Source organism: Zosterops lateralis (genome assembly GCF_965231275.1).
Source record: "Zosterops lateralis genome assembly, chromosome: W".
In the NCBI taxonomy this organism is placed as follows: Eukaryota; Metazoa; Chordata; class Aves; order Passeriformes; family Zosteropidae; genus Zosterops; species Zosterops lateralis.
This window is the reverse complement of record NC_139801.1, coordinates 20,955,255-21,077,150: the sequence shown is the minus strand read 5'-3', so window position 1 is coordinate 21,077,150 and position 121,896 is coordinate 20,955,255. Positions and strand designations below refer to the sequence as shown.

Genomic DNA, 121,896 nt, shown 5'->3' with positions numbered 1-121,896 from the left:
TTGAAACAGACCCGTGTCCTTAAAAAGAAAGCTAAGTCTATATATTTTTCTTGTGCATTATACAAACACTGCTAGTTGTGCTTCAGCACTTTCCTTGTGTTGTTGGAATTTCATCAATGCAAATATTGGGCCTGAATCTCACCAGCACCAGGCACTTTGCAAACCTCACTGGTGTACTTCGAGGCTTTGAATTAAAAAATACTTCTTTATTACAGGCAGCCACGACACAGAACCAAGAACCAAAACAGAGCAGTAAGGAAAACACTTTGTGAATGGAAATCAAGCACATGGACCTACATTTTTCTCAGCCAGTTCCTAAATGTCAGCTGAAGCCCTGGGTTCACCTATTCTAGAAAGTTAAATCAATTTGTTCACTTAATTCACAGGATTCACTTTCTTAATTAAACATTCATTTTGAGGGAAATGAGATGAGAGCACACAGGTCAGCTACGTGCAGCAGTTGATACCAGCAATTGCTAATACACTGCTGGAAAATAAAAATGTATGAGAAGCAAGCAGTGTTTCCTTAGGCAAATGCTGCTCCACATCAGAAAACCAAGCATGGCTTTGCTGGCACCTACCCCCCAGTGAAAATGCTGATTGTCCCCCTAGTACTGCCCTGGAAAAGCTCACACAATCAACTACCCCCTAGGAGTATCCAAGGAGATGAGACAGACAACAAATATATATTAATCAGAACAACATACCAAAGTTTATTGATTACTTCAAACAAAAGTTTCTGTAATGAAAAAAGAGCAAGTTGCATTCATAAAAGGTAACATTCACATTCAATTTCCTTGATATAAAGCAACATAAATGTATAAAATTGCATTTAAGTGAAAAAAATGTAAGGTTGCAGTCCTTTTTCTTTGCAAGAAGCTGAAAATGTATCTGCTCATTACCTGTATATAATTTACATTTTCTATACACTACATGGTTTTAAAAAAAAATTCATAGCTGGGAAATTGGATAAATGGTGCAGTATTAGGAAAGTTTTTCAACTGTGTATAAACAAATTCAATTTGAAGCTTTTATGCAATTCCAAGTAATTTATAATATTCTCGTAACCATTAGGATTATTTTTGAAAAGTTGCTATGACTACACCAAGCTCCACTGTTATCACACAAGAGTTTTAGAGGGAATCAATTACTTTCCTTATCTTAGAGTGTCACTAGTCAGTGATAAAACTTCAACAAATGATGAGAAAATCCCAGCCTTTTTCCTTCAAGTTTCTCCACCGAAAAGCCTGTACTGACCTTTTACTGTACCTGATAATCATCGTGAGCGTGGGGGCATCAGGGAACACAAGCACCCACCACAGCATTGCTGTCCCACTACTGCCTCTCCAATCCTGCCACCTTACACCTTACAGCCCCTACCACTTCTTCCCCTCTCTAACCTCAAAAGGGGTCTCCTGTTTCCCCCGATTTCACAAGTCACCCACAGCAATAGGAATATTGTTTCTGCCATTGCTGAGTGATGAGGATCAGCTCTTCTGCAGAACCAGAGCAGTCTGGCTGTCCTGGCACCCAGCACTACACCAGAGCACTATCTGAAGATCCAAGGCCAAGAAAAATTGCATTTTCCCAAAAGAGCTGCTATTCAAGACATTCCACGTGAATTCCACCTCACCTGTCAGCATGCACACCTTGGATTTGAACATACAGCTATTGCAATGGCTTGTTCCAACTGAAGTCAGGACACTTGGAAACACCAAGAGAAAGATTTGGTTCTCAGAAGGCTCTGTCTTGAGACAGGCAGCAGAAATTATCCTGTTTACGTGACTATTTGAACAGTTCACACACACTTCAAGTGTCACTGTTCCCACTGATATCATTAATGGAATTCCAGGGAAACAGACTTTGACCCTTGGAGTAGAGCATGACACAAAACAGAGAAGCAAGGTGTCAGGCTTGGGACCATTCGGGCTTGGAATGGTTTTGAGTCACAGGAATTAGGCATTTTAGCGCCCATTTTTTTAAGGTTATGTAAACACAAGTCAGCAACCGTATATTTAAGGAGAATGGTTAGATTTGGCATATAGAGCATATCTTCATTGTATTCATTGTATACTTGATCTGTAGGCACCATATTTCAGTAAGAAAAGTTGAGAATGGGACAAGGTCTGCAAGTAGAATTTTAGATCTGTGAAATGAGCTAGGAAAACAGGAAAAAAAAAAAAAAAGAAAATGAAAGCTTTGCCCATGGGACACATGCTGCCAGTGCAGCTCCTGACTTGCATGCAGCAAGGAGCTGAGCTGCACTCGCTGACATGGTGCAGACACTTGTGTTGAGGCCAGTGCAGAGGGTATAATACAGTGGTCCTGTCCATCCATCCCCTCCTGTGCTGGATGATGGCAGAGCAGCCACAGGGACTGTGCAGTCCCCTCTCCCACTCGGGTAAGGCCCATCCAAAGTCCTCATGATGCACAAGAGAATTTGCCAGCAGCTGATCCGCACCAGTTGAAGACAAACCACAGGGATGGCAGCCAGAGAGCAAGACTTGATTCTTCCAAAAATTAATAGTCTGCAGTTCAACAAAATTTGGTGAGAGGAATGTTTTGTTTAGTCCCAAATTGTTTTGTTATATGTACATGACACAAAGCCTGAGCGAGCGAGAGCCAAACCCAGTGGCAGCGAAGAGCTTGCTGCTTCTGAAATGAGCCTCAAAGCTTTTCACAGTAGTTCTGCTGGGGGACATCAGCATGAAGGAGGGACTGTCACACCAACCGGTGGCACACAGGCTGCTCTGTCACTGCTTATGACTTCACACAACAAAAAAAGCTGCTCTTTCCACATATGAAGTATCAGAGAGAAAACAAAAAAAAAAAAAGAGTCAGGCATCTCATCTTTGCTGTGCAGAACCTAAAGAGGAAAGTTCCTATGACCATGGTACAGGTATATTTAAAAAGAACATGCAAATTAAAAAAAAAAAAAAAAAAAAGGTAAAATGAAATCAGGTTCATGTATTCAATTTTAAAATGTCTTTTTTTTTTTTTTCTTAGTGCAAATAACTCAATATGCAGTTTTATACACCTGCAGGTTCACAAGCACAGCCCATGTCCCTGGGATCAGTCAAGGACTACACTGTCCCTCAGGCCTTTAAAGTGTTGGAGCAACTGCACAGTGCAGTAATGTAAGCACAGCCACAGGATCCTGGGCACTGGGGCTCAGAGTCTGCCACAGCCCAACTTTTGGGATTCCTTTCTCCCCCATGAAAGCTTCCTTCCATCATAAACAGCCACCAAATAACCTTTTCTTCACCCTCCAGCAGGAATAAACCCATCAGCAAAGGGGTTGTGGCAGGATGCTCTGGCACTTCCCAGCACTGCAGGTCTTCACATGGACACCACTTCTGTGGACAGACTACAGACTGTTTCCAGCTACACCTGGAAGAGGGAGCAGCAAAGATTTCTCCTGAATTTTCAGCTGATCCTGCTGTGTGCATCTGGGAACCCATGTCTGGGAGGGGGCAGCTGCCAGCCAAGAGGGGCTCCAGGGCTGCATCCACCTTCTGTGTGAAGGGAGCAGCCTCTTCGCAGTGCCTTCAGGGGGCTGGAGGGGAATGTTACTGGGTTAAAGTCTGTGCTACTTCTTCAGTCAGGCAGAGCACAAGCTTTGAGCAGCTCTGCTGCTCTCGGACAGATCTGCAGCGGGCAGAGGAAGCCCCCGTGTGAAATGGAGCTGGCACTTCACTCTTGCACTTTGATCCATGCTGTTTTGGGTGAATTCCTAAAGATGCTTTCTCAGCCTCCAATGATGTAGGATTTGGCAGAATTGGTTTTTCTGGGAGGGCAGGGAAGCCACAAGACCAAAAACTAATGGGTACCATGGGGCCAGTGCCCTGGCTGCTCTATCAGCATGGCTGCTTACAGTCCTTGGTACTATCAAAGGTCACTGTCAGGTTAAAACCATGGGTTTCCTACAGCATGACAATCAATATGCAGTGTTTGTGTGGAGCACTTTAAGGTATCCTGAGAGGATATCTTTCTGCCAAATTAGTAACAGCATCTTCAGCCTTCACATAACCATTCTCTATACGTTTGTACGACACTAACACAGGCAGATCAAAGGGGCCAGCCTGCAAAAATCAGAAGGAAAACAAACATGTATTGCAACTGTTACATTCCCAAACTCATAAACCTTTTCCTGGGTTATTTAAAAAAAATATTATATAGGAGAAGAAGAATGATTAGCTCATGATAAAAGTGCCAAATATTCACAACCAAGTAATCAGATGATAAATCCATTTTCACAATTTGCAAAATGCTGCATGAAGTCTAAAAGTGGCATCTGCCCCAACTGTCCCCTGTGGATCCTGTTCTGTGCTGGTCCAGCCACCTCCCACACCAGTCTGCACCAGTATGTGGTGGTGGAGAGCACCACCTAATGTCAGTGGGGAAGGACTGGCTGCACAGGCCAGGTGCCAGCTGCACTGGAGGCCTGGCAACCTAGCTGCTGGCCCTGCCATGCCCATAAACCTGATTTCTTTAGCAGCAGGTGTGGGCACAAAGCTGCAAGAGGTTTGTAGATAATCTGCAGGTTTATGCTTGCAGCAGACACGACACATAACATCTCCCCTAAAAACAGAATTGTGAATTCAATTAGGCACTTTTACTTTTTCTACTCTGCTATTGGCTTACAACAAAGTTTAAAATCAAGTCAACGCGTACGAGGATGCTCCGGGTGCGTGTACAGACACACAGATACCAAGACATGCCTCTGTCCCATGTGCTGACACACAGAGATAAGTACATGTGTTTAGTTTCCATCTATGCAGATGAATTAAACATACTTATTTCTATCTGACAGAACAGCATGCACCCTAGAGAAAGGGATTTTGGTACAATTCAGATGCAATACTGGAATCATTTTAACAACTGAGATTTCCATCCTTCACTGTAAATGTATCAGCATTAACTTTTATAACCGGTGTTAGCACAATTCAGACTGCACTCTCAATTTAATTTTTCTGCTAATATTAGATTGAAATAACTGCTAGATTGAACGATTTGTTTACATATTGATGAATATTTGGAAGGATCTGTACAGATGTGGGATTCTGAAGAAGTTGGATAGTACAACATCCCTAAATTAAAATGTATCCCAAGCATTGCATCTCCATTCCACAAGGACAGGTGCCCCACACCGATAGTCAAGAGGATTACAAGAACCATGTTTTAATTGATTTGGAGGGGGTTACATTTGGTTAATCAATGCCTTTAAAACCAGCCCAACTCCTCCGGACAGGGTACCTGTTACAACACATTAGACTCATCTGACAATGTTCTTAAAAGAAGAGGTCTGACAGAAGGTCTGGCTGACAATGAATCAGGTGCCTTCCTGCTGCTCTGCAACAGCGAGGCAAAGAGACTTATAGCACATGTGACCCTCAGCCTGCCTGGGTCAAACAACTCAAGACACAGAACCCCTTTTACAGCTAAGTCATTTCATAAAGGATGGAGCAACACACGGTGACTAACACTGGCTGGGTTTTGCAGTGCAAGGGGCATGGGAGGTATTCAGAAACTGACCCTGCTTCTCAAAATGTTTGGAGATTTATGCTGCAGGTGCTTTTGAGGGAAGAGGAAGACATTCCTGCTCTCCACACAACTGGAATTTTTAGAAGAGCAAGTAATCGTGGAGATCTGCAGTGAATCCAAACACTAGGGACATGTAATCGAGGTGCTTTGCTGTGGGTGACCCCACCAGTCGCATAGTCAGCAAGTCCAAGACTATCCCTTGATGTGAGGGTTGTGGGCTGTGGCTTAATCGCTCACACAAAGAACAATGGCAGCATTGACAAGTGGGATGGACTGGGCAAGGTGGGCACTGGGAAAGCTCCTCCTAGGTCAGACAAGCCTGAGTCATTTGACAAGTCATCCAGAGGACAACCAACATTAATTCCACCTTGTCCCACTCCTATCTGGTCCACTAACACAAAACTACAGCAAGGAAGGAGAGTGTAACCAGCTTTGTCTGTGTCCACCTCACTTGGACATCCTGAGCACGATCAGCTCATCCACCTGAGGTGCAGCAAGAGACCCAAGGGGAAGAGACAAACAAAATACTTCAGTGAAAGATTTAAATTAAGGCAAAAGGTGGGGAAAAGCAAGGTTCTGCTGTGTGAGCAAATCTAAATGTGGGTTTTCAGGAGTTAGGCATTAGAAGGAAGAAAAAAGCAGTTGAGCAAGCAACACATTGTGACTCAGAAAGGAAATCACCTTATTCACTCCAAGAAAAGCTGTGATTACTGGAAGTTTGAGAAAGCATGAAGATAGTAGATGTTCCTGAGGAAGGAAGGCGCTTCGTTACCTAGTTCACAACAGCACAAAAGACAGAAAATTGCAGTACAAGAAAGAGAAAGGCAGAAACCAAGGAAAACACAAATGCTTCTTGCAGTTAAAAAACCAAACAGAACCAAAACAAAATAAAAACAGCCACCACATTTCCACACAGAAAATTTAATAAAGGCTGAGCAGAGCTGATGTGCAGTGTTATAGGAAACTGGGGGTGAAACCCTGTCCCATTGGGATCAAGGGCAAATGCCCAACAACCTGGCCTCAAGTCCATCCTCCCCTTCCAGAAGGGACCCTTGGCCACCAAGCTGTGGTGCAGGCCCTCATACAATGTCCCTAATTTTGTTTTTCACTTAATGCTTCCCTTGGGACACTGATCTTTATATTTTAATATTAAGGTCAGGATTCTCAATAAGGGTTTTGATTTGAAATCATCTACCTGGTCTTAGATGCCTTTACAAATCAGGCAGCTGACTTTAGTGTCTGATGGCTGACAGATATCCAGAGCTGGTATCTCCTTCAGGCACTTACAATAAAACTCTTACTCAAAATGTACATTTAAATATGGCTCAGCCTGTGTTTTGTTTGGGATGCACATCTGAAGAGACTTTTCTAGTTGACACTCACTTTGCTTTGCTAAGTGATTTCACAAGAGCCTTTGTTAAATGAATATAAAGCACTCTTGAAAGTAAGTATTGCAAGAGGGGATGGACCTTTGGTCAGCAGCTGAAGGCAAAAATGGGTCACCTCCCAGGTGAGTTGAGCTGGGCTTCAGAAATCCCCAGGTCACCCTTCTAGGGCACGGTCCCCAAACTGTCATATGTCTGGAGCTGAGAGCAACTCACTCCCAGCCTATTCAACAGGGGTGTCCAGCTAGAAGCTATTAAATCATACTCAAGTGGAAGAAGTTACATGGATCCTCACAAAATACAACCACAGCTCTTTTACCATCTCTATGGTTTTCAACTTTAATGATGCCCCATCCCTGGAAGGGTTCAAGGCCAGGTAGGATGGGGCCCTGAGCAACCTGATCTAGTGAATGGCATCCCTGCCCATGGCAGGGGGCTGGAACTGGATGATCTTTAAGGAGCCTTCCAACCCAAACCATTCTGTGATTCTATCAATGACCAGGGGGTGGGGGTTATCTTATCCCACTCCATGTCCCTTCAGCTGTGCCCTACTGCAGCCCCAGGGACATGCAAACCCCAGGGCAAGAGACCAGGGCTGGCTGGCAATTCCCACATGCTGGCCCAGGGCAGGACTTGCTGATGCTGTGGGGGAAGAGAGCGGCTGCAGGAGGGGGAGCATGACTGGGGGGAGCAGGGGCTGCCCCTCTGGGATGTTCAGCCCCTCTGGGCAAGCAGAGACAAGGGGCAGGGGGCTCAGCACAGCGAGCTGTGAGCCTGGCAGTGCTGGCCTTCACCACTTGCAGGAGCAATGGAGAAAACTTTTAAGAGGTTTCCACCTCTAAAGGGAGCCCTCCTCCCCAGCAGTGAAGGAAAGCTGTTAAGAAACCAGACAACTTCCAGGGAGAGTGAAGATCCATGGTCTGAGCCTTTGGTTATTTATGGAGGATGGGCAAATGTGATCTGACCCTGTTCCTACTGCACCAGCACCTGAGGATGTACCCAAGGGGAACATCCTGCTTGTGTTTTTTGACATAAAAACAAGCAGGTTTTTTTCAGGACAGGATAAGGTGTGTCTGGTGATCAGTTCAGGCTGGACAAGGCTGATGCACTTCTCTACGAGACACCACATTCCCATCCAGGGAAAGCAACTAAGGAAAGGCACAGGTTGACTCGTTCCCTGCTACAGATCTAGGCAGTATTTTTAGAACAACTTCTTGACATTTTTGGCATGTGAAAGAGTGAGACAGGACTCTAGAAAGCCTTCCTTGAGATGTGAGTGGTATGTGGTATTGTTAGAGATTCATCTGGTACCTAAGGGTAAGAAAGGTCTTCCTAAAAATAGTGTGACACAATATCTTGTTCCTTACCTGATGATTTTTCTCTTTTATATTTTTTAAAACTATTAGAAGAATTTCTGGAAAAAGGCTGATGAAGATCAGGAGAACTATTGCCAGCCATGTGGAAACAGAAGCCAGCATATGAGCAAATACAAAATACATTCTTTGCTGTTTCAAGAAAGGCCTGAAAAAGAAAGGATACAAATAAATTCTAGTTAGCATGGGTTTTCCAAGATGATCAGAATCAAAGGAGATTTCAGGTAAAGCTATTAGCAGTTATGCCTCTCTTTCAGACAGAGATGGATACAGCAGAGAAACACACTGTCCATCCTTCTCCCAATCCATCTACTGCCTCCAGCTGCACTATTTCTGGAAGATTGTCATGATCCATTTTGCATCTTCCACATCTGTTTCTTTTCAGGGTGGGAAAGAGTTTGAATTTAGCCACCATCACTGAAAGATAAATTATTCACCTCATCAAAAACCAGGTCATTTTATTTCAACTTCAGGCTTTTCTATAGCTTCTGGTTTGGTTTTGATAGTGGAAATCCAGTCTCTCAATCACAACAGGTTATTTGCCCCTTCCTTTCCTTGATGAGGGAGAACAACCATCAGCTGCTCATGAAAAACACCTCATCAATAACTGATGACAAGGATCCCAAAGCAGTTTTTGCTTACTGTTAGATCAAAAATATTGAGCTATGCAAGTTAAACAGTAGAAAGAGTTTCCAGTAGAAAACTCACACATTTAGCATAGAGATGTGGCTAGACTGCAGATCGGGATCTGTTGGTCAGCAAAAATTAACTGAAGAGCTAAAGCTTGTGACCCCCATAGAAGATATTCAATTCTGTTCCACATTCTTATTAGCAGATTGCTGGATCAGGGATCCAGCCAATAGCCCATGGCACCAGCCCATAGAAAAGCAAAGGTGTAAAACAGAAATGCTGTCTACTCTGAATGTCAACTGAACATTTACTGCAGCACAGGAAATACAAAAGTGGTAACGTTTGCAATGTACTAATGCTCCCCTGCTTTGGTGACACATTAAACCTAAAATCCTGGGTGCACTCAAATCAATGAGAATTTCTTCTACTCAGATCCATGGTTTCAACACCAGGACCTGGCTTTCTCCTGTTTATTTTTCCCTCTGTCCCAGAGGGCCAGGTTCTCTTGCTCTGCATCTGCCTCATCTCTTCCTTCCTTCTGTTTCATTGGGGTTCTTTCCACCACAAATTCTTTCTGTCTCTCTCATCCACATGCACAAACAGATCCTAAGAGGTTTACTCTAGAACCTCCCAATAAAGACAAGAGCCTCAGCATCAGAAATGATCCCGTGGGCAGAAAAGCAAATACCCCCTGCCAAAGCTGAGCACCTGGATGATGCCCAGGGTGTTCTCTCTTTCAGGCTCTTCCCTCTGGTGGGCTGAGACTTCCTCGAACACATCTCATCACGCACCAGCCCTCTTCCAGCACTGGCTTTTGGTGGGTGTTGGATGGAGGCATCCCTTCCTCACTCAGCAGAGAAAGGAGCAGGGTTGCACACACCCTGCCACCTGGAAATCCCAGGACACCCCGCATGAGGGGATGCTACATTGCCAAAGCCAGCACTGGGCATTTCCCTAAGAAAGCACAGTGGGAAGAAGAAAAGATACTTGCCAAATGACTCCTCCCCAAAAGAATGAGAAAAACACATAGAAAGCAAGGGAGCCCCAAATCACAAAGTGGTTCATCCACGTCCAGAATCGGGTATCTAACGCTAGCTGTGGGAATAAAAAGAGAGACAAAACAGGCTTTAGATGCAGAAAGTATTGGATTGTATTTATATGAAATTTCAGACTGGTTTCACATTAAGATTGAAGGTTCTCCAAACAGCTACCTCTGTGCATACGGGCACCAGGAAAAACATTTTCGATGTCCACAGTCAGGCACAATGTTAGCAGGGAAACAGTGACATTCTAATTGTAACTGACACTTCTAAATTGAATAAATTTGATGCAACCCCTGATGCTACAGAAAAGAAACATCTAAAGGTTACAGGGACTGTAATTGCCTCTTGTCACCACCACCTGCTGTCCTGAACCAAACACAAAAGACCTTTTGTAAGATCTTATACAAACAGCTTGTTCTTGAAAGCTCCATGAATCAAAATAGATTTGCTATTGTTACTTGACACGCCCTTTTGCGATCACTGGCACTCAGCCTTGTCTGAAACAAGGTGGACAAACCCAAATTCTCTATTGCTCCCTCTCCTCTTGCTGGAACTGAACATCAAGAGGTGAAAGTGTGGGGAAAAGTCAACCATAACTAACTGGTGTCCTCAAAAGAGGGAAAAAAATAGAAAAATAATTAAAACAAACATGTAAAGACCACAGACTACACAAAGTAAAGTAAGCAGGTTCTGCCTCTATGGAAGAAGAGAAGATTTAAGTGTGGTGGAAAATACTCAGACACTTAATCTTCAGCACATTCACTAGAGGATTTTACAGTGCATACACAAACCTTGGAAAAGGCCTGCAATGAGAGACTGAAAAAGGCAGGGAGATGCTAACCTTGAGAGTGACGGTGAACACCAGCACGGTGAAAACAATTGTCCCAAAGGTCCAGTTCCCAAACACCTGCAAAACACATGGCACTGCCACAGGCGTCCCAAACCTTCTCCCAGGGAGGCACAGAAATGCCAATGTGGATGGGGTGCAAGCAGGGAGCAGAGGGAGAGTGGGAGGGAGCCACTGCTACGGGACATGGACACTCGGACAGGCTCCAGGTGCACACAGATGACTCACTGCCTGCTACACCACCCTGTGCCATGCAGTGCCACACAGACAGGTGACCAGAGCTGGGATGGTGACAGGGACAACCTCCTACTAACAGCAATGTCGATCGAGGACAAGTCATTGCACCACCTGCATTTCAGGATTTCTTGGCAATTTACTCAGTTTCTGCTTTCTCGCCACACTCATCATCATAATCTCTTTGCAGTCCCCTCTTCAGAGTGCACCAGTGGGTACTGTTCCATCTGGTTTGGTTTGTGGGTACTAGTGACTATGCACACAAAGAAAAGCAGATATTGTATATAAATCAAAATGATGGCAATGAATGGGAGAGATGCTTACCAAAGGCTGTCAAGATCTGAATGCAAACATTAAAACAGAAAGTGAAATGTAAAAGTTTTCAAAAAATGCAAAAAAATTAGCCAGTAGGAGTGAAAAACAAGTCAATCAAACATACATGGATATTATGAACAATTGCTGGTAGCAGTTCTTATGGGCATAAGTGTTTACAGAACAGGACATAACCACAGATCTTATTGTAGTGTCACATAGACTTAACCTCTGAAGGCATTCACAAAACATCAGTGCTTCATGTTTCATTCAAATACAACCAGAATGGCTATAGATACAGAAGGGCACTGATTTGACAATACAGGGGCTTGACTACATCTAGCTGGGGCCATAAATGCTGGCATTGATACAATGTATGGTTATACATACATAAATTTCATCAGCTTTTCTCCAAGTGTTAGCTGCTAAAAAAAGTTTAGGTATTTTCAAGGGTCAAAAATGATGGTGTAAAGAAGTTTCCCATTAGCCAGGATCTAATAACAGGCTGCACATTCCCTTGGGGAAAGGGTCCTGAAACAGCTTGGGCCACCACGCGTGGCAGCCGCCCTGCACTAACGTTTTGCTCTGTACTCAGTTAACCAGCAAAATAAGAAAAAAGGAAAAATAAAATAAACCTCCATCTTTTTTGCTCCTCTTTCTGTGCAAGTTAACCCCAGCAGCTCCCACACTTTGCTCATGCGGTGATGCAAGTGGTCATCCCCACAGCAGAGGCACAAACAAGCAGGCAGCAGGGACAACATCCTGCTGCCTCCAGCAGCTGGAGACTTCTGCTGGCTCCAAAACAGGAGCAAAAGGCCAGCACCAGCCTTCAAAGAGAGAGTGAAAGCTGAAATCACACCCCCAAGCAGGCACAGCACACAAGCAGCCCTGCACCATGTCTGCACTAATGAGCACCATCTCATCAAGGTGGACTAATTCAGCTGCTCACAACCAGCCAAGCACATGCCGGATTTCAGGCTGTCACTGGTGGGAAGGACAAACACTGCTCCTGCCCTGGGCCAATGCCTGGGATCACACAGAAGAAGGGATGAGCACTGTGCAAAGCTCACTGGGTAGGAACAGAGCTGTGTGTAAGACTAGTCATTTTACCTAGTGAGTGTAACCAGCTCTGCCCTGTTTCCATGGCAATCTGGAAAATGTTTTATTTCAAGCATTTGCTGCAGAATCACACCATAAGCAAGGCTACACTGTTGGACAAGACTCAAGACACACTGCACAGATTAAGCATGCAGATATTCCCTGCCAGGCATATCAGAGGCAGCGCACAAAACAAACACTCATCCTCCTTTCTTTTGGTGCTGTTACCTTTCCATTATCTTCCAACGATGAACTTTGAAAAAGAAAATAAACCCCAAAGAAAAACACAAGTCCTTCAAAGGCACCCAGAAAGGTCCAGTACAGGAACGGCCTCCACTGCAGCATTGCATTATCTGACACCTTCCTGCCAAGAGATGGAGTAACAAGACCATCACCACCACGTTTAGGATTCATTGCAAAGCTCCTCGTAGCCAGGCGACTGGGGGGTTTTGGAGCAAGCCCTTGCAGTAGGAGGCAAGGGGGGAAACCACAAAAATACCTGCCAGGACATAAAGAACACTTTTCATATGCAGCTGCTGATCATGAGAAATCACAAGAAGTTCAGCATATGAGTTGTTTTGTCCTTCTCCTCTAGGTAACTTGGATGAAAAAAGCACAAAGTGAACAGAGACAACGCTGTCCTGAACCTCTCCTGCAGCCCCTGCACTGCCCATGGTATCTGATATTATCTGCTAAATTTTAAAAGCAGGGTAAGGCTAAAGAGCAGCTGTATGGGATGCATGAAATCCATGGTGTGCTTCCCTCTTTTTGTTGAATGCACAAAGTACTTTTTTGAGAAAAGCTCTGCAAGTCCTGTTCCCTGAAGTGGTGTTTTTCTGCACAGGTTGAAAATAACCTCCTGAATTGTATGGTGGGTGTGTTTATCACAGGGGTTGTATCAGGAGGCTCTTGGCTGAATACAGGATGAGATCTGGCATGGATGCAGCAGCAGCAACAAATGGATGAGCTATGAGCAAAGCTCTGCAGGGATCACACACAGGGTGTGGGGAGTGGAGGGTGGCTATCAGGGCAAGAGGGAGTTAAAAACAGTTCCCTGCATCATTATCTTTTCAGATTACTTTCTTTGAAGTCTCCACCTTTTTTGCATTATTCTCCTTAATTCCTAAAGCAACAATACATCCATTTTCAGCAAGCTGCACTTTGCAAACCTGTGTGGTGCTGGGCTCCTATAACTGCAGTTTCTGAAACAAGATCCTATTGAAACCTACACACAACAATGCCATGGCCATGTTATAACATATCACAAATTGGGTCTGAGAAAAGAGCAAGGATAAACCAGATTGGAAGTGTGGAGTATTGCAAGGAGAGAAAATACAAGCAGCTTCCTCCCTGTGAGCTCTGTTTTGCATTCCCATTTCTGTCCTGCAGCACTCGTAATAAACAGACTTTTTCCAGACTCAGGATCTGTACTGCAGCAGCTCAACACTTCCTCCAGCAGCAGTGCAGCAGGTGCTCTGCATCCAGCAGCACATGCGGTCATGAATATTCAGACTAAGGCTGTTTCCCCTCAACAGACAGACCCCAGAGATCAGAGAGCCCACCAGGGGAAGGCACAGGGGCCTGCTGTTATTGCTCTCTGTCGCACAATATTCAATTACCAAGCTATTTAAAAATACAGACAGTGGCATTTTGTCCTAGAGTGAAGGGATATAGAGCTCTAATCAATCATGGCTCTGAGTGTTTACTTCAAAATCACCCAAGCCCCTTCCCAGCCTTACAACTCTTGTTGCATTTGCTGCTTTTTTCTATACCTAAGACAACTTTCACACGGTATTTTAGGCACCTGATAATTCCTTTTGCTGTCTCTGCACAGAGACTGCTCTTGGCTCGAGCACAGCTGTGCCACACGCAGCTCCTCCACTGCTGAGGAGCATCACACCACAGCAACAGGGCTGGCACAGGCCACTGACCACAGCAGCCCTGACCTGGCTTTTTCCACAGGCTGAGCTGACTGCCAGGCTGGGGAATTAGCAACAGGCATGCATGGAGAGGGGTTTCCTCCAAAAAACATCTTCCTTAGCCTTGCTGAAGGGCTGCTCCAAGCACGTGTATGGGCAGGGCTGGGAGGAAGATGGAAAGCATCTGTTTCTGTGCAAGATTGGAGCCTCTCCCTGCTGCAACCAAGGAGAGAAAATGACAAGCAAAGCAGAAAGAGAGTCTCAGCTGTCCTTTCCCTGGGCAACGTGGCAGAAAATAGTGTGTGGATAGATGAGTAGAGCTCCCTGGGTTCTGATAAGGGGACCTGGTCTGTGGAGGGGAAGCCTGGGGGACCATATCCATTCAGACAAGCTGAGAAATCACCTGCCTGAGCTGGGCTTCAAAAACATTCATCTTTCTGAAAATGAATGGATCTTTTTTCCTCCTGAAAGCTGCATCTCCCCTCCCTGCATTACATGCTCCATCATGTGCTTGGCTCCCACTGCCTGGCTCAAAGGTAATGTGAATGAATGGTCTGGCCACACTCACAGCTTGATTTTTCTTATGGATGAATTCCACCTACAATTTTCTCTTTCATAGAGATACAGAGTGCCATTTGCTAGACCAGATACTGTCAGAGAGCATAAACAAGTAGCAATAGGCAGTAAACACAAGGCTGCTCAGCTTGAATGCAGGAACAGCTGAGCCAGGAGGGACAAAAGTGGCTTTTTCTGCACTTCATGGTGATCCCATCCCTGACACAGGAGAGGGACACCTGCTTACACTCTTGCACCAAGAAAACTCAAACCATGGCTAACAGAGTTGTGCAGAGGTTTACCCGGCCCAGGACTACTCACATGTAGAGCTGAGGATCTGAGGTCAGCGTGTCGATGCTGATGTGCTGCTCCAGGAGGCTGTAAGCCAGGATAGGCAGCGATGTGAAGCAGATGTTGTACATGGTCAGATAAGCAGCATCATACAGTGGCTTAGAAGAGGAACAAAGGGTTAAATGAGACAGATAGAAAAAGGTCTCTCCAGGAAGAAATTAATCCATAAATTTCCAGCCCCTGTCTGCTACATACCCTAGAGATCCATCCCTTTGTCACATAGCACAGCTTCATTGGATGGGAGCTGTGCTGCATGCAATGCAAGGGGGAAAAAGACACCCATGGGCTGCATGCCCAAGAACCTGCTCCCACTGACAGAAGTTTTGTAACTGGCTGGTCTCATCTCCAGCTTATCCTCCAGAAAAACATGACTGAACAGCCCTTATCACAGCTTTCCTCTTGCTGCTCTTGTGCTGCCGTTTCTATTAATACATTTGATGCCTCCTGTACCTCTCTAGACTAGACTGTTTTAGAAGAACTATAGCTTCTTTTTTTACAAAAAGAGAAAGGCAAGTGTTTCTGCCAAAACAAGCAGAGAATTATCTCTCACCACTTACTCTTCCTGTTACTTTTGAGCCCAAATAGACACAAAAGCCCCTTAAGTTGACACAAAAGCCAAAGCTTGTCTCCAATCACATGAACCCACTCACCACATAGATCTGCCTCCCTGATGCTTACTTGGACTAAGCAAAGCTCTGATAACACTCATTGTGTGTCTTTTTTTAAAGAAGTCATAAAAGAATGAACCTTTCTTTCTTCTGAGTGACATTTTTAATGCAGCAAAATGCAGCAGAGCAGACAAGATCAGGAAACCTTTCAAAACTTGTTCTTGTAAGAGAAGCAGAAGTAGCAAAATCAGGTGCTGACAAACCAGCTAAACCCTTCTCTCATTACTTCAGGAAGGTGTCCACCTGTGTTTATGGCTGGTGGATGGGAAAGGAAAGAAAGCAGATTGCTTTCTTTTCAGTTATGGTCTCAAAATATGTTCCAGATATAGTGTTGAGCAACAAGGTCAGCTCCTACTGTCCTCTAGAGCAAGGTGGTGAAGGGACAGGATGCCAAAAGCCAAGTCTCTGCTAGGAAGCCTCATTATGCCACTTGCTTTTTATCTTGCCTTTATAGACAAATTACTGGAAGTTACCTGCTGAGAGAATCCACAAAAGAACTGGTATAAAAACTGTGGTAAAATGAAGCAAAGGTTCTAGAAAAACAAAAGACAAATGGTCAGCAGGGAAGCACTTGACTTCTCAAGTCTAAATCCAAGTAGTTTTTCCTGTTATCAGACATTAGTGTCTGACATTACAATATCAGACAAGGTAGGGCACTTTTTCAATCAAGCACGAAACCAATCCAGTGAGCAGTTAGTATCTGCAGGAGACACTAGAAGAATGCTCACATTCCCCTGGAAGCAGTTTTCAATGGACAGGCACATGGCAGACACAGCCTGTCCCAGGGAAGGAAAACAGAACTACAGAATATCCTACACATTTTTTTCCTGTTTATTATTTTATTCTATTGCCAAAGAAATGCATAGGATAAACAAACAAATCAGCTGCACAGTGCCCCTTACCTTATAGAAGAAATACTGTACAAGGTGTGCTATTCTCACATAATATAAATGCCCATGTGCTAGTAGCAGTTTTCTTAAATGTTTAAACTTTGGCACAGCATAGTCACTGTTTCTGGAGGCCTGGCGTCCTTCTTTGCCTTTTATCCCTGGAGACAGAAGCATGGCAAGGGGTTAATCCCAAAGGGGCTGGAATCTGGATTCTGCCCACTGGGTTTGCTCACATCACTCAGTGTCTTGAGGTATGACAAAAGCTGAGATTCCCTCCTGAGTGCCCCAGAAGACCAAACATGAATACCTTCTGTGTGGTTTTGGCTCCACAACACTCAGACCTGCCTCTGGAGTTTTTAAGCTATATTTAGGCTTCTCTGTGATTTCCTGTGTAAGTGTGTGGTGAAGGGTATCTAGGCAAACCTGATGAAAGATAAGGAATTGGTTCCCTGTGGACTGGTCTGCATCTCACGCAGCTCACTTACTCCCCTGCAGCTGCTCAGCCTCCTGAGACATCCCCACAGAGCTGTTTTGTTCACAAAAGCCACATCCAAATGAACTGCACTGGATCCCCTTCATTAGAGGGCACCACAGCGTTTCCAACAGCCCCAAATGAAGAACATGTCCTTTCTCTTTCACTGACCCTTCTTCAGCAGTATTACAGGAGTCTCTCATATTTCAGACACCAATCGACAGGCAGGAGGAGTTTCCAACCTGCTGTCAGTCATATGGACAGTGCAGACACAACACACCTGGGCTCAGCCCCAGCAAACACATGTGGGTCCCTGTGCTGAGCTGCTGCCACCAGTTAGCACTGAAGGCTGACACTTTCAGTGCACTGCCATTGCAGCAACTGCCATTAATCACCCATCTCTTTGCTGCTTGTGTCCCTTTTTTTCTTGAGCCCCAAGCAATCCTTACCACCACTACTTTGGTCACAGAGTTTTTGAACATGATCTGCAGTATATCAGACAGAGAGACTGGTACTAGCACAGGTGAGCAGTATATGATGATCTCATCTCTCTCTCTTTTACAGTGGGGATGGTAAAACATTGGCACAGGTTGCCCAGAGAGGCTGTGGATGCTCCATTCCTGGGAACATTCAAGGTCAGGTTGTACAGGGCTCTGAGGAGCTTGATGGAGCTGAAGATCTCCCTGCTCATTACAGGGGTTAGACCCTTTAAAGGCCCCTTCCAACCCAAACTATTTTATGATATCAAGCATTAATCTGGAGTTAAACTCTGCCTCCAAAGAAAGCAAGAGCAGACTTCCCACATTTTCCAGTGGGATTGGTTTAGCCATGTGCAATCAGAAACACCAACTGCACCTCAGTAGTGAACCCCAGCCAGAGCAGACAGGTCTGGGCTGTGAGATGGGTGTTTCAGGGACTTACCTATTCCAACATGTGCTTCCAAAATCATACTGACATCATTTGCACCATCCCCTATGGAGAGGGTTATTGGGCTTCCTTTTGTGTTCTTCACCATTCGCACAATCTAGAAGATTTAAAAAAAGGACAGCAGCAGAACCCAAAATTCAGTTTAAAAGCCTCCAGAGACCTTCCCACTGCTCCCCCCAGGACAAGCAATCAGGCTTTTACAGCAGCAATATAACACCTGGAGAGTTCAGGTTAATAAAAGCCCTTGTTACTTGCTTTGCAGTCACAACCAGAGCAAAAGCCCAATCCAGTTGTGCACAAAACAAACCCCAGCAGCAACATCCTGCTCTTCCCTTCTGCCAGACCCTGTTTTCCCAAAGGTGAGTTCTCTCACGCATCTCAGGGTGCAGAAACACATCACTTATCAGGCTGGAACATCATCTGCTGGAGTGAGGAAGTCACAGACTCCACTTGACAAATTTGGAAAGGAAAAAAGAAAGGAAACTGGCAGGTTTTGTTTATTTCTAATTGGCCTGGGTTTACAGGTTCCTGTCAGCATATTAAACAAAGGGTTTTCATTCAGATTTGAAAGAATGATGTGCTTTCATTGTGCTCTGAAGCTCAGACGAGGCTTACACATAGCCTGGAGAAGTCCTGCTTGATTAGGATGATCAGGTCAAGTCCCAGCTGATGAATTCAGTGTGCGTCACATCAGCCAGTGATGTGCTTCAGGCAGTGAGAGGTAAATACCTGTGCTTTCTGCAGCGGAGCCATCCGGCAGCAGAGGACTGCAGTACACTTCAGGCAGATCTGTAGGAATATGCTTTTGTAATTGCTAGAGCCAGAGTCCTGAGAAGGGTTGAGTATCAGCGACAGCGTTGAGCCATCGATGATCAGTCCATATTCTTGACTCAACGTCCAGCTTCTGGGGCACAACAAGGAACACATTTGAAACTTAATCAGACTAAGAAGTCAACCTAGCTGCTTGTATCATCTTAGTGAAAAAAAATGGTTTTGGGTTAATCTTCTTCCTGTCCATTTTTTGGGGCTTAGCAATTTTAAAAAGCTTAGGCTTAACACGTGCTCTTCACTAAAGGAACAGTGCAATTAAGTTCAAAGCAAACTAATACCGGAGATGATGAGCAAAGCAAAGGAACCAGTCGCAGTGTCTGCAAGTAACCGGTCCCCAGGGCCACAGCATGGTCCTACTTCAATACCAAATTTGCATCTGAAATGCACACAGCTGGGTCCTCTGGCTCACTTACCTCTTCAGGCCTCCTCGGTTTATGGGAACATCCTGAATCAGCTTTTTGTGGTACTCCAGCAGCAGCTCATGGAGCCGATCCTCCTTCCTTTCGCCCACCGTTCTCGCCGTCAGCTCCAGCAGCTCGGTGCTGGTCTGGAAGAGCCTGCAAGCGTAGCAGGTGGATTTGGCAGTTTCCATCTTGTCTCCTGTCAGCACCCAAACCTTCATGCCAGCTGCGTGCAGGGCCTCGATGGTCTCTGCCAGCTGCTCCTGCAGCCTGCAAGCAGAAGTAAAGCATCACTTTGCAGGTTGGCCCACACCTCATCCACTTAACCCTGATTCTGATTCTGCAGGTAGAAAACACCAGCTCAAGAGAAGTTAATTGACTTTTCCCATGCTGGAGAGACCACTGCCACAGGAATAAGGATTACAAGTCAGCAATACCAAATTTTTATTTGCAGGTAAAAAGAGAAATCACTGCTTTATACTCTTGATTCTTAGGCCTCAGTAAGAGTTTAATTTATGCTTGCAGTTACTATAACTGAATGTGGAATTGAATTTGTTTTGATGTGCAAATTAATGCTGCATGCTTAATTCACTCTCTAGAAGTGCAAATATTTCTGTAGTTTCATTAATAAATCCCAATTCCTGCTACACCAGCAAATTTAAGCAATGAGAGCACTGTGAAATGGGTTGTGCCATGGTGTAATTAATTGCCCTGGACACTGCCAGCATCTGCCTGGCTGTTCAGTTCCACCACAGCAAGTCCAGGCCACAAGGCCACATCAGAGGAACCACAGGCACCACAGGGCTGGTGGTAGTCACCTCTTTACCTGTCCTCTACAGCAGTAGCCCCAATCAGGTGCATGTCTGCTTCTGTGTCGTCAAAAACCTTGGCCATCTTCTCCTCCCTGTCCTGCAGAGCCATCTTGGCTTCATTGAGCTGTCTGTCAATTTTGTCATACTCCTTTTCAGTTAGTTCTTTGAAGGCCACACACAGTGTTCGGTAGCCATCCTGGCAGCAGGAGGGAAAGAAAATAAAGTGGACAAATGCCCTAAATCCAGATTTTTTACAGCTCCTCACTTTAGGGTTGGTGCTTTTGTCTACCATCAATGCTTCTGGCAGTACTGACCCTGAGGGCAGGGATAATTTGTTAGCTTGTGTCAAAAGAGCAATTTTCTGTGTTTATACAGTAACTTCTTCCCACCAGAGTAATCATGGCTCTGCTTATTATGTGCAGAAACTAAGAGAAGGACCAGGGCTGAGAGCATGCAGCCAGCAGGGAGAGCAGGGACTGGGTGCCACCATGACTGGGACCAGGCTGCTGATGTTACTTCTATTTTTAACTTGCCTGGGAGATGCTTGGACACAACAGTGATGGAGACCATATAAGTATATCAAATAAAGGTGGAAGCCAACCAAACAGAGAAAGAAACAAGCCTGACATCAAACAATGTGAAGCAACACTCACATTTTCAACACTTCCCTCCAAAGCAAGGTCATATCCCTATTTTTGGAATAAGGCTTTCCTGACCCCAGCAGCCAGCCAAATTCCATCCGTGTGCTCACCATAGCATTGCGGTCCACATGGACTTTTGTTTGTTGGATTTCTTCTTGCTGCACCCTTGGAAAAATAGAGGAGTCTGCTCCTTTACAGAAGAGAAGCAACTTTCCTAAAAGCAAATTATAAATAGTTTATAGCACTCACAAGCTGAAGAAAGACTTAACAACATCAATAGCAAGCAAGTGATGCAGAGGGAGGAAATCTGGGAGGACTGAAGAGGGAACTGCTAGAAACCCGACTGCCTACAAAAAATGGCCTTTGACCAGCCTGGGAAAAACCTTTGGCTGACCTGGCTGAGACTTTGGGTGTCCCTACCTGCCTCTGAGCAAGTTTTCTGCAAAAGGCTGGACATTCTACCTATAAGCCTTGGCAACCTTTCCAGGGAGGGCAAAACCAGCATCCCAAACCTTACAGGACTGACACTTGAGAAGGATGGTGACTTCTGGATTTTTGTCTGCTATTCCCATGAAACCCCATCCCACCCAACATTCTCACATCTTCCCTGTACTTGTTCCAGCCTGGAACAAGGCAGGCAGGGAGCTCTCCATGGGTCACTGTTCTCATCCCCTGATTTGCTGTTGCTCCCAAATAGATGCTATGAAGGAAAATTAACTCTATGACAACCAGACTCAGTACAGAATTTAGTTAGACCAGCCTAGAAAACCTAACAGCTCAGCTTCTCTGGGTGACAGGAATAAGGAGGATGTGTTTTATAGCTGTGCACATAGGTATGAGAGGCCACAAAAGCACTTTGCTGTACCTGTGGTGGTTCTCACAATGACACTCATACGGCGCCGGACAGGGTCAAAGTTCAACACGTGGAGAAGTTGGTACCTTTAGAAAAAGAGAAAAAAGCTTTGACTCAGTAAAGGAAAAATAGAAAAATAACTATTTGAAACAGAAAAACACTAACAATGAGCTGCAGAAATCAATACACCCTACAAGTGGCATCAGCCACCTAGGAATGAATTTTACAGCTACTGCACAAGAAAATGGAGGAAAAAACCCAAATTCTAGTAGTCCTGTGGTGCTCTGAGCATGGGACTAAGGGGATGGGTACCCAGCAGTGCACCAATCCCCCAGGCTGGGCAGGGGCTCAGCAGGGAATGGGGCACCACACACCATAAGCAGTAACACTGAGTCTCCCATTTAAATAAGGAGTTTCTTCATGAGGGAAGTAAGAAGTAAAACTTGCTTGTGAAGGCAAGTTTTCGGGGAGTGCTGGGAAGGTCAGTGACTCACAGATGTCTACCAAGCTGTGAGCACAGGGTAAAATCTAACTATTTTCAGCTTGGGAGGGGAAAAAAGGTTACAGGGAATGGAGCTGTATCACAAGTTTAGGCTCAGTGTCCTGCTGTGAGCCCCAGCCACGGCCCATAAGGTCAGCAGTCATCTTATGAATCCCAGGAGCCACCTGCACAACCCTGTACAGATGAAGGATACACACAAAGGACTGCAGGCTCTTGAGGGACCTGAATTTAGACATCAGTAAACCACCCGTGGATTTTTGCAAGTGAGCCTTTTCGCTTACACCTTGATGTGCTGTGATTTGTATATGGGACAGGAGTTTTGGGGCAGGTCAGCATGGCTTGACAGCCCTCAAGGAACAGCTTTGACCTTGCCAGGTTGACCAAACTCAATTAAGCTGGGTAGGAGTGGTGCAGAAGAGCAGCCCTGTTCCTCAGCAGCCCCAGCAGCACTTACATCTCAGTTTCATTCTTTTGGTTTCGAATTTTCATGAATTCGTTTTCAAGTCCTAGAAAAGTGAAACCATACCTGTCAATAAACAAAAGGACAGAACAACATTGAAAACACCCATTGGCACATATTATACATAACAATGTTCTCATTTCACCTTCTACACTGCAGAACAGAGCTCAGTGAGTCCAAGCTAAAGAGCACGGCTGAATGTTTGTTTGCTCCATGCAAAGCCTGCTATGATGTCCTGGCACTGCTCCCATCCCCTGGAGAGCCTGAGCACTGGAGCACACAGACACAGAGCCTCTGGACATGGTCCACTGGGTCTCTGGCAGCTTTACAAGCCATGTATACACAGCTGCAACAGCCTCCATCTAAAACCTAGGGGCTGGCAAGAGCATAGAATCACTGAATAGTTTGGGCTGGAAAGATCACCGGGTCCCAAACCCCTGCCATGGGCAGGGACACCTTTCACTAGACCAGGTTGCTCAAGGCCCCATCCAGCCTGCCCTCGAGCATCTCTGGCAGGATTCAAATGTGGGGTTGACAAAAGTAACCATCTTATTATTTTGCCTCTGCATGACAAGGAAAAAAATTCATTGCAATATGCACATGGTAACTGGTTTCTGTTTCTAGGGGATTAAAACACAAGGCCATGTGGCCTCCAGCAAAGCAGCCTCTGCCACACCTGGGCACGGCAGCACCTTGGGGCTGCTCTCAGTGAATGCAAACCATGGCCTCCCAGGGAGCTGCTCATGGAAGATCCTTTACAGAGCATCCCTTTAACAGAGAGCTCATTTAAACCCACAGGCTCACAGGACTGCAGGTCAGGTTCAGCAATTGTTATATGTAATATCTGTATAAAGTAATTTGTGCTTGGAAATTAAAGAATCTAAAATTGGGAATTCACAAGGGGCTACCAGGGAAGGCTAATTTGCAACTGTAAAGCACGGGCAGCTCTGGCTCCGAGGAGGAACCACAAATTTACAACAAAAAAAGAGCAGCTGCCGATGGGCCATTACCAGGGTTGAGCCAGGCTGCCTAGGTGATTGATACCAGATATGCATCTGGACACAACGCCCAGAGTCATCAGGAGTGTGCATCCCAATGCCGACTTCTGGAAATATAATCAATCTCTTGCCCCTGCCAGAAAAGCAGTTTCAGAGCACAGAAGTCCCAAAAGAAGACACATGAATATGCGAACTGAGCAAAAGCAGACAAAGAACCCTGCCTTAGGGGAAATAAACTGTATATAAACCGGTCCTTCAGGGGCTGGATTTGTGAACAGGGAAGGTTTGGTGCGATAGAGGCCAACCGCAGGTTCACTCAATATCAATCCCGGGGTCGGTGTTGTACTTTTATTGTGGCTTTCCGCGATCTCTGTTTGTAGCGAAATAAAATTTATTTTTGATTATTAATCTGGGTATTTCGTTTATAACAGCAATGGTATCACAACATGCTTCACAGAGAGACTGGAAAGGGATCCATCACCTTCAGGTCACTCTCACCTCCCTCCTTCCCACCAGAGAGAGGGAATTAAAAAGCCAACATCTTCACATTCTTACTTTTCTGCACCTTTCACCAAAGCGATTTCATCTGGGGAAGAAGAGATGTAGGTATATTTGCATTCTGGGTGTGCCATCAGCCCATCCACTTGGTCTGCTTCCTTGATCTGAACCGTGTGGCACAGGCAGAGGGCTCTCAGGAACAGCTCCTCGCGGCTCTGGGCAGGAGGGAGGGAGGATGTTACTAGCTGAATGCCACACCCAGCCAGGAGCTGGCCACAAAACCCTTACAGCCATCAGCATGCACATTTCTTACCTTTTCAGCTTTGCCATAGTACTTGAGGGGTCCATCAGTCTGGGAGAAGCCATCCACCTCTGAAATGCAGTCTTTGTACTTGTGCCCATCTATGCAGCACTCGATGAACTCCATGCTGTTCTCCGTCAGCGTCCCGGTTTTGTCTGTGAACACGTACTCCACCTGCAAGCACCAGGCAGCTGCCACAAGGGCTGGGGAAGGAGCCTCCAAAAACAGAGACTAGGGCATTTTAGTGCATCTGTGGCAGTGCTAGAGAGTACTTGGCTATCCTAACCTGACTCTGCAAAACAGACACAGGTGCCCCATCACATCACTGTAGTTCTGCTACTTTGCTCCTTTGTTTTTCAGCCTGTTGCAAAGGTGGCAGAAGGCAGCTTCTGAAGACTTAAAATCTGTCTCCAGGCTCTTTACTTTCCCCTCATTCACTTTCTTGGGTCCTTTGCTACAGCCCTTGTGGTTACGGAACTGTTGCTGCAGGTCTGCTGCCTCCTTTGGGGGATTTTCATCTTGGAGCTATATTTTGATTAGCTAATTGCTATATTTTTATTATTGTTTTTAAAGCAAAATCAAAAGCAGGAGGCACTACACATGCCCTGCACTCATCTCTCAAGGTGCAGATCAGAAAGGAAAGCCTGAGTTGTCTAAGTGCCCCAGCAAGGCAGCAGCAGCACAGCTGCACATGTTCTGCACACCCATGGAGATGACTGGGCAGACATTTCCATTAATCCTCAAAGAGACAGAGGATTCTTAATTTTTAATTGAAGCAGTGAAAGCAAAGCACCCTGACACGCAGAGCACTGTGCCTGATATTCCCCAATATGGAAACAATTGGCGTGACCCAATTCCTGCTCTTTCATGCACTATTTATAACCTTATCTGCTTCCCAGAGCAAGTGGAATCACATTCAATGGAAAGTGCCACCAAAGCGGGTGAAGCCTGGCCCGAGGGGACCACGAGGGATTGCCACAACAAGGGCTCCTTGCAGAGAGGGCACTTTCATCCACACTTTTATCCAAACAGATGCAAACACAGCACGTTCTGACCTGCCCGAGCTCTTCGTTCAGGTCCGAGGTGTTCACCAATGCCCCCTCTTGTATTTCTTCATCATACATCTCCTTGTCCCAGGAGATGAAGAAGGAGCCCAAGAACTTTTGCATCTCTACTGTAACGTACATGGAGACAGGGATAATAAAATTGAAGAGGACCATAAATGACAGGAAGTCCGTGAACATCTGCAAGACCTGCAAAGGAAAGAGGAGAAGATGCAGCCTGTGGCTGTCAGGACACAGAGGCAGTTTACAACACCTCAGGGATTCCAGACAGCTTCTCAAAAAAGGTTAAATAGGAAAAAACGACATGATAATGAATACAGCTGAGATACAGGGCAAAATCCCATTTTCCTCTGGCACAGAAAATCCCACTGTCTTCTGCAGATCTACCGGGTACACCTCACTGCTTCATAGTGATCAAAACAATGTTTCATAAGCATATTCCTCTTAAGAATATACTGCTACAGGCTCATCCTGACCCCAAGAAACCAGAAAAAAGGAGCAGGTGTCTTGAGACCAGTCAAGCTGTGGCAAGGGTACAAGTGGTGCAGTGACATCCCTGTACATCCTCCTCAATAACTCATCAAATGAAGATCTCTACACACTCACACTCAACTCTCTCAGGCTTGACTGCCTATGTCTTGGCAAGTTTAACAAACTGGTTGACATGGCCTCAATTTAAGTTTACCTATTCAAAGCTGAAAGACAGCTCGAGTTCAGATAAGGACCAAGGTTAAATCAGCTGCATTTCTATATTATATAGTATTTACTTATGCTTTTCCCTGCTCCACACAAATATCACTGTGCACAAGCATGAGAGCACAAAATAAACACAAACAGCAGGAGAGACCGAAGGAAACAACAGCACTTTCTGTGAGCAAACATGACTCCCAGGGCTGGCAGCAGGCACTATCAGATTAAACAAAACAGCCAGAATAAGTAAAGCTGGAGGAGGTGCTGAAATACAAATCCACTTACCTTGAATGTCTCTCTCTCTTTTTTAGTCTTTTCATTGTACCAAGGCTCATCATTAAATGGATTACTCTGCCAGACGTATTTCAGAGTTGTGCATACAGTGGCCTTGCCCAATAAGATGCACAAATACACTATCAAGAAAGCGTTGATAGATCTGAAAAACAGGTTTCTCTTCTAAATTCTTGCAGCTATTTTTATAGAGAAAAACATGTAAATAGGCAGGAACAAGACTTCCTTACTTTTAAGAAGGGAAATACAGAACAAGTGCTTTTGACACTGCTGATATTCAGGGTCAGGTTAATATATTTTAACGTTTCTTAATTTCATTTTTAAATTTAAAAAAAGCTACTAAATGATGCTGCTTATTGCAAGATAAGCTTTATCAAATACCCAGATTTTTCTATGCACTCAGAGAGCATCTGAAACAAAAGGCAGTGGATTAGGGGATTATTTCTGCACAAGTAATCCATTAAAAACAAGCCCAAACCCAACAGGTTTTACTGATTTTTTTTTTCCTGAACAGAAATACTCACTTTTCTACTGCAGACCGTTTCTGAGATTTCCCTTGGTAGTTCAGAGCCATTTTTGTTTCCATTCCAGTATAGACTGCAACTCCTGCAGGGTATTAAAGCAGGGCTCATAAGGGACTGGCAGCCCCAGAGGGACCCAGCTGGCACTTGGCCATCAGGGGCATCGGTGTTTACATCAAACTCCAATCCCAGCTGAAGGAAGAGGCATTACCCAAGGACTGTTCGCCTACAGAAACCTCTAAGGCTGCTAAGTAATGTCACTGCTGTATCCCAGAGCATAAGCGGGAGCCCATGGATCACATACAGTCAGGAAAAGCATCAGTCTCCCATCACAGTTGTCACCCTCCATCACCAGGGTCTGAAACTGTGCTCGCAGCAAAGGCTCTGGAGACAATTCCTTGCTCATTGTGTCTCAGGCAAAAAGAAAAGCTTGCTCTGGTGTATTAACACAACTGGGCAGTCCTGCAGATAGAACCAGTGTCTCCTAATTTCACCCTGGCCACTTTGCAACCAGCTTTGCATGAAAACTGCAGCTGTACAGCCCAGGTAGACAGGCTGTAGAGAAGTATGTTCCCTCTCCAGATTTAGCAGTGAACATCTACATTAGTCATTACTTATCAAAACTATTTAAATAAACAAACAAAAATAACCTCACCATAAATCTTCTTGGTATTTTTGAGGGTAGCACCTTTCAACAACAGGTTTTCAGGACCCAAAGACCTAAACATAAAAGAAATTATAACATTACATCACTCAAAGAACATTCAAACTACTTTATAAATTAGAATCAGAAATAGGATATAAAGATAAACAAAGATTCCTTACGTCTGATTACATGATTTGTATGTTAAATTGGGGCCTTGTTTGAGTTTGTTTTTCTCTTTTATATAATTACATTTCCATTTCATCTTACAAATACTATCCCCAATGCACAAAGTTCCACTCTTATTGGGGAATTTTCAGTAAGGCTTTTGAGGAATAACTGCAAAATGTTCAGATCCAGTATGTTCCAGTACTTAAATAAAAATGCAGTGTTAAAATCATCAGAAGCCTGTCCATTCCAGCCCAGTCAATCAATGGCACCATCAAAGCTGACAGCCTCATTTCTGTTTTTATTTATCTTTGAAACCCCCCAGTGACTCTTTGTTGCTTCCAGGGTATGAATAGACCCACCAGAGCAAAAAACCCATCCAACACGCTCTGGTGAGAGCCAACTGTTTTGGATGGCTTATGAACATTATTTGCTCATTTTTTTCCATTAAACACTCAGGTTGATGTTTGAGTTTTTGCTTACTTTCAAATGACAATATTACATTATGAGGTGGTCTTGCACTGCTTCCCCAAAAGGGGCTCAAACAAATCACAGGATGGCAGAAGGGAGGCCTCCTTTTAGAGTGAAATCTTTGGAATGGTTAAAGAAAAAAATAATATTCCCAAATGATAGCAGGACAAGCTCAGATCCTTGAAATTCTGTAGATGCCCAACCCCTCTGAAGAGGGCCAACAGACAGCTGCAAGACCAACCTGGCTACAGGCTCTTGGTTATTTCTGTAGATGATAATTCTTCCAACAAATCTGTGATAAAAATATGAGAAACTTGTATTACAAACACATTATAGATACCACAAACACATCAAAGAAAAGTCACTGACAGGAAATGGAAGCAAATACAGAAACAAGTGAATTAGAGAGTTTAATGTTTCAGAGGGGTGGCTGTGCTCAGGACAGGGAGAAGCCACACACTCCCCACGCTCAGGGGTGCCCGTGTGCTTATACACCCCAGCACATCCCCATTACAGACTGCAACACACCCCAGAAAATTTCCCTCAAAGGATTTAACCACACAGACCACTTACTCCTAGAAGTCATTCAGCCCAATGCATTTTATTGGGAAGGTAAGAGTGGCCTAAAAATAGGTACATGGACCATTACTACTGCTGAGCTGACAGAAACCAGCTCATTATACCACAAAATGTGTTGCACAAGGAAGGCTTTTCTGCAAAGCCACTGAGCTTTGAAGACTTTGCCATCCTCATACAGAGGAGGCTCAGTAGCTTATCATTGCCTTGAGATATCTTTTGGTTTCTGATGGCCTTTTGGAAAGATGACCTTTGCTTTACTGAACTACAGATCCCCCAAATGATGGTGCTGGGGTGTCTGCAGGGGAATGACACCAGGCAGCTGTGGGGCAGAACAGGCAGGGGAGGATGCAAGAGAGACAGACTCACTTGTAGAGGTCAGGCTGTGGCTGTTCACACTCGATTGTGGCCGTGAGGGTGTCGATGGCTTCATCAGTGCAGAGCACGGTGGTGTCCCACACCGCGTACTGAGTCTGGGCACGGGAGCACAGGCAGTGTCACCACAAGCCCCAGGAATAATCCCATCCCTGAGTTTTATACCCCATCACTTAAAATTCCACTGTCCACAAGCCTGTCAGCACCAGCAGCTCTCCCAAGCCCTTGCCACACTCCCACAAAGCAGCTGAAGCATCTCTCAGTGAAAGAATGAAGTCACTAATGCTTAAGAGAAACCACAGTAGCAAGCAGCTGCTGGGTGTCTCTCTAAGACATCCACCAAAAGCACAGCATCCTTGGTTTTTCCTTGGGGACTTGCCCTAGTTGGGGTGGAGGGGAGGCTGCAGGTGGCCCTGTGAAGAAGGGGCTCTTGGGGACCACCTGCCTTGGCTCCTTGTGGGGATTCACGAGAGTGAGACAGACTTAATTAGCATATCTAGTCTGGTGACTAGGATGCCCTGGGGAGGACAAACAGAACTTTGAGCTTATAAGAAGATGGGATTAGAAACCTGCTTAAGGAAGAAGATTCAATCAACTCCCTACAATGAAGATGTTGAAAAATGTATGAGTTGTTTGTATGATCTTTTAACCTAATTATCGTAGTAGAAATGATTAACCTTACTGAAATGGTATATAAGTTCTTGGAAAATATGAGTAAAATTGGATTCTGATCATGGTCAGTCTCCCTGTCTCTCCATCAATCGCCGATAGCTCCTGAGGGTAACTAGACACCAGCTCCAGCACCAGGGATCAGGTGGAGCACTGGCAGACTCCGAGCTATTTTTAGCAGCTGCTGCTGCAAAGGTTCATCTCTCATAATTAACTGAAAAGCCCACAAGGGATCTGATTGCTGCCTTTCAGGCTCTATTTATAGGAGTTACTCAGAGCTCCAAGTCATGGCAGGCTGCACGGCAGGCTGCCTCAATCCATCTTCATAAACAAATTCATTAAAACGCTTCCTCTGCTCCTGACGTGTGCGTCGTCCCCTTCCCTGCACATCCCAGGAGGCACTGCCACGTTACACACCCTGTCATCATAGCATTAGAAATCCCCACCTTCCTGCTGCTTTGCTAACCTACCTGGCTTCTCCAATTGAAAATGCTCAAGCACACGTGGATTTCCAGTCTAGATCACAGCTTTTGTAAAGCACAAGTCAAAACTGTTCCTGCAGTGCTAAGTACCAAACCCAGCCCTTGCATGGGGTTTTGCAATGCTCTCATCAGCAGACACCGTGCAATTACTGAGTGATACTTCAAAGCCACCTCCTAATCAATTCCATGATCTTTACATCCTTCAGTGCATTTATAAAACACATGTTCTTTTAGCTAACGTATGGCCAAAGATTTGTGCTTCAAAGACAGCCCTGACAAAATCTTTTACAGTTCTATTCCAGTTTCACTTAATCAGGCACCTCTCCCATACCTCAACCTGACATGCTCCAATTACCAGAAAAAGCCCCACCAGGAAGGCAGCAGATACCCCTGGAGATGAGGTTTGATGATTACCCAAGCATGCTTTCCCTCACCCCCCTTTTGCAGCAAACCCTGGTTCCTAATGTTAGATCTATTTCTCCAAACAGAGGTGGCTTTTCTATTCCCTCTTTCCCCTCAAACTCATCTTCACCTCATCATGAAACAGGAGACAGCTCCCAGTTACCTACAGGAATCCACAAACCAAGAAAAAAACACCACAGTGCTTGATATAGAAACTCAGCATTGCATCTCCAGACTCACAAGTTAATAAGAGCCAAGACTCTGCAAAAGTAATGTGAGCTGATGCATATAATACACCTGACACAAATAAGCAATAGCCTTTTAACATGGTTAGCTATTTTTAGCCTCAAGCCACTTCAAGGCTCCAACTCCACCACACTAGTGGAACCAACACTGTGCCACCAGCTCCCACACAGGTTATCCAGCACCAATTAACAGCCACCCATAGAGAAGAACCAAAAATCCCAGATAAACATATCAGATCCATAGTGGTATTACCACTGACTTCAGAGTATGCTGGAATGAATCATGTCATTTTAAAGTATCTTCCAGTCCTACTACTGCAGCTGCTAGTATCTGTATAAATATTTATCAAACTCAAGTGCAACCAAATGTTCATGTCTTCTGACAAATAAGTTCTTTGTTGTTGCTTCTTTCCCTAGTTTAGAGAAGGGGAGATAGAGAAAGAAAGAAAATAAACTGAATATATTCATCCTGAGCAAGACTAGCATTAAGTTTCACTGCTTGCTTTAGGGAAAGGGAGAGAAAATATCAGAAGCAATGCTTTTCTCACACTGGTGAAAAACTCCCCAAATGATTCTAGACATGCTGCCTCAAAGAAGTCACTCATCTCACTGGAAATGCTTGGTTAAGTAAGTGTTGGCAGTTCTGGAAAGGAGCTGGAGAGCTGCAGGCACTGCTCCCCTGAGGCACCAGAGCTCACAGTGTGGCTGGAGCAGGGAAGCACTAACAGGCTGCCTGTGATGGGCAGTGAAGCTGTATCGATAAATGGCAATCCAATTTGGGGCAATGCCAGCAGATATGGCCCTTGGAGACAAAACAGAGCACAAACAATCCCCCAGGGCTTCACTGCTGACACACTGGAAGCAGACAAGAGGCAGGAGCTGTTAAAGAGCCATGCAGCTACAGGGGTGGGTTCCATGGCGGCATCCTCCAGTTGAGCACAGCCCCCACCCTGCAACAGTGCCACCTCCAGGTACCCAAGCACCAGCTCCCACACAATGCCCCACCCAGCCCCCTCACCTTGAAATTGGACTCGCCATCAAGGCTTGCTGTAGTGACATAACACGTCCCATCAGTGCTGCTGGAGGCCAAAAATATCAAGTCACAGGGGAAGGTCTCATCTGCTTTCACTTCTACTATGTCTCCAACCTAGGAGAAAAGAAACATTTGCATGAAAAGTCCTCTCAGTTGTTATTAGATGATTATGATTTAGCTTCTCTCAAAGCCTAAAAGAAATCACCTTGGCTAAAAGGTAAACTGGGGTCCAAGAGGTGCACAGATCCCTGAACATCACTCCACAGCCTGATGGGGCGATCCAGCCCCGCACTGACTCAGAGCACCCACGTGGCACTGTTAGTATTCATTTCTCTGCTAAATCTTGATGGAGCAAGAGACTGTACTTGCCTGAAGTGCGGTGCAATAAATTAACACCAAAGCTAAGTGTACTTTCCTGGTGTCCTTGGGAGAGTTGGAAATAGAAGAGGACTGCCTGTCCTGAAGAAGTGCAAAATGCTGACAGATCTGTCACTTGTCAGCCCCAGTACAGCTTTTGTGAGACAGCTTTTCAAAAGCAAACAAAGGCAGCTTCACTCCTTAACTGGGAACAGCTCTGAGAGCATTTCATCTGAAAGTGAGCATGCTGGGGCAGTTCTAACCGAGTACACCCCTCCTCCCCTGCCCTTGTCCCCTCAGCACACAGCTCTGTGTTCCCATCAGCCTCAGCGAGAGCCACATGCAAGTTCTCAGTTAACAGTTACCTTGATTTTTTCACTCTCTTTCTGCACTTGCTTTGCATTTTCGACAACAAAGACATTGCTTTTGTTCACTTCGTTGTCAGCTCTGTGCCTCAACCAGTCCTCATATCCCTAAGGCACAGACACAGGCAACACAAACTTGTAACAAAGTGAGTAAACCAATGAAAAAGGAGGAGTGAGGATGAAAGGGACACATTAAAACAATGAATAAGGAAACTGTCCTCAGACCTCCTTCATGCCTGATAAAACATCAACCAGTGGCTCAGACTGAATCATTTTATTTTAAAAACTTCGTATGCATATTTGACAGATTCAGAACAGATTAAAATAACACAAAAATAATCTATATGTGGAGCATGCAATGAGCAGCTAAATTACTGTAACACATTTCTATTATTCTCAGCTTTGGTAAAAACAGACTGATAATATGAATAATACACTCAGCAGCCTGCAACTCTTTCCTATGGTAATACAGGATGAGACTCTTCCTCTTCAGTCTTTACTGGAAGAATAAAACTGAGATTTGAAGCAGATAGATTTTATACTAGCTCTCCCTTTCCAGCCCCCATAGAAGAAACATCTTTTTTTATTATTCAATCAGGAAATTTTGAATGGCATGTGTGCCTATGATGGGAGGCAAAAGGTCTTTTAACACTGCAATATGAAGACTGCATGTTTTCAGGACTAGCTGAGTGGCTGAACAGAACCTGTCCTTTCCACCTTCCAACATGGGAGCAGAGCGTGGGCTGTATTTGGAGCATGTCTCTGCAAGGACTCAGAGAGTGTTTCTAAGAGGAAAAACATTCGAGTAACACCAGACCTACAGCAGAAAGCTTTACTGACCCTCATGGCCTGCTTTTAACAGCACAGGGATGCTTTACATTGCCAGAACAGGAGACAGCAACATCCACACTCAAAATGCAGCCTCTTGAAAAGCACCAATGCCCACCTCACCCTCTAAGAAGGGTGCACCAAACCAACCAGCACACGTTGGTAGCTTCTGAGTACATTTAAATACATGTTTCTCTACCTGTCTCAAAGAGCATCTTCTCCTCCCCACACTGACACCTGTACCTGTTTGATAGCTGTGACAATGATGACAAAGAAGAGCGGGAGGCCACTGGTCACCGGGCTGGTTGGGGTGTCCACTATTACCTGCAGAGAGAAAAATGTATTGCTGAGCCCTGGGTTTTAGGCAGCAGAAGAACCAAAAACTTTGGTTAATGGGGGGGAAAAGGGTGCTTATCCCACTGAGGGCAGGCCAGAGCCTAGCAGAGAACAAAGAGAAGGAAGGGCTGGTTATGAAAGGGAGGGCAGTACCAGTCATCTTGAACCACTGACATTGGGAGGCTAAAAATAACACCCATCTGTCGTCCCTGAATTTCTTGCCTTCAAGTGTTTGAGTCTTTGCAGCAGCTTCTCACGCTGCTTCATGTAAACAATATTGTATTCTTAGAATTTATCAGTATGTTTTGCATTCTTGTTCTCTGAGAGAGAACTTGACTGATGGTCATATTGACCAATGGAGTCAGGAGGTTGTAACCTCCTTGGGCCAATCTTGGCCCTCTGTACAAAATGTATATAAGCTAATTGGAGTCAGATAATAAAGAGCTTTCCATGTTTCACCAAGCTGCTGCCTGCTGTCCTCTGTGAAGGTCCGCTCCCACGTCCCAACGTGTTGCCCCTCTAAAGGCATGGGGTAACACCCATCAGCCCAAATTACCTATGAAATATACTGCAAAACAGAATATGAATATTTAAGTAAAAGAGAAATTCAAGCTTTGTCTTTAAGGTCTCAGATTTGGAGCTTAGAGCATGATGTAGGTATCATGGCTGCACAGGGGCCCTAGGGCAGAGAGCTGGATCCTTCCTGAGTTCACTCCAGTGCTTGAGCCAGCACCAGAGTAAAGACCAAGCCCCTGGAACACTAATTAAACCTTCAGGCTATGGGAAACCACTGTTCCTTCTGACTGTACCAAGACTTGTCCCAAAGGGTAAGAATGGCAGGACAGGTTCATAAGTGGGAGGGAGCACTTTCCATCTTCCAAACCAATACACCACAAACTGGTCATTTTTCCTGCTGTTCCTGGAGAGAATGGGAGCATGAGAGGCAGATGATGAGGACTGATGAAAGGGATGGGGAAACTCAGCAGAAAGGCTTTGTGTCTCCACAAAGGGACTTTGTCTCTTGTTTGTGCTTCCCCAGCACACTCACAAACAGCAGCATTTGGATATTTATTGTTTCGGGCTGCCTGTAAAAAGCAGTGTTAAGGACAGGACTCCTCTTATCAGCTACATGGACATTTTTGACTAAGAAATGCTGTACACTGCAATATTACCCTGCACTACTGAACCCAGAGAGAAAAGCCAGAAGATTCTGAAGTGGAAGAGATACACCACAAGAAGCAGCCAGACAAATGGCAGATGAGTTAAGTAGCAGGAAGGTAAGCCAAGATAAACGCCAAAAATATTTCCAGGTACACGAAGCCCTGGCTCACTCAAATGGGTGTAAAATGTTTCCAAGCAAAAAGTCTGGTAGAAACCACACTTAGAAAGAATAGCCTCGAGTGAGGATAGTGCCAAGTGTCACAGACATGGCACACAGCACACGTGATGGCCACTCACCGAGGCAGTATCATGAAGCTTAGGCCAGTAAGCCAAAAGTTATCTTGCAAAAATTGGACAGCAATGTAGAAGCATCCGTGACTTACAGGGACAAGGGACTCTGCAAACCTGAGATATTCTAGAATACGTGGTTTTATTGCAAGGGTCATGGGTAGAAAGGGCCTTCCCTTCAGCCACCAGCCTCGGCTGAAGGGAAGTCCCAGAGAGAGAGGGAGAGAGAGAGCAAGAGGGTAAGCTGGCAAGAAGAGAGGAGAGAGCTAGAGAAACGTGGCAGGGGTCTATTTCAATTATAGGTTTCATATTTGCAGAATCTTTTGCTAAGCAATCATATTTATAAGGTTTCCCTGATTCATCTTCCCCAACAGTGGTCCTTAGTGTCCTAAGGAATCTCATAAGAAGAAACTATTAAGTAACAGAAGGACGTTGTCACTTTTAAGTGGCTTCAAATTAAGCTGTTGGAGTCTTAAACCAGTCCAAAAATAGTTTCAGAGGAGTCTGCCTTTGTCCTGGCTTGTTGCTTGTGTGTCCCTCAGCTTTTCACCAGCTACAAAGGGGAAGAGTAGTGTCCAGCCAGGGAGTTTTTGCAGGGAGTCCAAACTCCAAATACATATATGAATTATTCCAGGCACTTCATCTAATATTGTGCTCCTATATCTGTAATCCTGTATCTGTGTGGACAGAAGTTGTATTGTTTTTTACATAAATGCATACAACTACATCTCGTCCAGTGCAGGAAACTCTCCTGCTGCGTAGGAGGAGGTCCTCTACTTTGCCCTTCTCAGCAGAAAGCCAAAGTTCTTCTTGAATTCCCTAGAATTGCTGTGTTGGGAAAGATGAATCAGGGAAACCTTATAAATATGATTGCTTAGCAAAAGATTCTGAAAATATGAAACCTATAATTGAAATAGACGCTTACTTTGAGTTGTAGGATACCGAGTCTTAGTTACTATATAACCTGAAAACAATAGTCTAATCAGCTGAAGGAGAATCCCTTTTGATTGAACAATACCTTTCTGCTGGCTGAGGGATCCAAAGGTCAATGTAGCAAAACAGAAAAGTCTAAAGAGTAGTTTTTAGAGTTTAAAATATAACATAGTATGGTAATGTAGTAGTTCTTATAGGCTGTATGTAGATTCTATAGGATTTTGTGTCTTGTATTGGTTGGTCACTGTAAATTAGAATATTCATCACAAAAGGAGATATAATGTATTCTAACCAGGACCTCGCTCTCTTACCCCTGCTCTCTTCTCCCAGCACTCTGACCCCTGCCACCTCTCTCTTGAGGCATTGAAGACTGTAGTCAAAATAGATAGTGCTGAGATAATGTAGCTAGGACTTCCCTTTTGCTAACAGAAGCCAGACTGAAGGAACTGATAAGGAACTGATAAATCATGAGAACTGTCAAACTAGGGCTTCTGCATCCTGAATAATCAATAGGCCCTATGAACACAATACAATCATAAATCAAACAGTCCTGGGAAAAACAGGATTTAGCTCTCACGAACACTAAAGGTTAAAAAGTCAGAGCTGAGGAAGACAATCTTACTTCATCATTTTGGGACCCCACCCCATTAAAAAGACCACCGACCCATTTCAAAGAACAAACTACGCATGCTTGATGGCTTTTTGGGCTAATTACCATACGAAGCGGGGAATGGGAGGTATCAGAGCTATGAATATGCATTTGTAGTTTGTGTATTCAATACTCCTGTAGATAAAAGACCCTGTGATCATCTGTAAATTGCGCGTGTGTTTCTGGGAGCGATCCCGCACGCTGCCCAGCGTCGTAATAAACATACACTTTCTAACTTTAAACTGTTAGAGAGTCTTTGTCCGTCATAGTTGGATATTGGTATTAGATCAATGTCCATAGTTTTTTAATAAATCACTCTGGCTCTCTTGCTCCCACCTCTCTTAGCTCTTATCCTCTTGTTCTTTCTCCCTCTCTCTTTGGGACTTCCCTTCAGCCGAGGCTGGTGGCTGAAGGCAAAGCCCTTTTACCCACGACCCTTGCAATAAAACCACATATTCTAGAATATCTCAGGTCAGCAGAGTTCCTTGTCCCTGCCGTCCTCGGATGCTCCTACAGACCACACTCCAAAAGTTATCTCCATTTTCCTCCTCAAAGAGGTCTTTTCATTCCTGCTACCTCCTGAAATAGCTTATTGCCACCAGCTTGGTCTGTCTACAAACACACTTGGACTGTGCTCACTCCAGGCCAGCGCCTTCCACCAGGAGATTCCCCGCAGATTCCTGTGAGAGCTGCAACAGATGAGCCAAAGGAACAGCCATATATATATATATATTTATTAATATATATCTTTGCATCCCTGTTTGTGTGCGTATTTTATGTTTAATGCATGTACTGTGTCTTACAAAGAGCTGGATCTGGAGTCACAGAGAAATAGATGTTTTGATAAAGCGTTTGACAACAGGTAGGGCAGGTGCACCAGGCAATTCCTCAAGCACTGTGGCACTTCACTCCTCATGCAGTAATCAAGTGGGACAACCCCATTAATTTACAGAAATTTAAATATAAACATGAACATTTAGGCTATAGGTGGCATTTTTCAAGGTATAACCCTTGGTACTTAAAATGAATGGAGTAGCCCTGAGTGCCTTTTTAAGGCAAGTGACATCTCCAGAATGACAAGCACCTGGGGGCAGGGGGCTGTTCTATACAGCAGCCAGTGGATCAGTGCTTTCAGGCTGGGTTTTGCTCAGTTAGGTTTGTTTGTTCTCTAAATTGACCATGAGGGCTGCTTCCCGATTTTAGAGGTGCTCACAAAATAAAGACAAGGAGGAACAGCCAGGCTCTTCTCTCACCTGCATAGACCTGTGTCTAAAATGGGCAAGCAGCTAGGCTGAAACTCAGTTTGTAACTACAATCAGGAATATTCCATGTTCTCCACGGCCAGAGAGTCAATAGATAAAATGTAATAGTATGTCACTAAGTGGCCAGCTACACAAAAAGGACATCCTGAGTTCAGGGTATCGCTTCAGTTCAAGGCAAATTACAAAATGGGTCTAACAAAATGGAGTAACGCCAGCAAAATGAAGAGATGGAGGCAAGCCAGCTGACAGCGGAGTAAATTGGCCTTTCATGTCACACTGCCAGGAGGAGCCACACATAGCCGTGCCTCAGGATCCCCACTCCTGCAGCAACCAGAGTGACTGGAAACCAGAACCCTTTACTGCATGGACAAAACATTTCAAGCACTCAATTTAAACAGCAGCCTAGGAGGGAGTGATATCCCAGTCCTGAACCACCCAAACCCTGCAGCAGCCACACAATGCCTTTTCATTTGCTGGGGTAGAGCTCTGGTGCCTATTTCCAGCCCTAGAGCTGCTTGTGTGCTGAGCCCCAGGCCTGAGGATTCAAAAGGTGAGCAAAGGCACTGCAGTGATTCTCCCAAACTCCCTTTGCCCCAGTGCATTTTGACATCTTGCTTTTCTTGGATGACAGAACAGGAAATGAGTATTCCTCAGGATTTGCCCCTACACTCAAGCCACAAAGCAGAGCAGGAAAAGTTTGTGCCTGTAATAAATTTGCTATTTTGCCCATGCAGAGCAACTTCCTGAAGCTTCAGGTTACCCAAATTCATCCTATGCATTTTCTGAATTTTACTGAGTACATCCTATCTCTCCTGCTTGCCTTGAAACTCATGATATCTGAGACATAAAAATATCATATTACTTGGGGAAATATAGTTACGAAACAGAAGTAGTAAAGGTGACAAAAAAAATCTTAATTGTGTAGCATCAAATGTGTTTTCAGTGGCTGAGTGATCTTAACAGTTAGAATTAAGATGGTTTTTCAGTGTTTCAGCAGTCATTCAAACCCCATCTCAGACAGGCCCAGATATATTAATTATTTTTATGCCTTGGAGGGTGTGGCAGAATTATAACACAGCTTCCAACTCAAAAATTTCCAAAATTCTTATTAAGCACAAACAGTTTTAAAGCTCAGTTCTTGTTCGAGCTGTGTCTAACATCAGTGTCTAAATAAAACTCACTCTTAGCATCAAAGCTCTTACCTGCACGAGGAAGATGATGAGGAAGTAGAAGTTGGCAATTCTTCTAAACTGCTCAAAAAGGTTCTTCGGGAGGAAATTCCAGAGGGTGTACTGTGGGGAGAGAGGGGGACTCACAAACAGACCAAGACACATGGCTGACAGGGACTATAGCTACAGAATGGGAATGATCGACACCCAAGAGGGAAGGAGCTCTCCTCCAATGCGGCAAGGGAAGCACAGCAAGGTGGCTGAGCAGCCTGGAGGGCTCCAGGCAGAGATCCAGGTCCCAGAGCTAAGCCCAGGAGCACAATGCAGCTGGATGCTGAGATGCCACCAAATCCCTGCTTCAGCTTCCAGCTCCAGCTCTCTCTGCTGGAGCACTGAAGAGTCGGAAGTGTCCCACAGTGAGACAACTTTAAAAAGGCATTTGTAGACACATGATTTCATTACAACATAACCCACAGTGGATATATTTTTTTTCCAAATTGCTAAAACCATCTTAGAGCTGCTTTTGTTAAAAAAAAAAAAAAAAAAAAAAGAAGCCATGCTGCCCATACAAATTCAGTATTAGGTTGTGCTTCGTTATAATTTTAAGAAGGCTGCTAAATCAATTACTCTGGAAAGCATGTGGAATTTAAGAACAACATGGAAAATAATGGGTCTAATATCTATCTTTCAGTCTGGCTGGAATAAAAAAAAAAAAAAAAAAAAAAAAAAAACCAAAAAAACCCCAGTCTAGTCTCAAGACCAATGTCCATTTAATTATAAAAGAGACTGGTCAGGTCCTAGATCTAGCAAATATAAAAGGAAAAAAGAGCAAGGACATAACATTCAAAAATAAATCAAGGAAAAACTAAAATTAGTGCTAAAGCAAACCATTTGTCAGGGAGGGAACTGAGACAGGGGAAGGTGTCCTCACTGAAGGCTCCTCCTGCAAGCCAGGGAAATGTCAATGGGAATGCTATACAAGTTAAACATGGACAGACTGAAAACTTTTCCCAAAACTAAACTCAGACATACAAAAACAGATAAGATCCAAGATGTATAAAGAAAGAAAGGAGAGGGGAAAAAACCCCTTGCAGCTCAAGTACGGCAAAACTGAAGCCTAAGTATATGCTGAGTATCACGAATCCTAAGCACTGGGATACATATCCAGCTGTGTTGACAATATGGAATGCCACTTGTTTGATATTTTACTCAAATTGGCTTCAAATCTTTTGAAATAGCTTCATGAATGTCATGGAAAAAAGCTAAGCAGAAGGCAGATGGGTGTCATCATCGTTTTCTACCATAAACAAAAGCTGCATTAATACCATATGAATGTTTCCTCCCTTTCATCCAAAGGGATAAACAGAGCATGGTTATTTTTGTCCTATCTCAAGAAAGAAAAATCCCACAGAACAAAAAAAAAGAGGGAATAATATTTTTATGTCACTTTATAAAATAATGCCACTCCCTTTTGCAAATTTGAGTTGCTGTTATCTCATGCTGTATTATACGCCTAATCTGTCTTTTCTTCCCAAAGGGGATTCCAGAAGACTTTATGAAACACACCAAAAAAACCCCGCAACCCCACAAAATCAATGTGGCCATGTGCTTTGCTCTCATCCAGCCTACAAGAAAGGAACTTGCTTACACCCCCACTGGCATTGATAGGATGACAAAAACCCACTAAGAGAGAGACTGGAGCTGTGTGTAAGGGCTGTACCAGCCTGCTCCACTTGTAGAGGCACCTTTGCATTCATCCTTGAGGAATTCTGATTCTCTAAGTTTCCAAATCCACCAAACAAAAGCAGGGTGAGTACATGAGCAGAAATCATGCAGACAATGCTCCTGGATAGGCAGGGGGAGCTCACCTTGGAGGACACGATCCTGTTGTCGCAGAACTTCTGTGCCACATACGCCTCAGTGTCCGAAACGGGGCGGTGCCCGACCACCACGGTGCGTGTCCCCACCCGCTTCTCCTCCCCAGCACACTGTCGGGGCAGCCAGGAAAAGGAAAAAAACAGCTTTTAGCTCAAAATAATTCAAATATTTGCATTAACAGCTCCCAGCTCCTCAGTGCACCGTGCTGTTCATTGGAAATAAGGCAGATGGAACTCAAAATTTCACCTCTCTGCCTCAGCCAAAGCACAGAGAATGAAGAACACATAAGGTGATTTAGCAAAACCAAGGACATGCTGAGCCTGAAACACACCTTTGCTCAGCCATCAGCTCCCAGGACCACAGCCTGCCCTACACCCCACCAGGACAGGTCATTGCACTCCTGCCCTGTGTAGGACAGCTGCTGCCTGTGTCTGCAGCCCATGTCAGGTTATTTTTCCTTCTTGAAGGAGCATATGTCTTTATCAAGCACTTCAAGTCATTAGGAATATAATTTAGCACCTATACATCTCTTCTTAGTCCTGACCTGGAGAATCCTTCAGCTCTGGGTTTATTCATTGCATGGAGGACGATGGCAACTGCACCCTCCCTTACACTCACTCTTTTGTCCAACCTTCAAGCCCATGCAAAATGTGTCATCACCACTGGTACATACACATAGATTTAGTATTCAGCTCAAAAAACCAAAAAGGTCTGCTTCTGCTATTTAAAAATCTCAGTGAAAATCACAAATGATGAAGCAGATAGTTTCACATCACAAACTCCTCAAGATGACACACAGGGTGCTGGGAAGCCAGCTGGGCTTGCTGGGGATTTAATTTAAAGCAGAGATGTCACAAGTGAATGTCAGCCTCATGTCATGGGGGCTTGATGACAGCCCAGCTGCTCCACAGCAGGATGAGGGGAATTGCAGCGGAATAACCTCAGCAGAGAAGCAGGGTTGCTCTGCAGGATGACAGCAGCCCTTGCACAAAGCTCCGAGACACCTGTGATCAGCAACATGGGGCTCTAGCAGAGACCCAGCCACCTCACAACCCTTCCAGGCTACCCACGGGAGGTGGCAGCACCCTGCAAACCACAGACAGATCCTCCCAATCCAAAGGAGAGGATGTTAACACAGGAAACAAAGTATCTGAATGCACCAAAAGTAGCAGAACTCGTCTATTTCAATGTAACTCTTCAACATTGAATTTCCAACTTCTTGTAACTTCTTTTAAAAACTTTCCCAACTTGTGACAAAGCCGAGGCCAGGCAGGTCCATGCAGCACGCTAGAAGCCCTCAGTGGTTGAGGCAACACTGTGAGTTCCATCTCCATCAGCCTCCAGCTCTGGCCAGCTCAGCACACTCAAGTTTCTCAGTGGACCAGAAAACTTTATTTTTAAAAACAACAGAACTGTGCAATAGTTTAAAAATCAGCTTTGCATTCTGTCCAGGTTCCCCCTTTCATATAACAAAGTGTCTTTGCCACAGATGCTCACAGCCAAGGGAGAAGACCTGGCTGGCACCAGGAAGCATTTTGTGATGCTGAACTTAAAATTACCCAGTGAATTTAAAATGCCCACTAAGAGCAAATGGGGGAAGAGGGGTGAGGAGAAAAGAGTGGTGTTAGACCAGGGTAAGATTTCCTTAGAGTTCAGGCTTTGAATTTCAAAACATGAATAGGGAAGACATTTGTCACAGTCTATGATTCGAGGGCATTAGCAGGCAGCAGGGCTGCTAAAACACCAGCAGATACTCTTCATACTCCACTTAGTCATGTTAATCCTCAACCCTACAGCTTGCTTGCTTTGAAACCCCACCAGAGCAGGCATCAAAAAGGCCAAATCCCTGTCCCATGTCAGCTGCCCAGCACAGACTCAGCCTGCTGCAGATGGATGCTCCTGGAGAGCCCTGGATCTGGCTCAGCATCCCCTTGTAAAAAGAGCTCATCACAGGCAGCTTGTCAAGGTGCAAACTAAACCCAGCTAGAGAAAAGGTGCTCTGAAGAAAAACATGCTAAGACAGAAGGCCTGGGACTAACTGAGGCTTGGGGAAAAGTGTCAAAACCAAAAAATTAAGCAGTTAAAATTGGTGGACCTGGAGCAGCAACAACTGAATCGATCCTGTTACACCAGGAGCAGGATCTGCCCAAAGGAAGCGGCAGCTCTTCCCTTCCTGTTTCTTTTTAATTAAAGAAATGTTTTTACACCATGCCTATACCTGGGGAGGTATGCTGACTGCTCTCGCTACAGCCATCCTCACACCTCCAGTGGCTGATGCTCAGAGCAGGAGGATTCTCACGCCCTACACGATATCTCTGCACCTCCCGACAGAGCCAGCAGCAGCCACCAGTGAAAAAAATGAAATTTGGAGAACTGAAACCCTTGATTGTTATGTAATAAGTGTATTAATATCTTGAATGTCTATTTTGTAATGTAACAACGAGAAGCCACCTTGGCAAGCAAAAAGGAGAGAGCTCTTTAAAAACCGCAGTCCCCCCGATGCCGAAGTGAATGCCGAGGACCGAGAGAGAGGGCTTCGAAGTGAGGCGAGGCGCGGGCCTCGCCCCCGGTTCTCCCCCGTGCGGGCGGCTGTCTGCGCGATCAATCGCCGTCCGGGGGGATCACCCCGGCAGCGCGGCTGGGGTCACCTCGCAGGCCCGTCGCGGTCGCCGTCGGCACCGCGCAAGGGCCTTCGTCCCCCTAAGTGCAGACTCGGGGAGCGCTCCGTAGCTCCCCGCTCCCGCCGCCCGCCGCCAGAGCCGGAGAAGAGGAAGCTTGCCCGCCCGCCACCGAAGCCACAAGAGAGCCCCCGTGGCTGATAAGCGTGCCACACAGCTCCCACTTGGCTCCGCGACGCGGCCACTCCTCCGTGCCCACCGCGGGGACCCCAGTCGCCGAAAATAAAAGAGAAGTGAGCGGGGCCGCCCGGCCCCGACCTCCGCTCCCGCCACGGCGGGGTCTGGCTCCTGGCGTCCCCGCGGTCCCCGCCCACAGCCGCCGCCATCGGGAGTCTGCCTCGGGCTTCCCAGCCCAAACCGCGCCAGCGCGGCACAGCCGATAAGAGCGGCCCGCCGCGCTTTGTTCCCACCACAGCCTCGGCCCGCAGCTGCGCCAATAAAACAGCGCGTCCCCTGGCAGCCGCAGGGCCGGGCGCCCCCGCCACTGGGCGGCCAGCCGCTGCTGCTAGACGGCGCGTCCCCGGGCTCCCGTGCCGCATCCCCGGGCTGCCAAACCGCCGCCGCGGCAGCCGGCCCCGGCCCGAGCCCGGCGCGGAAAACCCCAAAGCCCGCAAAACCACCACGTGGCGCACCCAGCCGGGCAGCCGCCAGACTGCCGCCCCGCTCCAAAAAAGAACCCGCGCCCGCCACACTCCGTCCCCACCTCACAGCCCCGGCGCTGCCCACCATCGAGACCTCCAAAACACCATAACTGATTGCGAAACTGCCATGAGGTCGTTAGAGCCTGCAGCCCCTGCTTCCCGGAGCGACCCCGTACATGTAAATTAAAAATCCCAGGTGCATCTCGGGACCCTTTTAACACCAAAAACCCCTTATAAAAATAAACCTAAGTAAAATTTAAACCCACAAGAACCAATACTAAGCCGTATGTACCCTAGAGCATCAGTGGAACTGATTTTTCCTGTTTTTGTGACTCACTGTGACTTAAAAGTACCAAACCAGGAGTGAGACCCCGAGGCAAACAAAGGGAATTCAGAACTCTGGGAACACTCCCAGCGAGGGAAGAGTTCTCCAGCCCTGCTGTACTTCCTGCTGCAGAGCTGACCAGGACCCTCCTCCTCCAGGGCGCACCGGGCTGCCAAAATCCCTCGAGCAACCATTGTAAGAGCTGATTAATAAAGGCATTTTAAGGAGAAAAATATTATCTCCGCCCATTTATAACAACCAGCACCCCCAGCAGTGACCATCTCCATGAGCTCACAATCATGGGCAGGGCTGGCACACACTCCCAGATAGGGAATGCCACCATCCTCCCAGTCACACCACCATGGCAGCAGCAAACAGCACCTCCTCCAAACTACAAACTAGACCCAAAAAAGATTCCCTGATGTATCTGCTGCATTACGGAGGTGCCAGCCACGGTCTCACCAACCTGTGCCCCAGGAGCAAGAGGCAGAGCCATGCACCCATGCCACAGCAGTACCAGGCAGCTGAGACAGATGTCCCCACATCTGGTCCCCATTGTGCCCCTGTCCAGGCTCTGGAGCCAGACATGTCTGGTGAGCATTCCTCCAGCACAGGGAGGAAGTGACAGCTTTGCCTGCCTGTGCTGATGTAAGAAGCAGGGTGAGGGTTTGCCACTCACAGACATTAGCACAGAAACCACAAAGTTCTGCTTAAAGCACTCCTGGAAAAGTATACACAAGGATTTCCTGACTATCCACAGAAAGCATGGTGTATGTGAAGCCCCAAAGCAGAGGAGAACCCAAACCCAGGTGTGGTGTGTTGGCTGACCAAGCCACACTGACTTATCAGCACCAGCCCTCCTAGGAAGGCTTTCATCCTCCAATCCCTTCAGTTATTTATCTGCAGCATCACCTACACAGATGAGTACAATGCCAAGGTAACAGTGACACTAACTCCACGGTGCATCCCAGCCCTCCCTCCATGGTCTAACCAGGCTCTCACCACTCACGGCATTTCATTTCCCATTCCCTCAACCACCCCACAGTGTCACACCTTCCCACAGCCACACCAGAAGCTGGAAGGCTTCACACCACATCTCTCTCTCCTGCATCCCCCAGAAAGCAAGTGCACACCAGACACCTGCAGCAGGAGGTGTAGGCTGAGCTCAGCAATTAAGAGCTCTTACTTTGACGAGCCCAGCCCGGGGCCTTCGCCGGGTCGTTAATAGATTGCTACATCTTAATAACGGCTCTCAACGGAGACTTAAGAGGCAGATTTAGGGAACAATTGCCAGGCTTTTGTGAAAATTATAAAATATGCAGATTAGCAGGGAGAGGATTTAGATGACGTTTTCTGACTGCCTTTCATGAAAAATTTTAATTCTGATGGCAAAAAAAAAAATAAAAAAATCCTTGGATGCAATTCCAGCAGCTGCCTCGTTGCCTGGTGGGGTTCTACACAGTCCACAGTGCTGAAGTGAGCTGGTGCAGGCAAAAGCCAGAGTTTCTCCTGCTGTTTAGAGCCAAGCCTGCCAAAAGGATTATTCAAGATAAACAACTGCATTCCCCTCATAGGCACTTTCTTACCTCCCTGGGGCAGAGGCATGGTATTTGTGTGAGCACTGGGAGAAGCAGAGCTGTCTGCAGGAATTAGCAGTGTCAGACTGAGCAGGGTGTAGGGACAGTGCCAGGGAAGCCACACTGCATTCTCCCATCAAGCCTGGAGGATCTGGGGATGCCAGTAGGTGACCACAGACCCATCTGCTGTACCCTGTCCCTGCAACCCAGAAGAGCTCCCAGCAGCTGGCAGACATATACTAGCAGCACCAGGGGGACACTGCAGACACCAGGAACTGAGAAGAAGGAGGGAAGGAGGCATTTTTGAGCAGAGCCACTATCCTGTCTGCATCACCTGAGGACCGGCCCCAAAGATGTAGGTCTCTCCTGCAATGTTTCAAGCTTGTCTTGGGTTATGTAAACAAAAAAAAATAATTATTCTATTCCATCGTTTGAAAACAGTTGGAAAGGTGTTTTCCTTATCTCTTGTAACTCCAGGGGGGAGGGGGCAGCTGCCTTCTGATAATGGGCCAGCTGTTAAAACTGGGTGGGGCATTGTTCCTTATTTCTTTCCACCCTCCGGGGAATATCTTCAGGTAATGGGCCATTTAGGCTCACCAATGACATGACACATTACATCATCCCATTGTGAGATGCTCCACCCAGTGAGGGGAGCCAAACCGTTCCTACCCAGATAAAAACTGAGACATAGGAACACCAGGTACTCTGGTTTTCCACTGGATTCCTGAAGGAAGACTGGACCCATCTCACCATTACTGGACCCTTTTCTAGAGGACCATCTCTACTCCAACAGAACCACATCTGCCACTCCAGGAGGGCTTACTTTGGACTGCTTCCAACACTCTGACCAACAGGGTGTCAGGTTGTATTTCTGACTTTGTCAGGGTTTCTAGGATTTTCTGTTTGTTTTGTTTACTCAGTTTTGGTTGTTTTTTGTTGGTTTTTTTGTACTACTATGTTTATATTCTTAATATTTCTAGTAAAGAAACTGTTATTCCTATTCCCAAATCTTTACCTAAAAAGCATTTAATTGCAAAATTATAATAATTTAGAAAGAAGGAAGATTATATTCTCTATTCCAAGGGAAACTCCAGCTTTCCCTGGCAGATACCTGTCTTGCCAAACCAAGACAAAGCTTCAGTTCAGAGCTCCTGTTCCACTCCCCCAGTGCCTAACCAAGCCCATCAGCAAGTCAATCTTTCAGCAGGGCATCCAAACCAGATTTCTCCTGAAGGAATTCAGCTGGAAGAAAACAGCCAGAGAGTCAGACACAAATCATAAGAGATAAAGATGAGGCAAGTGAGGCTCTTCTGCCAGGAGCATCCCTCAAGCTGGCAGCTGGCTGCCTGTCCTGGCTTTGCCCATGCTTGGCAGGGAAAAGGGCTACTGCTGCAGCACCACCCTTCTCGTGCCAGGGAGAAACTCACATGTGAATGTGTTCTGTCAAATGCTTTGATGTAACCCAACCTTCCCATACTTGCGCCTTTTATAAAGCCCACGTACTGCCAGAAGCAGTTCTAAAATCATGGCATTAGGGGGGATAATGGCTATTTTCTTACATTGCTCAAACTTAAAAAGCCCAACTACGTGCCCATGGAAGGTCACCTGAGGCTTGGCATTTCACTATAATTTTTTCTTTGAGGAGATAAGAACAGGTATGATTTGTAGGCATCAGGCCAGGAGTAAAAATGCCCAGGGATGCAATTAATAACCCAACATATTGATGACTTGAAGCTGTTGGAGCATTACATAGATGGCAGAATAACATTTGCAGCCCACAACAGTCCCCAAATTCTTTGCTTGAGTTTGGGCAACTGTCCCTTTGTGCCTCTTTCCCCTTCTCCACATAGATAAAACTGGATAAAAGTTGCAAACCTGGGTAAAAATTAGCAAGCCTAGGTAAAAATTAATGGAGTTTGAGTTCAACAGGAGAGGTGAACCTGTGCTCTGCAGTCACCACTGACAAGGAGCCACTTCAAGAGGACTATTTCTATGGCAGCTGCAAACAGAGTGTTTAATTATATCCCTCATATGGAAAGCAAGTGTCTGTGCTACCTTCTGGCCTTGTTTCCAGAAAAAAAACAGTGGCAGAAGAAAAACTAAAAAACCACCACCATTTGATTTACTACAGTTCCAGAAAGCACCAAAACCAGAACTAACTAGTAAAAAAACCCTCTCCTTTCATGTTTGCTGAAGATAACTTTAAGCCACAAAGTAAACACAAATAACTCATAGAAAACAGATCTAATAAAAACCACAGGCATCAAAAAAAAATCATCTACTAAACCCAGAGATTATACAGCACAAGTACAAAGCTCAAACATTTGAATGAAATCACAGCTTATATTAAATATATGTGAAAGATTAAATCACATTACTTGGCTTCGATCTCATAAATAGTTTAAAGTCTAATTGCTCCTGTATTGTTCCATTTATCATAAAAGTAGTAGAGAAGGCAACCTGATTTACAAAAAAAACTTGCAAAAATAACAGCACCTCCCAAAACAGCCTGTTCTAGCTCCTGTTTCATTTAGCCTCAGAAGAGCAAAGGAAAACACATCCATAATTTTAAAAAGCCTCCATAAATTTACCGTAACCTCCCCAAAACATCCATCAGCCTCGGGAAGTTGCTCAGCACATCAAGATCATTGCCCAACCGATATTCTTTTAATTGAGATTTCCTCTTGCCAATTTTCCTATGACTCTTTGTCCTCAATCATTTCTATGAGGGTACAAGCAATGCTTTAAGAATACCCTTAATTCAGCAGCTCAGACTGTGCTTATCCACAACGGCCACATATTTAGTCAGATCTCCTGATTTAGAGAGAGAACTCCATCAATCAGGATCAACCCCACCACTCTCCCTGTGCCTGCAGGAAAGGGTCAATAACATGCACAAACCTTGGAAAAAACAACCAACACTGAATCTGAAATACTAAGAGCTCATAAGTCCAAGAAGAAGGGCTGAAGGCACACATTGCCCGATCTCATTTCCCACTGGATGGGACTTTGCTGCTCATTCCTAAGCAGGATGGGAAGGCTGGCACCTTGGGAAAACATAAGGTTGAAATTTAAACCAGTATCCCTTCTGTGCTGAGGCTGAAGCTCTCACTGGTATTTCAGCCAGGGACAAAACATGACCACCAAGGAGTGACTGCTGGGTTAAGCCAGCTCCAGCCAAGGTGGGGGGCAGCAGAGGCAACCATGAGAGCTCCCAGACCTAAAGAAAGGGCAAGAGCAAAAGAGGAGTCATAGGGAAAAGGCCAGTAACTGGGGGATTTTACACCACAGCCAGCACATGATGGGGCTCAACATCCAGACCTCATCCCTGGGGATGATAAAGCAGCATATGATGAGCTCTAGCACAGCATTACTGAACCAGATCACACCATCCTTAATGCAAGTGGAAGCGCAGTAAGCAAGGGGCACCAGCCAGAGCCCACCCCCACATCCCCTCTGTCCCCAAGACATGCTGCCTCACCATATGGTCTTATAGGGAGCTCACCTTCACCAAAGACAGCAGGCTGGGGAACAGCAGAGCCCAACCAGACTGCATTTCCTGGAAAAGCTGACTTAGCCAACAAAGCCACTGATAAAAACAGACATGGCTAGGTGGAGAGAACAGGGGAAAAAGCTACTTGAAAGATTTCATAAGGGTGGAGAGAGGAAATACAAGAGTTTTTTTCCCTAGGTAATAAATTTAAAGGATGGCCCAGCCCTATTCTGGACTTGAGGAGCACCGTGGACAGGGGTGACAGCTGAAAAGACCTTTTTTGGCAAGGATTTTCTTTTTCCTTTTGGAGGCAGTCGACCCTCAAACCAGGCAGTAGTGCATCTTCCCAGCAAACATGCCACAATGGCTGCAATCATAGCTTCTGTTAAGCAGCGCTTTGTACAAAGTCAGGTTCACAAGTGATGCAGAAAGCCAAACCCAGATGGGATCAATTGGGGCAGCATTACTTCAGTGCTGCTGTTTTGTGCAAAATCTGTTGCTCCTGCTCAAACACAACCACCGACCTTTGGAAGTTTTCATCATCTCAATTCTTTTTTTCCCTGTCCTGTTGGCAGCCAGGGCTATGAAACCATTGCTCATCTTGAAATACAGGCAGCAGATCTTTTTTGGCAGTCCAAAAGAAAAGTTCGACCAGCATGCTGCTAGCATATAAAATTCAGGCTCATAGGAACACTTCAGGCTTGAAAACAGAAAAAGGACTTTGAATAAGAGCCAAATGTTTTGCAGAGGTCACAAAGCAAATACAACAAAGTCTTCCTGTCTTCAAAACTCTTCCTCCCTCCTCTCCCCGGCTCAAGCTGTGCACATCTGTTCATCGGCAGCTATTTTAGCAAGGCAGCAAGCTCTCTAGAGCAGTGATTTGGCTTGGCAAAATTTAAAATAAGAGCAAAATGGAAAAAACTCCCAGTTTGCAATTGTCAGTGCTTGCATCACCCAGCAGAGCTAACGTTTTCCCATTGTTTTCTGGTCCTCTGAAACCCTGAGTTCTTCAGTTATGGAAACAAAAAACCCTAAATGCTATGTTATGCATCCCAGCTCAGCCAGATGTTATTCTAACCTCTCCCACCTACAAACATTTTGCCCCTTTTTAAGTTTTCCCAGCATTTCAGAGCTAGGCTGCCAGCTGACTGGCGAGAAGCCGATTTCCCAGAGCAGTTTTTCCTTTTCGCTGGGAAGCAAGCCCTCCTGGCTGTCCACATTCCAGGGGCAGAGGCTGCAGACTGCCCTGCCAGGGTGTACCTCACCACAGCACCCCAAAAGCCAGGGCTGGCAGCCCTGGGGGCTGCCCAGACCCATCCCTCAAAGCTTGCCCCCAGGGAAGCTGTCCTATCTCCCAAACAACAAACAGCCACCAGGAGGGAGGGGAGGGCAGGTCCAGCCTGCAGGGGCTCCCCGAGTCCTGCACCAGCATCCTGGGGTGCCCTCAATGGGTAGCCGAGGTCCTAGCACCTCCCATGCTCCTCACTCACATGGGTTCAGATCAAGTTTTTCAACTCCAAAACCATAAAAGCTGTGGTTTTCTAACTCTGCCCCTTGCTGTACTACAGACATGTTTCCACAGAAGCAGCTGGAGATAAAAGGGAAAAGAGGTAGAAATCACCTACTTCACCCCTTGCTCCACAGCCAAAATCAGCTCCCCATGACCCAGACTGCACTGGAAATATTTTCATCTCTGGATACTACAATGACCAACAGATTCATCCTTGGGGCTTGCAGGCACAGTCATACCAGGATACTGGATCATTGAAATCCACCCAGTCAGGAGAGAAATCCTCACCATGTGGCCTAGAACTATTTATCTTCAGAAAATCCTTTGGCTCCTGTTCCGGCCAGGCTGGGGAAGACAGCAGAGCAGAGCCTGAGAGAGCCCCACACCGAACCCTGCCCAGCACAGCAGCCAGGAAAGCTGCAAAGACATAGGGACAGGAAGCTGAGGTTTCACTGGCCCTGGGACCTCAGGCTTGAAGCTTGGGGGTTTCACCGTGGTGTACCCCAGCACCATCAGCTGCAGAGCGAGCCCATCCTGTGCTGGAGAGTGGGGATCCCATGCTGGAGAGTGGGCCAGCATCCCTGGAGATGACTCAGCCATCTCCATCCTATCAGTCTCTTTCCCTAGCCTGGCAGCAAGACACGGGCATTCCTGCTCTCACAGTTACCAACACAAACTTTCATCCAAGGTTTCCTCTCTCTGCCTGATTGCTTCCCACCCTGCACTTACTGCAATGGTACTTGTCAAGTGGGAAATCCCACTTACATCCATTCAACTGCCCTGGGAGAAACCACCCCATGGAAATTATGTGCTCCACAATATTAATTTGGCTGGCATGAGGACAACAGCCCTCTGGGCATTGCAGCTATTTTTACTGCACTCCCTCCCTGAGCAAACAATACAAGAAAAGGTGAGCTGTAAGGAAGGAGGAAAAAACAAAAAGAATAAAAACCCTCCACAACTCAGACTGAACAAAAGTGGCATGCAAAACACCACCCAAAGCAAACAGAAGAAAAAAAAAAAAAGTATTAATACTGCATTTCAAGGCTGGCTTTGCAGCCTTCCTGAGTGCAGTCTGAGTCCCTACAGATAGCAGCTGCTTGGCTTTGTATGAATGCTGGGGAGGAATTACACAGAAATCATGATAAAAGATAGAAGGGCTGCTCACGAAAGTGGATTTTTTCCCCCTTTGCATTTAATTTCCCAGCAGTGAGATTTTTTTTTTCTCCTCTTAAGCAAATTGAGACTCCAGCAACAGAGCACAGCATTGCTGCAGTCAAGCAGTATTTAATTTGTATTACTGCTGAAGAGATCTTGGATGGCAGTACCAAAGAAACGCTTCAAATTGTCTGGTCTTGCCTGCTGCACATCTTACTCAGCTTTTCTAGGTCCTTTACAGCACAAGAAACAGAGGATCCCTCTGGTTTGTAAATCAGTGCATTTGCCACAATACTGCAAACAAATTACATCGACCAAGTGAGCAATGTCTCTGTTTCCCACTTCAATCATCTCATGGAATCTTGTTAAGGTGTACAGCACACTTTAAGACATGCCAGATGAAAAGATTCTTTGAAAACACACAGCAAGAAGTTACCAAGCCTACCATAAGCAAGGCTGGAGTCCTTTCACCTATAGATCCTGAAAATTCAGCTGAAAACAGGAGCAAAAAGCCTGCAGCAAAGCATTACTCAGCAAAGGTCACAATGGCGTTTAACAGGAATCTTGTTCAAGATGAGGGGGAAAAAAGAGAGAAAAGCCTGATCTGAGAGCCAAAGCCTCGAAGGGGCTTACCCCTCCTTCTGCTACAGGAGGAAAACAAAAAGCTCTTTACAAACAACTGGATCATGCACTAAGCTTTCATTAAGAAGGGCAAGACAAATGTCTCTGAATCGCTATTAATTAGCCTGGATGGCCAGAGGAGATATGCTTTTAGACTAAATGGGCTTCAGCTGGAATTCCATCCAGAACAACACAACTGAGGTTTGGGGAAAAAAAACCACTGGAATCAGCAGGATGCAACAGGTGCCAACAGGAGTGGACAAACTGCAAATCACATGCAGAAGGAGTTGCATAAGGAGCTAAACATTTTAGAGAGTATTGGTTCTGGTCAGCATCTGTGGCAGTGAGTATCCCTATGAGAGCATGAAAAATGATGGATGGGAGGAGCAGCAAAACCTAGGACAGCTTCCCTCTCACCAGGGAGCCTCAGCTCCTCTCCCCACCCCACTGTCCCACGTGCAGCTCAGTATCCAAATGCACTTTGCAACCATCAGAGCCCTGTGCCAATCACTGCCCAGCAGCTCCCTGGGTTTTGGCCAAGCCTGAGAAAGACCCCATAAGCAAAAATAAATATATATATTTAATGTATCTCTATATATTGTTTATATGCATATTTAATGTGCATATATTGCATGCATGTACATTTAATGCACATATATATATATATATAATTCACTGCAGCCTCTGGGCAAAACAGGCTTTTCCTGACCCAGCAGCCATGCTGCTGCCAAGCAGGAGCCAGGCGAGGACAGGAGGCAGAGGAGACCTTTTAAACCAGGGAAGTTTCATTGTTTCCCCAGGCTACAAGTTAGTAAATCAAGCTTTAAACCACTTTGCCACTCACTGCCATCCCCTGCAGTGCACAGGCAGCAGCAGCATTGCCCTCCTCCCACAGGAGCGTTAAAGCACTCCATGGAACAGCTCCATGCTCAAGTCTTGGAGTCAAGTTTATTGCAAAAAAGCAAAATACTGACTGCCCAAATCAAATGTTAGCCAGTTCAGGCAAATCTAGTGAACAAGTCACTGGTGGCATGTTAGATAATTGAAGGCAGTGCAGCAAACAGCAGTGTGATGGTTTGTTGTGGTTTGAAAGCAAAATGAATGAGAGGCTCCAAGTCAGAGATATAATTTAATAAGAAGAAAGGTAAAAAGGTAAAAGTAAAATAAAATAAATACAATAACACAAAGGATCACTGACAGAGTCAGAATACAACCTGAGCAGGATGGTGGAAGCAGTCCAGGTGAGGTGCTCTTCCTGAAGCAGTGATCCTGTAGAAAGGTCTGGTAACTCTGCTCCTCTGGGAATCCAGTGGATAAGTGCCCCTGCACTGTCCCACATACCAGCTTATATCCAGGTGAGAATGCTTGGCTCCTCCCCCTGGGCAGAGCATCTCACAATAGCATGAGAAGTGTGAAATGGGTCCTTGATGGCCCATTAACAGAGATAACCCCTGGAGGGAGTTACCTGTGACTCATGGGCCATTAGCAGGAGACACCCCAAAAGTCATTAGCAGAAGAGGCAGGGGCTTGGGAAAACACTAGCCCACCTGGTTTCAACAGTTCATGAAGATGGTGATAGAATAAATACTTTGTGTACATCCTACACTGCAACCCAGGACATGATTACACCCAGAGCAGCGGGGACTGCGGGCTGGTCGTGGAGCCAGCCTATGGAAAGGGTGCAGGGAGCCTCAGGAGAGCAAAACTACACAAGATTACTATACAATTATTTCAATAATAATAACAGAAATGGCTTACGATCATCAGCAACGTGAGCAGCAGTGTCCTTGTTACCTATCTGCAATGGCAGAACACCTCTCTGACTGGCACAGTGTCCCTAAGGGCACAACAGGCTCTGGGCAGAGCCCGTTTCACTGTCCTTCATGCTGTGCCTACTGCTAACAGCATCCCAGCAGTGTGAGGCTCCTGAATGACAGCAGGTGATCACCAAACACCCACAGTCCAGCACCCCCAGCTGCTGGGGACCAGCCCTGCCTGCAGCCTGTCTGCATGCTCCCCACAAGTTAGAGAAAGCTGCAAATCCCCAGGCAAACAAGGGAAAATACTAAAAAACCCCCACCACTGAACCTCAATATTGCTTGGTAATTGAAGTAGGAAAAAAAAAAATCTTGTCTACTTGCAAGAGGAAGCTGGCAGGGCAGAGCTGCAGATGTGTGCCAGGCTCTCCTGGCTGCCACATCACCTGTGGGGCCCCAAGACAGGCCTGGACACAGGTGTTCTGGCAGGGGAGAGCACAGGCAGGTGAAGTGCACAACACCCTGTGTATAGCACTGGCAAAACCTGCTTGGGAAAAACCAGCCCATCCTTCCCAGACCTCAGAAAGCACAGAAATATTTCCAATATGAGCAGCAAGAAGCAGATTCCAGTCTAGATGCAGAGGTAAGGTGTAGCAATGTATCTGTATAACAGGCCATTCTGATGCACCAGCCAAACTGGTTGTTGTGGAGTCCCTTGTGCCCTTAAAGGAATTTCCAAGTGCCTTGCCTTGGAAAGATGATTAAAGATACCCCTCCCAGGTGTAACAAAAGGCTTCTCCCCCATGGATCCTTGCAGACATTGTGCAATCTTCTCTCTGGGTTTCTCAAGTCCACCACCCCTCCCATGGTATCCCCTTTCCCTGTTTCCCCATTGGCTATGGGGCCTGGTGTCCAGTTTACTGTCTTTCCTATGGTTACTTGCCTCCTGCCCTGCCCCCTGTACCACCCATGAACCTGAGACACTATATAACTGAAAAAACCACATGATCCCTCTCTTTGGCCTCCGGAAATCACCTTCGGCACATGGAATAAATGCCTGCTGGAAATTGATCTGGGGCTGGGAGCCTTCTGCCTTTCTTGCTGAGCTAGCTGGTAACATGTGTGGATGTGTGAGCTTAATTGCTGCCTGAATTCTTCTCAAGCAGTTTCTCCACTGGAGAGGCTGACTGGGATCTAGAAAGGCCGTGGCTGCACTCCGAAAAAGACACACTGTTACAGGTTTTGAGTAATATTATCAAACCACCTGCAGTTTTGTTAGAGCTCTCAGGAAATTCATCAAGGTTACTGAGAAAACAACAGGGTCAAAAATAAGAAGAGAGCCTGAGAAACTGTCTGCAAAAAATGTAAACCCTAGATAGGGGAAGCACAATGTGAGGATGGACACTTGACCAATATGATGTCCTGAAGAATGTGTGCCTGCCTCATGAAGAAGCAGCTTAGCCAACCCAGAGATGTGTGCCCACGTGGACAGTAGACCTAGAATCTATATCTGGCATGTAATGTAAACAATAAACAGCTTCTGTTGGAATCATATTGATTTGGTTATTCAGTGGCCCATTTCTCCCCTGCAGTAAGGCATTTTCCAAGATAACCTTGGGATAGCCTGTCCTGGCACAGGGCATGAGCTGCTGCCCTCTCCCCTCAGCAGGGGACACATTTGGGCAGAAAGCCACCAGAGTGACTGTCCGAGCCATGAAGGAAAACCTCTCTGCTGCCCTCCGGCCTCAGCATCCCTCTCCCACACACAATAAATACAGGAAACTCCCCTGAAAAATCCCCCAAGCAAACATTTTCAGGGAAAGGCAAATGGGTTAACAGCACACTCGCTCACCCCGTGTCCAAGTTGCTTGGAAAATTCCCAGTTCCCAGGCACCCTGCTCAGTGACTCCCTTATCCCTGCAATGCCAGCTCCTCTGGCAGGCACATCTTGGCCATAGAGTTGTTCCTTCACTTGGCCAGTCCAGTATTTTCTCAGCAGAATGGGTTTAAATCTCCCAAGGGAACACAGTTCTACAATGCAAGGAATTACACATCTGGGGTAAGAGATGCAAGCATAGTGCCATGGGAGGAAGATCCTTATAGGGACCAAATCTGCATTGCTAAAAACATGATCACTGGCAGACAACAACTAATTTGGGTGTGAATGTTTTGTCAGACTCACAGACACCATGAATGCTCTCCAATCAGCTTTGCTTTTAACTTAGACTTAAAAAGATAAATCTCTCCACTAGAGACAGCTACAGCCAGAAAACAGCAGTTTAAATCAGAAAGGAAACACATAAACCAAAGGCAAGAGGATGAAATTAAAAGCCCAGACAATCATCATTACTCTTAGCAAAATACCAACTGGGGACAAAAGCGGTATGGAGAGAAGAAGAAATTACAGCCAAGACTCGTTATTCTCCACAGAAAAGTTTCAGCATGCCAGAGATTTAATTAGAAACATCACTTATCATTAATGTTTGACCAGTGCTTTCCAGCCTTCCTGTCTTCGGTTGCAATATGTAACCAAAAATGTGTATCCTATTTGCCATCTGTAGAAACCTGTTGGGGAGGTGTTTATCTTTTTTTATAACTCATCCTCCCTCCAGGGGATATCTGCTGTTAATGGGCCATTAAGGCTCACCACATGACTGATAAAATTACATCATCCCACTGTGAGATGCTCCACCCAGTGGGAGGAGCCAAGCATTTCTACCTGGATAAAAACTGAGTCAGAACACCAAGGGTGCCTGTTTTCCACTGGATTCCCAGAGGAGTATTAGACCTATCTCACCACCACTGGACCCTTCTACAGGATCATCTCTACTCCAACAGAACCACATCTGTCACTCCAGGACATATTTGGACTGTTCCCAACACCCTGACTGTAAGAAATAAAATACAAAGTTCCTGAGTGCTGTTACTGTAAAATGCCTTTTTAGTTAGATACTGTTTACCTTGCCTGTTGTAAGGCTTTCTCTGTTAGATACTGTTATCTATGCAAATACTTTCCCCTAAATGTTTTCTTTGTTAACTGATACTTATCTCGGAGCCCTTTGAAATTGTATCTCTCCCATCCCCGTCCCCTCCCCCGCCGCTCCCCCGCACAGCAACCGCATGGCAACCGATGACACCACCCGACATGCAAACGAAGAAGTCTCAAGTGCTTATGGGACACTATTCGGACATAAAACCCCTAAAAACAATGAGCCAACCCAAAATCAAGGACTAAGAATAACCACCCTGAGTCAGCAGAACCACAGAGAACCTCAAACCAACCAAAGCTGAGTTCCACCTCGTCACCATAACTTAAACAGCACTCGACCAGACAGACACCCCTAAAGAATGAGCCCAATAATCGGCCTTCCAGGGGCTCCCATGAGGAGCCTCCCCTGTGTCATCCATCGGGAGCAGTGAGTGTGACCCCTCGAGCCCCCACTTAGAGCTGATCTTAATAAAGGCATTACAAAGGAGCTGGTCTCCTTGCCCTATTTCACTGACCAACAGGGTGTCAGGTTGTATTCAGACTCTGTCAGTGTTTCTAGGATATTTTTTTGTTTGTTTGTTTGCTTGTGTTTTCTTGGTACTACTACATTAGTATTTTTAATATTCCTAGTAAATAACTGTTATTCCTATTCCCATATCTTTGCCTGAAAGCCCCTAATTGCAAAATTATAATAATTTGGAGGGAGGGGGTTTCTATTCTCCATTCCAAGGGAAGCTCCAGTTTTCCCTGGCAGACACCTGTCTTTCCAAACCAAGACACCTCCCTACGGTGATTTCCAACTTCCCCAAACTTTAATTGCACACAAATGCTTCCATGCAGCTGTTTATCCCAGGCCAAGTTTTTTGTTTGATTTTTATTTATTTTTAGCCAAATGGCTGAGCTATTTTGGGGAATAAAGCTACAGTTAGGAGACATTAAAGAGGAAACGGTTACAGGAATCTGAGAAACCCTTAGGTCTCCCAGAACTTGAGAAACTCCTGTGTCTCCATTTTCCAGGGAAGGAGCACCAATAAGGGATTGCAACCTTAAGCTTTTTGCAGTTCCCTATTTAAGCCTCCCTTGACTTCTGTGTGGTCAAGCATGGGCTACCCTGTGGCTGCTACAGGGGAACTGGCCTGAGCACATGGAATGCTGCTATCATGCTAAACACATCTTACAAAATAAAATTCCAGCAACTTTTATGAAAAATTCAAGTGGCTTCATTAAATCCATACCCTTTGGAAGTGTGGGATTTCTCCAAGCAGAACTGCTACCTGGTGTCACAGAGACATCCCAGCCCCAACCTTTGCTGCTTGCAGGTTTTTGTCACATTAATGAAAGCAAAACACTTCCTGCAGAAGCTGGCAGTCAGGTACAAGGTATCTGATATACAGCCTCACTCTCCAGGTGTTAACATGGCTGGACTGGGGGGGAAGACAATTCTTACAGCTTCCAACTCCTACCTGTAATCATCTTTATTATTAGAATAGGAACTGCAATCACACACTGTTTGGTTCACACTCTATGGGAAAAAACCACAAGTGTGAAAAAAAAAAAATCACAGATGTGCTGTGTCCAAAAACAGATTTTATTACACACTTGCTGCACATCCTAAAGATGGGAGTGTAAATCAACATCCTCCACTGCAGCCTTGGACACCTTCCACAAGCATCCCCTCAGAGCTGGGCAAGGAGCAGCCCCACACTGCCCACTGCACCCCAGGGGCCCTTCCCATCCGCCCCTGCCCCTTCTCCTATTCCCCAGTGCCAGTGGGGAATTTACTTCTCACCTGAAAAGTGACTTTGAGCCATTTTCTATTTTCAGCCATCTGAATAGCCTCAGTGGGGTACCTTCCTGCAGAGCTCCAGGCAGGACCTGCCCCACAGGGCCCCATAACCAAGTTGGGGGGTACCCCCACTGCTGGCAGCTGCACAGGAGAGAGGGATGCAGAGAGGAGCAGCAAGAGAACATCACTGCAGCCTAGGACAAGGCAGAGTCACACAGGTCCAGCCCAGGGACAACCACTGCACACCCATCTAAGAGGCACCTTCTTCCCTCAACACCAAGCAGTGTTGAGAACCAGCAGCTCACAACAAGCCCAGCACTTGCCAAACACCAGGGATTTACCACGGAACAGGCTGCAAAGAGGATCAGGACCCAAGGTATTTAATTAAATTGGAATAACACAACTAAGGTCCTATTGTTACACACTGCACAAACACTCAAACAGAAGAATTTTGCTCCCAATTAGAGAATATTTGTTGTTTTCTTACTTATCCTAGGTTTTGAACACAAACAGGAGAGTACCAGAGCAAGAAACTGCACTGACTGCAGAGGCAGGAGACCCAGAACAGAGCACCACAACAAGCCAGCACCAGCCCAGGGGCTCAGCCAAGAGGAGGGAGATCACCCTGGGCTGGTGCTGACCATCCCAGGCTTCCTGCACCGTGAGCAGGGCCACACCTCCCAGGATCCACTTCCAGATCGTCCTTAAATAAAAGCCATTTGGGAGAAAAACTGAAAATGAGGGCATCAGTAACTTCTCTTTCTGCATTTCTCACTTATTTCTTACACCAGCCCAAGTGGGCACTGGCAGAGCTGTGGCCCTGGGGTACAGCTGTCTGCATGCACCCAAAGAATATGGGGAGAGTAATACATGAGAAAAAGCATGTTGTCTTTGATGCATAACACAGGGACCAGCACTTCCCAGCGAGTCAGGAACTGGACAGTGCTCACCCCAGCCCTGTGAGGAGCTCAGCACAGCAGAGTGACCCCAACCCTCTCCTGGACACCCACCCACTTCCCCACTCCACTCCCACATCCTCCCCACAATAGCTGTACAAGCAGCAGGAGACTAAAAATAAGACTCCAGTGCTAGAATCTGTTTCCAAAAAAGAATTAAAGTTATATTTCAAGTTGACAGTATCTCCTAAAAGTGGATTAACCATGGCAATTCAATCCCACCTCCCCGCAGTGATCCCAGCCCCATTCTTCCTTTGACAGGGATTATTTCAGTGGTGCAAATCAAAGTTCAGAGTCCAATTTGCTTCTGCAGAGCATCAGTCTGTACCCCCAGGTAGCTAAGCAGATCCACATGCACCACTCTAACCTTCTTGCTCTTTTTACCATCCCATTTCATACCCTATCTAGGATAAGAGTTTATAAGAGGGAAAAACAGAGCCACAAACAGTCATGTTGATAGGGCAAGTCACGTCCATTGTGCCTAAGCTGTGAGTTACAATTGAAAACAGGATTTTTAATATCTGTTGGTATTTATGAGCCTCAGGCAGAGACCACACAGTAGAGAGGTTACAATGTTTGTCTGAGTAGTCCTATGGGACCTTAAGTGTCAGAAAATCTGCAGCCTTTAATAACTGCAGTGAATTTCTGCAATGCCACTGCCACAAGATGAGCATCCCTTGAAGCCCAGCACTACCCATCCAGGACTGAAGGCAAGACAGCACCTCGGGGATAGTTCCACAGGGATTGCCATAGGTTACCCTCTCCTCCCTCGGAGCAGGAGGGAGAGGACTGACCCAAACCTATTATGGCACCCTGTAGGGCTGGGGACAGGGCAGAGCTGCAGCAGCATGGCAGGAGCTGCTCTATCAGCCAAAGGCTGATATGGGGGGACCGGTGCCACTTGCACCAGCTTGATAACAAACAGCTCGTTGCTGCTGAAATGCTGCTTGCAAAGCCAGGAGGTGGAAACAACGTGTAAACCCCCACACCAACACTGAAGATAACCTGGCACTCTGTCCTGGTCCCTGAACAGAGCTGTTCCTCCAGCCAGAAAACTACTTCTACCCTTCCAAATACGTGCTGCAACAGCTCAGCCCTGCACAAAGCGTTTAGAAATACCCGGGTTGTACTCGGGGTGTTTTTTCTCCACCTCAAAGGACATCACACGCCAGCAGCACTGAACGTCCCCTCCCCATGCCGAGGGACTGAGAGGTGACACAGAGACTGTGTGAGACTCCCGGGCAGGGCAGAGACTGCTCCTCACGAGTGAGGAGGGTGCTGAACCCAGAACTCAGCCAGGCAGCTCCAGTTACCCGCTTACAGGAAGCAGCCACCTAAAGAAGCTTTTAACTGAACTCAGTGGAGATGCCTCAAACCACAAACGCATCTCGACATGACTGGGACAAAAACTCCTGCGAGGGTGGGTGGGGTAGGAAGCACTTAGGGCAGAGCTAAACTCAAAAGGCATCAAAGTCAGCAATTCAGGGCACTGAGTTTGCATCTAATCTATCTGTCCCCGAGGCTGCAAAACAATGGTTGTTGCGGTAGGTGTGTTCTCCCCAGGGCTAACCCAGAGCCTGCAACAGAAACACAGCCTACAAACGGGAAAATCAACCCAAAATCAAACCGTTCCCCCCAAGCTCCGCAGAGCTACCTCCAGACAAAAAGAAGATTTAGAGTCCCTTGTGCTACATACCAGCCTGCAAAATCTGGCAGAAATATCTCGCTCCAAACCAAAAGTGAATATGAGAGCGCGTCTCCCGGCGGCCCCGGCCTTGCGGGCAGAGCCCATTATCCCGGCAGGTAACCGAGTGGTGCCTCGGGATGCGGCTCCGGAGCCTCCCAGGGTGTTTGGGCTGTGCTAACACCACACACCATCGCTTGAACTCCAGGAACTTTGCTAACTACGCACTGCGCAATCAATGACACTGCTGAATAAACAGCAGCGCCCGAAATGATGTTAAAACACCAATTTTCTCACATTTGCTGTAGAAAAGGAAAAAACGAGTAACTAAAGAGTCCAGGCTAAGCAATGAGGTCACGGTGAAATCTGCAAGCAGCTTATGTGGCAGCGGGAAGGGATCAGGATGGGTTTGGCGGCGCGGAGCGGCGGCGGGGGCAGCAGCCTGCATCCCGCCCAGGGCAGGAAGAGCCACGCGGTTTGTGGAGCGCGCTGCCGGGCCGGGGAAGTCCCCTCCGACAGGTTTGGGGAGGAAAAAAAATCAAGGTTTGGGCTCTAGCAGCAAAGGCAAGTTCTGGAGGGCTCGCAGGGTCGGACAGAGCCGCCGCTGCAGGGCCAGGGCCGCGGGCGGACCCCGCGGGGCGGGGGATGCGCCCCGCGCCGAGCCCCCGCGGGAAAACAACCCCAACACAAGGCAAAGACATAATAACAGCGAACTTTTCCCCGCCCGCCGCCCCGGCCCCGCACTCACCAGGCGGCTGAGGCTGCGGCGGAGCATCGCGGCGGCGCCCGGCTCCGCCCCGCTCACCGCCACATCGCCTGGCCCAGCTCGGCTCCTACTCGGGCTGCGGGCCGCGCTGCCGACTCCGCTCCGTTCCGCGCTCCATGCCGCCGGCGCTGCCCGGCCCAACCCCGCTTTGTCCCGCCGCGCTGGGGGCGGCGCCGCGCCCGGAGCAGCCTGGGAGCGCAGGGCCCCGCGCTACCGCCAGGGGGAGCCACTGCGCCCGGGCGGGGACAGGGGACAGCCTTAGCCCGAGCTGTCAGACCCACGGGCGAGGACACACGGTGACAAGGGACCAGGACAGCCTAACCACCCTGCGCTTCGAGCCCTGCCAGACCCACAGGCGGGGACAGGCGGGGACAGGGACAGGGGTCGGGGACAGCCACGCCCCGAGCCGTCAGATCCAGGGGCGAGGACACACGGTGACAGGGGACCAGGACAGCCTAACCACCCTGCACTTCGAGCCCTGACAGACCCACTGCCACGCCCTCCCCACTGCCATCCCCTCCCCACGCCTCCACATGCGCGGTTTGTCCTTGCTGCAGGGTCCCTTCTGCTGTGCCACTAGCATAGGACGGTTTGCGGCGTAACGGACCCTAAAGACCATCGCGTTCCAACCGCTGTCCTGGCAGGGACACTGCCCACTAGCCCCGTCCAACCTGGCCCCGGGCACCCACACCTTTTCTGGGCAACCTGTGCCAAAACACTCTCAGGGAGAAGAATTTCTTCTTAATACTGAATCCAAACCTGCCCTCTTTCAGCTTAAAGAGGGCTACCCCTTCTGTGACCTGCCCAAAGCGTCATTCCCCCTTGTCCTATAGCTGCATGCCCCATTAAAAGTCCCTGTCCAGCAATCCTGCATCCACCTTAGGCACTGGAAGGGATTCTAAAGTCTCCTCAGAGCCTTCTCTTCCACAATCTGAACATCCCCAGCTCTCTCAGCCTGTTGCCACAGCAGAGATGCTCCAGCCCTTAGAGCATCTTCATGGCCTGCACTGAACTTGCTCCAACAGTACCACATGGCACTGCAGGTGGGGATCTCAAGAGTGGAACAAGGGGCAGAACCCCTCCCTCACCTGTTGGGGATGCAGCCCAGGGCAGGGTTGGCTTTCTGGACTGCAAGCACACGGTCCTGCTCCCTCTAGTGCAGAACCCAGTCACGGTCACTATGCTCAAGCAGCCAACATAAACACACCTTGGAGCATTTTTCCCGAGTCATGACTGACCACAGAAGCTGTTTAGAATCTCTGGGTACTTTTCCCCACTAGAAATTCTTCCTGCCATGTGTGGCTCAGCCAGCTGCCTGCCAGGCCAGCCTATTCCCAGGGCAGCTTTGCAGCCTCTCAGCCCAGAGCTGCCCAGCATTCCCTGGTGCCTCCAGCCTTCACTCAGGCTGAACACACACCCCCTTCCCCCGGGCTGGGACAGTGCAAGAGGGGAAGCAAAACTCGCCTGAAATGCTTCCTCCAGGCAGCTTCTCCCTAGTCGATCAGGCACAGAGCATGAGAATATTAATGAAAACAACCAAAACTGAAAAAGATGAGATGTAACCTTCCAAAATCTACATGTGTTTGTTATGTTTTCAATATCAAAGCGAAAAATATGAGATTTAACCTAACAAAATCTACATGTTTTTTGTTGTTTTCAACATCATTATTGCCTAGTAATAAACTAGCCTTTTCTGGAGCAATATCCTCTGCACCAGGGCAGAGAGTTTTCCTGGTGCTGTCCCTTGCTGACAGCTCCAAGCACCTCCAGGAGTGGGGCAGGCTCCTCCACCCCAGTGCCCAGGTGCCACTGCCATTTCAGCAGCTTGCATTGCCCCCTTTTCAAAGTCACCTTCTTCCTCGGAAACTGAGCAAAACTCACCTTGTGACACCACAACTGGGCCTAGAGAGTAACTGGCAGCTTCTAGAGACCTGGAAAACACAGAGAGATTTTTCACTTTGCATTTTTAAAGCAAAAATAGCATCATATTGATTTTTCTAAGGCTAAACCCAGTCACATTTGCTCTACATAAGCACCCACTGTATGGCAGTTTTACACAGCGTGATATATCTAAGCCTGCCCCAGCACCAAAATAGAAGTCAAGTGTCAGACAGGCAGGAGCCTATGGGGTTTTTTAACCCCACTTCTTCCAAGGCAGCCAGCAGATGGATCACTGAGGGCTCCCACATCCCTGTGGAGCAAGGCAGCATTCCCGAGGGCACAGCCAGCACTCTGCATCCCAAGAGCAACCTTCCCACTATTCCCTGTGCAGCTGTGCTGTTACTCACCTTTCCACACAAAGGCCTAACCACAACAGAAGAAACCAGAAAACAATGCCAGGCATTTTAAAATAATGAATGGCAATTGTTAAACATCTTAATATAATGCCTAACCAGTTTGGCTGTAGAGCTCCCTCCCCCACAAAACAACAGAGAACTAAAGTTAGACCAACACTACCCTGCAGCTTTTGCCTTACTTTTTGGGTATTTTCGTGATGTTTTTCTATCCTGTTTGTGTTGGCTAGAAGAGGGAGCTGTTGTTCTCAGATATTTTTCCTGTTGCAGGGCTCTGTGGTAGGTGCTGAACAGACCAGCCATACTCAGTGAACCACCAGCCTTTGGGGTTAGGCACCTGCATGTTTCCAAAGACCAAGGCAATCTAGCTTACCTGGCCCACAGAAAAATAGCTCTATTCTCCTCCTCAATATATTGTTACAGGTACAGTTGCTCCTCACCTTTCACTTGAATTAATTGATCAGGAGAGTTGGTCTCACCAGCAGAAGAGAGGATCCATGCAGCTGCAGTTGTCTTTACAAATTCCTGTGCCATACAAATTGCAGCCCCTACCCAGTTTAGTTTGAAATGCTGATGTCATAATTCTTTTAAAATTTGCTGGGATTAGAAGCAAAATTCAAGACTTAGACTGTGATACAGAGTTAAACATTAGATAATTAGCTTTAATACACTGCCAACAGGGACAGAGACCCTTTTCCAGGGAGCTACCAGATGAAAAAAGTCCAAGCACAGCTGGGAAGAGCTACAGGTGAGTGTCAGGTCTCCCAAACTCAGCCAGAGCAGAGCCATAGTGTCCTGCTGTGAACCAGATTGTTTAAATCCATCCATCTCCTTACTTAACCCTGAAGAGCCAAAGGCAGGGTTTCACTGGAGAAATCAAGGCAGCTGTCATCCCCCTGTTGCTGCTGACACAGTGGCCTCGGAAAAACAAAACCCCAATCTCAGCAGAAACCAGCCCTGTAGAGAGGAAGCAAACAACCCCGACTGGGCTTTTTCACACCCTGGAACAGCCTGCACGATTCCACTGCTGATTTGGTAGCAATTATAACAGTTCATGGGTCTTCACAAGGGAAATCTGTTTTTAATATGCCTTTTAAAGCTATGAGCAGGTGGTGCTGTGTGGAGGCTCAGGCAGTACCCAAAGGACTCCTGCACAGAGCTGGCAGGGACTCTGTCCCACACCCAGGCATGCCCTGCCCATGGAAAGGGACCACAAGGGGGAGGTCCCTCTCCGAGGGAGAATTTTGCACCATACAGCTTGGTTGGAGTCCATTGCCACTTCAATTAGCACAGAAAATGAGCTATCCAGTACACCAGCCAAGCGCTCAGACTGCAAAGGAGCAACCCAAGAGATTGCCTTGAACACCTCACAGCTTGAGTAAAACCATTAAATCCTCTCACAAAGTAGTTTTCCTGTCCTTGTTTTGACTGTTCACAGTGATGGAGGTTTTCAAAGTTCAGTCCCTGGCAGGTACCACAGCAAGAGGCAGGAGCCGGGCTCCCCTCTGGCCATGCGACACACACTAACCCTCACCGTGTTGTGGGTTATGTTTTTTAAAAAACATTTATTTTTGCAGTGTTCTTTGCTTCGTCTGCCATCGTGTGGCCAATTGGAGGACAAAGAGCTGTCTGTAAAACAAGCAATCGGTTTTCCATGTCTTCCGCATATTGTATGGATTTTTATGATATCCAGTGTAGTATGAAGTCAATAGAGATGTATTACTTCTCATCAAGGTCCTTCCCACCGCCTGACAGGTACCACAGGTTTGTCTTTAGAGTTGCTACAGCTTGAAGTAGGTCTCGTTAATCCAAGCATGTAGGTTGACAGCCAATTTATTGTGAGGGCATGACCTGTTGTCCTGGGTTGCAGTGTAGGATGTACACAAAGTATTTATTCTATCACCACCTTCATGAACTGTTGAAACCAGGTGGGGCAGTGTTTTGCCAAGCCCCTGCCTTTGGGGTGTCTTCTGCTAATGGCCCATCAACGCCTGGCCCATGACTCACAGGTAACTCCCTCCAGGAGTTATCTCTGTTTAATGGGCCATCAAGGACCCACTTCACACTCCTCATCCCATTGTGAGATGCTCTGCCCAAGGGGAGGAGCCAAGCAGTCTCACCTGGATATAAGCTGGTATGTGGGACAGTGCGAGCAGCCCTGACCCACTGGATTCCCAGATGACCAGAGCTACCAGACCTTTCTACAGGATCACTGCTTCAGGAAGACCATCTCATCTGGACTGCTTCCACTATCCTGCTCAGGTTGTATTCTGACTCTGTCAGTGGTCCTTTGTGTTATCGCATTTATTTTATTTTTACCTTTTTACCTTTTTTCTTATTAAATTATATTTCTGACTTGGAGCCTCTCACTCGTTTTGCTTTCAAACCACAACACCTGTCCATTGACTTGCTGCTCCTCACACAGGGCAAGAGGATCCGGGAAAAGGCACTCACTGCTGAAGTGCCACCCATTTCTGAGGCAATCCTGTCCCCCTGACAACCATTCCAGGGCCATCTCCATCTTGGAAAGTGAGTTCATGCTCAGGGCTGCTGCAGCCACAGCACTCTGAAGAGACAGGCAGGACTCTGCTGCGATCCACAGGTACATCAGTGTGCCAGGATCAATGGGGAATGCCAAGGAGAATCTGACACCATTTTTTTCCTTCACTTCTCCTGAATGGGAAAAATCCTTCACTGATTCAGTGAAACAGGTTTTATGAGAAATGAGAGCATTTTTGCCAGCAGATTTCAAAAGAGAATTCTTGTCTGCACACCTGAGACTCTCAAATCTACTCTGCCAGCACAGGGTGACCAGCAGGCACAGGACCAGGAGCTCACTTTCTGAAAGCAGCCAAAGCCACCCAAATTCTGTATCTGCTGGAGTCCTACCTACAGCCTTTAGCTGCTGACACCTCTGGCAGTGCTCACTGCCCCTCAGCAGGGCAGGGTGCGGATTTCATCCTCCCCTCATGCCCATCTGCCCGGAAAAAACATTTCCCCTGGGAGTGGTCAGCAAGTGCTGTGTGTGCATGGGTGTTCCGGGGAGAGATTGCATCACTCTTGCACAACACCCATGAGGGAGGGAAGTCAATAACTGTCTGCAGTAGGGTGTGCATGAATCCGTGCCTCCAGACCTCCCTTGGAGCCCGTGCACCCCACCCCATTCCCCCTGGATCAGCAGAGCCTGGCCAGCACCAGCTGGGCACATCACTCAGCACCAGTTCCCCAAGTCCTGCCTCACACCTGTGCCCAAAACATTGGCTTTAGGTTTAGGACTTCCTCTGTGATGTCATAACCTGCAGCAGAGACTTCCCAGAGAGTTCTTCTGGGCCTACCCCAGTCTTCCTGGGAAAAGGAAGGAAGAGGCAAGTTCTGAGCCAGCACTGAACACTGTGGAGTTGACTCAGCAGTGACATCCACACTGCAGTGTCCATCACATAAGGGGACATGCACGTGCTTTTCTTCACCCCTCAAGTGCATTTTCAATCAGTTTATCACTCCACCAGCAGCTTTCTTTGCTGGAGCAGGGCACAGAGCTCAGATACTGGTTGCTGCAGGCCTCTGCAGCAATTATACCTGCAATCTATGAATACAAGCCTAGCCAAAAAAATAAACATAAAAATCTCCCTACAAAATCACCCCCAAAAGCTCTCCTACAGCTGCGCTATGCACAGAAGGGGGGCATAAGGTCTAATCAGATGAGAGCTTGGGTAGCAAGATTTATGCCACCAGGTTAGGTATTTGGGCTACAGTCTTGCTAACCTCAGCTGCACTGAAATATAAGTGCAGTTTAAGAAGGTGAAAGTTCTCTCACAGACAAGGTCTGAGCTCTGATTGCTGCAGCTGACTTTCAAATGAAAATCTTTGGTTAATAAATTGGCTCTTGATCCCACATCCAGACATATCCTGTAGCAAAAGCCCTTCTAATTAATACACTGATAGTCTTTCTCAAGAGGCACTTTCTCCTTATAGTGTGAAATAACCTATTCAAACATGCAGCAACTTACAGAGTGATAGCTTATGAAAGAGAACACCAATTTTAGTTAACAAAATTTTGAAGTTTTGTCCCTTTTGAAAAAGAAGGCTCTTTCTTTCTCAAAGGGGAGAAACCCAGAAAATATATTTGGTACATGCTGTGACAAATCTATGTACCTCAGACTCCAGCATATTTCCTGGTGCCCCAAGACAAACACACCTAAATAAATTTGATTATATCCTTCTTCCTTCTGCCAGCAACAATATCTCCAACAAGGCTCATTTAACCTAGAAAGGGAACGTTTTCATAGTTTCTCATTTTCTAGCCCTTTGTCTTCTCCTTTTCTTACAAAGTCTTAATAGCCTCTTTCATTACAATCAAAAGAAGCTTAGGGAGTTACTCTCAATGAATTCAGCCTTGTTTTTTCTAACATTTTTTCAGCATAAATAACAGCAAATGCTCCATATCTCATTTTTAGTGTAACACAACAGATTACAAAACCTCCAAAAGAAACTCTTTTCACAGTTACTCATTCAACATGTTGAGAGCTGCCTGTTATCACATACATTGCAATATTTTGAATGATCTCTTGAAAAATCACCTGGACCCTGGTATGCTCATCTAAAAAAAGTTGAGCCACTTCCCAACATCCACTTTTTCAACTAGGAAACTTCCACAAGAGCATGCTGGCACCCAGCTCACCCAAGTTAATCAGAGGGTAGAACCTGCAAGCAGGAGAAAGTGTACATAGCAACCAGCTTCTCAAGTTCAAAAAACCACTCACCCCAGGCTTTTATCAACCCTAACACCCATTCCAAGATTTAAAATCTACTTACCTTTTTTATACATTTTTAAGTCTGTATATACTATAAGCAGCTTTCAGACAACAGTGTAACATGGGAAAGAGCCCCATGCCTTAGCAGTGCCTCTCAAGGCACAGCAAAGCCAAGGAGCAGGAGCCACTTACCTTTCCCCCACAGCCACTGATGTAGTGGGGTAAGAGATTTATTTTAATTAACTTTTGTACCTTTGCCACAAAGCAGGGAGGAGAGAGCTCCATGTGAAAGCCCCTCACCAGCCCAAACCCCAGGTTCTGTACACTAGGAATCCTCTGTGTATTCTCTGGCTGTTTCTATGCCCCAGGACAGGTGATGGGATTTACAGATGAGATGGTGGGGAATGAGAATCACCTGCAGGCACCCCACAGGATGTGATCCATTCCATTTGCCTTGTGAAATACCCATTAACCTGGATCACTTGCAATTAATTCCCTTTACTACCCTAAATCAGTGTTCAAATTCCAATGCCTGAGATGCTCTCAAAAGCCACTTGCTGGCTCCTTCTATAAATTTGGGTTAGTGAAGAACAAAGAGTTGCCATGTTTTTCACACATCACAAATCTCTGTCTCTTGTTGAAGTTATTTTCCTTTGTCAGGCCTGGTTGCTGATGGGTTTTGCCACCCCACAGTTTCCTCATGTACAGAGCACCCCAGGACCAGGCTCACCTTCCCTGTCCTGCTCCTCGGAGCATGTGGCATCCTCACTGCAGGTGCTAGGAAGGCTGATTCCCAAAGGGTGTCTCCATCAGAATCCTGGAAATTATTATGAAATCCACAATGGTTCCCACTCCCCTGGAAACACTAATGTATATAGGGAAAAGACACAGTTATTTTTTATTAATAAAACACAACAGTGGATGTGCAGCAGCAGAGATGCCTGTACATCTCAACAACAGCTTGGTGTGGAAAACCTCCTGCCCTGCCCATGAGTGTGGGGCTCTCAGAGGAGATTTCAGTCAACATCACCCTCTCCATCCTCTTCTGGGAGAAGAGTGGAGCCAGGAAGGGCTCTAACATGTAGTTGCTGGCTTAGCCCAGCCAGTGTGCAGAAAGCAAAATTTAATTATATTGGAGAAAGCACAGCAGGGCCATGGATGGAACCAGAGGGGCTGACAGCCTCAGCACATGGACTCATCTTACAGGCTATGCTCCAGGTCTTCCTGCTGCCTGGAAAAACTGGTGGTGTCCTGTACACAGGAGGACTTGGCAGTGTTTTTAACACTGACTAAGCAGTGCTCTTCACAAAAGAGCAGTAGGCTCACTCTTCAACTTCCAGCCCAGACATTTAAATTTTGGTAGTGATAACAGGCATCAGGAAACCAATTGTGCAAAGCAACATCAGTATGAGGAGGTGGGAGGTATATTTCCACAGGCACTTGCTGAAACATCTCTTCATCTCCCCCTGGCAGCATACAGTCATCAGCTTTGGCAAAGCTCAGCCAAGTGCAGACTCCCTCCCTCCATCTCTCCCTTTCTCCATCCTTCAGGCTCAGAAGGACCCAGGCTGTGGAGAGAGCTGCTGGTGACCTTGCTGGCAGACGTGGGTCTCTGAGTGAGCAACATCAAGAGCTGCAGAAATGCAGAACTCACACGCTACTCTACAACAATGCAGCCACAGCCCAGGCTGAGGCACCACAACAGTGCTGGTGGGCCCTGGCACAATATTTTGCCTACCTTGATGCCCCTGAGTCATCTTCTCTGGAAACTGGAAAAGAAGGACATGCTAGATAATATCCAAGTGCTGAAATGCAAAGCAGAGTTGTGTCACACAGCTGACTCCCTATAGAAAGTGCTGTTTGATACTACATACAGGAGATAGAAAATGTGTCTCTCCAGAGCAGTTGCTGAGGCACTGCTTCCTGCTTCTCAGCACATTTGGGGCTCCAGCACTTTCCAACAAACCTGAAATTCATGGGAGGGTACCACTCACCACCACCTTGGTTTTGGTCCCCATTTTACCCTCTACTCCACAGCACCCGCATCACAGGGAACTCCACCAGACAAGGGGTTACTGAAAGTGCTGTATTTACAGGGCAGTATTAACTTCTGCTGTTGTTATTTACAATTTATTTACAAATAATCCTTATAGTCACCAACAGTTGAATACGGCAGTTAGACAGAACTTTATGGGAGGCTGGCAAGGCAGAGTAGCCAGTTTCTCTTCTTTTCCCTTTTCAGCCTTGCCAAGGGAAGGGTTTTCGTGATTTGCCTTCCCCTGGACGACAAAGGCAGTGCCTGTTAATCAGTAATCATGGGAACAGAGGTGACTAATGCACAGTTCAAGTTCTAACACTGTTGCAGGTGTCACAAGAAAACCACCCAGCTCCTGACTTCATGTGAAGTGTTTCCAGGGCTCAGGGTTGCTTTCCTGGCCCATGCACCCTGCAGAGCTGGGCAGCACGAGCCTGCTGGCACGGCTCGGTCCCGGGACAGCACAGCTATGACACACACTGTGTCACAAGCAGGGTGTGCTGGGATGCAGATGTGCTGCTGCTTGTGTCTCAGACCTGAGGTGAGCATACATCAGGGACCACCTGGGGCAGCAGGGTGCCAGGCTGCCAGTGACAGTGTCCCTCCTGGAAGGATGGCAGGATCAGGAGGAATGATCCTGGGGAAGGAGCCTCCAGCAGCCTCCACCACCAGCTGCCATTGAACTTAAATTTTCACTGACGGGCTGCAGGATGCATAAACACGGGCATCACCGTCCTCCACTGTGTGAAGAGGGTCCTGACAGCCCTGCCAGATGTGGCTGAGGGTTTGGCGGAGCTCCTCTGCAGACCACCTGGGACTGCCCTCCCAACTTCGCCAGCAGGGAATGAGACTGTTCCAGGAAGTAGGCAGGGAGTGATTGACAGGCCAGGTCAGCCCCTGACCTGCGAAGACAGCATCCCAGGGCACAGGTCAATTCAAGAGACAAGCTTTCCCCATGGGATGTTTGTTTGGATCTTCTTCTCCTCCATAGCCTAATCCGGGTTTAGACAGAGTTTTCCACTGAATACTAACATGGGGTGGCAAGATGCCAGCTGTTCCCTTTTCAGATGGATTTGCAGCCTGGCTTCCAGAGAGGCAACTTAGAAAAGAACTTTTGGCTCGCCCCTGTGGATCCCTGGGTTTCAAGCCATCCAGGGAACAATGATGCTGTTTATGCCCCAGGACCCATTTCCCAGCTCTGCCAGCCCTGGCCGAGCACCCCAGTAGTTCTGCATGAGCATGGGTCCCACTGCCACTGCAGTCTGGGTCCTCCAGGACCACATACGCCATGCTCTGTGCCTCCCTTGCTCAGGGAGCGATGGCCAACGGCTGCTTCCTCTGCTCCTGCCTCATCCTCAGAGCCAGCATCGCCCGGCAGTACAAATCTGGGAACAAGGGAAGCAGTCAGCCACTGCCCTGGGACCAGCTCCATAGTCCACCTGGCAACCTGTGCTGAGTGAGGGCTGCAAGGACGCCCCAGGCTTCAGCACAGTGCACTCATGTGGCCTCCCTGCATCCCACCTCATAGCAGAGGCAGCAGCATCTGCCTCCACAACAGCCCCCACCTTGCCCTGCAGCATCACTTGCCTGTGCCCATGTCCCCACACCAAGCACCCCATGGCCAAGTGTCCCTGCACAGCTCATGGCCTGCTGCCCGCAGGCCAGACCCCTGATGCTTTCAGCAAAATCTGTCCTGAGAAATACCAACCAAAGGTGCCTGAGACCTCCTCATGCTGCTGCTCCAGAGAAGGTTCCCATGACTTGATTTTATTCTTGATTTTCTTCTTTTATTTTCTTTTTCATACCCTGTGCTGAATGGAAAAATACAAAATTTCAGGCACCACATACCTGAGCACGGGTGCTTTTGTCACCAAACCAGCTGAGAGGACTGCTGGTGGCAGGTTTGCAGTCCTCCATTGCTTGCGTGCATCATCCCCTATGGAGATGCTCAGATGTTTCTCCTCTTCTCCTCTGGATTCCCATGATCTGGCTCTGCACTCAGCTGATCTGCAAGAAAAGCTGATGGAGGTGGCGGGCACCAGTAGTCCAACATTTTGTCACGTTGGCAGGCCTGGCAACCTCCCTGTAGGGTGGCTCGGGGGGGTCCTGACATGCTGGTGCCAGCAGAGCTGGCAGTCCCCCACAGTCCCCTCTTAGCTGGGAGGAGGGTGGCCATTCCGATGGGTATGGGGTCCTCCTGCTCGACCCTGTTGGGGAGCAGCAGCCCCCCGGCAGCCCCTGCACGGCTGTCACTCCCTACTCCCGGTCTCGCCGGCTCTTCAGCTGGGCTTGGCTGCCCCAAGCCCTTCTTCTTCACCTTCGCCTTCCTCTTTCTCCTTCTGGGGCTTTTAGTGCTCTCCTCCTGGGCAGGGAAAGGGGGATGAGGAGAGGGTGGCAGAGCCCCTCTTCCACCCCGTCCCATCCCGATGTCTCACTCACTCACCAGGGGCAGGAGGCGGCAGACGGGGCGCACGGCCCGGGGCTCCCCGTTCTTCCCTGCGCCCTCTCGAGCATCTTCCCCGGGGAGCGGCCAGTCCCTGTGGGAGAGAGCACAGCGGGGGTGAGGATGAGCGCTGCGGGGGGGAGAATGGGGACGGGGACACACACGCACCTGCGGGCAGGCACGGGAGGCCCTCGGGGCAGGCGGCGCCGGGCTGGCGTCGGGCGGGGCCGGGCCGGCAGTGTCGGCGCGGAGGAGCCAGTGCAGCCCCTGCAGGGTGGCACGGGCCGGGCTGGCGGGGGGGACACGCTTGGCGGCACAGGGCTCCTGTAGGTGGGCGGGGGTCAGCGCGGCAGCCCCGCGGCGATTGGGAGCGGGGAGCGAGAAGCGGAGCCAGCCCCGCACTCACGATGCGACAGGGCGAGCGGTTCTCGTTGACCAGCCGCTCCAGGCACAGCCACTCGATGTTGTGGTTTGAAAGCAAAACGAGTGAGAGGTTCCAAGTCAGAGATATAATTTAATGAGAAGAAAGGTAAAAAGGTAAAAATAAAATAAAATAAATGCAATAACACAAAGAATTACTGACAGGGTCAGAATACAACCTGAGCAGGATAGTGGAAGCAGTCCAGGTGAAGTGCTCTTCTTAAAGCAGTGATCCTGTAGAAAGGTCTGGGAGCTCTGGTTCTCTGGGAATCCAGTGGGTAAGTGCTGCTTGCACTGTCCCAAATCCCAGATTATATCTTGGTGAGAATGCTTGGCTCTTCCCCCTGGGCAGAGCATCTCACAATAGCATGAGAAGTGTGAAATGGGTCCTTGATGGCCCATTAACAGAGATAACCCCTGGAGGGAGTTACCTGTGACTCATGGGTCATTAGCAAAAGACACCCCCAAAGGCGTTAATGGGCCATTAGCAGAAAAGGCAGGGGGCTTGGGAAAACACTAGCCCACCTGGTTTCAACAGTTCATGAAGATGGTGATAGAATAAATACTTTGTGTACAGCCTACACTGCAACCCAGGACACTCGATCAGCTCGCAGGGCAGCAGCGTGGACGCCACGTCTTGCTTGTTGGCCAGCCTGGGGCACGGGAAGAGTGGCCGTCACCATCACTTCGGCCCCTGGTGCCTCATTGTGCGACGGCGGGGGAGGCTGTGTGCGTTCTCCCGGTTTGGCTGCGATTAGGTGAAGCATTGCCCCAGCCCTCACTTGGCACTGGAGCCCCCTCCTTGCCTCCTCTCCACGTGTTATAAATGTATATTATAAAGTTGGCTTTTCACAAGATGTGTGCTATATGATTAATAATGTTGTGGTAAAGATACAGGTTTTTTATTTCTGCTATTAGTAAATTAGGCATAGTGGTAGTAGTTGATATAAGTATGCTTAAACTGTCTGTTTGGTCAGAATAACATCCAGTGAACCTGTAAAGAAGACTCTGCTACTGATATACCAACTATCAGCATCTACCATCTGAAGAAAGTATGGACCGAAGTCCAAGACGAAGGTGATAATGAAGACAGAGCCATGAAACACACATGCTCTAAAAAGGCGCACCCAAGGAGGGACCATGCAAAACAGTTCTTGAAATATGGAAACTAATTTATAGAAGAATAGGATATACCTCGTCCCTGAAACCCCAAGAAATCCAGAGCAAGGGAGGTGCCCTGCTTGGGTTCTTGGTGGCCCAAAATTTTGTTTCTCCTGGTGAGAATTGGGGATTGCAGGTAAACATCCGAAGAGACAAGCAAGGAGAGAGAAAAAGCAAGTAAGGAAAAGGGAAAAGGCTACCTAAAACTGCAGTATTTTCTGCTCTGTAAAAACCTCGTGCATGAAGAACCTGAAAAAGGATTGTAAGTATTTCTTAGAGGAGCGGGTTAAAGGGGATCTGTGTGGTGTGTGAATGAGACACTGGCTGGGTACCCCAGACTGGTGAAGTGATATGGTAGCATCTCAAGCTGCGGTTTCGTTCTCTTGCAAGAGGAACGGTCAGTACAGAAGTGAAGCGAAAGATAAAAAAGGAGTGAAAGTGACGCCCGGGTGGCTGGGATGGGGTCCCAGAGGAAAAAGGAGTTGTAAAAAACCCTGGGTGGCTGGGATGGTCCCAGGAAGGGGTTGGACCCCTCAGGAAGGGAGCCGATAGTTTTCCCATACAATCCACTGGAAAAATGGGATAAAAGAGGAGATCCCGTAAAAATGTTGCCATATTGAGGGTTACGTAAGACCCAAGAGCATTTGGTGTTAAGAATAACGGGCAGGAGACAATGTTTCCTCCTTTAAATGACTTTATTGATCAGCTCTCAAGGGGTAGCTCGAGGGATGATCTGAGTCGCCACTGCTCTTCCTGGTCCACCGTCGAGGAGGAGGGGCAATCGGCTTTGCAGCCTTTGCTACTGCAGAGCCAGGAGTTCGCCCTCACGGGTGTCCTTGAACTCACACAGGCCGGCCTGATCCAGGGGTATCTCCCCCATTCTCGGGCGCCCTCCAAGTTACAGCGAGATGCCGGAAACCGTCTGCCAACACCTTAGGGTATAGCCAGTTCAATGGTGTCTTTTGTGGGTCCGGATCTTGCGTTGATTTGTCTCGACTAGGGACTTTAGGTGCCAATTAGGTCCTGGCTCACAGCGAGGCTTCATGGGGGTTTCAGTGATTTCCATGGGGGTGGTAACAGCAGCAGACGCCAGCAGGAAGTAGACGGAGAGCACGCGGCCGGAAGTGCAGGAGGGCATGCAGCCAGAGGGGGCGGCGGCAGCAGGGAGCAGTGGAGGCTGACTCAAGGGGAGGTAAGGAATTTAAAAAAAAAGGGGATTGGAAAAGGGACATACAATTCAAGAGGTGAAAAACTGGGGCCTAGAGTACAAACCATTCGGAACATTGATACATTTGCTACACAACAATCAAGAGGATACAATTATTAGTTCTTAACACTTTAAACTTTTAACATGTAACCAGGAGTCTTTTTAACTTTATTCACTTCAATCCCCCCTCTTTTTGTTTGATCGGGTTCTGACCCGCATCAATTTCTTACTCTTGGTAATATATTTTTTGTAGCTCTTGATATTGGTTATAGATTTTGTCTGCTTTATTGAGTTCTTTTGCATTAGAGGTTAGTTTTAGTGTATTTTCAGGCTTTTTGGGGTTGATTTCTGAAACTTGAAGGCTTGCCTGTACCGTGGAGGTTATGGTTCGAATCAAGCAGGGGAGTATGCAGGGGATAAGGAGAAGACTTGCAACTACACTTAAAGCTATGAATCCTATTTTCTTCCACCAGGCTCCTTTTAGGGGCCAGAAACTGTCCCACCAATTGGTATTAATTAAGGGTGTCCACTCTTGGGTGCCTACATATGCAACCTTTCTTATTTCTTTGGAAATGTTTTGGATTACTTCATTTTTATCATCTGTTTCAAGGCAGCACTCTGATGAATTAAACTTCCCACAGATGCCACCTTCATTTGCTAGGAGATAGTCTATGGCCAATTTTATCTGGTATACCTCTGCTCTTGTTTGGGCTAATTGATGGCTAATATGATCTAGGGCCAGGGCTGTCTTATTTGATATAACTTTTAATACTGTCTGCGATCGGATAATCTGGTTTAATATATAGATGGGAGTCCTGTACCCCCAGGACTTATCTTGTGCCCAGATGGCTGGCCCGTATGTTTTTATGATCTCTTCCGGGGTCCAAATTTTACCCTTCCAAGTTTGAGAACTGCCCATATCAATCACAGTTTGGTTTTGTTTATTGTTTTTACTCAGGTTATTATATCGTGGTACTGTTAGATTGTTTCTGGATTCACATGGCAACAGGAAGGAAGCAGGTTTGATGATGCCAACAGCGCAGCTACCTGCCCAGTTTCCAGGAAGATGTGTGTGTAGTGGTGTGGTTTTGGTTTTATCAGTTTTATGTATGGATTTGTTCCTTGTATTAAGTTCATTTTTATAAGTTATAATGGTTTGCCCCATGCCACCCATGTTCCACCCTTATTGGTTTCACCCCAACCCCAGTTATATGTCAGTCAGAAGTTATCCAGCCCCTGGGTCTTGTCTGTCACTTTGGGGTCTCTCCCAAAAGTCTGGAAAGTTCCAGTAAGGACCCCAAGTGATTGGACAAGACTTCAGCTGTCTCCCCACCCGAGTTATTGATTTGTTACTATGTATGTCATTTATTTGGAGAGCCATACCCTCTTGGCCCCTGATTTGTCCCCAGTTAAACCCATCCCTGAGTTCCTCCCCCCAATAAAAGGTGTTGCATTTGGGGGTTTCCCGCCTTTTTTTCCCTCGCTTTTCCTCTCCGCTGCTTCTGCTGAGGAGTGTCTGCTGGGGCAGATACCCTGATGAATAAAGCCAGCAGTTAACCCAGAACAGCCTCCCTCTTTTTTCCTGCTGTCGTTGCTTCACTCCTTCAAGCAAGAAAGAACTCACAGGGGTTGGTGAGGTTCATCCTGCTACCGAGCCGTGCCCTTCACTGTCGAGGTGTCAGGGCTAGCCGAGGCAGAGACAAGACACCTCTACATGTGTGCAAGCTCCATCCCCACATATCCAGAATAAATGCTCTGGGGCTTTCCATGAGGTGTTTTAGATGTTGAAAGGGTGTTCCCAGTATTTTGATATATCTCTAATTCCCCAAAAGGGGTTAATTCCCCATCCACTACATTGATGTAACTGATAGCTTTTGTTATAAATGCACCCAGTCTCTCTTTTTCTAATAGCCCAATAGGTGTTGGGTTTTTTGGGGACCCAATCTTGGGTTAAATCTTTTATTATTAGGGACTTTTTGCACGCCATTTTTCCTACAAGTGTTTTATACAATTTCCCAGGTCTCTTTATGCATTTTCCCCCAACTATTTTAAGTTTTAGGTCCCATTGGTCATTCCTCCTCTTTCTATTATCTGGGGGTTTTTGTTTTATGATTTTTTCCTTGCAAGATGTTTAGAGGGGTTAGGCTGATTTCTTTCCAGGGCCATACATCTGACATTTGGGTACCCCTACAAATCCAGCAATTAGTAATGTTTAACTCATAACTGATTCTCTTTATCAAATCAATAGACAAGTTCTTATTGAGGGGTTCACCTATTTCAGTTTTTCTTATAGTTAGTGGTTTTTCTTCTATGAGGTCTATAACTCCTTCTAAATTATTTATTTCTTTCAGGCAAAACCATTCTCTTGTAGGGCATTCCTCAGTCAAGCACTGCTTAAAGGTGGCAGCGTTTCTTGTGATCCAATATTGTTTTCTCTCTTCTTGACAGGTTGAGAGTTGGGAAACAACAAAGCAAGCGGGGTTTGCATTGGTGTGAACTCTGATTAAGGACTGCAAGTTCTCCCCGTCATAGATGGGGGAATAGCACTTTGAACAAGCTCCTTCTATAGGTCTACTCATCATCAAGACCATCATTAGTCCTCCCAAGAGTCCAGTATGAACCTTTTCCATCTTTTGGTCTCACCTGGTCTTGCCTCTTGGGTCTAGGAGCTCCTCAGGTTCAGCCTTCAGAGTTCTTTCCTCTATACAGTCCCACTTGGCTGTTAATTTTAGTTAGCTTTCTTGGGGTGTGCTTTATGAGGGATTCCTAATTTTTGATCTTCTATTAATAAGTATTCGGTACTAGTAGTTGTTATAACTTTCCTAATAACTTATACTAACTTAGAATAACAGTACTATAACTTATACTAACTTAAGGCAACAAACTCTTAATAACAACTCTACAACTTTGATGACTGACATGAATTCTCAATAATGATATTACAACTTCAGCAACAAACGCTTAATAACAATATTACAACTTTAGTGACTAATACAAACAGTAATACTAAAATGTCCTGTGTGGGTATCTGACTTATATATTTTTTTTCTCACTGGGTTTTTGGTTTTCTCTTGAGGGTTATTTTTAAAGGATCTGGATGTTGAACAACAGTCCACTTGGGAGGTTTGCTCGGAAAGTTTGGACTTGACAGATTGTTCGGAGGTGGCACCGGTCCTTTTACTCGGGTGACATGGGTCCAGCCTTTTTCCTGTGTTCGGACCGCGCTATGGGTGGTTAGCAGCACCTGGAGAGGACCTTCATATTTTGGGGTCAATGGAGTACTACTCCAGGACTTAATTAATACCCAATCCCCAGGGTTAATTTGGTGAATGTCTGAGTCAAGGGGAGAAATTTGGGGAAGATATCCTTTTCTTCTGAGGTCTTCTAGTGTTTTCCCAATTGTCATTATATACTTCTGGGTTCCGGTTTCTCCTTCTTGGTAACCTCCAGTGCTATAGAGGGTTAACAAGAGTGGAAGTCCGAACATCATCTCATAAGGGGAAACTCTTATGTCAGATCGGGGCCTGGTTCTTATTGGCAAAAGGGCAAGAGGCAAGCATTTGAGCCAATTTAGCTGTGTTTCTTCAATTAATTTGGTCAACACATTTTTGAGAGTTCTATTCATCCATTCCACCCTCCCTGAGCTCTGGGGATGCCAGGGGGTGTGGAGATTCCATTTTATTCCCAGTGCTTCAATTGTTTTTTGTAAAATTTTAGCGGTAAAGTGAGGTCCCCTATCTGAATCAATATTGTTGATTAACCCATACCAAGGGACTATGTGTTCCAGAATAATTTTTACCACCACCTCTGCTGTTTCTCTCCTTGTTGGGAATGCCTCCACCCAGTGGGTGAGATGGTCAATTATTATTAAAAGGTGTCTATAACCTTGAACAGGCGGAATTTCAGTGAAATCTACCTGGGCACTTTGGAACGGTCTCAGAGCTAGCTCTCTTCCCCCAGCTGTGACCTCTCTCATTACTTTTTGGTTGATTTTCTGACAGATGACACATCCTTGGGTTACGGCCTTTGCTAAACTATACACTCCCAGGCATAAGTTTTCTCTTAGGAAGTGGTCACATAACCCCTGGGCTCCCAAATGAGTTAATCTATGGATTTCAGTTAGCATCTCTCTTGCTAGGGGCTTGTTTAGAAACTTTCTCCCATCAGGGGTTAACCACTCTCCCTGTTTCCCTTTCTGCATTTCTAGTTCTATCACTTTTAGTTCCTTTTCACTATCTGTTGGTTCTGTATTTCTTTCCTTTTCCCCTGAAACTTTGGTTAATGCTAGAATTTTGATTGGTTCCTCAGAATTTAGAGCTGCTCTTTTTGCTTCTTGGTCTGCTAATTGATTCCCTTTCCCTTCCAGTGTATTCCCTCTTTGATGCTCCCTTATGTGCACTACTGCTATTTCCACGGGCTTTAGCAGGGATTCTAATACTAATTTTATTAGGTCTTTGTGCACCAGATCTTTTCCTTTGGAGTTTAAGTATCCCTGTTCCTCCCAAAATTTTCCGAACGCATGAACAACCCCAAATGCGTATTTTGAATCTGTGTAAGTTTTTTCCTTGTTCCTTTTCTAATAAATCCAGTCCCCTTTTTAATGCATAAATCTCGCAAAGCTGAGCTGACCACATTGAAGGCAATCTCCCCTTTTCTGTGACTTTTATGTTCTCTGTGTTTGAGCCTTCAACAATTGCATACTCGGAGACCCTTTTCCCTTCTATTATTCTTGAAGACCCATCTGTGAACAACTGTCTTCCATAGGGTAGGGGTATACTTTCCAAGTCTTCCCTCACTTTTGTCTGGAAGTTCATAAGTTCTAAACAGTCATGTTCTAACTCCAGAGAGGGTTCTCCGGAGAGAAACTGGGCTGGGTTTAAATTTCTGGAAGTAGTTATATCTAAGTTTTCAGTCTTCACCAGGGTGATTTCATATTTAAGGATCCGGGAATCTGTTATCCATCCCCGGGCTCTCTGGCTCAAGATAGTTTTTAAATCATGGGGTGTGTGTACCCGTATTTTTCCTTGGAGGGTCAGCTTTTGAGTCTCTTCTACTAGCATTGCGGTTGCATGGATGGCTTGTAAACAGGTGGGCGACCCCCTGGCTACTGGGTCCAATAGTTTGGAGAGGAAGGCTATCGGCTTTTTGCACCCTCCCCACTCCTGAGTCACTATCCCATAGGCAATTCCCCCTTCAGTATTTACAAATAGGTCAAATTCCTTTTTAAGATCTGGTAAACGTAAGACAGGTGCTGTGGACAGTTTATCTTTTAATTCTTTTAGTTGTTCCTCATCCTCCTCTGTCCATTCTATAGGCCCTGGGTTGGTCAGTTTACTATAGAGGAATTTTACACTTTGGGTGTACTTGTCTAGCCATAACCTACAGCATCTGAAGAGGCCCAAGAGTTTTCTTATGTCCTTTTTAGTCTTTGGGGCAGGTATAGGCAATATACCAGTAATTCTTTCAGGGCTCAGCTTTTTGTATCCTCTTCCAATTAGGTGTCCCAAGTATGTTACTTCAGATTCAACAAATTGCAATTTTTTTGGGGATACTTTTAGTCCTTTCTTTCCTAGAAAATTTAAAAGCTGTATGCTTGTAATTTTCACTTTAGCTTGGTCCTCTCCAGATACTAGTAGGTCATCCACATACTGCAAAACTTGCACCTGCTCCTCAGGGGTAAATTGTTCTAATAATTTTTCTAGGGCTTGCCCAAATAAGTCTGGTGACTCAGTGAACCCCTGGGGTAAATGAGTCCACCTTAACTGTTGCTTCCTCTTTTTTTCTGGGTGGTCCCAATCGAATGCGAACCAATCTCTACACTCCTGCCAGGGGGCATGCCCAAAATGCATCCTTTAGATCTATGATGGCAAACCAAGCATGCTCCCGGGGGATTTGGCTTAAAAGGGTATAGGGGTTGGGAACTACAGGATGCCTGGTGTCCTGGGCTGACAGTGCTCTCTATCCCATATCGTGGACTCCTTTGTTATGCCTAACAGCTGTTCCTTCCCTGTAGCTGGGCGGGCACTGTCTGCTGGCTCTGCTCTCTCGCGCGGCTTGCTTCCTGGCTTTTAGGCTTGCATCGCTGCCTTGCAATTTCTTCTTATATTCTTGCCCTTTCGTTTTTTTTTATTTTTTCTTTCTGCCGCCTCTGTGCTCTGTTTGTTTGTTTTTTTTCCTTTCTCTCTTCTCCCCTTCCCCCCCTCCCCCCCCTTTTTAAGATTTAAGACCGGCACCCGGAGCTGATCTGGCTGGAGGAGTCCGAGGAGGATCGCCGGGGCCGTGAAAGAAGCTCTGCGCCCTCCCCCTCACAGTAACTTGAGCTTTTTTTTTTCTTTTCTTTTTTTTCCCTTGTGTTGGGGGGTGTTTATTTATTTGTTAATAAACCGTTTTTTTCCACTTTTTGTCCGAGAGATTCCTTCCCAAACCCAGGGTTGGGGAAGGGGTGGTAGAGGTTTTGTTATTAGGGGATTCCTTGGAGGTTCTCCCCTAATTCAACCCAAACCAGAACATTTTTGGTGCGTTGGCCCGAGAACCCGAGTCAAAGAAAGTGGAAAAAACCTTAATAATAATACTGGTGATTCTAATTGTTTGGTGGGTGTATCAGGATGTTTTTTTTCTGGACTCATAATGGCATTCGGGGTGAAAGCCTGCCAATATTTCTGGTCCCTAGGGTTTTTTGAGGTTTTATTACCTCTGTGGTGTCTAGGGTTATTTCCTTACCCGGAGATAGCTTTAGCATTTCTCCTTATACGTAACTTATGTAGCCGTGGGGCACTAACCAGAATATTGACCGGGCTCGGATTGTTTGTGATTGTTTACAAGAAGGTTGTAAATATGTTTGATGATTCGTTGTTATGGTTGGGCACTCAGTTTGTTAGGGGAGAAGCAGAGGAAGAGGTTTTTCAGCCTCTGTTTTCCCTCTTCTCCTTTGAATTGTTTATATCTTTATTAGGAAATATTCAGTTTCCCCTGAGTGTCAAAGAGACCATCTTTCTGACATTTAATATAGTAAGTGTTCTCTATACTGTCTGCAGTTTATATAAAATGAAAGCTGAGATTTCCAAAGGGGCTAATGAGACTTCTGAGTTACCAGCAAAGCCAAGTAGGAGAAATCTTGAGTGGAGTGGGAAATGGGAAGATATGGGCCAAATTTTAAAGGAATTTTCTGACCCTATAGCCTGGGACTTTCCATCCGAACAAATTCAGAACCCAGCCGAGGTGGCAAAGTATTTGAAAGAGAAGTGCCAGGGTAATACCAAGGAGAAAAGGATTATTACAGTGAGCTGGGCCCTGGCATATGTTTATCGTACTCTCTTAGATACTGAAGGGCAGCAGACAGAAGACAGGGAACAGGGAGATAAACTAGTTACTATCCCAATTACTCAGGCTGCAGCTAGTATCCCGGGCCCCAGGCCAGTAGCTGAATCAGACAGTAGGGCTCAACCAAGGGCTGTTGCTGCTAATAGAAGAGGTGGAAAGTGTACAACTAAGACCGATCGCAAGGTGGAGGATGATGATGATAATCCAGGAGAAGGACCTTCACCAAAATCAGAAACTACATCGAGGGGTGTAGATTCTGGAGCCAATATTGATTCCTTTTCCCTAAAGGACCTTCAAGGCCTGAGAAAAGATTACAGGCGACAACCTAATGAATCTATAATAAGTTGGTTAGTCCGCCTTTGGGATGCTGCAGGGGAGGCTAGAGTTCTGGATGGCACTGAAGCGAGGCATTTGGGATCTCTGTCGCTTGACCCTGTTATTGATCAGGGCATGATGAGGGAGGCGAGCCCTCACAGCCTCTGGGAACGGATTCTGGATGGTGTAGCACAAAGATACCTGTGTGCAGATGACCTTTATTTGCAGCAGACACAGTGGAGGACCATAGAACAGGGGATCCAACGTCTGAGAAAGATGGCAGTAGCAGAGCTTATTTTTTCAGATGATGTAACAACTAGGAATCCAGACCTGGTAGCATGTACACCTGTAATGTGGAGGAAACTTGTGCGACTTGGGCCATCTGAATACGCCTCTGCTCTAGCAATAATGAAGCGAGAGGAGACAGATGAGACTGTGCTCGATATGGCGAAAAAGCTTCGAGCATATGCTGACGCTGTACATGGCCCAACTCATGCCAGAATTGCAGCTGTGGAAACACGACTGCAGAAATTAGAGGACAAAATAGAGGAGAATCATAGGAAACTCAGGGAAGAGATTAAGGAGGACTTCCTCCAAATCTCGGCTGTGCAAATTAGAGGCCCTGGTATCCAACGCAGGCGCTCCTTTGATGGGGAGAGAAGGTACACCCCACGAGCTGAGTTGTGGTTCTTCTTGCGTGAATCTGGAGAGAACATGAGGAGATGGGATGAAAAGCCCACTGCTGCTCTGGCACAACGGGCACGTAATTTGAAGGAAGGTAGGATTCAAAGAGGAAGTCTCAATAAACAGAGAGCAGCTCCAGTTGTTCGCAGCCAGGATGTCAAGTATAGTGTCGATGATGACATGTCCGATCCCCTTGAAGGAACCTCTAAGACATATACCCCAGGAAAGGATAATCATGCTTAGAGGGGCCCTGCCTCTAGCCAGGTAGAGGTTAGGGAAAATCGTGTGTTTTGGACTGTGTGGGTTCGTTGGCCTGGCACATTGAAGCCACAAGACTATAAGGCTTTGGTTGACACTGGCTCGCAGTGTACCTTGATCCCATCGAGATATGTAGGGGCAGATCACAGGACTATACATTGGTGGAGGCAGATGTGAGCTTGACTAAGAATGAGTGGAAGAAACACCCTATTGCGACTGGCCCAGAGGCCCCATGCATCTTGGGCATAGATTACCTCCGGAGTGGGTATTTTAAAGACCCGAAAGGGTTCAGGTGGGCCTTCGGAGTAGTGACTGTGATGGCAGAAAGCATTCGACAGTTGAACACCTTGCCTGGACTGTCCGAGAACCCGATCACCGTAGGACTTTTGAAGGGAGAAGAACAAATAGTACCAATTGCCACTTCAATAGTGCATCGGCGGCAATATAGAACCACTCGAGATGCTGTGATCCCCATCCATAAGATGATTCGTGAGCTGGAAAGCCAAGGGGTGGTCAGCAAAACCCACTCACCCTTTAACAGCCCCATCTGGCCGGTGCGGAAATCTGACGGAGAATGGAGATTGACTGTGGATTATCGTGCCTTGAATGAAGTGACTCCACCTCTGAGTGCGGCCGTACCAGACATGCTGGAACTGCAGTATGAGCTGGAGTCCAAGGCAGCAAAGTGGTACGCCACTATTGACATCGCAAACGCATTTTTCTCTATTCCTCTGGCAGCCGAATGCCGGCCTCAGTTTGCCTTTACATGGAGGGGAGTGCAGTACACCTGGAACAGACTGCCCCAGGGGTAGAAACACAGCCCCACCATCTGCCATGAGCTGATCCAGGCCACACTAGAAAAGGGTAAGGCCCCAGAACATCTACAATATATTGATGATATCATTGTGTGGGGAGACACAGCAACAGAAGTGTTCGAAAAGGAAGAGAAAATCATCCAAATTCTCCTGGAAGCCGGCTTTGCTGTTAAGAAAAGTAAAGTTAAGGGACCTGCTCGGGAGATCCAATTCCTAGGAGTGAAGTGGCAAGATGGATGGAGTCAGATTCCTACGGATGTTATTAACAAAATTACAGCTATGTCCCCTCCAACGGATAAGAAGGAAACACAAGCTTTCTTAGGTGCCATAGGTTTCTGGAGGATGCACATTCCGGAATACAGTCAGATTGTGAGGCCCCTTTATCTGGTTACCCGCAAGAAGAACGATTTCTATTGGGACCCTGAGCAGCAGCAAGCTTTCACCCAGATCAAGCAGGAGATTGCTCATGCTGTAGCCCTCGGCCCAGTCAGAACGGGACCAGATGTGAAGAATGTGCTCTACTCTGCAGCTGGGAGTCATGGTCTGTCCTGGAGCCTTTGGCACAAGGTACCTGGTGAGACCCGAGGCCGACCACTGGGATTTTGGAGTCGGAGCTACAGGGGGTCTGAAGATAACTACACCCCAACGGAAAAGGAAATCTTGGCCGCCTATGAGGGAATCCAAGCTGCTTCAGAGGTGATCGGTACGGAAGCACCACTGCTCCTGGCACCCCGACTACCAGTGCTAGGGTGGATGTTTAGAGGAAAGGTTCCCTCCACCCACCATGCCACCAGTGCTACCTGGAGCAAGTGGATTGCCCTCATTACACAACGTGCCCGAGCTGGGAAACTGAATCGCCCTGGAATTTTGGAAGTAATCACGAACTGGCCCGAAGGTGAAAGTTTCAGCGTCGCAGATGAAGAACAAGAACCAGTGACCCGGGTTGAGGAAGCTCCGCCATACAACCAGCTGCCGGAAGAGGAAGCACGTTATGCTTTATTCACTGACGGTTCCTGCCGCGTCATAGGGATGAGTCGAAGGTGGAAAGCAGCTGTATGGAGCCCCACACGACTGGTCGCAGAGGCCACTGAAGGAGAGGGTGGATCCAGTCAATTTGCTGAACTCAAAGCCATTCAACTGGCCCTAGATATTGCAGAGAGAGAGAAGTGGCCAAGGCTCTATCTGTATACTGATTCTTGGATGGTAGCCAACGCTCTGTGGGGATGGCTGAAGAAATGGAAAGAGGCGAACTGGCAGCGTAGAGGAAAACCAATTTGGGCTGCTGAAGAGTGGAAAGATATTGCTGCCCGGTTAGAGAAACTACCTGTGAAGATTCGCCATGTAGATGCCCATGTCCCCAGAAGTAAAGCTAATGAGGAGCAGCAAAACAATCAGCAGGTAGATCAAGCTGCAAAAATAGGAGAGTTGAAGATAGACCTAGACTGGGAGCACAAGGGAGAGCTGTTCCTAGCACGATGGGCCCATGATGCCTCAGGTCACCAAGGTAGGGATGCCACCTATAAGTGGGCACGAGACCGAGGGGTGGATCTAACCATGGACAGCATTTCTCAAGTTATCCACAACTGTGAGACGTGCGCTGCCATTAAACAAGCCAAGCAGATGAAGCCCCTCTGGTATGGAGGGCGGTGGTCTAAGTACAAGTATGGGGAGGCCTGGCAGATTGATTACATCACACTGCCTCAAACCTGCCAAGGCAAACGCCATGTGCTGACCATGGTAGAAGCCACCACGGGATGGTTGGAAACCTACCCTGTGTCTCATGCTACAGCCCGCAATACTATTCTGGGCCTTGAAAAGCAGGTCCTTTGGAGGCACGGTACTCCCAAGAGAATTGAGTCAGACAACGGGACTCATTTTAAAAATAATCTTATTAAAACCTGGGCGAGGGAACATGGCATTGAATGGGTGTACCATACCCCCTACCATGCACCAGCTGCAGGTAAAGTGAAGAGGTACAATGGGTTGTTAAAAACCACCCTGAAAGCATTGGGTGGGGGGGTCCTTAAAAAACTGGGAGCAGCATTTAGCAAAGGCCACCTGGCTAGTTAACACCCGAGGTTCTACCAATCGAGCAGGTCCTGCTCAGTCCCAACTCCTTAATATAGTAGATGGAGATAAAGCTCCAGTGGCCCATGTTAGAGGTTTGTTGGGAAAGACAGTATGGATCAACCCTGCCTCGAGTACAGGCAAACCCATCCGTGGAATTGTCTCTGCTCAAGGACCGGGTTATACGTGGTGGATAATGCAGAAAGATGGAACAACACAATGTGTTCCTCAGGGAGATCTGAATGTAGGGTGAAACAGAAGGAAACGTGTAAGTGTCAAAGGTTTTGAGCAAGTAAGATGAATGGAAATGTGTAAGTGTCAAGGGTCTGAGTAAGTGAGATGGAAGTTTTTTATTGTGTGTCCACGATATGGGATAAGGGGTGGAATGTCCTGGGCTGACAGTGCTCTCTATCCCATATCGTGGACTCCTTTGTTATGCCTAACAGCTGTTCCTTCCCTGTAGCTGGGCGGGCACTGTCTGCTGGCTCTGCTCTCTCGCGCGGCTTGCTTGGCTTCCTGGCTTTTAGGCTTGCATCGCTGCCTTGCAATTTCTGCTTATATTCTTGCCCTTTCGGTTTTTTTTATTTTTTTTTTCTTTCTGCCGCCTCTGTGCTCTGTTTGTTTGGTTTTTTTCCTTTCCCTCTTCCCCCCTTCCCCCCCGCCCCCTTTAAGATTTAGGACCGGCACCCGGAGCTGATCTGACTGGAGGAGTCCGAGGAGGATCGCCGGGGCTGTGAAAGAAGCTCTGCGCCCTCCCCCTCACAGTAACTTGAGCTTTTTCTTTTCTTTTTTTTCCCTTGTGTCGGGGGGTGTTTATTTATTTGTTAATAAACCGGCTTTTTCCACTTTTTGTCCGAGAGACTCCTTCCCAAACCCAGGGTTGGGGAAGAGGTGGTAGAGGTTTTGTTATTAGGGGATTCCTTGGAGGTTCTCCTCTAATTCAACCCAAACCAGAACACTGGTGACAGTTCTCTTGTTAATCTCTCTTAGGTCCTGGACTAACCAATACTTCCCTTCTGCCTTTTTCACAGCCAGGATGGGTGTATTATGGGGGGACATGCACGGTTCTAAAATGCCCTCTTTGATCAGTTGTTCAATTATCCGTGCCAACCCTTTCTTCCCTTCTGGGGATATCAGGTATTGCTTCACTCAAACTGGAGGGATTCCTGCCTGCATTTCTACTTTTCTTGGTGGAATATCAAGGAGGCCATTTTTTCCTCCCTCTGCCCAGACTTTCCGGTTTATCTCTTCCAGGTCTCCTGTAGTCAGTTTCATGATCCTCACTACCATCCTTCCTTTTTCTGGGATAACTCCCACCCCCAACTGGACTTGAAAGTCCCTTCCCAGTAAATTACCTTCCACATTTGGTAAATAAATAGTCACACATGGTCTGTCGCGAGTTTCCTCGGATTTCAACATTTTCAATTACTAATGCTTTGAATGGTTTTCCTTCCGCTCCTGCTACTTCACACATTCTGTTTCCCAAGGTTACTCCTGTTGGGAGCTTATTGAGACTGGATCGGTCTGCTCCTGTATCTACTACAAATTCATATTCTTCATGTTGGGGACCCACTTCAAAATTTACTATGGGCTCTTCTTGGTGGCACATTGGGCCCCCTAGTGCATAGAGCCCGTGACACCCCTAATCCTCATTATTTCCCCCCCTTAATAGCTTTTCCAATGAGTCTTGCTCCTCCTTGATTGCCTCATCAAGAGATAAGTTCTGGCAATCTCTTTTCAGGTGCCGCGTTTCTCCACAGTAGAAACACTTCCAAACCTCTCCTGGCTTTTTAGGGTTTAGGGGTCACCCAGGGTGGTAAAACAGGCTTCCCGTCCTCTCTGTTGGGTGGACCCTGGTTGGACACACTTTCCCTAGCCACAGCTGCTATAATTTTTGCTTTTGTTCTGTCTTTCTCTTCCTCCCTTCTTAGATAGACCCTTAAATCTTCTCTCAACAATTCATTTATTCCTTTTTCTTGCCAGTCCTCCATCTTTTCTAATTTCCTCCTCAGGCCAAGACTTGGTGACAAATTGGGTCTTAAGTAGCACTTGGCCCTCAGGGCTTTCAGGGTTAATATTAGAATATAACTGGAAATTCTGTTTTATTCTATTTAGCCACGTGGTCGGGGTCTCATCTTTCCCTTGCATACTATCAAAGGCAAGCTTTGAGTTGACTCTTTGATACCTTTAACCACCCAATTTCGATAATTATCCATGTTTCTCCTGTCCTCTTCTCTATTCAGGTTCCACCTTGGGTCACTTACTGGTAGTTTATGACCACCTGGGGGGCCCATTCTATTCTCCCTCTCACAAATCTGTATCCCCACAGTTCGAATCATTCTCATTTCCTCTGAGCTAAACAAAATCTTAAATATAGAATTCAGCTCCCCCCACTTAAAAGTATTGGGACCCAAGAATTGGTCTACTTGTTCAGACACCCCTACTGGGTCTTCTACTAAGTTCCCCAGTTCTTTCTTAAAGTTCCTAACCTCTGAGGCTGTCAGGGGGGCATTTACAAATCCCACCCCTCCGGCAGCTCCACCCATTGGAACTTCTTTCAAGGGAAAAAGTTTAGCTCTAGATCAGGTGTTATAGCAAGGTCCTTCTGGATTATTTTCAGAGGAAGGCTCTGTGCTTGAGGTGGCCAAACTCGGTTCCCAATTGGTGGGTGGTGCTGGAACCATGGATGGTAAGGGAGAGGGAATCTGGCTACTGTTAGGGGAGACCAGAGGTATTATTATTGAGTAGAAGGGGTTGTTACTTGATTGAGGGAGATTTATTGAAGGGCTGGTTAGGGAGGAGACAAGGGTTCCGGGTTGGGAAGACTGAGAGAGATTTGCAGGTAAGGTCTGAGGATTGGAGGGAGGAATAGGGGAATCAGTTTGAGGAAGTTGAGGAGGACTTATAGGTGGGGCCGAAGGTATGGGAGGAGAAACAGGGGTTACAGTCTGGGAATGCCGAAAGGGGTTTACAGGTGGAACTTGAGGGCTCTGAGAAATAACCTGGGGTATATCTGGATAAGCAGGAGAGGGAGGTAAATACCTGAGTGGATCCCAAATAGGGCTATTTTCTTCTTCCTTGTTCTTATCACTCTTTTCTTCCTGCCCTTGTAATTTACAGAACTTTACTTTCTCCCTCTTAGTGCTCTGTTCTCGCCAACCAGCAGCATACTGTATCTGTTCTATTTCTATATCCCCTCAGGCTCTCAGATGTTGATTTAATTGAGTGCACATCCAAGGGTCAGTTGTTCTATGTCAGGGCCATTCTCCAGATAGACTTAGAGTAGGCCATACCTCCACACAATAATGTATCCTTTTGATTTTATTTAAAGCCTTAGTACTCTTCTCCCTGTCCCACTGTTCTAACATTTTTCCTAATGGGCTTCCTGGAGGGATATTAGTTATCTTCCCTCTCTCCTGCTTTTCAACATCCTTTGGCTTACTCATCCAAGTACCCATTCTCACTTGGTAACTAACTAAAATTTCTTAAAGTGCTTTCACTCAAATACAATCAGACTTAATTCACACTCACTCGTGGGCCCTGGAAGCAGTTTGTATGACCCGCCCTTAGGGTCCCGACCCCTGCTACAACCAGCCCCTGGTACCCGTCAGTGGCCTGAATCTTGCCCACCCCCTTTTAGGGCTTCAGCCGCCACCACAGCTGGTACCCTCTTTCACCCCTGTACGTCAGGCAAATCCCCGTAAGCAGCTGGTCAACCTGGGCCCAGGGTTCCAGTTACTACTTACTGCCAGGACTCGGACACACAGTGTGCAACTCACCCATAACACCCTATTGTTAAGTTCCTCGCACTTTGGAACTTCTCTAACTCTCTCACTCGCCTGCACCTGGACAGCGTCCTTTTGGGCACCCCCGACCAGTTCTACCTCTCCGTACTCGGAAAGCGTACCCCTCCTCTGGGTACCCCCGACCAGTACAACACCCTTGAACCCGGAAAGCGCACTCAAAAGACCCCCAGCCAATGCAGACTCTCCACACTCGGAAAGCGTACCCCTCTCCTGGGCACCCCTGACCAGTGTGACCTCTCCTTTACCCCATCAGTTACCTCCAGCTAGTAACCTCGGCCAGTACCCCTTTCTCTTCCCACACCCTGCAGGCCCTGGGGTCAGCCTAGCCTTCCTAGCCACGCCTCTAACCTGTGCCAGTGTGGTGCGTGCCTCACACATTCATCCCTGGCCTCCTCGCACGCTTGAGGCAACCTGGGTGGTTTGCCCCTACAGGTCTAAGGGGAAACCTATAGCACCACTCACCCTATGACGTGCCACTCACTCCCTAAGCAGCCTCCGCATGTCCGGAGGGGGGTTCACTACACCCCTGGAGACGCCTCTCTCACTCTATTCCCTTTTGCTTCCCCCTGTTCCCGACCACCCTCCTCGTGGAGGGGTGGAACTGCGGTACTAAGGAGCCCCAATCACTCCAGGAGTCCGAGCTGCCGGCCCCCGTCTCACTCATTCCACACTCGCACACCTCCACTCCCGCCACTGGGTATATACTTACCTGATGCTCCTCAGTGGTGTCCCTCGAGGCTGGCGTGCATTGTCATCTCCTTGGTCCAGGAGCCCAACTGTCCAGGAGATCCAAGGTCGGGCGGCGCCTTCCCGTCCTGGTCCTCTTCTGGGCGTGGCCAATCCTGGACGAGGACCCAACTTGTTAAGAATAACAGGCAGGAGACGATGTTTCCTCCTTTAAATGACTTTATTGATCAGCTCTCAAGGGGTAGCTCGAGGGATGGTCTGAGTCGCCACTGCTCTTCCTGGTCCACCGTCGAGGAGGAGGGGCTATTCGACTTTGCAGCCTTTGTTACTGCAGAGCCGGGAGTTTGCCCTCATGGGTGTCCTTGAACTCACACAGGCCGGCCCGATCCAGGGGTATCCCCCCCTTCTCGGGTGCCCTCCAAGTTACAGCGAGATGCAGGAAACCGTCTGCCAACACCTTAGGGCATAGCCAGTTCAATGCTGTCTTTTGTGGGTCCGGATCTTGCGTTGATTTGTCTCGACTGACTCAAGGGGAGGTAAGGAATTTTAAAAAAAAAGGGGTTTGGAAAAGGGACATACAATTCAAGAGGTGAAAAACTGGGGCCTAGAGTACAAACCATTCGGAACATTGATACATTTGCTACACAACAATCAAGAGGATACAATTATTAGTTCTTAACACTTTAAACTTTCAACATGTAACCAAGAGTCTTTTTAACTTTATTCACTTCATTTGCGGGTTGGCCAAATATAGGTTTGTTTTTTTTTTTTTGCCAAATTGAGGAAAAAAACCACAAAAAGGCTTGCAGGTGTAAGGTCCAAGATACCTGAGCTTTAAAAAAGCTGCCAGGTTGAGAACACTAGAGGCTTGAAAAGTGTGATAATCCAAAAACATCTGAGGGTTAGTCAAATACCTATGGGTAAATATTAACAAATAATTTTTAAAGGTACCAATCTTTTTGTGTTGTCTTTGTGTAAGTGGTAGTAAGTGCAGCTGAAGAGAAGGTGTGCTTGTTGTGGAGTTTGTGCTAAAGAAGTGAATTGTTGAAAGAGTTAAAATGTCTGAATGGAAAGGAGAAGGGAACTGCAGGCTAGAGTGGAATTCTGAGGAGTTGTGCTCGCAGAGAGAGAGAATTGCGAGGGAATTAATGAAGAATTCAGGTTTAGGAAGGTTGTTTGTATTGAGAGAAATGCTGGAAACAGAATGGGAAGGGGAGGAGGGGCAGGGAGATAGGAATCTCTTTGAAGTGTTGGCCCCTGTGCTGCTGCCTGCCCGAGCTCTGCCCACAGCCGCACCGTGCTCTGTCTCTGTGGCCACACTGCTGCCTGCGCTACCATTCACCTCAGCCCCCGCACCAGCCCTGCCCCCACCAGGAGCTCGGTCTCACCCAGTCTTAGCGGCCCTGACCGCAGCCACTCCGCCTGCCACGCCGGGGGTCACATTGACTCTGACCACTCTACCCTCATCCACTTTCCCCGCAGCCCTGTCCTCACCTGCTTATGTTACAACTAGGGCGGCTCACACCCCCTTGTTCTTAAAAGACTCGGCTTGAAGTCCTGTTTTTCTCCTTTCTGCCTTAAAAGTATTAATCCATAAAACAGATTCTGTTCTTATATCTGCAATAAATGACTTTCTCTTTGAGACAGGAAGCTTAGTTAGAGTCCAAAACTGTCTCGATTTGAGTTTTGAAGACAGAAAGAAGGGAGAAAGCCAAACTCTGATAGTTACATCCAAAAGAAAAACAGTTTGGTTTTCAAGAGATGAATATTTTATAAAGCCTTTAGTGACTTTAAAAATAGGTCCTAAAGAGGAAGTATTCCAATTTTTGATCTTAATACAAAAAAAAACATGTATCATTAAAAACTCAATAAAATGTAAGGTAAGTAAAGAAATCTCAAAAATGTTGGCTGGAGATAGGAAAAAGTTTGAAGCATCTATCATAAAAAACATAGTAATTAAAAGAAATACCGACATATGGATGGGAAATATATTATTAATGCCTGAATTGGGTCTTAATGTGTTGCAAAAAAATCTAAGAATATTATTAGGAATGAAGGCTATACCAGAAGAATAATGAAAGTTTGGCAAAAGTAATATTCTCTTAGAAAAAGAGAAAAAATGTATTGATGGTTTGTAAGAAAATCTTACAAAGAAAAAAAATGTAACTTTAAAAAGTGTAAAATGTTTACTAATTGGGGATAATACATACTTATGTTATAAAAGCAATGGCAAATATCGGATTAACAAAGAAACAATTTATTAATAACACAATATCAATCACCAATAAAAGAGAAAACCACAAAATAGGAAATTAGCAGCGCCGCGCCAGGTGGATAGGGGTCTGCACGCCAAGGTACAGGACGCCCAAATCCACACCAAACGGCCCTCAGTCCACCGCTTTATAGGATTTTTCTGCCCTGAGGCAGTCCAGGTGTCCAGGATGGGCCAAATAGTCCAAATTTCTTTTCGATGGCCTTCCCGGATCTTGTCAAGTCCCGTTGATCCATTCTGGGAAGGTTCTTTCTTATGCCAATTATACAGGTCAGTCTTATGTTGATTTCAGTTTGCATATTGTGCCAGGGCGTTGATGAAATCTGCATCGTCGTTAAGAAGGAATTCTCCTTGCATTGGAAAGGGTGCGATTCTTATTGGGGCTGGCTAGCGTCTTTGTTCAGTCTGATGGTCCTTCTCCTGTTTTGCAACTGAAGCCGTGCAGGCTGGGGATCAGACTGCTACCTACTAGACTTTACATTTTATTAACATCATTCTTTTTATACATTGGATTATTATTTTATACACGAATTTTTACACCAAATTTATCACAGTCCCCCGCCTAATAATTCATCAAATTAAAAATTTGTATCCTTTATTTATTTTGACCTCAACTCCAATTGAGGTCACATTCTTCCCAGTCCTCTTGTGAGGATTCATCACCTGGTTGAAGTTTTTGTCCCTCTTCAAATCTCCTCAAAGCTGCTGCAGCTCTCCCTTTCCCTTTTTCCTCCTCTAGCTTCATTAACTTGGACACTGTTTTCCCTTGTGCTGCTTCTGGGTCTATGGGAAGGGAGGCTATCTGCATCCCTTGGACGACTGAATGAATCAGTCGGATGAAACAGGGGATCAAACATGGGAGGAAAATAATGCCTGTTTCATTTTGCTCTCAGGGTCCATCCCCTCCTTGTCCCTTGAAAAACAAAAGGTCTGATCAAACTGCAAACACACGCGATTATCACCCTGGGGCAATAGGTCGAAAACAATCAGTATTAAAGGAACCTATTTCCTCGTGTTTGAGATTCTTCCCTTCCCAATACAATTTTCCGCCCATGTTACATATTTTCAGTTTCGTTTTGTCGTAGCACAGGGGATTCACTTTGAAATAGGCAAGGAAGGTAGATTGCCTTTTTCCTCCCACCCAAACAGTTTTGTTACATTGGTTACACGTTTGCACCAGGTAAGGAATTTCGAGTTCGCGCCTCTGTCTAATGAGTGAGTGAGCAGGGTCCCTGAACAGTCCGCCCTTAGGACTTGCCCCTGAGTGTTGGCACCGGACCCTTCCTTCCAATTCACAAAGGTGAAATCGAGTGCCATTGGCCCAACAATCACCCAACTGCCTTTTCAGAGGACAATCCATTATCTGCCCGGTTTCTGGAGCTGTTAAGCACCATTCACACTTCGCGGGAGGATTCTCCCCAAGGAGCGCCCCTGGAAGGGCCCCCTTGGTCCAGCACACGGCTAGACTCAGGACTGTCAGGATTCCCCACCGGAAAACCCCTCTGCCTTGCCCTTCGCACATATGTAAACATACGGCGGGGTAAACCATCTTCTCGGTAGCAAGGGTGTGCTTCAGGGGCCCGTGTGGTCCTGATGGCAAACCTTCTTTTGTAGGTTGCCCACCGGGATAATTTGATTGTGTCCCCCTCGGCAAGGTACTTTGATGGTCCTCCGGCACTCAATTGCCAAAGCCTCTGCTTTAGCGTCCAATTTTCCCCTTATTCCCTTTCTGTAAATTTGGTACCACTCAGGAGAGTCTAATTCCAAAAGTCCGGCCCGAGTGGCAAGTATTAAGAGACGGCTTGTGTTCTCCTGCTCCTCAATTAAACAGTTAGTACACAAACCCCTAGGTCGATTCCCTCCCCAACAATGGGTGACCCAAACCTGTTTACAGTATACACATTCAAAATGAATGAAAGGAAAGCATTCACAGTCTGGGGTATTGCAACTTATCTGACTGGTCATTTAGGTTGACGCCGGAGCTTGATTTTGAGTTCTCCGGGAGGAGTGGTGACCTTCCAGTCCGAGGTTTTTGGGTCCTCGATCATTTTCACCCTTGACGAGTGAGTCCAACCCTTTTTGGCGGTTCGAACCGCGGTGTCAGTGGTTAGCAGCACCAGGAACGGTCTTTCCCACTGCGGGGCGAGAGGGATTTCTTTCCAAGTTCTGATCAACACTTTATCTCCCGGCTCAATCTGATGGATTGCAAATCCGAGAGGGGCACTTTGGGGAATGAGTCCACGCCTTCGAAGCTCCTGTAAATTTTTGTTTATAGTGATGAGATAAGGTTGCAATTGCACATCCTCGACTCAGGGACGTCCCACCGGCATTCCGTGTTTGTATGGCATTCCATACAACATTTCAAAGGGGGACAGCCCTGTATCGGAGTGGGGCATGGTTCTCACATTAAGCAGAGCAAGGGGAAGGCATTTCACCCAACACATTTTCGTTTCCAGCATGAGTTTTGCCAGTTGTGATTTTAGGGTTTGATTCATTCTCTCCACTTGTCCCGAACTTTGAGGGTGCCAGGGGGTGTGATATTGCCATCTGATTCCCAAAGCCTCGGTTAATTGTTTTATGATTTTTGAGGTGAAATGAGTCCCCTGGTCTGAATCTATGCAATCCACGATACCATACCTGGGGACTATTTCTTCCAATAATACTTTGGAAACCGTTTGGGCCGTGGCTTTTGCCCTTGGGTATGCCTCTACCCAATGTGTCAATTTGTCTACTATTACCAATAAGTACCTCTATCTTCCGACCTTTGGTAAATCAGTGAAATCCACCTGGATACTTTCAAACGGCCTCTATGAGAGAGGATGGCCTCCCCAGGCCGTTTGTCTGGATCTGGACCGGTTCACCTTCTGGCAAATCACACACCCCCGTACCTCCTGTTTTGCCAATTCAAAAATTCCCTTGCACCCGAAAAACTTCAAGAACTGGTCAGCCAATGCCCTTGTTCACCAGTGAGTCTGTTCATGCAAACGTCTCAGGATCCCTCTGGCTGCACTTTTCGGGACCAATTCCCTCCCATCTGGCAATTTCCACTTTCCCATCTCCAATGCCCCTCCTATCTCTTTGAATCCTTCAATGTCCTTTTCTGAGGGACATATTTGGATTTCGGAGTCCAACTCCCCGATCACCTCGGGGACACTCACCGTGAGCAATGCCGCCCTTTTCGCCTCCTGATCAGCCAGGTTATTACCGCGGGTTTGAAATTGCAGTCCGGTCTGATGCCCTTTCACATGGACTACCGCAATCTCTTTGGGTTCCCTGATTGCCTCCAAGATTTGCCAAATCATTTCCCCGTGGACTAGACCTTTCCCCTTCGTATTTATCAAACCTCTCTCTTCCCAAATTTTTCCAAAAGTGTGAACCACCCCAAACGCATACCGAGAATCAGTGAATACGGTCCCCCTTTTTCCCTTCAACCTTTTGAGAGCCCTTAGGAGAGCATAAAGCTCACAAGCCTGGGCCGACCATTCGGGTCTCAGGGGGCCCGATTCCACCACTTTTCCCGTTCTGCCATCCACCACTGCGTACCCCGATTTTCTCTTTCCTTCCACTACCCTTGCTGACCCATCCACAAACCATTTTTCTCCCCCTTCCAATTCCTGGTCCTCCAAATCGGATCTTACTTTTGTCTGGAGTTCCACGATCTCAGCACAATCATGCAGCAGTTCCTCGGAGGGGTCTCCAAACATGAACTGTGCAGGGTTCTGTGCCGAGGTGGTTTTTAACTCCAATCCCGGGGAGCTGATCAGAATGGCTTCATATTTCAGAAGCCTGGAGTCGGTCAACCACTTTTCTGCCTTTTGTTGTAGAATGTTTCTCACATCGTGAGGGGTGTAAACTATCAGAGAGGCCCCGAAGGTGATTTTCCTCGCCTCCTCTACCAGGAGCGCCACTGCGACTATGGCCTGTAAGCACGTAGGCCATCCCCGGCTCACAGGATCTAGGATTTTAGATAAAAATCCTATGGGTTTTCTTTTGCCGGCCCATTCCTGAGTCAGGACTCCCTGTGCAGTTTGTTCACTGACATCTACAAACAATTGGAACTCCTTATTCACGTCTGGAAGGGTCAGTACTGGGGCAGTCATGAGGACCTCTTTCAATTTTTGAAAATCCAATTCATCCTGCTCAGTCCATTTCACTCTGTCGGTGTTTAACCTTTCATAAAGAAATTTCACCTTTTCACTGAAACCTTCAATCCATTGCCTGCAGTATCCCAGGAGCCCTAACACTTGGCGTATCTGCCTTTTAGTTTTTGGAGCGGGCAATGCTATGATTCCCGCGACCCTCTCAGGGTCTAATTTCTTTTTCCCTTGGGATAGCCAATGACCCAAATATTTCACTTCGGGCTCTGTGAACTGCAGTTTGGATTTTGAAACTTTCAAACCCTTAGCTCCAATGAAATTCAGCAATGCCACAGTACATTCCCTCACACTTTCCTCAGAGGATCCAGCTATTAGCAGATCATCCACATACTGCAACAGTTTTGTCCCTTCCTTCGGGGTGAACTGAGTCAAGAGGTGCTCCAGAGCCTGCCCGAACAGATTAGGGGATTCCACAAATCCTTGGGGAAGCACTGTCCATCTTAACTGTTGTTTTCTGTTGGTATCGGGGTCCTCCCACTGAAAAGCAAAGTAATCTCTGCTTTTCTCATCCAAGGGGCAAGTCCAAAATGCGTCCTTTAGGTCAATCACACTATACCACACATCCTCGGGCGTGAGCTGATTCAATAAAGTATATGGATTGGCCACCACCGGAAATCTAGTCTTGGTTCGAGCGTTCACCGCCCTCAAATCCTGAACTAGCCGATAACTTCCATCTGCCTTTTTCACAGCCAGTATAGGGGTGTTATGGGGGGACATGCACGTCTCTATTGTTCCTCCCTTCAAAAGGTCATCAATTATCCGTTTCAGTCCCTTTCTCCCTTCCAGGGGAATGGGATACTGTTTGACCTGTATAGGGTCCTTGGGGTTCTCGATTATGATGTGAATAGGGTCTATTTCTAGTTTCCCCACCTCTCCTTTAGAGTGCCATACCTCCGAATTGATGTCTGCCTCGTCCTTCTCGGTGAGCTTAAACATTTTCACCACTAGATCAGAACTTTTTACAACTATGCTAATTCCAAGGGCGATAATCATATCTCTCCCTAGCAAGTTGTAATCGGCTTCCTCCACCAACAACAAGTTCCCCAAGCAGACTTTGCTTTCTGATTCAATTTCCATATTTTCTATCACTGGCACTCTAAAAGGATCCCCTTTTGCACCCACCACCATAACTCTCTCTTCACTGGCCGTACACCCCTTTGGTAAATGCTGTAAAGTGCTCCTTTCTGCCCCGGTATCCACCAGAAAAACGGTCTCTTGACGCTGGGGACCTACTTTCAATTTTACCAGGGGCTCGTTAGATGTCCTGGTCCCCAAGGTGAAGAGCCCCTGACACCCCTAATCCTCCTGAAAAATCTTTTCATCTTTCATCCTTTTCTTGCAATCCCTCCGAAGGTGTCCTGCCTTCTTGCAATAGTAACATTCAGGCAGTTCCCTTCTCGTGTCTGGGGTCATCTTGCAGGGGCCTTGAGGCTTTCGGGGTAAGGTTTTATACTTACCCGAAGCCTGCTCCTGTCTTTGGACCTCCTTCACAGCTGCTACCAAGACCTTAGCCTGAACTTTCTGTTTTTCGTCCTCCCTCCTCATGTACACTTTCTGTGCTTCCCTTAGCAACTCTTGCAAGCTCTTATCTTGCCAGCCATCTATCTTTTCCAACTTTCTCCGGATGTCCTCCCAGGATTTTGCTACAAACTGTGTTTTGAGCAACACTTCCCCCACAGGGGAATTAGGGTCCGTCCCAGAATATATCTGCAGACTTTGCCTCAATCGCTCAATCCATTCGGTGGGGGACTCCTCTTTTCCCTGACATTCATTGAAGGCTTTACTAATGTTCTGACCCCTTGGGACGGCTTCCTGAATGCCTTGGATTATGATATTTCTCAGGTCTATCATGCTCCTTCTTCCATCCTCTGTCTGAGCGTTCCAACTCGGGCTAGAGCTGGTCCATTTTTGATCCCCGGGTGTCCCTTGTGGGTTTCTCCTGTCCCAGTCTCTGATACCCGCCTGTTTTATCCTTTCTCTTTCCTCGTTGTTGAACAGCGACCTCAGGATTGCCATCAGATCCTCATAGGTATAGATGCTGCTCCCCAAGAACTCATCCAACCTATCTGCCACACCAAAAGGATCATCCAACAATCGCCCCATTTCTCTTTTAAAAGCTCTTACATCTCCTGTGTTGATAGGTACATTCACAAACCCAATGACCCCGGGAGCCGTTGGCACCTCCCTCAGTGGAAGTAAACTGTGTCCCTCATTCTCGCTCTCTCCCCATTCATCACCCATCATCCTTGCTTTCAAGCGGGTTCTGCTAGCAGGGGGAGAACTGGTAGCTGTGGGTTGTCTCCCTTTCCCGGACTGCGGGGGTGGAACTGCTGCCTGTGCAGCAGAGGGGAGTCTCTCCTCCGCTCGGACCAACCCTGGTTGCGGAGGAAAGAGTGAACGAGAGTGCTCCCATGCTTGCGCAGATGGGATCTCAGAGGGGGCTCCCGTGGTCATGGCGTCTATCGACGGGGGCGCCGCTGACGGACCCAGACCGGACGGAAGACGTAAGAGAGGGGGTGGCAGCAAAGGGACTGCCAGCGGGGACAATGGATGGGAGACCTGGCTCCCTACTTGGTATGCCTGTGTCCCCATAAGCTGGTTTTGGGGGTCTAAAGGAGCCGTGGGCACCACTTGATCTGGAGAGGGTGGGGAATTTGGCCCATTGTAAGGAGGTGGGAGGTGATCCAGGGGGTCCCAGGGCTCGGTCCCAGTTCCAGGCCGCCCTTTCTGTTTCATCGGGAACAAACCTGCTCGGGTGTTCAGCCAGAGCCGAGCGTATTCCCTCTCCTCAGGGTCTGAGGGGCTCTTGTTTTCCACATAGCGATTCAACTCACTACATGTCCAACTTTCAAATGATCCCAACACTGGCCACGTAAGGTGGCTCCTCAATTCTTCACCACCCCACACATCCATGCAATAGTACACCATCTTTTCTTTGGACTTCCTTTTTCTCTGAGGGCAATCTCCCCAATGTTCTAACATCCAACCCAGGGGACTATTTCGGGGGATTTTCATAGTTCCCTTACCAGAGGGGAGTTTTTTCTGCGGTCTTTTTCTGGGGTTTGCTCTTTCTCTGTCCCATGTTTTACAAATCTTTCTTACCAAGTCTGCAAATTCTCTCCGATTTGGCTTTCTGCCTGTGCGTTGTGTCTCTGGTTTTTCTCAGGGGACTGGGGCTTTTCCGATTACTCACCCCTCCAGCGAGCTGTGCCGAGGGGTCACAGATCGGTACTCAATCCTTTCCGGGATTCTATTTGGACCCTTACCTTGGTCCGCTGGCAAAAAGGGTTTACCAATTCCCGAGCTCTACAGGACGTATCCTTCCCCTTTTCGCCCACTCCGTGATCGGTCCCTGTGACTTTCCTAGTCCCAGTTTTGACGAGCGATATGAGAGAGTTTTCACACAAAATCACTTCCTTCGCGGCTGACCGTTCTCCTCGCAGGAAGACGGAAATGTGACCTTGAAGTCCACACTCTCTTCGTGATCAGATCACGTCTCACACACTCGCCCGATCACCCGCTCAACCAGCAGTACTTACAGCTCCTTTTCCTGTGTGGATGTCTGTCAGGGTCCACAAACATGTGCGGGGAACCTGATGGTTCATTTTGGAGATCTCAAAGCACAAAAGACACAGCAGGGGACAAACCACTTTGCTTAAACAAAAAAATGCACTTTTATTTAGTGCCCACAATGCGATAGTAGGGAAAGAAAATAGAGAATAGTGAGAAAGATAGAGAAAGAGGGGAAGGGGGATTATAGCTACCACGTGGAGAGTTGGAGGTCCTCAAGACGTAGAGATTCACATAGACGCGATCTTCTCCAGTGGGGTGATCACGAAGGGTACACGGGATCTGCAGAGTCTTTATAGGCTGGTCAGGAAGAGGACCAAGGCGAGTGGAACGGAGCCAAAGAGGGCACTGGGCCAAGGCAGGCACCTGCGTCAAAGTTGGGTGCTCAGGAACAAGCGGCAAGCTGTACCCTTCTAGCACGGTCAGTATAGTCAGCTCAGTCCACTGTAACGAGCTACTATTGTTCTTGCATTCCGTTCTCGTGGAGATGCATATCAGTCCTCGGCAAGCGCCCCACCTCAGCCAGGCCAGGGGCTCTCCCCAGTCTCTTCGGGGGTCTTGGTCTTCAACCATCGGAGACAGTTGTGAGGCATAACACATCCACAGACAGACTCTGACAATGTCTTTGTGCACATAGACGTTTTACGAGCAATGTCAGCCGCGGCTTTTCGAAGGCCCTTTGCCTTCCCGAGCTCTCTTTGCCCCCGGATCCGTCCTCTCTCCTGTCCTTTTTGTGATTTTCTCGTTCTAAATTTGGTTCGGAGGTTCGGATGGAGCCGCGGCGTCTCCTCACTCACCAGGCTGCCAAAATTGGCAGGGGTACCCTCCTGGATCGCAGGTCCCCGCAGCTTCCTCCGAATCCGAGTCACAGCACCAAATCTGTTATAAATGCAATGGCAAATATTGGATTAACAAAGAAACAATTTATTAATAACACAATATCAATCACCAATAAAAGAGAAAACCACAAAATAGGAAATTAGCAGCGCCGCGCCAGGTGGATAGGGGTCTGCACGCCAGGGTACAGGTCGCCCAAATCCACCCCGAACGATTCTCAGTCCACCATTTTATAGGATTTTTCTGCCCTGAGCCAGTCCAGGTGTCCAGGATGGGCCAAATAGTCCAAATTTCTTTTCGATGGCCTTCCCGGATTTGCCAAGTCCCGTTGATCCATTCTGGGAAGGTTCTTTCTTATGCCAATTATACAGGTCAGTCTTATGTTGATTTCAGTTTGCATATTGTGCCAGGGCGTTGATGAAATCTGCATCGTCGTTAAGAAGGAATTTTCCTTGCATTGGAAAGGGTGCGATTCTTATCGGGGCTGGCTAGCGTCTTTGTTTGGTCTGATGGTCCTTGTCCTGTTTCGCAACTGGAGCCGTGGAGACTGGGGATACAGATTTCTACCTACTAGACTTTACAGTTTATTAACATCATTCTTATTATACATTGGACTATTATTTTATACACGAATTTTTACACCAGATTTATCACAGTACTCAAATGCCATGAGTGAGATGTGTGTTAGAAGTCCATGTGTAACCCAGATGGGAACCTGAAAGTAACACCCTAAGAGGTAATGTTTGAATTATGAAACTGTTGTTTATGAAGTAAAAAGAAATGAATGTTAAAAAGGTATATCTTCACAATTGCAAAAATGAGAGGGACAGTTCTTTAACCCCACAACAAAAAAATGCTTTTTCAAGTTTCACAAACAACTGAAGCTGCAGTATGACTGACAACTAAAAACCTGCAAATTTTGAATCAATGCCAACAAGATCAAAAGACCAGTATAAGAACTTAAGAATGAACTGTAACATCCAAACCAAGTAATACCAAATTAAATTTTAAACAGAGCTGAGTGGTGATGAACTAAAAAAGACTCAAGTAATTTAGAAGTTTTGGACAAAAAACTTTCTCTGTTTTACTTCTCTGCATAACACTTAGAAATCAGTCTGGCCTGTCAAATTCTCCTACCTCTGTTTCTTCACAGGAACAAAAAGAATAAACTTTCAAGTAACTCTACAAATGTAACTAATTGAAATTGAAATATGTAATATTGTTTTGAAAGTGTTTATGTCACCCCATTGTATAATATTGCAAGTACATAAAAATCACAAGAAGAGGACTGGCTCCATATCCCTAGCATCTTAGCTAATTTATTTTAGGTTTTATACCTTACAGAACAAATAATATGTTTTTGCCTCTTTTATTTTCCCTATTTTTTGTGTATTTAAAGTAGCTCTTTCATACTAACTTAAAGACATTTTATTACTTATTAATCTGTTTTGTTTAAAAAAAGAGATCAAAAAAGAGCGCCTATATAAAATATCAAAATGATATGTTAGTGCTCACAAAATATAAGGTGAACTACTACCCAACAGAGTAGTAATTAAAGAGTTTTCAACTAAACTTGTACTGTGTCAAAGTTAATACAGCAGCTGTAATTCTTTTGTATACACATACAAACATGCAAATATTTGTAACCAACAAAAAACATTCTTCAGTTATGCTAACAGTGTTGTCCCCACAAAAAGGTACAGTTAATTACTAATAGAAATCTAGTTCTGTCAAGTTTATTCTCAAGAGCAAATTTTTCTTCTACTATTTAAAAGTCACAAAAAAAGACAAAGATTTGCTCTTCTAAGTGAGTGGGTCAAAAATAATTTAAAGTACTAATTATATAACTTTATAAAGTAGAAAACTTTGTCATTTGCCTCTTAAACAGAAGTTGATATTAGTTAAGTTTTTTCTTTTTTGGGGAAGTTCTTTGTGTGTTTGTTAAGAGACTTTTAAAAGTGTTTTGTTTTTCTTTTTTTATGTAAGAAGATGTCAGATTTTTTCTTGTAGTACAGTATAAGAAGAAATAGTATAAGTGACAAAATACTTGCTGCTTTAAAATATTATTCTCGTATATGCAAAATTTTTTAGTAATTTCATTTCTTTCCCTGCTTAATGACATTAAATAGCACTAAATTGTTAGAAATTTTGCAGAAACTGTTTTGAAAGTTTGACTTAGTTTTCCAGCTTGTTGCAGATGAGACCTGTCTCACAAAACTAATAGTGCTAATTGTTGTCAAAAGAAGTTCTCATCAAAATTTCTAAAAAGTATCTAATCTCTCAAATCAATACATAACAAATTGAGTGTTTTTGCCTTAAATAAAAATAAATCCTATAGTGTGTGTATCTTTCTGAGTTCTCCTAAAATAGTAAAAAAAAGTCTTCTAAAATAGCAAAATTTCATTGTCTTCCTACCCCAAAAACAAGCTAAGCAGAGAATCTGCCCATCAAAAACCTTCAATATGATAAGGCTCTAACATCAAAATATTTATACAGTTAACAAGTTAAAAATAATACCTTAATAAAAAAAAAAAAAAGTAAAGAAGTAAAAGTAGTTTCCTTTTTTTTTACACTCTGTAGTTTATTTTTGTTATTGAGTAATTTTTTTCTCTTCAAGTTTCCTTTGAACCTGTCCTTCAATCCTAGTTACAGTTAACAAAAAGTAGAGGCATTCAAAAATTAAATAGTATCAGAAGTGATTCCCTAAAGAAAAAGATGACACCCTAATTTCAGTAAAATAATCATGCAGAAAAATCACAGTACATTAAATAGCTAAATTGAAGATGCAGTTATTTTAGTTTTACTCAAAGTGCAGCTTTGGCCAGCACAATTAATTGTCAGTTCTAAAAAGGCTTTGCAGCTGGCCTTTAAATTAAAAAACTTTACTGCCTTTTAGTGATGCATATGTATATATATCCTAATAAATAAAGATTACCAGTGCCTATTGAGTGAGAAAATGCCTAAAATGGTGAAAAAATTACAGTTAAAAAGTGTCAAAAACTATTTGCCGAAAAACTAACAAAAAAAGTGACAAAAAAATATAAAGTAAGATTAAGTTGGCCGCTGTACTTGCCACAAAAAATCATATATTCCTACTGTGAATTGTGACTCCGTAAGCATAAAAAGTAAAAGCCATACCAAACCTCTGTTATTCCTTTTTCTGCCACTCATTCTTTGTCTTTTCCTTTATAAAATATTAGCAAAATCATACCACAAATGCTATAAAAAGTTGTATATAAAGACACCAAAGTTCCTTTCTTATTACACATACCCATATCAACAATCACTGTTATAACCCATCCAAATTTAATTATTGTATTCATAATAAAAAAATATTAAATTGCAAAAACTTAAAACCAGTAGTGACAAATTAAAAAGTAAGTGTCCAAAAGGGGAAAGATGGATTTATTTCACATATGCTGTTAGAAATAAAGTCCAAAATTTATTAAAAAAGCAACTGATAAATAACAAAACAAAGCTAGCACAACAATCAAACTGAGTACAAATTTCACCCCAAAATTTGTATACAAAACTGAACCAGCAATTAGAAAAAAAATATCTCAAAGCTGAAAAAAAATCTGTTTGTGGAATTAGAGGAAAGAATAAGCAAAAAACTTAACATAGCCAACTGTTGAGTCTGTAAAAAAGCTTTAATGTCAAAAAACAACAAAAAAGATCATAGTGTTAAAAAAACAAAATAATGTAAAAGACCCCTTTAAAGAAGCAAAATTAATCTGTAAAAAATAAACAAAAAAATGGATGCTAAAAAACAAAGAATATGGCTCAAGCCAAACGAATTATAAAAGAAAGAGGGAGGAATTGTTATAAATGTATATTATAAAGTTGGCTTTTCGCAAGATCTGTGCTATATGATTAATAATGTTGTGGTAAAGATATAGGTTTTTTATTTCTGCTATTAGTAAATTAGGCATAGTGGTAGTAGTTGATATAAGTATGCTTAAACTGTCTGTTTGGTCAGAATAACATCCAGTGAACCTGTAAAGAAGACTCTGCTACTGATATACCAACTATCAGCATGGACCAAGGCCCAAGACGAAGGTGATAATGAAGACACAGCCATGAAACACACATGCTCTAAAAAGGCGGACTCAAGGAGGGACCATGCAAAACAGTTCCTGTAATATGGAAACTAGTTTATGGAAGAATATGAATATGCAACAGACTGATGCAATAGAACAGGTATTTAAAGAATGTCTCTGATATGGCAGGGTGTAGACTTGGCTAAATGCCAAATCACCCGGCCAGCCGTACTTTGCTTTTTTTGTCTCCTAATTGTCTTAATTTTTTATTAAACCTACCTCTTAAAATTTACCAGAAAAGTGAACCTCGTTTTTCACACACGGATGCTCTGATCTCCCAAGCACTGCTGGGGTCCTCGTGTCCCCACACTTCCCAACAGCTCCCTGGGCTCCACATCCCTGCAGCAGCCCACAACCCCAGCAACAAGTTCCCACCCCATTCCTCACCCCCAACCTCACAGGTTGCATACCAATCTTACAGCAAGAGGGGCTTCCCAGAGACATCAGGATGGCTCAGGATGAGGCTCAGGACCTTGCGGGCCTCCTCCATCTGTGCCAGGTCACTGGAGTCCAGGACAAAGAGGAGCCCATATGCCTTGCTGTAGTGGCTGCGCCAGTCGCTGCAGGAGCGCTGGCCCCCAGGCAGCTCCACCAGCGTCACCTCAAACCGATCCACCCACAGCCGGGTCTGGCCAGGATGTGCATCAGGCAGCACCTCCCCGGCCAGCGCTGTGTGTGCGGAGAGGACAGAGAGCTGGCACAGGAGCCCAGGAGCATCCCTGTGCTGTGTGCCCCTCCTGCCCCAGCCACATCCCCACTTCCAGGGCTACCTGGGACATGGCCAGTTGTAGTGGTGTGGAATTGGGTTTTTTAATTTTTGTATAATTTTTGTATCTAAGTTCTGTAAAAGGTTTCCTTCCTACTTCCCCCCCCCCCCCCCATCCGGCTTCCCTTGATCACAGTCGTTAAGTCACATAATAGGCCTGGCTCTGCCCACTGTATGTTATCAATACCCAAGGCCAGCGTCTTTTCTTTACTGATAGCCCTGGCTCCAGTCGTTAAGAATCTATTATATCTTATCTGTGAACACACCCAAGGTTCTTGATAGCTCGGGCAGACCAGATGGCCCAGCCATAGTTTCGAGTTTCTCTCCACCCCTTTCACCCCTAAATGGTAATGTCAACATCCTCTCTGATTTGGTCCCTCCCCTTCATTTCCATTGAGCTCCACCCCTGTTCATAACGACAGGGGAGACCCAAAATCAGTCTCTCTGGTCCTCACTCTCAGACACACACTCAAGCCTGGAGCACCTGGGCATCTGCCCTGAATAAACACCTTATTTACTACCGATTGTGAGTCGCTCCTTCTCCTAAATAAGCATGCTTCTGCCTGAGATCAGGATCTGCCTAAAACTTCACCTTATCACGACAGACAGACCCCAGCTAGCCGGAGGGGTCTCTGGGAACAGTGATAGCCAGTGCCCTGCACACTTCCCCAGAACAGCAGCTGTACTTCAGAAGTCTTGGTCCTTTGATTTCAAAGGACCATAAAGTTGCTGCCTCCATCTGAGGCCGGATCTGGGTTGTACTGCTCCTCATCTCTCTCCATGTCTACAATGACAGAGGTTTCCCCTGCATTGTCCAGCTCCATGACAAGGAGGGTCACCTTCCTGGGGAGCAACAACAGCAGATGAGCATCCCTGAAGAAGGCTGTGGTCTCTGGGGAGCAGTGACCACCCCTGGCTCCTGGGCAAAGGACCCTGCCCATGGCAGCTACATTTCAGCTAGTAGAGAGGCAGGATGGTGACACAGGTTCTGTCTGAGCTGAGGGCAAGTGCAGGGACAATCCTTGGTGCATGGGAGAGGGTGAGGACAGGCACAAGTGCCTGGAGCCACCCCAACACCATGGGACAGCCACACCACAGAGCCTTGAAGGTGCTTCCTATGGGAAGGATTTATTTTCGGATCAGGTAGGATTAAGCAATTATATGCACAGGCCAGCATGATTCTTCCTTATATGCAGTTAATGATTACCCCATCCTTGCAATAAGTTTTGAGCATATACAGGTAGGGAAAGGTAGCAAGGATGATTTTATGAGCTTCTGCCTGGAGTCGGGTGCTTTTCCTGTTGCTAAACAGTCCTGTTCACTCTCCAGCAACATGATCCACCAGAGCCACATAGACAACATTTTCTCTGCCACTGACAAGGCACTACAGTTATTTGCATTATCCTTTTCTTCCTTAAACATATAGACCAGGCTGCATGGCAGTGGAGGTGGCATGGCTCCACCTCCAGAATTACAGCAGATAAGGGGTCCTCTCTGGAGGGAGAGGACCATCAACCTCCTTGCAGTGCTGTCCCAGGGAATTAACCTGGATGTCCTGATACATGCAAGCAAGGCATGTGTTTCAGCACATCCTCCCCAGCTTTCTCGTGCAGCCGCTGACTGCAAAGCTGGAATCCCAGTGGAACCATTCCCTGCATTTCATTCCTGCCCAGCCTGCTTCCCTGCCTGTCAGCTCCTACCTGCTACAGGGGCAGTGAGGACACACGTGTGCCTTGCTCAGCAGTTTGGGGACAGTTCCTGCAAGGGGCATCTGTCTTTCCCTGTCACTACACTGGTGCTGAAATGAATAAAATTTAAAAAAACAAACTCCTGAGTATATGTTAAAAGTCTAAAGTGTTAGAACCCTTAATTGTTGTATAATAAGTGTATTAATGTTCTAAATAAGTTGTAATTGTAAATCCCTGTGGAGTAGCAGTGGGGGCCACCTCCGTAGGTTCCCTGCAAAGGCAGGGAACAAATTTGCTCTTTAGAAACCGGCAGACCCCAGCCGCCGCTGGGGCTAGAGCAGCCCTCAGGCTGCCGGCCCGGCTCCCTGCCGCTGCAGCCACCTCCACCACCACCTCGGAAAGGGCCAGAGCACAGCCGCTTCGCTCTTCGCCAACGTTCTCAGCGGCGCCGTGGGACCCCGAGCTGCCGCCGCCGCCAGAGCCCCTGCCAGCGGCGCGGCCCCCCCACCATCGGGGCCGCGAGACGCCCCGGGCTGCCGACAAACCGGCCCGGCCGCAAGCCCCCCGCGCAGCCGCCGGTGGCGCAGCCCCGCGTCCCCACAGCCCCAGCCGCTGCCGGCCCGGCTCCCCGCCACCGCCGCCGCTGCCGCCGCTCCCAAAGCCACGGCAAGCGGCGAAAAACCGCCGCCGCCATGAGACCCCGCCATCGCGGCAAGGGAAGCCCCTGCGCTCCCCGCCGCTGCCATCGCTCCCGGACCCCGGCCGCCGGGGCCAGCGCCGCCGGGGCCCCTGCGCTCCCCGCCCCCGCTGCTGCTCCCGCCGCCGGGGTGCCGCGGCACACACCCCCACTGCCATGAGACTGCCGCGCTGGTGCGACACACACACGACCCCTCCCGCGATCCCGTGCCAGCAAACCCGTGCCACTAATATGTAAATTAGAAACCCCAGTGTAAACTGGGACACTTTTAAAACCAAAAGTCTCCCGCCAAAACAAATCAAGGTAAAATTTGGACCCACAAAAGACAAGACTGAACTGTGTATACCCTAAAGTGTTGATAAACAGTTTTTTGTAACTCACTGTTGTGAAAAACGAGGTTCACTTTTTAGTAAATTTTAAGGAATATGTTTAATAAAATAATTAAGACAATTAGGAGATAAGAAAAAACCAAGAACGGCCGGCCGGGTGACTTGGCATTCAGCCAAGTCCACCCCTTGCTTTCTCAGGGATACTCGTTAAATACCCTTTTCGTTTTATCGATACATGAATATTCATAAAATTCCATAAACTAGTTTCCATATTCCAGGAACTGCTTTGCATGGTCCCTCCTTGGGTCCGCCTTTTTAGAGCATGCGTGGTTCGTGGCTGTGTCCTTTTTATCGCGTCCAGCTTGGACCTTGGTCCGTGCCTTCTGCGGGTGGTAGATGCTGATAGTTGGTGTATCAGTAGCAGAGTCTTCTTTACATGTTCACTGGATGTTATCCCAACCAAACAGACAGTTTAAGCAGACTTACACCAACTACTCCTATTATATCTAATCTTCTTTTACCAATAGCAGAAATAAACTTATATCCTTATATCCTTACTATGTTATTAATCATATAGCACACATCTTGCGAAAAGCCGATTTTATAATACACACATATAACAAACCCCACTTCTTCTTTTTATAATTCATTTGGCTTTGAGCCATATTTCTTGTTTTCTAGCTTCCATTATTTCCTCTTATAGACACTTACTTTCCAACCAGTCACCACTGGTCCTCAAGTTTTCCGCAATTTAATATTTTCCCAATTATGAATACAACTATCTAATTTGGATGGGTTATAACAGTGACTGTCGATACGGGTATGTGTAATAAGAAAGGAACCTTGGTGTCTTTTCATATAGAACTTTCAATAGTATCTGTAGCATAATTTTGCCAATATCCTATAAGGCAAAAGACAAAGAATGAGTGAAGTGACAGAAAAAGGAATAACAGAGGTCTGGTATGGCTTATACCTCCACCCTCCATGCCTATGGGGTTGCTACCCACAGCAGGAGTATATGATCTTCTTGGTGGCAAGTACAGCGGCCAACCCAGTCTTGCCCTCTATTTCCTTGTCAATTCTTTTTGTTTGTTTGTTTGTTTGTTAGTTTTCAGACAAATTGCCTTTGACTTTTTTTTTTTTTTTTTTTTTTTTTTAAACCGTAATTCTCTCCACTGTTCCTCAGGTATTTCCCACTCAACAGGCACTGGTAATCCCCATTTACTGGGATATATGTACACATGCATCACTAAAAGGCAGTAAAGTCTTTTAATCCAAAGGCCAGCTGCAAAGCCTTTTTAGAACTGACAATTAATTATGCTGGCCAGAGCTGCACTTCGAGTAAAACTGCATCTTTAGTTCAACTATTCCATGTACTGTGACTTTTCCGCATGATCATTTTACTGAAATTAGGGTGTCATCTTCCTCTCTGGGGAATCACTTCTGCTACCATTTAATTTTTGAAAGCTTCCACCTTTTTAATTGTAACTAGGATTGAGGGACAGGTTAAAAAGAAATTGAAAGAGAGAGAAAAAAATCTACTAAAAAAAATAACTTAAACTACAAAGAGAAAGAAAAAACAAAACAAAACAAAAAAACAACAGAAACGTCTTTTACCCCTTCTGATGTTAGAGTTTTATCATATTGAAGGTTTCTGTTGGGCCAATCCTCTGCTCAGCCTATTCTTAGGGCAGGAAGACAATGAATTCTTGCTATTCTAGAAGATTTTCCTTCACTGTTTAGGAGAACTTAGAGAGATACATACACTATAAGATTTATTTCTATCTAAGGCAAACACACTCACTCAATTTGACATGCATTGATTTGAAAGATTAGATACTCCTTAGAAACTTTGATAAGAACCCCCTTTGACAATCAACACCACCAGTTTTGTGAGCTAGGTCTCATCTGCAGCCAGCTGGAAAACTAAGAAAAAAAAGCTTCCAAAACAGTTTCTGCAAAATTTATAGTAACTTATCAAGCAGGGAAATAAATGAAACTACTAAAAAAATTTTGCATATACCACAATAATATTTCCAAGCAGCAAGTATCTTGTCATTCATACTATCTCTCCTTATATTCCACAAGAAAATCTGACATCTTCTTATATAAAAAAGAAAACCAAAACACCTTCAAAAGTTTCTTAACAAAGACACACAAAGAACTGCCCATAGAAAAAGAAAAAAACCAAAAAAAAAACAAACAAAAAAAACCACTTCTCAACCAATACCTACATCTCAACCTCTGTCTAAGAGGCGAATGACAAAGTTTTTCCACCTTATAAAGTTATATAATTAGTACCTTAAATTATTTTTTTATCTACCCACTTGAAGAGCAAATCTTTATATCCCTTCTCATGACTTCTAAATAGTAGAAGAAAAATTTGCTCTTGAGAATAAACCTGACAGAACTAGATTTCTATCAGTAATTATCTGTACCTTTTTGTGGGGACAACGCTGCCAGCGTAATTGAAGAATGTCCTGTATTGGTTACAAATATCTGCATGTTTGTGTGTGTACACAAAGGAATCACAGCTCCTGTATTAACTTTGACACAGTACCAGTTTAGTTGAAAACTCTTTCCTTAATTCCCACTCTGCCAGGTAGTAGTTCACCCTATATTTTGTGAGCACTAACATATCCTCTTGGTATTTCACATAGACGCTCTTCTCTGCCCTTCTTCTTTAAACAAAACAGATTAATAAGTAATAAAATGTCTTTAAGTTAGTATGAAAGAAGTACCTTAAACACACACAAAAATAGGAAAAATAAAGGAGGCAAAAACATATTGTTTGTTCTGTAAGATATAAAACCTAAAATAAATTAGCCAAAATGTTAGGGATATGGAGCCCGTCTTCTTGTGATTTTCATGTACCTGCAATATTATACAGTGGAGTGACATAAACACTTTAAAGAAACAATATTACATATTTCAATTTCAACTCCCCACACTAGAATTACTTGAAAGTCCATTTCCTTTGTAGCTGTGAAGAAACAGAGGTAGCATTTGACAGACCGGACTGATTTTTAGGTGTTATGCAGAGAAGTAAAACAGAGAAAGTCCTTTGTCCATAACTTCCAAATTTACTTGAGTCTTTTCCAGTTCATGACCACTCAGCTCTGTTTAAAATTCAACTTTGTATCACCTGGTTTAGATGCTACAGTTCATTCTTGGGTTCTCACACCAGTCTCTTGATTTTGCTGACGTTGATTCAAAACTCGCAGCTTTAGTTTTTCAGCCATACCGCAGCTTCAGTTGCCTGCAATACCTGAAAAAGCATCTTCCCACTATGGGGTTAAAGAACTTCCTCTCCCATTTTTGCAATTGTAAAGCTATACCCTCTTAACATTAATTTCTCTTTATTTCATAATTTAAACATTATCTCATAGGGTGTTACTTTCAGGTTCCAATCTGGGTTGCATCTGGACTCCCAACATACATTTTACTCATGGCATTTGAGCATTAATTTTGTTTAAAAAACTCCCAATAACAAAAGATCTAATTTCATCCATAATTCCTTCTTCTTCTAATTCCTTCTTATCAAACACCAGAACTCACACAACTCTTTTGACTCCAATCTCCTGTTCCATTAAAACTATTCCTTCCTATTTCTGAGGTCACCCCCCAGCATTTGATGTCTTATAGCTATCTCTTTAGGCACTTTCAATGCACTCCCAAAAAACCAAAAACCAAACCAAACAAAAACAACTTCTAAGACCTCTAAGAATTTCCAAAATTCTCAAAAAAACCTTTCAAGACCTCTAACATAAGACTCTCCAAGCTTCTGTCCCACCTTCAGGATTCCATCCAGTCACTGCCTGGTCTCCTCTCTGCCATCCAACAGCCCGAACACCACCCCCTCCCTTTTTCCCCCGAGGCACAGAAAACTCATCAGCTCAGCAGCACAGCACCATGTGCTGCATACTCCATCTTTCAAAACAAAACCTCCTATTTTACTTCAGCAGTCTATATTACACATACATTCACTCAAGAACAACAATAACAACAACAATAAAAACTCTTCAAAATTAATTTCCCCATTAATCTGCAAAACTGCACCATCCTCTTTTTAGACAGCCCTCTTGAACCTGAATTCTTCATTAATTCCCTTGCAGTTCCCCCTTTTCCATTCAGACATTTTAACCGTTTCAACAATTCACTTCTTTAACACAAATAAACTCCACAACAAGCACACCTCTTCAGCTGCACTTACTTCCACTTACACAAAGACAACACAAAAAGATTAGTGCCCTTTTTTTTAAAAAAAAAAAATTTGTTAGTTTTTACTCATAGGTATTTGACTAACCCCCAGATGTTCTTAGATTATCACACTTTTCAAGCCTTTAGTATTCCTCAACCTGGCAGCCTTTTCCAAAGCCCAGGTGTCTTGGACCTTACACCTGCAAGGCTTTTTTGTGTTTCTATCCTCAATCTGGCAAAAACCCAAAAATACCTATATTTGGCCAAACCCTAAATGCTCTTGGGTCTTACGTAACCCTTTTAATTCAGCAGCAAGTCTAGGTGTCCTTTGCTCTCTTCCTTTAAGGGGTCGAACCCCTTTTCCTGGGACCCCGTCCCAGACCAGGAGGTTCAAACGTTTTTCCTCCCCCCAGTATCCCGTTTTCCCAGTGGATTGTATAGGAAAACTATCGGCTCCCTTCCTGAGGGGTCCAACCCCTCCCTGGGACCGTCCCAGCCACCCGGGGTTTTTTTACAACCCCTCTTTCCTCTGGGATCCCGTCCCAATCACCCGGGGTCGCATTCACACTTTTTATCTTTTGCTTCACCTCTGTGCTGGCCGTTTCCTTTGCGAGATAACGAACAGCATGAGAAGCCACACCACACTCACTTCACCAGGCTGGGGGACCCAGCCAGTGTCCCATTCATACAGCACGCAGACCCCCTTTAACCCGCTCCCCTGAGAAATACTCACAACCATTTTCTTCCTCAGGTTCTTTGTGCACGAGGTTTTTATGGAGCAAAAATACTGCAGTTTTAGGGAGCCTTTTCCCTTTTTCTTACTTGCTTTTTTCTTTCTCCTTGCTTGTCTCTTTGGATGTTTACCTGCAATCCCCAATTCTCACCAGGAAAAACAAAGTTTTGGGCCGCCAAAAACCCAGGCGGGGCGTCTCCCTTGCTCTGGATTTCCTGGGGTTTCAGGGACGAGGTATATCCCGGACGAGTCCCCAAATTGTGAAAAACGAGGTTCACTTTTTAGTAAATTTTAAGGAATATGTTTAATAAAATAATTAGGACAATTAGAAGATAAGAAAAAACCAAGAACGGCCGGCCGGGTGACTTGGCATTTAGCCAAGTCCACCCCTTGCTTTCTCAGGGATACTCGTTAAATACCCTTTTCGTTTTATCGATATATGAATATTCATAAAATTCCATAAACTAGTTTCCATATTCCAGGAACTGCTTTGCATGGTCCCTCCTTGGGTCCGCCTTTTTAGAGCATGCGTGGTTCGTGGCTGTGTCCTTTTTATCGCGTCCAGCTTGGACCTTGGTCCGTGCCTTCTGCGGGTGGTAGATGCTGATAGTTGGTGTATCAGTAGCAGAGTCTTCTTTACATGTTCACTGGATGTTATCCCAACCAAACAGACAGTTTAAGCAGACTTACACCAACTACTCCTATTATATCTAATCTTCTTTTACCAATAGCAGAAATAAACTTATATCCTTATATCCTTACTATGTTATTAATCATATAGCACACATCTTGCGAAAAGCCAATTTTATAATACACACATATAACACTGTAACCTAAAAAGTGCCCGAGAGGAGCAAGACCCCAGACCAGCCCAACAAAAAGTGACCTCCTAGCACCCCTGCGAGGGTGGGGCTCCCGGCTCTGCAGTAACCTGAGACTGCAAAGCCGAACAGATCCTCCTCCTCAAGGTGAACCAAGAAGGGCTGACCATCCCCTGAGCTACCCTTTTGAGAGCTGATTAATAAAGGCATTTTAAGGAGAAAAATACTATCTCCCGCCCATTTTTAACACTCACCACTCATAAACACATGGGTAAATGTTGGGAAAGATGAAAGCTTACAGGAAAGTTTCACAGATATGTAAGTTTAGCAGAAAGCTCTCTGAATGTGAAACCTGAAAGCAGAATAGAGATAGAAGCAAGTTTTGATATAGAAGAATAAAAGATGTCTAAATTAAGAATTGCTGAGCCAGTACTGACTGGACAACTAAGAAGGCAAAAGTTAAGTCGAGTTGGAAGGAGGTTTCATGGCTAGAGCAAAGGATATGTTGACCACAAAGAAAAAAGATGTTTTTAGCAAACAGAAAGAAGTCTCAAGAAAAGCAAAAGATATCATAGGCAAACAAAAGCATGTTTTTACCAAGTAGAAAAAAGGTCCAAGAATTTTCCACTGCAAGAAAACAATAAAACCAACTTTAAGCTTAAACTATAACATAATACGGTAATGATAGTAGTTATGATAGGCTAAAGGTAACAGTAAAGGTATTGTGTATGATGCTGATTGGTTTTTATGTATTAAGATGTTCGGCAAAGACAACTATATAATACATTGTAACCAGAACTAAAGTGGCTTCAGGCATGCCAAAGCTGTAGCTGGCAGCTTTAAGTGTGGCTCTGTCACCCACAACCCAGGACTGCTGTAGCATCTTTGATACAATAAACAGCATTTTGAAGAGCTGCCTGTTGTCCAAACATCCTTTCCCGATGCATCTTCTACAGGTAAATATTGTCACCCCTGGGAGCTCCAGGAGTGGGCACAGGGACCTACCTGATGGGCTCCTGTATGGCCTGCAGCCATGACCAGCAGTGGGAGAAGAGGTGGAATGTGGTCTGCAGCCCAGCACAGAGGGGTGGCCTCTCTCTGGCACCTACGAAGTGAGCAGCCCAGCATGTCCCTGTGCTTCATCCTCCTGCTTGGGCTCTCTCTTCATGGCAGGAAACATCTCATCCTGGGGTGCCCCGTCCCACGGCACAGCACTGCTGTCTCTGGTCTGGTGCACACAAGCCAAGCTTGGAGAAAAGAAATCCATCCTTCTGGGCAATACCCCATGGGCCCAGACCTGCCAGCCAGACCCTGCTCTCACAGCGCCTCACATCAGGGGTGCCAGTCAGTCTCTCACCTGCTCATCCCCACTGCACAGCCTCTGCTCACATGCCCTTTGCCTAGCAGCTGCTTAAATCTAATCCAGATTTAAATAACTTACTCCTGCAGGCTCCTTAATCCTGGTGGGTCAGCCCAGGCCAGTGGCCGCTGTTGTGGAACTGCCTGACACAGTGGATGACATGGCACTGACTCATCCACCCCACTGCAGCCTCGTGTCTCCACCACTGGTGTAAGTGGCTTGTGGTGGGGACACTGCCTGACAGCCCATGTGGGCTGAATTAGGGGCTCCTCTAAGAATGGCATCTCTGGCTTCTCACTGCCTGATCCCTGAGGGGATGTTTCTCTGCAGCCCCTGCAAGGAGCATTCCCTTCATGGTGTGCACAGCTCTGCTGCTCACCCAGGGTCCCCTCTGAGCCAGGCTGGGGGACATCACTGCTCACTGCTTGTATTTTGTGCCCTAGCAAGGCACTGCCTGAGTGGCAGCAGGTCCTGTGCTCCCTGGGGTAGAAACAGCAACCAGCTCCAGCAGGATCCTGGCTGGGAGCAGGGAAGTGATGCAGACCCTCAGACCACAGGGCAGAGAGCAGAGAAAAAAAAGCTCCAGCTCCTCGATCTTCAGCTCTGAAACTCTTATCTTGCTTCTCAGGTTTCCTGCTTCTTTTCCCAGCCAGAGCTGCCCTCCCTGGCTTGCTGCCACTGATGTGTGTGGAGAAGTCACACAGGGATGTCTGAGCTGCAGGAGCTCTGGATGGGGGAAGTGGACTCAAGAAGGATAAAGACATGAGATCCTTCAAAAGCCATACCCAGGAGCAAAAAGGGAGCCTGCTGGCTCACATCAGTCCGTGCTAAACCACCGAGCATCAGCAATTCTGCCTCGACCAGCTGAGCACCAACTACAAGCCAAAGATGCTGAGATGCTGCCCTGTCCCCATGGGTGCAAGCCCAGGATGGGCATGGCCCCATGCCCTTCCCTCCAGCCCCATGCCCTTCTCCCCAGCCCCACATACTGTTGGGAAGCTTGGTACCTGTCCTGGGCAAGGGAGGCACCCCAGTTCCATGCCATGGACAAACAGCCATGCATGGTTAAAGGTTGATGAAGTTTCTGGTCTGATATCACACCCAGATGCCATATTTGGGTGACTGGTCACCCCTGTGCTGCCGATGTCAGGGCAGTGGCAGCACCTTCCTGTCCCCATCCTGATGGCCTTTCCCAGTTTGTCCTGTGCCTGTGCCAGCAGCCTGCAGAGAGCAGCGGCAGTGGCAGGTTCACATACAGCATGGGCTGGGATGCTTTTTGCACAACTAGCTGTATGAGGGCTGGAATTATTTGCTCCAAGTGAAACGCCGCGGAAAGAACTCCACAACTAATAGTTGTTAGAGCGGTATGTATTTATCGACGTCGAGATGCGTGGGGAATAATTTCACCAAAGACACGCATACCCACCAGGGAACTTGCCCTCCTTATTATTCCCTGAGGTCTTACATATGCATGACATTCCGTGGTTCCCCTTCATACATATTAATTCCCTGACCCCACCCATCTGTGCTCGGTATGGTAATTACTCCACGCCCTTCTGGGCATGCTCAGTCCTTAGTGGTAGTGGTCTCCTGGCATGGTAGTGGTCTTCTGACGTTCACCTCTTCACCTTTATCTCTCCCATGTGTGCTTTGGCCCTCTTGGCACGTTTTTAAGTGAACATAGCATCTTGGAGTCTCTGTTCTTTTTTTAATCTGCGCCCTTAGCCCTGTTCTTCTGCTGTTTAGGCTAGTCCTTCTAGTTCTTCTTCTGAGTATACCGAAGGTTTCCCATACTTGTGGTGCTCAGATATATGTGAAAGGGTAACAGACCCAGCATTCAGTGTTCACTGAATGTCTTCTAAAATGCAATCTCATATATTCTAAAGTACTACTTGGAATACTTTCTAACATACAGTATATGTTCTTAAATCTACTATAAAGGATCAGCTGGGATTTTTTCAAATCTATGTCTCACCAAGTGTCAACTCTTGCCTCTGTGTTTAGGGGTGGCACTGTCAGGGGACAGCCCAGCAGGGATAGGAATGTGCTATAACGACCATAGGTGCTATAAATAGGGAAGTGCCATGTGTCAGGCAGCCCTGAAGGCAGTGGCTCAGCTTCCTGAGGGGCAGCAGGATCTGATCTCCCTCTGGCACCAATGGATTTCCAAATATCTCTGAACACTTGTGGTGCCACTGCTTTTAAAACAAGTGTCTCTAAAATCCCTGGTCAGACTGGAGCTGGGGACAGGGAAACCCCCCAGGAGCCTGAGGCAGCTCCAGGTCACACCTCCCAATGCACACACACCAGGATCAACAGCCAGGAAAACCTCAAAATCCACCCCAAAACTGGTGAAACCCACACTCGGCTCCAGAGAGGTGGCACGAGGGCCAAGCCCACATGCATGTGTGTTCTGCTGGGCCTGCACTCAGGTTACGAGTGGGCAGCTGGCCCTCTGCCCACACAGCCAGCCAGCTGGACTGCAGCTGGATGCCCTCTGCCAGGGTCACTGGGACCCTCAGCAGCCATTCTTGTTTCCTTGGTGACTGTTGCCAGGTGAGAAACTCTAAGGCAGAATTTATTATCTTGGCAGATAAATGAAGATGTTCCTCACCAGAGCTATAACCAGACTGTGCCCCAGCACGGTGCTGGGCTGGACCCTCTAGTGCTGCCAGTGCCAGCAGGAGCCCCCGAGGGAGGGCAGTGCCCAGGGCTGCCTGGCCCCTGGCATCACTCCCCGGAAGACAGCACGTGCTTTGGG

General features: G+C 46.3%; 1 protein-coding gene across 1 annotated transcript; it reads right to left on the bottom strand.

Annotated features, from left to right (window-relative positions):
• Nucleotides 1-711: 711 nt before the first annotated feature.
• On the bottom strand, nucleotides 712-63,351 carry LOC310922239 (phospholipid-transporting ATPase IG-like; the record flags this gene model as incomplete). Its single annotated transcript, XM_083882696.1, has 29 exons — nucleotides 712-4,082; nucleotides 8,297-8,450; nucleotides 9,924-10,027; nucleotides 10,817-10,882; nucleotides 12,695-12,830; nucleotides 15,262-15,389; nucleotides 16,433-16,492; nucleotides 16,862-17,007; nucleotides 18,243-18,345; nucleotides 18,978-19,152; nucleotides 19,493-19,750; nucleotides 20,307-20,488; nucleotides 21,044-21,147; nucleotides 21,799-21,872; nucleotides 22,743-22,814; nucleotides 24,302-24,459; nucleotides 24,558-24,719; nucleotides 25,601-25,798; nucleotides 26,585-26,735; nucleotides 27,115-27,196; nucleotides 27,767-27,831; nucleotides 28,635-28,685; nucleotides 29,339-29,442; nucleotides 32,161-32,289; nucleotides 32,898-33,005; nucleotides 33,969-34,049; nucleotides 39,557-39,646; nucleotides 41,392-41,511; nucleotides 63,325-63,351. The coding sequence occupies 29 exons, from the start codon at nucleotides 63,349-63,351 to the stop codon at nucleotides 3,966-3,968; spliced, it is 3,405 nt and encodes a 1,134-aa protein (XP_083738822.1). The 3' UTR covers nucleotides 712-3,965.
• Between the last annotated feature and the right edge of the window lie 58,545 nt (nucleotides 63,352-121,896).